This window comes from Mya arenaria, chromosome 15 (assembly GCF_026914265.1).
Source record: "Mya arenaria isolate MELC-2E11 chromosome 15, ASM2691426v1".
In the NCBI taxonomy this organism is placed as follows: domain Eukaryota; kingdom Metazoa; phylum Mollusca; class Bivalvia; order Myida; family Myidae; genus Mya; species Mya arenaria.
The window spans coordinates 35156720-35272549 of NC_069136.1; the positions used below are offsets into that span (position 1 = coordinate 35156720).

General features: G+C 34.6%; 5 protein-coding genes and 1 long non-coding RNA gene across 8 annotated transcripts; 1 reads left to right on the forward strand and 5 right to left on the reverse strand.

Annotated features, from left to right (window-relative positions):
• Positions 1 to 726: 726 nt before the first annotated feature.
• LOC128220747 (uncharacterized) lies at positions 727 to 2404 on the reverse strand. The gene is made up of 2 exons (XM_052929252.1): positions 2266 to 2404; positions 727 to 1990 (listed from the first exon to the last, which is right to left on the reverse strand). Exons 1-2 carry the CDS (start codon positions 2393 to 2395, stop codon positions 1566 to 1568), a joined length of 555 nt encoding a protein of 184 aa, XP_052785212.1. The 5' UTR covers positions 2396 to 2404; the 3' UTR covers positions 727 to 1565.
• A 3963-nt stretch (positions 2405 to 6367) lies between these two features.
• LOC128218931 (uncharacterized) lies at positions 6368 to 11037 on the reverse strand. Of its 2 annotated transcripts, none has more exons than XM_052926706.1 (4): positions 9600 to 11037; positions 9258 to 9384; positions 8167 to 8235; positions 6368 to 7610 (listed from the first exon to the last, which is right to left on the reverse strand). In XM_052926706.1, exons 1-4 carry the CDS (start codon positions 9669 to 9671, stop codon positions 7120 to 7122), a joined length of 759 nt encoding a protein of 252 aa, XP_052782666.1. In that variant the 5' UTR covers positions 9672 to 11037; the 3' UTR covers positions 6368 to 7119. The 2 variants fall into 2 exon arrangements, with proteins under 2 accessions (XP_052782666.1, XP_052782667.1); XM_052926707.1 differs by having other exon boundaries at positions 6370 to 7610; positions 9612 to 11034.
• An 827-nt stretch (positions 11038 to 11864) lies between these two features.
• On the reverse strand, positions 11865 to 15590 carry LOC128218932 (uncharacterized). The gene is made up of 2 exons (XM_052926708.1): positions 15293 to 15590; positions 11865 to 12777 (listed from the first exon to the last, which is right to left on the reverse strand). The coding sequence occupies exons 1-2, from the start codon at positions 15370 to 15372 to the stop codon at positions 12480 to 12482; spliced, it is 378 nt and encodes a 125-aa protein (XP_052782668.1). The 5' UTR covers positions 15373 to 15590; the 3' UTR covers positions 11865 to 12479.
• Positions 15591 to 15875: 285 nt separating this feature from the next.
• On the reverse strand, positions 15876 to 17463 carry LOC128218933 (uncharacterized). The gene is made up of 3 exons (XR_008258512.1): positions 17284 to 17463; positions 16998 to 17094; positions 15876 to 15947 (listed from the first exon to the last, which is right to left on the reverse strand). It is a non-coding gene; the product is annotated as an uncharacterized LOC128218933 (long non-coding RNA).
• A 34015-nt stretch (positions 17464 to 51478) lies between these two features.
• Positions 51479 to 58561, reverse strand: LOC128218737 (fucolectin-like). The gene is made up of 7 exons (XM_052926422.1): positions 58420 to 58561; positions 57756 to 57832; positions 57406 to 57477; positions 56167 to 56290; positions 55494 to 55718; positions 54697 to 54846; positions 51479 to 51594 (listed from the first exon to the last, which is right to left on the reverse strand). Exons 1-7 carry the CDS (start codon positions 58484 to 58486, stop codon positions 51515 to 51517), a joined length of 795 nt encoding a protein of 264 aa, XP_052782382.1. The 5' UTR covers positions 58487 to 58561; the 3' UTR covers positions 51479 to 51514.
• A 4053-nt stretch (positions 58562 to 62614) lies between these two features.
• On the forward strand, positions 62615 to 81899 carry LOC128218779 (uncharacterized). 2 transcript variants are annotated; one of them, XM_052926468.1, is made up of 16 exons: positions 62616 to 62813; positions 66126 to 66227; positions 67164 to 67202; positions 68499 to 68564; positions 69788 to 69874; positions 73488 to 73580; positions 73883 to 73978; positions 74285 to 74338; positions 75048 to 75153; positions 75448 to 75504; positions 76539 to 76556; positions 76770 to 76921; positions 78803 to 78965; positions 79782 to 79934; positions 80646 to 80849; positions 81203 to 81899. In XM_052926468.1, the coding sequence occupies exons 1-16, from the start codon at positions 62799 to 62801 to the stop codon at positions 81460 to 81462; spliced, it is 1665 nt and encodes a 554-aa protein (XP_052782428.1). In that variant the 5' UTR covers positions 62616 to 62798; the 3' UTR covers positions 81463 to 81899. The 2 variants fall into 2 exon arrangements, with proteins under 2 accessions (XP_052782429.1, XP_052782428.1); XM_052926469.1 differs by lacking the exon at positions 67164 to 67202 and having other exon boundaries at positions 62615 to 62813.
• Positions 81900 to 115830: the final 33931 nt, after the last annotated feature.

Genomic DNA, 115830 nt, shown 5'->3' on the forward strand with positions numbered 1-115830 from the left:
AGTCGTGTAATTTTCGATTCTTGTTAATAAAAGTATTATTTGCATCGCAGAACATCAAAACTAGTTAAATCATTATAAAGTGTTTGTGTTTTACAATTAATTGCAATACAAAACAGTATGTATGATTATTTTATTTGAAACAATCATGAAAAACCCAAACACTTCACTTCACTGGTGCTGGAATTCAAACTTTTTTCATTCTGCTGATCTCATAGTCTCAAAAAAGAAGATTCGGTAATGAGTTATAATAGTAGAGAAGGTCTTCTAAGCAAATGAATCAGTGCCCTAGAAAAATAAGACCCATCTCACGTATTAAGACAACGCCTGGTTAGATTATAAAATAATAGTGGGACATGGGTCGTATATATTGTGGTTACATCAAATTGAAAGCGTGTTCGTGTTTCTTTTATGCTGTCTATATTACTTTCTATTGCCTTAGAAATAATAACTGATTCGGTTTTAATGTGGATGAAGAGAAGACAATTGAGAACAGGTATGTGGGTATAAATGACTGACTGTAAATAATAGTATAAGTTTGTGGACTGGTCTTCACTCGAAAGCAATCCCCAGCGGATAAGTCAGCAATAAGTAGTTTGATATCAAAGACAAACATGACCTGTATGTAATGGTGTCTAACATGTGTAGTAAAATGTTTAAATTCCGTCGAACGTTTGATGAGTTGTGCCCGACTATCATAAAAACCAACAGACCGAACACCAACATGTTCTCTTGCTTTAATCTAAAATTTAGGATTAGTAATACAATGTATAGGGACAAGGTCAATAGTGAAACATTGCTAAATTAATCAGGCTTAGAGGCACAATGTAAGTGTTGTTCTGTGTAACGACACTAAACGAAATGAACACAAAGTATGTACAATCACCACGAACAGACTACACACCATCAAAAGAGCTTTATCATTAACTCGCGGGATAACCGCATTTAAATGATAAGTAGAACAAGAGTTCATTTAAACACACGTTTTAAATGGATGTTAACAAATTTTGACACACATTACCTCACACTTGTCCAAAAACTAGCAATAATTGCAAAATTAAGAAAATAAGCCTCATCATATTGTTCTGTCACCACAATACCAAAATTCACACGAAGATGGAAAAAGCCTCGTTAAAATAAAAACATCATACAATTAATATTTATGCAAAGAGCTACAGAAACAAGCTCAGTAGCAAAATGTTTAAACATAAACCCGGTTTAGTGGCACTGGGCAAACGCCAAAGACATAAAACACAAAATCACAGACAAAAACCATAGAAGAACAGCACAAAACTCCACAAACAGCACAGTGAATACATACGTATATATATATATATATATGTGTTTATCAAGAATTGTTAGGTACCGCCTTGGAACGGTCAGTAAAATGTTAATTAACTTAATAAAGTAAAAACGTAAATGGTAATCTTATCAAAGTATTCATTAACGCCTAAGACCTAGAATACAAAAGCATACAATCACAAACCGGATACATTGAACTACACAAAATTCCACAAACTCGGTACACATATACTATTTAAAATGAAACAACACAATTTCTAGCGTTTCTATGAAGTACAAACCAAGCACATTAGCTCACGGCCATTGGCGTATGGCGAACAACGGCAGCCGCATATCGCTTCGACGATGTAGAACAACTTCCCGTTTTTATTCTTCTCTCCACCGAAGAGTATATCCGGCTTTACATCCAAGCATACGTGTTCTGAAGGCACACTTGCTGTTGTCGATCCCGCCGCTAAATTACCTTCAAATTCCTTTGTCCATCCGTTGAAGCAATTTCTCTTCGCCGGAATCATCATCAAAGATGATCGCTCAGTCTTGCATACTGCACACGAAATATCTTGCTGAAATATGTTAGTGACATCTGCGTGGTCAAAAAATATTTGCCTGTTGTCAATTTGGTACTCTCCACCATACACCAAGGCACTATCGCATTTCTCTTTATCATCGTAATTATCCCATTCCAGTTTCTCTGAAAGGCAAAGGTTATTCACAGATCCACCATTGTGTGTATAGAATGATTCTCAATCAAAGCCTGAAACGGTACAACATTGTTATAAAATCCAATCCGAATGTTAAGGGAATTGTTATTATTATTATTATCATTATTATTATGTTAAAATAAAACTTATAATACAAAAAAAATTGTGTACCCCTTGTTTGATTTTAAGGATGCCACTAAGACAAATCAATGTAAGGGTTTTGTTACAAAGCTTTTCTATCGAAATTCATAACGAAACAACCAACCTATATACACATGTTCTGTGCCATTGGTATTGCATTCAGTTCCACCCCAGCGTTTGTAGATTGTTCCAGCTGAAAAAACAAAACGATTATAGTTGATATTAAACGTACATGAGAACAAAACTGATGCCATTTTTGTCAGTGTCTATCTCTCACCACAAAGTTAACACATGTACAATATGGTGAGTTCTTACAAGTTTTCACTAACCGAAACAGGGCTTTTACTCCGGCATTTACCAATGGCTATTTTGATACATGTGAAGTGTTCGTCACGTGTACTACCTTTTATATGTGTAAAAAAAATGTGGAAAAAATATTTCAAACTCTTTTGCTTTTCCCTGTAGATGCTGTAAATGACTACGGGAAACATCAATGTTTTTTTTTAAATATCTAAAAACTTAAATTATAACTTAAAATTTAAACCGATGCCATCTAGACTAAGTGATGGTGTTAAAGGATTTTTATAACGTTTAAATAAAAAAAAAATGAATTCTGAAAAAAATATCATTTTACTTATAACTTTCGAAATCCTTATATGACAACTTGCTTGCTCGATGATGTATCACCAGAAGGATGGGAAAAATCCAACGTAACATAATGGGTTTTTGACACAAAATGACAGCAAACATATGAAAAATAAAACTCGTTCAATTTCAATTTAATCAGACTATTTCTAAAGAGTGTTCTTTATATTAAAATTGACCGAACGACTTAAGTGGGAAATATATACTACTTCACTTTAATTGTTTTTGAACATGCATAATTACATCGAACACTTGAGTTTAAGAACAAATCTATTGTGAATTACGTATTGTTTTCGCATAGCTTGTTACAAAAACAATTTACTTTCGTTTTATTTCCTGAAGTGAAGGATTTCAGCAATGGCGAAGCGCAATCACGTGATCAAAACCAACGCTGACGGTTATCGTACACTGATAACAATTACATTTTGCATAATGGGGGACAACAATGCGCTGAAATCAACTTATGATTGAAAACACTCAGGTTTAGTCCCCCAGACAAACCATGGTATATACTGTATGTATATACATTTGTTAGGGCAACAAGCGGTATCCGACTAGAGATATACTATGACAGACATTTTCAGTATGTAAAGTATTAAGATTATGCATAGTGAGATTGACTACATGATAAAGGAATAAGTTGGCACATACCATATAGGAACAACACACAATGCAGCCTTCTTCTGAGCATTACTAGTAAGTGGAGTACTATATACAAAACAAAATTGTGCTAAAGAAGCAATGTTACAGAAACCAACAGTCTTATGCTAAAATAATTATATAGAAACAAAAATAAGTATATATAAACGATACAGCATTGTGCTGGATATAGCACATTATATAATACGTATGGCACTGGACGACTATTAGAAAAAATAACATGTTTAAAACGGACTGTTTTAGACACAAAACCTGCTCTTTTGCTGAACAAAGTATATGAAGAGAATAACCTGTGTACCTTTTGGAGTTATAACAGTCGGAGTAGTGGTAAACGAATATAATTTTGAATTGCAGAGGACTTCCAGCGACCCGTGCGTTTTATTGTCTCTTCTGAAAACCTTGTTGAGCAACACATGTGGCGGCCATTATTCTGAATGAATGGGTTGTATACACTAAAAAAAATCCTAACCGGCCACTTAGTAAAGTAACCTTCTTGAAATTTAAAGTGCATTAAGTATAATCAAAATTCAGTTCAGTACTCGATATCCGCCCTCTCGTGGCAATATTCATTGAGAAATTCAGCTAAATCAAAGCATGAACGGCAGAGAAAACACAGTTCATATGCGGTTACTCCTAAATCCAAAAGTGACAAGGAAAAGAAATAACAATGCAAATTCCATAGGGAATCAAAATTTTCATTGTTTTTGTATTTTTAGCAATCTTTTGACTCAGGCTTTGTTTCACATAGATGGTAATGTTTCAGTTGAACATTAATTTGAACTAATTAAGCCGTTGATGACTGTGTTTCAGTCTCACATATGATGTAATACCATTTTAAAGTGACTGAAGGTGGTATTTTCTTTATTTTTCTTCCTTTACATGCTATGTTAGATTTTGTGACTTTTATGATTGAGGGTGTTGTCATTGGAGACACTGTATCTTTTTGACAACGCGAAATATGTGAACCAAGTTTTCACAGCATGTGTACGATGTAATGGTCTTTTCGTGAGACTAATTAGTAATTAGGCTTATTTCACAGGGAAAGGAATATTAGAAGAATACTTTGGTGGCCGGTTAGGAATTTTGTTTAGTGTACTGAGATCAGTTAAGCCCTAGCGAGTTTATCAATAACTTCAAATGTTTAGGGAACTGTTTATGTGACATGTGAACCATCAATAATGTGGAACAAAGGCCCGATTTTTTTGGTGTTATTTTTTCTGTACAATTGCAAATTTTCAAGATTTGTTTAAAAAAACTGGGAAACATGACTTTAGGCAGTTTTGTGTACAACATTGTTCAAGACTCTTCCAAGGAGTCAAGTGTAAGCCTTTTGTTATTTCACTTAAGGCCATTGATCAAATTGCTTGGGCGTGTAAACTTATACCTTGAGAAGTGAATCTGCTGGACACTGTATTGACGTTGGTTTTAGATGTGGAGAAGTTTAAAATGCCTCCTTATATCTAAAATCGTGACAACTGATTTGCGGTGGTTTTCAACTCGATGTATATGCTTAGCTTTAAGAAAATAGTGAACTTCAAACATAGCAGCTTTAACTAATTCATTTCAAGACAAAAAGAAACCAGTGTTTATGATCAATCGATGCATACTTTTGAACGGAGAATAATATCAGGCTATAGACCATAGTCCATAATCATGTCATAACCGGTTAGTCACAACAGGCTAAAAATATTATAACCGGTTAAATATTTCCTAGCTGGCTAAATATGTCATAACAAGGCAAACCATTAAAATCTGAATAACTCATAACAAAAAAATAAACCAACCACGAGCAGCTGAAGCACTCACCAACATGCATCTGGAGCAGATGGGTCAGACCACAATTTTGGTAATGCCACTTCACCAGGCCCCATCCATTTAATGTAGTACATATATAGTATGTTTTGGCATGAAGACAAGAGCTGTATTTCACCTTGGTATGGACGCTGAAACTGGGCGCGAATACATTGAACTCAAATGAATTGTGCCATGCGGATAACCTCTATGGTCATGTATTGCATTATGAACATCATGAATGCTGATGCTAGCATAGAAACCGACGCATCAAAATGTAGAGGCATTTATTGTCGTTATCAAATTATTCATTTATTTAGATTCAGTAACGTTTGTTTTCAAATGAGTCGATAAATTCTAATTAAGGAAGAATCAACATACCAGTTTGGGTATACACGACTGCATGAAATATACAATAAACACCATTTGAAGCATTTCGTTATATATTTTCTTGGCCATATATGCTAGTAGTGGAGTTGTAGATCATTTTTCCTACAAAATCGAACTGCTTGTATCTCTTTAATAACACAACTTCATTCATGTTTTGTTTAAAAATTGTAGTGGAAAAGGTTTGTCCAAAAGTTAGCGATGCAGAGGCGTGCGTCCGAATCAAGTAGATCAGATCAGTAGCATTAAAAACCAGAACATTCGCAACAAGTACAACAGGTTGAATAACAACCAGGCCTTGAAGTCTTCGGCAGTCTGTGCTTTCTCATTTTAACAAGCGACTCCGTGTCCATACTGGACAATGTTCTTGGAGTTTTCATCTTTTAACGGCAACGTGGTATTGCCGTTGATTTTATCCCTTAACACTTAAAAGTCCATATTTGAGTGTTTAATACTTATAAAGTTGGTAGCGTATGTACAAAATATATCGCATGTTCATGTTTCATTGATTTGTATTTCTACACGATAAGATTGTTTTCTTTCCGCAACGCTTGAAAATCGTTGATAGTGTTCTATATAACATGAATTCTAATTTCAGACGTTTTATTCCAAATAGTTAGGAACTGTATAGGAAGGTACATATGATAAGATTTAAATCTTATGAATATTTAAGAAAAGTTCCATAATGTCGAGTCATCCGGCGGTTGGGCCTGTTGCTTTACCAGAGGCGAAATAAATTACAACTTAAAAACAAAACAAAACTGTCTTTATTTTGAATATTGTTTTTTTATTATAAATTAACTGTTCGGAATATATAGATGCATATTTCGTTTAAATCATATAATTTCATTTTCCAAAAAACATAATAAGCACACATATACGATCACTCTTGGTACATTGAAAGGCAGAAAAAACCTTGCTTTTTCCTGAATCTGTGAAACGTCCAAATAAAAATAAGGATGTATTCTACTTCCTTGAAAATGTGTCAATACCTATCTTAATTGGAACTTATTATTAGTATTATACAGTGAACCTCATTCAATAGGGATAGCAAACAGCAATAGCAAAAGTTATGCCTGTTGTTAAAGAACTATAATTTTCCTTTCTAAATCGTATTCTAACCAAAATATTCTGTACATACTGCCTCATGTTCATTAAACTAACGTGTACGATCATATGACTACAAGTGCTTTGTAAACATGAACAAAAACACACTTATGTATTCAAAGAGAGCATTTCACTAAAACACACTGCTTGAATCTATACATACTATAATACATTTTTATCCCTTTTTGTATAGAAATCATAGTACATAAATTTGTATTTGCGTCACAGTATGGTGATATAATGAAATTAGTTTTTACATAAAGTAGGCAGTTTAACTAAAGTTTAAATAGGCAAATAAGTAAATTCGTGATTACGAATGGTTGGGATGCCGCTTTGGTGTGATATGAGAAAGCACTGCTATTACAAGTTCATACTAATATGTGCGTTTCTATGCAGTACAAACCACGCACGTAAGCTCACGTCCATTGACGTATGGTGGACAACGCAGTGAGCCGCATCTCGCTTCTGCAATGTAAAACAACTTCCCGTTTGCATTCGTACCTCCGCCGTAGAGTATTTCCGGCTTTCCGTCCAAGCAGACGTACTCGGAGGGCCCGCTAGTCGATATAGACCCCGCTGCTAAATAACCTTCATATTCTTTCGTCCACCCGTCGAAGCAATTTCTTTTCGCCGGAATCATCATCAAAGATGATCGCTCAGTCTTGCATACTGCACATGGAACATCTTGCTGGAAGATGTTTCCCACATCTGCATGGTCAAAAAATGTGTCCCTGTTGTTAAGTTGGTACTCTCCACCATACACCAAGGCACTATTGGCGTTTTCGTTATCATCGTAATTTCCCCATTCTGGTTTCTCAGGGAGGCAAAGATAATTCGCAGCTCCACCATTATGTTCATAAAACGATCCTCCGGCAAAACCTTAAACAGTAATCAACATTTGTCTAATGGTTCACCATGTTGATATTAAAACGTTGTTCATTTGATCGTTGTGAGTTTGTATGCATGTATAGTTATTGCTCTGGAATATTCATAACATACTTGCGATTGGCTGTAGTTCTACCAAGGTATTGGGCCGATGTTTCAACAGTACGTGTTTAATTTGGAGATTTAAGCAGATCACAAAATCTTTCCCCTTTTTAAAGTTAAAAACTGTGCTGTGAAGGACGTAGTTTACTTTGACGAATTCTGAACAGTCGGCCTATCTTTATACAATTCAAATACAATATAATAGTCAATAATCTAAAGATATGAGAATTGATCATAAAAATGTATATGATTGGTTTAAATAATACTTATGAATAAATAGGCAACTGCCTTTCAGATGAACGATCTTGATGTTGTATAATTATATGTTGTATTATGTAGGTCCTGCTTGTTTTAAATTTGGATTTGAGTTTTCAATGCCACTAAAAGAGATATGTCAGGTTTTATGCTACTGGGTTGTACTTCTTAATAGAAATACTCAAGGACCAACCTCTATACACAAGTTCTGTGCCATTTTTGTTGCATTCATTGCGACCCCAGCGTATATATGTTGTTCCAGCTGAAAAAACAACAACAAAATAAATGCATTTTATTTTTTATGTACTAGTTACTCAAGTGACTTATGCCGGTGACATTCTGTCAGAAACTAGATGTTTTTTTTGAAAAGATTTTTGTCTTCCCCCCTTCATTCTTGTTTAATTCTGCTCCACGATATTTGTCGTGAGGGGATATTGAGTGGATTTAAGGTGTTGTGTCGATGAAGTGAACAGTTTACAATTGTTTCAGGAAAATCTTTCAAGAGGTTAAAGATATATTTAGCGGACATGGAATATATGGCTTGAACCTTTTACCTTGAACTGTGACCTTAAACTTTAGCCGGCCCTCTAAAATAAATGTTATGCATGCCGTTTTGGTGTGGTGAACCATTGATTTTAATGCAACTCCTATAGAGGGGTTTACGAGATACTGTGCCAACACTAATTAGACGAACAGACGGACGGATGGAATGACGGACATCTGTACATATATCACCCTTGCGTAGCATAGGGGTTACTTAAATAGGTAAGTGCCTGTAAATCGGGGTTGAGTTCTAAGTTAGTTTACACTGACAATTCCAAGGCAGTTATCCCGACATTTACCAATGTAGTGGATACTTTTGTTAATGAAATCATACTTGAACTATCATGGTACTGTTACCATTCGTGTCGCATAGTGGACTAAGTGGCTTTTTGTAAGTGTAATCAATTAAATTATTAACATCATATATATTAAATGATGTTCATGATATCTAAATTAGATGTTGTTTCATTGATAACGTTATAGTCGTACGATTTTCAAACAGGCTAGTGGCAGGTTTTATCTTGAAACTGTGCAATGAGACTATTCTGAAACATATCGGTCGGCAGAGCTAAAATGACGATTGATTTTTGACGTCCTATATAAACTAAGTGTTCTCAGAGAATGGAGCGGATTTTAATGGTACATATTTGTTTGTGCACATGATTTAAATAGTACGAAGTATTGAATTCGATTTGGTCTGAGGCGCTGTGTTACATTTGAACATTGTATTTAATAACTTACTTTTTCTCGTAGATGATTGAAAAGATGCAAGCGTTTCCTGGGTTTTCTGAAGCGTATGTTCCAGTTTTACAACTTTGGCAAGCAGTCGTTCTTCGAACTCGAACCTAGAGCATGCTGGTTCGGCAGCCTAAAACAGTATATATTTCATATTAAACCAATTGCTATCTTGATCATTGTAAAAGATGTATTACACAGTTTGCCACTCACGCCTAAACCAAAATAGCAACACAAAACTAATAGACATCCCCAAAATAGCGAATAAAAAACGTTACAAAGATGCATTCGGAAAGATTTGTTAGGTAAATAAATTATAATTAAACTTCAAACATTTGAAATCCTTACATAAACACGTACTTGCCCAAAATGGTAGATCACCAGAATTAAAGATAAAATTCCACGAGATGTGTAAACCATAATGTGTTTATGACAATAACTTTAGCAATCAAAATACGCAACTAAATCTTCAAATGAAGAGATAGAGTTAATATATGTCAATCGAGAGTGTCCTTCTAAAGAGGACCGGAATTCATAAGTGGAAATGTATACTACTGAATAGTAAATGTTTAAGAGCATTAAAACACTTAAACTTAAGCCATACAAAACAAATACATCTTATCATATCAAAACAAAACATATCTTACATAAAATACATTATCAACTTTTTAAAGAATGAGAGATTAAATGACAAAAGATAATACGAGTTTGACTGTCGTCATAATTTTAACAATGAGTATAACAATGGAGATTTTACTTCTAATAATGAAATAATTTTTTTTCCATTTGGTATGAACTTCATGATTATTTTTTTGACAAAGATTAGCGTGAATTATAACAACCTTCTAGACCTTTTATATTAAAGATCAATTTGCTGCCAATTTGGTGTAATAAAATGTGAACTTTAGCTTCTGAAAAGAAAAAAAACACTTCAAACAATTAAGTATGGCATTGATGTTACCAATACAAAGATAGAAAAGAGAATTTTAAAAGAAAACAAGTATACGGCAATTTCGCCTTCAGAAGGATTTGAATTCCGTTTCTCTGTCTCTGCAGCGAGTGAACGAAAGATTCCTACGCAAGATTGAATGCATTATGTAACCACAATTTAAAAATTATGCGGCATCAGTTAATATTACGTTTATAGTTTTGAACATTATAATGTTTATTGTTGGAGGTGTATTGGACATTTTGTTTGCAGGCACTAAGATAATAAGAAGCCTTTGTGAGATTTAATTCACCTTATTATTTTACCTTGATTATTAGTTTAGACAAATACTCTAAGCACATTTTCTCAAACTCTCATGACAGAATAAGGGATTTAATTATATGCTTTCCGGTTGTTTATATAGATTCATAATTGAAATCAAAATGGCATTTCACTGTTTCAACTAGTAGAATTACATTTTTGATATTTCTCACTGTTTTGAAATTTTCAACCGCTCTCAATATCAAATCAAACGCACAGGGCTGGGAGAAAAATTCAGTGACGTAAATTCCAAAATCAGGTAAAAGTCGCGTACAATTTGGTGCGCTTTTCTAAAAAAACAAACAATTTACTGTGATTTTAAATCTTTTAAGTCATAATAATAATAAAAATAAACTTGGTGAAGTATAGTATCTAACACTGAAACAGACAATTATCCTCTTTATTTTTGTCTTCATTATTAATATGCTTTTAAGAATGATTTTTTTAGAGTGTTGCAAAACCTGTTACATCCCATTAACAAAAGACGGCATATAACTTTAACATCACCCATAATCTGAATTGACGTAAAAAAACAGTCAAAATGTGGTCTGTCCGCGAAAGGTAACCCCCAAACGAGTCTTTAACTGCCTACATCAATGTAATTTAGTTGGTTATCTTTGGTTAAATCTCGAAATTCTGCATTTATAAAACTATCAATATATGCAGTTTGCAAACCCTGACACCTTCCTTTATTGAATTTGCCTTATAGAAGCCATCTTTTGTGGAACCTTTGAAACCAATTTAGGTATTATATTACGCTCATTAATGTTTTAGATATACTTCAGGGCTATATATGTTTTGTTGTAGAGAAGTTGAATGCGTTGTTCTGTTTCAATTAGCATGATGCATTGCAACAAGTACCTCCTTGTCCTGCACCATTAATACATTAAGAACATTTTTATTCTTTGACACATTTAAGGCTATCATCTTCGAAATAAATTTCGTTTGAACGAAATTCTGTAGCTTTCCAAAACATTTTTAAACGACTTAAACACCCTTTCTACATGGTCCAAATCGTTACATTTAAGCCATTATATACGTTGGTAAATAAATACATATACTCACAAATAATTGAAATCCGTTTGATTATCTTTAACAACTTTCAAAAGTAGTCCAAACACTCTGTGGTCCTGAAACTCTGTTGAGGGCTATATTTTAAAAATGTAAACACTTGTAAATATTGTAGAAAAAATGTAACTATTGAACTAAAATCGAAACAGAACAGTTCATTCTGTTAGTAATTATAATTCTAAAAAAAATCTAAAACCCATACAATTGGTTTCAAACTCTCTCTCTCTCTCTCTCTCTCTCTCGACAAAACCTGGATGCAACCCTGATGGCGTTAGTTAATGTGGACCCATGTAATAAATCAATTCATATGATTTGGTCAAGGTTTTAAATTAATAACAGGCGCGTTCTTTTCAATCTACTCATTTGCTTATCACTTCGGGTTTTGATCTTCATATTACTATGAATGTCTACGAAATTCGTCACAGGGTAAGATTTGTTTTGTCGCTGTTGTATAATAAATATATTTGTTTAACCTTTGTCAAGATGAGTCGGTTCGAAGATTGTCTGTGCGAAATTGTATCGCTTATCGGATGAGTTAGCACTGTTGCTTTGGTTTGATTCATTTATTTGCTGGTAATGGCTGTATGCGGACCATAAGTACTTTAATAAGAAAGTTTGCTTAATGAAACATGAAAACGTTAGGAACCAATCTAGTTGCCAAACAATGGCAAAAATCTTTATTTAAGGGTACAAGAAAAAGGCCTAAAATTCACTGAACGAAAACCACAAAGCGTCTCAATATACCGAAGATATATGACATACACATTCAAATGTTTTGATTAATAAATGTCGGATTTCCTCTTTATGTCAAACATTGCCAAACATTAACTCTTTAACTTTTTATGCATATATGTGCAGTTATGGAAAATGTAATTTTAATATACACAACATATGGATTTCATATATAATTACAAGATGAAATAAAAACAATATGGATAATATATGTGTATTGCTAATTGACACAATGTCGATATACTGGTATTACCGTCTGCTCCAGCATCGTCCCGTTCATGTATTTTAACGTTCTTGGTATGAAAGTCCTTTTCAAGATCCACTGCCCACCTTGAATAGTGGTCGCCCGCAGTGTGTGTGTGTGTGCAGGATTTCCCGGTGAAATAGATTGTGTGGGTGTCACCTTCAACAGCAATATCTGCAGTTGCATTCCAGCTTACGTTGCTCGACGACGCAATGCAAGGTTCACGAATGCTTTGGAAAGAGGTATTCAAGTTATGTTCAGACTACATCTATGCAGTTTACCGAGCGAACGTATCTAACGAAGTTCACAAATGCTTTGCAGATAGTTTACTTACGTATGCAAGTAATGCTTACAACAGGCATGTTATAAAGGAAGGATTTGGTGCTAAGAATGTCAATATTTCCTACGACAGTAGTAGATACATGTGTATAGTATTCATATGGAAATAAGAAGCTTTGGGTTTCATTATACTCCTTTTCTTAAGGTTTAAATATGTCCGCAGTTATATTTGTTCCTGTAGCAAAAAAGTACTCACTGTTAGAAGTGCAACATTACTTGTATGCAGACTGAAAACAACATATCAATAACCATATCTCTTAACATATTTCATTGAGCCATATATTTGTTGTTATAAATTAGAGCACGTAAACGTACTGTTGTGGGCTTATGGCCGCCTATAACCGTCCAATGATACTGACGGACGACAACAGGTCCGTCCTGGGATTGCAGGTCAAGTGAAATCTTCCAAACATTTGCTAAGTGTTTTATTGGCGTTGTGTTTCCTATTTGTATTAATCAATACCTAACGAAACATTTAACAAAACAGTGCATTTCCTTTTCCATATAATATTATTCTGTTTTTGATGTTTAGTTAAGATACGGAGCATCAACGGAATGACGAATGATTCCTTTTGGAATTGATGGTCATGCAAGAACCAAATCAAAAGTTATAAACATTATTCACTTGCTAAATTCTGTTTTTGAACGTTTTAGATTTTACATTTGCTTGTTGTATAAAAAACATTTGACATAGAGAATAACTCATTGACTTTATTAATGTATTTAAAACATCCCTGGAAAATGAGTCAGTGATACTTCCCTTCATTTTCGAATTATTGGAGCTAAAGGTATAGCTGGTATCGATCATGTGGCAACAAAGTATAAACAATATTAACTCCTAACCAACCAGAATTCTTTTGTATGGTTTCAAACTCACTGGAAGATACAAACAATATCATATCGTCAATGGATGTTGCCTGAATTGGAACGGTAGTGGTATTATTTTAATTAAATAAAAGCTGGTTGGTTCGGTTTAGTTAATTCTGAATCAGATGATTTTGATGATAGCCATTTTGAAAAAAACACAAACATGGCATTCACGTGTGAAAATTAAACAAGCGGACCGCAAAACGATATTCGATAAACGGCCCGGGTGGCAAAACTGATAATCGCCGAGTCGGTCAAATAATCGCAAAAACCCTTTACGAATTCGTTATTAAAACAGTTGTTGAGTTAAGCACAAAACAATCGTGTATATGATTGCTGAATATCTTTTACGTTGAGCTGCAATACCATTGAAATTAAAATCCTAAGGATGGTTACCTTGAAATGAAACAGTCTGTATTATTGACAAACTCACAGCAATAATAAATAGTACTAAAACAACCAAATTCATTATGAAATTCGTATGCCTTGTTTACTTGCCATTTATTAAACAATTTAAATCACAGGTCAGTAAGACCAGCATTTGTGTCATCTCATCTTAACAAACTGGAGTTCAGTTTGGTAAGGACCATTAGATAAGAAATAAATCAAATACCTATCTATATATTTGAGCCTTATGGACCCTTGGTTTTCAACGTAATCAAATAACAGTTAAAAAACAGTTCGTGTATCGATTCCCTGTAGCTTAAACTAGTGGCAAATGCGATTTAAATTTATAAACTTTCGTTTCATTGAATTTTATTCAATATCTTTATCTCATACTAAAGGAGATTGGCAATGTTTTACTATGAACAAAACTACAATCGGTTATTCTAGCGATGGATTACAACTTGTGTGAAACAAATATAATAAGCATGAATATTTTTACATTGTTGTGACATTATATGATATCAAAAATAAATGTATCACCATTATATGACTAGATCTACAGTTGTGCATAAAAACCATATATTTGACCAGAAAAGAAATGTTGAAGGATAAGGCAAGCATTTCGAAATAAAGTTAAACGATGACAACAATTCAATCCAAATGGCGGGATGAAGATACGACAAAGCGTTATTTAACGGGGCGAAAATACGCCATGTGGCGGGTCGAAAAGACGAACGGGGCAAAATACAAAGGATAAAAATTCGTATTTAGTCGCATTTTTGCATTTTCGCACCAACATTTAATGTATTTTCGTATTGTCGCTGTCAAAAAACTACAGATAAAGGCCACCATAGAAACGGGCAAAAATGTTTAAGAGATTGAGTTACTGAGAACATATATTCCACCGTTTTGCTTATAAAACACCGGAAGGCATGAACTAAACTGATTTAATCTACCCATCAAACTATACTTTCTTTGCTTTTGTTTCATTCTTTTAAGCATAGGTACATATATTTATTATATGTGACACACAATCTTAAAATGAATAAAATTAATTAGTGTTCTTTATTACAACAATAAAAATATTTGAATGAAAGTGAGCTATTAAAACTATATTTTGAATTCTGTCTGGATAAAAACCTCTCCATATACCTTTTCGTTTCCGCTGCCAAGTAACCATCATACTCTTTCGTCCATCCATCGAAGCAATTTGTTCTCGCCGGAATCATCATCAAAGATGACCTCTTTGTCTTGCATACTGCACATGGAACGTCTTGCTGATGGATATAACCAACATCTGCATCGTCGAAAAATGAGTACCTGTTGTCAAGCTGATACTCCCCACCAAACACCAAGGCACTGTCACTGTTCTCCTTATCATCGTAGTTTCCCCATTCTGGGTTCTCCGGGAGGCAAAGATTATTCACGGCTCCACCTTTGTGGGTAAAATGCGATCAGCAAAACCTTAAACAGTATTACATCCAAACACGATAAAAAATCTTTTGCTGAATAGTTCTATATTAAAAAGATGAAATAATTGATTGTTTAAGAATTTCATTACCGGTTATTAATAAACAATATAATACCAGAAAGTTATAAAATTGTTCTCATATGAAATATTTTATGATGCATATGTTTGATCGTATACGCCTTGCTTGTTTTCATTTGTGCCACTAAAAAGATTAAAAGCATTTTGCTACTGAGTTGTTTTACTGAATTTCGTAAAAAAACAACCAACCTCTATACACGAGTTCTGTGCCATTGGTATTGCATTCGGCTCGACCCCAGCGTATGTAAGTCGTTCCAGCTGAATCACAAAAGAAAACGATTGCAGTTAATGTTAAACGTACATGTGTACGATACTTATGAGATTTAAACCGGTGTCATTCTTTCAAAATAAAGTGAACACTTGTACAATATGGTGCGTTCTTTCAGGTTTCCAGTAACCGAAACAATGCGTTTACTTCAACATTTACCAATGACTATATATTGATATACGTTGATATATGTGAAGCGTTTGTTGCTTGTACTTCGTTTTGTGTTTGTTTAGCGTGAATATGTTTGCCTTTGAAATAGGAACTTAAAAACATTTCATGCTCTTGGGCTTGTCACTGCAGATTACAATAGTTTATTTATAAGGCCTAAAACAAAATACATTTGGTTCGGGTTACCCGACCCTACCTACGGAATAGGCGCCGACCCTACCGTTTTTATAGTCAGTTTGGAAAAAAAATGAAAAACTAAAGAAAAAAAAATCGTTTTTTTAATTGCTTTTCAACATGTTGTGTAAACCTTAAATGCTTATACAGAAGATAGCTTTAACGCCATTCTCCAATGATGAAAATGATATTCTTATATAAAGCCTAATACAAAAAAATTGCCTACCTACCCTACCTATTTTTGAAAAGGATGTAACCCTAACCAAACAATTTTTTTAGGCCTAACCGTTAATAACATTAATCTATGGTTTTATATTAACTTTGTTAGGGCAGGGGTTTAATGTTTCCTTCCGAACTATTGCGTCTGAAGGTAAACGGACGGTTAAAAGTTAACTGTAATATCAAATAAAAGCAGTGATTTGCTTGCCCCTTCATAGTATTGTAAATGACTGAGAGAAACATTTCATTGCGGATTCGTCTCAATAACCTTTATTACTAAAATGTGTATCTAAGTTGATGATGTTATACATGTGAAGAAAAGCTAGTTGATATATGATTTCAACATTGAATTAAGAAGGGAGGTAATCAAATTATTTTTAGCTATCTAATTAAACCTTACAAATTTATATATTATTTATGACATATAAATGTTTTGGTCACTTTAACTAAAACTAAATTTAAACAATATTTTGACTTACATTTTCTCTGTGATGACTGAATTGATGCAAGTGTTTCCTGGGTTGTGTGTAACGCATGCTCCAGTTTTACCACTTTAGAACACGCTGGTTCGGCAGCCTTGAATAATGTGTAATGCATGTTATTAAAACCATTATAAACAAAAACATAAAACGCAAACGTAATTGAAATCAATGCTAACTTATGATGACACAATAGGGATTTATTATTTTCAAATCGTGTAAATATTATGAATTTTGATTTTTTGGTATTAAAGTTCATTTAACTGATAACTATTAACATCCTTACATTAACACTTGCTTGCTCCAACAGGTGTATCACCAGGAAAAAGATATTATCACACGTGCCATGTTAACCATAGTGTGTTTATAAAACAGATCCAAAGCAACACATAAAAACTTCAAGTCGTTAAACGAAGGGAAAGTGCAGTCAATTTAATTAAAACGTTTTACAAGCGTGTTCGTTCTATATGAACCAGATGTCTGAAGTGGGAAATACACTCTTCTGCGCAGTTACTGTTTCAATATGCTTAATTATACTGAATTACCTACTTGATATTTATATACTTCGAACATCTGTATACCCAACAAATTATCATTGAAGTAATAACCATTTTTTGGGGTTATCTACATGCACGTTTTTCTTCTAATTCGAATGCGCCGACTTGATGCTATGCATCAATTTTTTTTCTTGTATCGATGTTAATTTCATTTCTAATCTAGCAGCCTAATATTTCGGCTAAGTTAAATTCATGTTTTACATTAACTTTCCCTTTGTTTTTCCTCGACGCAATACTTTACCAATGTAGTAGATATTTTTTTAAGCAATCATACTTAAAGTAACACGGTACTGTTACCATTGCGTAGAAAAGTGGCCTAGTCGGCTTCATACAAGGGTAATCAATTAAATTATTAATGTTATATAAAATTAAATGATGTTAATGATATATAAATTAAATTTAGATGTTGTTTCATTGGTACCGTTATAGTCGTACGATTTTCCAAATGCTAGTATACAGTGTGTGTATACCACGTCATAAATTGCGTCATATATGCTACGTCGAAAGGCAACTTTTTGCTTAAAATGAAGACTTTAATCAAAGATTTCTTTTCTTTAACTCCAACATTTTAAATAAAACAAAGGGCAGTCTTTGCCGCTTAAAAAACCCCGCTTTAGTATTATTACCAAAGTTTAATATGGTAATGGGTTTCATCAAACACTTCGACAAACCTGTTTTCAAAATAATGTTTTGACGGCCGTATTGTGAAAAGGTTTGTTGAAGTTTTTAAAAAAATAAATAAAAAATAAACTCTCAATCAAACTCTGGTAAATACCCGAAGGCGGAGCTCCGTATAAGCGGCGCTAAGTTTCATTCAACATGTTGAAGAAATAGTGAAGTTATCTTTTTTAAGGTCTACATTCTAAACAAAATATTGCCTTCTGATGTAGCATTTATGACGCAATTTATCACGTGGTATACACACACTGGTATAGATTCAGTTATTATCATGACATTGTGCAATGTGACTATTCTAAAGCGTTTCAAGTGACAATTTTTCAGATTAATTACGAACGTTGGAGATTTATTGTAAATAACAGTCGATCACTCTTCCTTGTTACTGTTTATTATTCATAAATGACCAACAAAGAAACATAAAGTCACAATCGTGTCAATGCACCAGTCAATTGTAACCACGCTCCCCCCCCCCCCCCGGTCCCCGAATAGCGGGGACTTTGACTTTCGGTCCAGAGCCCACCCCGGCTAAAATCCCCACCCTGCGGGGACGAACAGATGGTAAAATCCCCGCCAAATGCCCCCGCACCCCAGGGACCATAGTTAAGGCATATTCCCCGCTATATTTAAAGCGAAGACAAAACCAACGCATTCGCCCGGCACTGCGGGGCCACCTGAAGGTAAAAACACGGCATTTTCCCGGCTATCCCGGTATACCCCCGGACCAGAGGGGGCGTGGTTACAATTGACTGGTGCATAATGTTACTTTGTACAAACAAACCCAGCAGATGAAACATATATGCCGTCAGAGCTGAGATGTCAGTTGATTTTTGACATATTTACGAAGTGTTCTAAGTGGTTGGAACGCATTTAAATGATACATTTGTGTTTGTACATATTATTAAAACAGTACGAAGTATTGAAATCGATTTTATCTGAGGCGCTACGTATAAATTGTTCACAAAATTTAATTACTAACTTTTTCTTGATTGAATAGATGCGAGCGTTTCCTGGTGTTCTGAAGCGTATGTTCCAACTTTGGCAAGCAATCGTTCCCCGAAGTCGAACTTAGAGCATGCTGGTTCGGCAGCCTGAAAGGTTTTTTTTAATTATCAGACCAATTACAATCCTAATAATTGTAAGATATGGATTTAACATTTTGCCATTCACCAAAATATCAAAATATACAAAATATCAACATTAAACTAACGGACATCCCCAAAAGGCGAATGTAATACGTTACAAAGATTAATTCGAAAAAATATTGTTCTGTAAAAACATAATAATTAGAGATCGAACTTTAAAAATACTTATTTGAAAAACTACAGAAACAAGCTCAGTAGCATAAAGTTTAAACATAAACCCGGTTTAATGGCACTGGTTAAACGCCAAAGACATAAAACACAAAAACAAATCACAAAAAAGAAACATGGAAGAACAGCACAAAACTACATAAACAGCACAATGCATTATATATATATAAAAACTATGTTTATCAAGGATTGTTAAGTACCGCCTTGGAACGGTCAGTAAGATATAAATTTACTGGGGGTTTAAAGCAACTGTGCACCAGATGATCAATTTGCAAGAAAAAAAGAAAGTTGTCGAAAACTGACATAAACTTGGCATCGATGTACGTACAATGCATTGAAACTTACTAACTGAAGTACCACATAGTTAACAATTTATTTAAGTATAGCAGTTATTTCGTATTTTTCCATTAAAAAAGATTACTGGGTATGTCTACCTAGTAGAACTCATTCCTTATGCGTGATTGGCTAGTCAGTGTTATCACGTGATATTACCGAGTTAGGTGTATAGCTTCATTATGTCACCCAATAAGGAAAAGCTGTCGTAGCTCAGTGTATACGACGCTGGACTGCAATTTTGGCGACATGGGTTCGAACCCGGTCATTTTTTTACATTTTGGTACTTTTTTTACAATTATGATATCAAAGCGTAACACATTCTATTAAATAATTGTCCTGAGATTCGTTACAGAAAAAACTTTTTTGGTGCCAATCTGGTGTACAGTCTCTTTAAACCAGTTTACGTGCACAAACCTCACTCCAAGACCCTTATTCCAACAATCCTAAATAAAGAAAAAAACGTGAATGATAAATCTTATCAATGTATGCATTAACTTGAGAAAACTATAAAACAAATAATAATAAACGTATAGGTAAACTCAAAGTACTTCAATGATTAGAGATCCAAACTCTGTCTGCAGACGGAGGAATACAATTTAGAGCAGCTAATGCAAAATGTTTTCTCAAAGATCCTTACATTAACACGTGCTTGTCAAAAATGGTAGATCACAAGAATCAATGATACAATTACGAGATGTAAAACCCATAATGTGTTAATAGCACGAACTAAAATCAATCAAAATACAAAAAAAATTGAAAACAACCCTTGGCCATACCTCAAAAACCATACATAACATTGGTGGCACTGATGTCAGAAATGTCGGTGTGCAAAAACAACCCTTGGCCATACCTCAAAAACCATAACATTGGTGTCACTGACGTCAGAAATGTTGGTGTGTAAAATCTACCTTTGGCCATACCTCAAAAACCATAACATTGGTGGCACTGATGTCAGAAATGTTGGTGTGTTAAATCTACCTTTGGCCATAACTCAAAAACCATTCAAGATATTCAAATGAAACTTGGTATACATCATGAAACATGTTAACAAATACAATACATACAATATGGTAAGGAGCGTTATTAACTCCAGCTATAATGATACTGAGAAATCAAGAACATACCTGTTGGGGTTTGCACCACAGCACTCTTTGCTTACACGTACTATTTAAACCATTTTAGGTCTTTCCTGTATGGATCCCTCATGGAGAAGTCCAAAAGCACTGTCGGGGTGGGGACAAAAACCCTTCCTGGAAACAGACTGCCCTAGGTGAGAGAGATGTTAAAAACTTTTGCTTATTACAGGCTGTATTTTAATATATATATATATACATTGTTTACATTTATGAAGTCATTTTTAGCTCACCTGTCACATAGTGACAAGGTGAGCTTTTGTGATCACAATTTGTCCGGCGTCCGTCCGTCGTCCGTCCGTCCGTCCGTAAACTTTTACTTTAAACGACATCTCCTCATAAACCGCTTAGCCAATTTCATCCAAACTTCACAGGAATGTTCCTTGGGTGGTCCCCTTTGAAAATTGTTCAAAGAATTGAAATCCATGCAGAACTCTGGTTGCCATGGCAATGGAAAGGAAAAACTTTAAAAATCTTCTTCTCCCAAACCACAAGGCTTAGGCCGTTGATATATGGTAGGTAGGATCACCAAATGGTCCTCTACCAAGATTGTTCAAATTATAGCCCTTGGGTCAAAATTGGCCCCGCCCTGGGGGGGGGTCATGGGTTTTCTCTAAAAAAACTTAAAAAATCTTCTCCTCTGAACTTACTTGGCCTAGAGCTTAGATATTTGTCATGATTCATCGTCTAGTGGACCTCTACAAAGTTTGTTCAAATTATGGCCCTGGGGTCAAAATTGGCCCCGCCCCGGGGGGTCATAGGTATGCTCTATATGTTTATAGTTAAAACTTCAAAAATCTTCTCCTCTGAACTTACTTGGACTAGAGCTTAGATATTTGGCATGATTCATCGTCTAGTGGACCTCTACAAAGATTGTTCAAATTATGGCCTTGGGGTCAAAATTTGCCCCGCCCCGGGGGGTCATGAGTTTTCTCTATATGTTTGTAGTGAAAACTTCAAAAATCTTCTCCTTTGAACTTACTTGGACTAGAGCTAAGATATTTGGCATGATTCATCGTCTAGTGAACCTCTACAAAGATTGTTCAAATTATGGCCTTGGGGTCAAAATTGGCCCCGCCCCGGGGGTCATGGGTATACTTGAAATGTTTATAGTTAAAATTTCAAAAATCTTCTCCTCTTAACTTACTTGGACTAGAGCTTAGATATTTGGCATGATTCATTGTCAAGTGGACCTCTACAAAGATTGTTCAATTTATGGCCTTGGGGTCAAAATTGGCCCCGCCCCGGGGGGTTAGGGTATTCTCTATATCTTTATAGTGAAAACCTCAAAAATCTTCTCCTTTGAACTTACTTGGACTAGAGCTTAGATATTTGGCATGATTCATCGTCAAGTGGACCTCTACAAAGATTGTTCAAATTATGGCCTTGGGGTCAAAATTGGCCCCGCCCCAGGGGGTCATGGGTATACTTGATATGTTTATAGTTAAAACTTCAGAAATCTTCTCCTCTTAACTTACTTGGACTAGAGCTTAGATATTTGGCATGATTCATCGTCTAGTGGACCTCTACAAAGATTGTTCAAATTATGGCCCTGGGGTCAAAATTGGCCCCGCACCTGGGTGGTCATAGGTTTTCTCTATATGTTTATATTAAAAAAAATCAAAAATCTCCTCTGAACTTACGTTGCTTAGAGCTTAGATATTTGGCTTGATTCATCGTCTAGTGGTCCTCTACAAAGATTGTTCAAATAATGGCCTTGGGGTCAAAATTGGCCCCGCCCCGGGGGGTTAGGGTATTCTCTATATGTTTATAGTTAAAACTTCAAAAATCTTCTCCTCTGAACTTACTTGGACTAGAGCTTAGATATTTGGCATGATTCATCGTCTAGTTGACCTCTACAAAGAATGTTCAAATTATGGCCTTGGGGGTCAAAATTGGCCCCGCCCCGGGGGGTCATGGGTATGCTCTATATGTTTATAGTGAAAACTTCAAAAATCTTCTCCTCTGAACTTACGGGGCTTAGAGCTTAGATATTTGGCATGATTCATTGTCTTTTGGACCTCTACAAAGATTGTTCAAATTATGGCCTTGGGGTCAAAATTGGCCCCGCCCCGGGGGGTCATGGGTTTTCTCTATATGTTTGTAGTGAAAACTTCAAAAATCTTCTCCTCTTAACTTACTTGGACTAGAGCTTAGATATTTAGCATGATTCATCGTCTAGTGGACCTCTCCAAAGATTGTTCAAATTATGGCCTTGGGGTCAAAATTGACCCCGCCCCAGGGGGTTAGGGTATTCTCTATATGTTTATAGTGAAAACTTCAAAAATCTTCTCCTTTGAACTAACTTAGACTAGAGCTTAGATATTTGGCATGATTCATCGTCAAGTGGACCTCTACAAAGATTGTTTAAATTATGGCCTTGGTGTCAAAATTGGCCCCGCCCCCTTGGGGGGTCATGGGTTTTCTCTAAAAAAACTTAAAAAATCTTCTCCTCTGAACTTACTTGGACTAGAGCTTAGATATTTGTCATGATTCATCGTCTAGTGGACCTCTACAAAGTTTGTTCAAATTATGGCCTTGGGGTCAAAATTGGCCCCGCCCCGGGGGGTCATGGGTTTTCTCTATATGTTTGTAGTAAAAACTTCAAAAATCTTCTCCTTTGAACTTACTTGGACTAGAGCTTAGAAAATGTGGCATGATTCATCGTCTAGTGGACCTCTACAAAGATTGTTCAAATTATGGCCTTGGGGTCAAAATTGGCCCCGCCCCGGGGGGTCATGGGTATACTTGATATGTTTATAGTTAAAACTTCAGAAATCTTCTCCTCTTAACTTACTTGGACTAGAGCTTAGATATTTGGCATGATTCATCGTCTAGTGGACCTCTACAAAGATTGTTCAAATTATGGCCCTGGGGTCAAAATTGGCCCCGCCCCTGGGTGGTCATGGGTTTTCTCTATATGTTTATATTAAAAAAAATCAAAAATCTCCTCTGAACTTACGTTGCTTAGAGCTTAGATATTTGGCTTGATTCATCGTCTAGTGGACCTCTACAAAGATTGTTCAAATTATGGCCTTGGGGTCAAAATTGGCCCCGCCCCGGGGGGGTTAGGGTATTCTCTATATGTTTATAGTTAAAACTTCAAAAATCATCTCCTCTGAACTTACGTGGCTTAGAGCTTAGATATTTGGCATGATTCATCGTCTAGTGGACCTCTACAAAGTTTGTTCAAATTATGGCCCTGGGGACAAAATTGGCCACACCCCGCGGCTGATGGGTTTTCTCTATATGTGTTATAGTGAAAACTTAAAAAATCTTCTCCGAACTCTCAAAGACAAGTAACGTCTTAACTTAAACTGGATAACATATTTAGTACACATACCAATTTTCAATATGGGCCACATACAACAATTAATAACAAATATACATATATAGATACACACGTAAAATCAAGTAGTGACAAGAGCTTAGATATTTGGCATGATATATCATCTAGTTCACTTGTACCAATATTGTTCAATCTTTGGCCCTGGGGTCAAAGAATGGCCCCACCCGGGCGGTCATGGGTTTCCTTATATATGTATATGATGAAAACTTATAAAATCTTCTTCTCCGAAACCAAAAGGCGAAGGCCTTAGATATTTGGTATGAAGCATTGTTTATCGGACCACTATTAAGATTGTTCAAACTTTAGCCCTGGGGTCAAAATTGGCCACGCCCCATGTTCATAGGCTTAGGTTTTCAATATTTTTATATAGTCTTATATAATAAAACTTAAAAAATCCTCTTCTCCAAAATATAAGACCTAGAGCTTTCATATTTGGTATATAGTGTTACCTAGTGGACCTACACCAAAGGTATTCAAATTATTGTCCTGGGGTCAAATTGGCCTTGCTCAGGGGTCATTTGTTTTTACATTGTCTTGTCACTTAAACGTCTTTTCCTCTGAAAGTAAAGGTCAGAATGACTCCATACTTGATATGTAGCATCCTTACATGGTCCTCTCTCAACTTTGTTCAAATGGTTTTGTTTGGCCCCTTTTAGGGGTCACCAGAGCAAAAAATAGAAAAACCTTTAAACAACTTGATCTTATTAACTGCTTAATAGATCTTCAAGTCTGAAGCATCCTAACATGGGCCTCTGTCAGATCTTTTAAAATAATTTTGTTTGGCCCCTTTTAAGGGCCACCAGAGCTAAAATTAGTAAAAAATACTTAACATTTTCTTCGCATGAACCCCTTGATAGATCTTCAGCAAATTTGGTTTGAAGTGTCCTTGCATGGACCTCTCTTAAATTTGTTCACATAATTTTGTTTGGCCCGGTTGCCATGGCAACCTAAAGGAAAATGTCAACAATTGGTTATCAATCATCTTCTTCTCCTAAACCTCTTTGACAATTTTGATGAAACTTCATAGGAATGATCCTTAGCTGGTGCTTTTCAAAATTGTTCAAAGAAATTAATTCCATGTAGAACTCTGGTTGACATGGCAACCTAAAGGAAAAGTGTCAACAATTGGTTACAATCATCTTCTTCTCCTAAACCGCTTGGACAATTTTGATGAAACTTCATAGGAATGATCCTTAGCTGGTGCTTTTTCAAAATTGTTCAAAGAAATTAATTCCATGTAGAACTCTGGTTGCCATGGCAACCTGAAGGAAAATATAGGCTGTCGTGTCCGCGCTGTGACTTTCTCTTATATGGAAATATTTTAAAATGACTTGCCATATGTTTTCGACATACCAAGACAACGTGTCGTGTGCAAGACCCATGTCCCTACCTCTAAGGTGAAAGATACACTAAGTGTTTATTCACAATGGAATGCTGAATATGAGGACATAAAGAGTGTTGGCTGTCATTTAGTATGATTGGGGTTTTTTCTATGCTCAGAGGCAATTTAGTATAACTTGCAATATGTATTTGACACATAAAGGCAAGATCAACTTTTTATGTACTTGTTCATAGATCAATGTCACATTGGGGGGCATTTGTCACATACTTTGACAGCTCTTGTTCAATATTCTTTGAGAAACAAGCTATATTAATAACAAAGGTTAAACTCTTTTACTCAGGTGAGCGATTTAGGGCCATCATGGTCCTCTTGTTGAATTTGAGCTGTAAGGTTTAAGCTTATGTCCTTATATTTGCAAAAAGATATGAGCAAGTGATTATGATAGGAATATCTCAGGATTTGCATAATTGTAGGAATATAGGATATGTAAGAAATAAACACCTATTTTTGGGTAACACACGTTACTAAGTAGTGATAGATGTAATTTCAATATAATCAATAGAGTCAATATAGAAATTGATTGCTCTGGTTTTTAAACAATACCTATAGATTTATTATTATGCCCCCCTTCGAAGAAGAGGGGTATATTGCTTTGCACAGGCATGTAGGTATGTCGGTCGGTCGGTCGGTCCGTCGGTAGACCAAAGCTTGTCCGAGTGATAACTCAACAATTCCTAGACGTATGGTCATCAAACTTCACATGAAGGTTGGGCCTGACCAATAGATGACCCCTATTGATTTTGGGGGTCATCAGGTCAAAGGTCAATGTCACTGTGACCTTTAATGTTAAAATAATTTTAAAGCTTGTCCGAGTGATAACTCGACAATGCCTGCACCCATGGCCCTCAAACTTGACATGGAAATTGGGCCTGAGCAGTAGATGACCCCTATTGTTTTTGGGGGTCATCAGGCCGAAGGTCAAGGTCACAGTGACCTTGAATGATAAAAGGTTGTCCGAGTGATAACGTGACTTGGAGGTTGGGCCTGACCAGTAGCTGACCCCTATTGTTTTTGGGGCTCATCGGGTCAAAGGTCAAATTCACAGTGACCTTGAATGGTAAAAGGTTGTCCGAGTGATAACTCAACAATGCCTGCACCCATGGCCCGCATCATTGAATTGGAGGTTGGGCCTGACCAGTAGATGACCCCTATTGTTTTTGGGGGTCATCGGGCCAAAGGTCAAGGTCACAGTGACCTTGAATGGTAAAAAGTTGTCCGAGTGATAACTCGACAATGCCTGCACCCATGGCCCTCATAATTGAATTGGAGGTTGGGCCTGACTAGTAGAAGACCCTTATTGTTTAGGGGGATCATCGGGCCAAAGGTCAAGGTCACAGTCACCTTGAATGGTTAGAGGTTTTCCGTGTGATAACTTGACAATGCCTGCACCCATGGCCCCCAAACTTGACTTGGAGATTGGGCCTGACAAGTACATGACCCCTATTGTTATTTGGGGTCATCTGGCCAAAGGTCAAGGTCACAGTCACCTTGAATGGTTAGAGGTTTTCCGTGTGATAACTTGACAATGCCTGCACCCATGGCCCTCAAACTTGACATGGAGATTGGGCCTGTCCAGTATATGACCCCTATTGTTTTTGGGGTCATCTGGCCAAAGGTCAAGGTCACAGTGACTTTGAATGGTAAAAAGTTTTCTGTGTGATAACTTGACAATGCCTGCACCCATGGCCCTCAAACTTGACTTGGAGATTGGGCCTGACCAGTACATGACCCCTTATGTTTTGGGGGGTCATCAGGCCAAAGGTCAAGGTCACAGTGAACTTGAATGGTAAAAGGTTGTCCAAGTGATAACTTGACAATGCCTGCACCCATGGCCCTCAAACTTGACTTGGAGGTTGGGCCTGACCAGAAGATGACACCTATTGTTTTGGGGGGTCATTGGACCAAAGGCCAAGGTCACATGTACCTTGAATGGTAAAAGGTTGTCCGAGTGATAATGCCTGCACCCATGGGCGTCAAACTTGACTTGGAGAATTGGCCTGACCAGGAGATAACCCCTATGGTTTTGGGGGGGTCATCTGGCCAAAGGTCAAGGTCACAGTGACCTGGAATGGTAAAAGGTTGTCAGAGTGATAACTCGACAATGCCTGCACCCATGTCCCTCAAACTTGACTTGGAGGTTGGGCCTGGCCAGAAGATGGTCCCTATTGATTTTAGGGGTCATTGGGCCAAAGGTCAAGGTCACAGTGACCTGGAATAGTAAAAGGTTATCCGAGTGATAACTCGACAATGCCTGCACCCATGGCCCTCAAACTTGACTTGGAGGTTGGGCCTGGCCAGAAGATGGTCCCTATTGATTTTACGGTCATTGGGCTAAACGTCAAGGTCACAGTGACCTTGAATGATAAAAGGTTGCCTGAGTGGTAACTTCACAATGCCTGCACCCATGGCCCTCAAACTTGACATTTAGGTTTCTGGTGACCAGCTGATGACTCTGGATTTTGAGTTAATAGAGTCAAAGGTCATGGTCATAACTCACTCTATCCTCACACTTTAATGGTCATAATCTTAAAACTGCCTTAACGGCAACAAATCAGCTGTCATTTCGGTCCATGCATATTTCATTCAATTGTCCATATAATCCTGACAACATGGCGCTCAGGGGGGGGGGGGGGGGGGGCATAATGTTTGACAAACATCTCTTGTTTAATTTAAACCTTATTTGTTTCTTGAAAATACATTGAAACAACACATGTTATATGTATATTTATCATCATAAAGATTGAGAAGATAAAAAGTAAAACATAAGTACCTCTCTCCTTAACTCAATATTTGTGATAGCAGTTCGGATAAGTAATAGATACAGTAAGTTTTTCTCTTTTCCTCTTCTTACAGAAGTAAGAAGCCGTTTCGCTAGGACGGACACCAATTTTGTCCGAGGGGAAGCTGAGGATTATATTTAATTTACTTTCGCCCGGAGCCCTCGCAGCTGCAAGCAAACAAAACCCAAAACAAGCCAATGGTAACCATGCTAATTATATTTTGTATACGTATCTTGCATATCCCATTCAAATAATCTAAACAATGGGTTTGATTAATTTCTTCTATCATTATTACAATGAATCGTACTCATAAGCGACCTTCAATGAATTGAATAGACATATTCCTAGCTGCAGCACACCGCCCCTCAGTGAACCTTCATTTTGAAGTTTATTCAACAATTTACCAAACAAAATAGGAACTTACGGTTTTACAATATGTGATTATAGGACGTACACAAATGCATGTTGTATACTTACCAACCATCATAATTATACTACATTACCAATGACTAACTTTAAAACTCTTTCTACCTTTCTATAGTTTTAAGCTAGCAGACATAATTTCGTAATAGGTCTCACCTTCACTGATCCATTCACACGTACCTTGCACGAGCGAACCAAACCATCTCATCCCTTACTTACCTCTTTTTACCAGTCCGAGAGGCCAAAATCCACTAGTAGTGACTCATCACACACAAGAACAAGACCATTTAGCTCGATATTTCGTTGAACATCTTGCCATTTTTGCCTCTCAAGAAAGTTTGGTACATAATCTTTTACCCAACGTTGCCAGAAAACGTCTGCAAGACATTGAGCTTGACGCCACCAACCCTTACAACAGTTGTCATTCTTGCTAAAGAAACCAAGTGGTATGGACGTATTTGGGTGCAAAAGCAACAGTTTGCTCGGCGATAGTGCTTTTGGATCTCTGCTATCATCACTTACCTTTGAAAAAAATAAAAATGAAAGACATTTTGCTAAGATATTCTGGTAATCCTATTTATAAGGCAGTTTCATTGGTTCCGAATGGAAACTTTTTTGAAAATTTTAGTAAAAAAAGTTGTGTTTTATTTTATTTTTTGTAACGAAACCCCTGAATGAAATTGTAGGATATTCATTTGTCACATGCAGTTTCTGATAACATTGAAAAAGAATTTACTCCCTTACCTCATTCATAGTTTTTAACAATTTACAATTTATTTTGCCTTTACTTTAATGTTTTCCCTATTGTAACATTTCAGACAAAGCTCATGCAGCAGTGCCTTCCACAACCAAAAGGGCTGACAAGAGGACTATAGACTTATAAGATATCTTTCCTACTTAGGCACAATATTTACTACCGTAACCAAGAGGGCTTGCAAAAGGACTGGGGGCCTGTGAGTTATCTTTCTTACTTAGCCACAATATTTAATGCCATAACCAAGAGGGCTGTCAAGAGGACTGGAGTTGCCAAGAAGGCTGTCAATAGGACTGTAGACTTGTAAGATATCTTTCTTACTTAGGCACAATACTTAATACCTTAATCTAAAGGGCTTGCAAGAGGACTGGAGGCCTGTAAGTCTTTCTAACTTTATCTTACTAAGGCACAATATTGACTGCCATAACAAATAGGGCTGTCAAGAGGACAGTAGCTTTGTAAGATATCATTCTTACTTAGGCACAATATTAACTGCCGTAACCAAGAGGGCTGTCAAGAGGACTGCAGTCTTGTAAGTTATCATTCTATCTAAGCCACAATATTTACTGCCATAACCAAGAGGGCTGTCAAGAGGACTGCAGTCTTATAAGTTATCTTTCTTTCTAAGCCACAATATTTACTGCTGTAACCAAGAGGGCTGTCATGCGGACTGTAGTCTTGTAAGTTATCTTTCTTTCTAAGCCACAATATTTACTGCTGTAACCAAGATGGCAGCAGTCAAGACTACTGTAGTCTTGTAAGTTATCTTTCTTTCTAAGCCACAATATTTACTGCTGTAACCAAGAGGGCTGTCATGAGGACTGTAGTCTTGTATAAGTTATCTTTCTTTCTAAGCCACAATATTTAATGCTGTAACCAAGAGGGCTGTCATGAGGACTGTAGTCTTGTATAAGTTATCTTTCTTTCTAAGCCACAATATTTACTGCTGTAACCAAGAGGGCTGTCATGAGGACTGTAGTCTTGTATAAGTTATCTTTCTTTCTAAGTCACAATATTTAATGCTGTAACCAAGATGGCTGTCAGGTTACTGTAGTCTTGTAAGTTATCTTTCTTTCTAAGCCACAATATTTACTGCAGTAACCAAGAGGGCTGTCATGAGTACTGTAATCTTGTATAAGTTATCTTTCTTTCTAAGCCACAATATTTAATGCTGTAACCAAGATGGCTGTCAAGACTACTGTAGTCTTGTAAGTTATCTTTCTTTCTAAGCCACAATATTTACTGCTATAACCAAGAGGGCTCTCATGAGGACTGTAGTCTTGTATAAGTTATCTTTCTTTCTAAGCCACAATATTTAATGCCGTAACCAAGATGGCTGTCAGGTTCCTGTAGTCTTGTATAAGTTATTTTTCTTTCTAAGCCACAATATTTACTGCAGTAACCAAGAGAGCTGTCATGAGTACTGTAGTCTTGTATAAGTTATCTTTCTTTCTAAGCCACAATATTTACTGCTGTAACCAAGAGAGCTGTCATGAGTACTGTAGTCTTGTATAAGTTATTTTTCTTTCTAAGCCACAATATTTACTGCAGTAACCAAGAGGGCTGTCATGAGTACTGTAGTCTTGTATAAGTTATCTTTCTTTCTAAGCCACAATATTTACTGCAGTAACCAAGAGGGCTGTAATGAGTACTGTAGTCTTGTATAAGTTATTTTTCTTTCTAAGCCACAATATTTACTGCTGTAACCAAGATGGCTGTCAAGACTACTGTAGTCTTGACGTAAGTTATCTTTCTTTCTAAGCCACAACAATTACTGCTGTAACCAAGAGGGCTGTCTTGAGGACTGTAGTCTTGTATAAATTATTTTTCTTTCTAAGCCACAATATTTAATGCCGTAACCAAAAGGGCTGTCAAGGGGACTGTAGAAATGTAAGTTATCTTTCTTTCGAAGCCACAATATTTACTGCCATAACCAAGAGGGTTGTCATGAGGACTGTAGAATTGCAAGTTATCTTTTTTACTTAGCCACAATATTTTCTGCTATAACCAAGAGGACGTTCAAGAGGACATTTATTTGTCTTGAGAACCAATATGAGAATGCCAGGCATATATATGTGCACACATTGAAAATAATGCATTCTGCTGATGCACATGTTGAAGAAAAATGAATCCTCAGGGGAAAAAAGAAATAAAACTTGCAATGAGTAGCAAAGAGAATCTCTGTTACTGGCTCCGATACTGTGTACTTTGACACAATTATTGTTTGTTTCACCTTCTGTAAACCCAAAATTAAGTAATAAAAATTGATTTCTGGGTTCATTTACTATTAAAACTGGCTGGAATATGTTATGTTGTGACTGAATTATACTGTGTTGTCCTACTGCTTATTGTAGACACAATTCATTATACACAGTCTAATTCAACTCCCATATAAATGTCTTGTGAGGTTTCATTAACCATTTTGACACAAATTTTGTGGGTAAATCCAGCTGCCACAAACCATTTTATTTCACATGTTTTCTATGTTTTTTTCCTATTTGTTGTAGGTCACAACTGCTGACCCCACTCTTCCAGATGAAGAAAATAAGATGGAACACAGATTGCTGCTTGATGGATGTAATTGGATGTACCACAATATGACATGTACACTATGTTGGCTAGGCATAGAGGAATGAAAGTGCAAAAAGGTTGCAACCAATATTAAATCAACCATCTTACTCTCACCCCTCTCACCCCTAAGGCTCAATTGAAAGGTTTACCGTAAACATGTATGGCTTCAAATTAAGTCGTTTTATGATCAAGACTGACGAACTTAGTAATACAATGTGAACTTAGTAAAACATGTAGTTAGATGATATGAAGTGAATTCTTAATGATTAAGAGTGGGCGGAGTGAGCGTAGCAAACGGGTCCTTCTTTATCATTAAGAGTTCACTTCGTGTCACTAACTGACTTAGAATACAACCTCATTGGCTGATACATTGTTGATGCAATATCTGAAGCAGGGAGTGTGTATCGGATGTATGACAGTATTCGGATCTTTTAACATGCGTGAGAGTTGAAATTCTTAATGATTAAGTCTACTACTTAATGGTTGCCTGTCTGCAATCTCATTGGCTGAAAATGTAGGTTGTATTCTAAATTGTTTCTGAGCATGCTGATTGATTTTTACCTTTAATGCTGTAAGGCTATTTAAGTGTGATAAATTTGAAAAGAATCAGTCCAAGTTAATTTCTATTTTATTTTGGCAATTAAATATATATTTAAATAAATGGTTTTCCTACAAATAGAGTAATAATCATGGCTGGCACTTGAGCCAACAAGAAAAATAAACAATATTGTTGATCGAATAAATGTGCCATATTTTATGAGAAATATTACCACTGCTTTAAGAATCCGTGTCCTGATTTTTACTGAAATATTTTATATTAAATTTTGAATGAACGTATAGTTCTTTTTGTGTCGCATGAAAAGACGACATATAGGGGTTACTTTTGTCGGCGGCGGCGTCCGCGTCCCATTTTCGCTTGTCGGGGGTATATTTCCTAAACTATTAGTGGTATCAACTTGAAACTTCATATGTAGATAGATCTAATTGAGGGCAAGTGCAGTGCACAATAACAGTAACTCTTGCTTTCTTAGTTTTAAAGTTATTGCCCTTTGTTAATTTTCATGCTTAAAGTTTTGTCCGGGGCATATCTTGAAGAATATAAGAGGTATCAACTTGAAACTTCATAGCTAGATAGATCTAATTGAGGGCAAGTGCAGTGCACAATAACAGTAACTCTTGCTTTCTTAGTTTTAAAGTTATTGCCCTTTGTTAATTTTCATGCTTAAAGTTTTGTCCGGGGCATATCTTGAAGAATATAAGAGGTATCAACTTGAAACTTCATAGCTAGATAGATCTCATTGAGAGCAAGTGCAGTGCACAATAACAGTAACTCTTGCTTTCTTAGTTTTGAAGTTATTGCCCTTTGTTAATTTTCATGCTTAAAGTTTTGTCCGGGGCATATCTTGAAGAATATAAGAGGTATCAACTTGAAACTTCATAGCTAGATAGATCTCATTGAGGGCAAGTGCAGTGCACAATAACAGTTACTCTTGCTGCCATATTTTTAGAGTTATTGCCCTTTGTTAATTTTCTTGCTTAGGTTTTGTCCGTGGCACATCTCGTAAACTATAGGAGGTTTCAACCTGAAACTTATTCCGTAGGTATATCTGATTGAGGGTTCAAATGCCACCTACACTTGAAAGTTAAATGGCAACATCATTGTCTATAAATGAATAAAATGCCAATCTAACAGCTATAATGTCGACAGTAAATAATTCGTCAGGCGACACATCCGACTCGCGGAGTTCTAGTTTGTTGTTAATATGTGTAGGTACATATATTTGTGAATTAGTCTTAAAGAAATGGTTAATGATTGTTAAGGGGTAATTTCACTCGTGTTTTTTCTTCTCATAGATGGAGATTTTTTTAAGCAAATCTACAGTTGCATGTGGAATGCATTTAAATTTCATATTTTTTTTGTTTTAAATATTTTCTATATATTTTTAGTTGTTTTTGTTTTTTTGAAGGTACAAGTACAACAGAATGATGAAAATTGGTGTATTCACTCCTTGTATAATTTTTGGTTTAAATTTGTTCTATATATTTTAAGTTGTTTTTGAAGGTACATGTACAACAGAATGATGAAAATTGGTGTATTCACTCCTTGTATATTTTTTTGATATGTACAAGCTATCAGCTCAAATTGATGTTACATAAGTTAAAATACCTGGTTTTGTATGTAGTGTACACCAACATTGATGTTGAGCAGTGCAAATAGTTCATTAAACCTAATCAAATACATATAAGTCATACAATTCTAGTACCATGCATTTGATAATAAGATCATTGTTAAAGTTGAAAGAAAATTGAAAAATAAAGTTACAACAATGAAACACAAAATGCCCGGTTCAATTGTTGAGGATGTAAATACTACATAAGTTGTATGTGCTTGTACTAAGGACATCTAGTAATAGTAATTTCGATTTTAAACACAACAAAACATTACAAAATGGGTTTTACTATATACATTTCAATTAAATTGCAGCGGGACTCAGACAATTGCGTGAGGCAAAGTAGCATATGCATGTCTCTATTGTAGGTTTAAATTTGGGTTATGGCCTTCAGCTGATGGTCAGCACAAGTAAGCCCAGATGTGGAGTTTTGCCTACTACACGGCAAAGTGTCGATTATGGAGATGGGAGGAAAATGCAGTCAGGGTGATAAGCCCAGCCAGATAATGTATGGGGACACATCTCTGGACAACACAAACATGTACACTCATTTGGGTATCTTACAGTCGCCCATTGGAAAACTACCATATAATATTGATGATGTCTGACAATGTGTCGGATGAATGCTATTTTTTTAAATGCATTTTTCATGCGTTACCTTGTCATGTGTATCTTTTATCATTTTACTGGTTTATATACTTACATATTGTGTCTTATGCAAATCTTCAGTGAATGGAGTCAATAACAATATATTATATAATAAAATGTTTGTAATAAATGACAACAAGACTTTATTCATTTCGTTTTATAGTTTGGTACAACAATATATTAAATTAGTAGTAGGACTTGATATGAACTACGATGAAATGAGGTGGTCAGTCATTTGGTCAGTGTCAACTGTTGTCGGTCAGTCCATTGCAATCTTCCTTGTTCAGATCATAATTTAAAAACCGCTGGATAGAGTGTATTTAAACTTCATTCAATGAACATAAGACATGAAGTGCAGTGTACATGTACCATAACTCTATTTAAGCTAACTGCAGAGTACATATTCTGGATAGAAAATGACCAAATAAGCCATGCCAGTAGAGCATAGGCCCCCGTTGACCTCTTGGGCCTTTTGTTTAATGTATGCTTTGGGATGATAAAATTCCGGATTAATCCGGAATTCCGGATTTAAGGCCTCACGGATCGATTTTGAGATTAATGTAAATCCGTTGAGTTTTTTTTCTAGGGGGGGGGGGGGGGGGGAGGGGTACAGGAGCGAATCGAGCTCAGTTCGAACAATATGGGTACGGAAGGTGAGTTTTCCGGAAGTGTAAAGCCGGAAATTAACGAACCTATTTACGTCTTGGCAATCGAGCTATATGATTGGTTAAGATAGCATCCGGTGATTACGGAAATTACCGATGGGACTAGAAGACAGTATCCGGATGGTCGTACCCGGATATGACAGACGACGAAGACGAATAAACGGGTATTGGAAAATTGGAAAAAAAACGAACACCACCAACTTCTAAAAACATCGATTCGTCGATTTTAAGGGTATATTTGCCATTTATTTTCAAGAGAAATTCACGAAACGTTTCTTTTTAAGTTAATAGAAAGTGATCAAACTGATAATGAATTTTGCGCATGTAGCATTATTTCGGACATCCCGATTCGGATTGTGTCATAATAATCGATTTTTTTTTACAAATTTTATTTGGCTGATTGAAGTTTACGCTGTAAACCGTTTCTTTATTGTTCTCATAATGTTTGAAGCATTGTTCTCAATAAGAAGTGGCTGTTAACCATAATGGGAGGTTCAAATGAAAATTGGTTTGGTTCAAATTTAAACAAAAAAAATGAATACATATTTTGTAGTAGTAATACATATTACGTAGAGGCAGTCATTTTATTTTCTATTGAGACAGTTCAACAAAACGTCTTGAGGACCCAGTTTGAGTGAGATTTAAATTCTATAGTTATAATTTGTATTTCCAGGTATGTTGATGGTTACAAAAGTCAGGGATGAACAGACACCACAGCCAGTGCATCCAGTTGTTCCTGTCAATGACTGACAATTCAATCCAGAGGCCATGATACTTGGATTTATGGCTGAACATGCTCCCTGGCACCACAGTAGTGTGCCTTACTTAAGACACTTGCCAAAGATACAAAAGCGAATAAAAACTTCAAAGATGTACAGCATCATACAAGATGACTTACGGAGTGGCTAGCCATTTCAATGATGAACATGTGGGGGTTAATGGATCTCGGTTTTGTTTCAACTAAGACAAGTCAACAAACACAATGAGAAAACTGTTGCAGCTATTTTTCTGCTATAGAGAAAGAAATAGTGTTGAGACATTTGGCCTCCTTAAAAATCACTAGGGCTGATTCTGAATCAATTTTCATAGAATTTGAAAGACTGTTTGAGAGACTTGAACTGCCATGGGACAATAAAGTTTTTGTGCTACTGGACTCATGTACTACTGGACCCATGAGGGGAAAAAATCTGGCTTAGGGACCAGAATACGTCAAAGTCTACCATGTCCACAACGGCTACGCTGCCAAAGCATTTAAGTCCCGCTTGGATATTACTTGGAATAATATATATAATAAGTAATAACAATATATTCTCATCAAATGTGCAGAAAATGGAATAAATACTCATTATATGATACTTAAAATTGAATAATTAACACTTTTACAATAAACATTTGCAAGCATGATAATCGATATGTTGTTCACTATTATAAATCAAACATCCCATAGTGTAGACTGTTCATACACAGGCATTTGATCATAGCCAGTTGAGTTTTATGGGAAGTGGACAACTGAACCAAAATGTCAGGTACATGTCTTATGCCTGTGACTTCAGGTAAAAAAAGTAAATTTAACTTTGTTTAAAGACAAAGGTGTTAAACTTCACTGCTAAGATTCCTGATAATTGTTCTGATTGTGGATGTCTCGTGTTGAACACAATTATATCTACCAAACCGAAAGGTGTACTCCATGAACACTATTCTAAGGCAAAAAAGGGTATTAGAATCCCTGAAATACGGAAAGCTTCGGGGGGATTCGCCCCCTTATCCCCCCACCAGGGCTTTGCCCTGGACCCATCGGGGGCCTTAAGCGGCCCCCTGAACCCCATGCAGAAATTTTCAGGATTGGCAACTTGGCTCTATTATCGTCACCGTCTTAAAGATGAACATATTTGAAAGTTTTAAAAATTACCACATTTTTATTTTGTAAACATGTTTTTTAAAGTAAACAGTCTATAAAGGTTACATTTGGTAATTTGAAATATGAACACATCATTTTATGTTATTTGAAGATAAACATAGGTATTTAAACGATAAGCATACACAAGAGATGGAAGAACATGATATTACACTGAGTTTGGGATGCAGCCAATGCCGGTATTAGGTGCACACCCCAAGTACCATTTATTATTTAAAAGCGTTTTAGGAGATATAGTGTTATTCCCATTGAAGACTGGAGGTTCGTTTTGTATCAAGAACCTGTCATTAAATCTTTTCATGAATCATACATGCCATATTTTTGAAAGGCTCCCCAGGGGATTTTTTTCAGAATTCCAGGGGATTTGACTCCCATACCAGAGGATTTTCATAATCGCCATTTTCATCATCTTTAATTCTGGAGGATATACATCCCCTACCGGGGAACCGGGGTATGGTTTCCCCCGCCGGGAGATTTGGCATGTACGATGAATAAATACCTTCTCTAAATCATCATTATTTTTTAGGTAATTTGTCAGCATGCTGGGAGGAGAGTTGCGATTTCTTCGGTATATTTTTAATACAAATAATGTTCATGGAAACTGCTTTAAATTAGTAGTTTACTGGAATGACAACGTATGATCAAATGGATGAAAATGACCAAAAACTTGCAACACAGTGAAACCTTAATTACGTCCACCCGCACCGCCACAACCAAAAGACGTACGCTTCAATACAATCGTATAGCACTCTCAGTGCTGGGGTCGTGCGTCGAGCAGACGCATACGTGGTAGCGCCAACGCCTCGCTACCGCGTCGACGCGTTCATGGAAAAATTGAGAAAGTATATGACGTATTTTAACGTGGTTCACGGCTGATATGGGTCATCTGCCAAAATAAACGTTCCAGAAGAAATAGAACACATTCTAGACAACGAATATTTCTGGCCGGACGGCGTAACCTACCGGAAATGGAAGTCGAAAGAGGAACACCTAAACGAGCGCAGGCCATATCTGTGCTCCCAACACCACGACCGCTACCAATAGAAAGATCGCAAAGAAACCTACGAAATTAAGAATCTTAGTTTATCTTTATCTTATTGTATCCATGTCTTTAAACGTTTAATGTTGGAACTGCAGGGGAATAATGTCCTCTGCGTTCCCTCTAGCAAATATGTTAGATAAATATAATGTTGATTTTGCGCTTATAAGCGAACACAAGCCCTTACCTAGATCTGCTGTATTTATAAATAGTATTCACATGAGTTATTACTTTTTCGTTAATGTCGACGAACATGTTGATAACTACGGTCCCCTTAACTGTGGAAAAGCTGGTACTGCCATTATGTTTAAAAAATCATTGTCATTTAGAATTAACAAAATACCATTTAAAGAGAACCATCGTATACTCGGAATTGAATTTAAGTGTACAGATAGAATGCCATTGTATATGTTTTGTGTATATATGCCCTCGTGTAATAACATGGAGTACTTTAAGTCAGTTTTAAGCAAGTTGCAATCGCTACTCTCCCATTACACCCAGGTGGCCGGGGATTTCAATGGACAATATATATCAAACAGCGACCGTCGATGTGCAAATGCAAAATCTATCTTACTCACAGACTTTATTGTGAACAATAACTTATTATCTTTACAATACGCATTAGGCGATGTACTTTTATTCCAACTGGACAGATTATCGACCATGTTCTTGTGGAATCTTCATGTATGAAAATGATTTCTAACTTGATCGTGGCAGATAGCTCAGATATTATTACTTCGGACCACTAACCAATTATCTACATCAAAGCAGCGACATCCATTATAAAGCCAGAGCCACCGCCTCGCATTAAATTGGCTTGGAATAAGTGTACAAATGAGCATCTAATGTGCTATCAGCAAATCCTAGACAATGAATTGAATTGTATTCTCTTATGTGACAGTTCGAAATGTTGCCCTGATTTTCTTAACAGTATTATTATACACGCAGTTCGATCAGCAAGTAGTATAAACGATCATGTTATTCAAGGCTTCGAGGCATATTTCACAAATGTATTTGCAGATCCCCTTGCACAGAACGACACATATGTCAATGCAGAATTAAAGCAATTAGCGAATAAGAAAGATAATGACCTAACAAAAGAAATAACTTATACTATACAGCACAGTGAAGTTGAAAGTGCAATAAAATGTCTCAAACTAAGGAAAAGCTTCGGAGTTGATGATATCCTTAACGAACATGTAAAACATGGCGGGAAATTTTTATTAGAGCTCAGACAGTTCTATTTAACTCCATATTGTACAATGAGAGGACGTCAAATGAATGGAACACTAGTTTGCTAATTCCAATCTACAAAAGAAAGGGTAAAGAAAAGACCGATCCTAGCATTTACAGACCATGTTTCAGCAAAATCTTTGAAAAAGTGATTTTGAACAGACTCAATGATTTAATAAAAATAAACACATCGCGTTTCCATGCGAACAGCAGCAAGGATTTCGCAAACAAACTTAGTTGTGTTACGACGGTGTTCAACCTGCAGGAAACTATCTATCAACAAATAAAACATAACAGCAACGTATTCGTAGGCATGCTCGACCAAAAGGCTGCTTTTGACTCTGTATGGCACGAAGGCCTTTTTCTTAAGATGGTACGATTTGGCTTTAGTTAGAAAAGCATTACGAACACTAATGTCTTCATATCAAAACTTAAAATGTATAGTGAAAATGAACGGTTACACCTCAAAGGACATTTCTATACGGAAATCAGTCCGCCAAAGGGGCGTTCTTTCCACGTTTTTTTTTTTATTTACTATACGTGGACAAACTACTAAATGATCTAGAAAACAGTAACCATGGCTGCACCGTACAATCAACAAAGGTCGACAACCCTTCATATGCAGACGACATAGCTCTGATAGCATTGTCTCCCCTCAACCTACAGTGAATGATGGATATCGTATTTATTATATACATATTGTCAGTCATGGAGAATCGATATCAACGTGAAAAAAATCTGAAATAATTGTTTACAGCAAAAAACGTGAACCTCCTAATGTCACGATTATGTTTGGAAACTATATTATCACACAGACTTATGCACCAGTCAGACTTTGACTTTCGGTCCAGCCAACCCCGGCTAAAATCCCCGCCCTGCGGGAATGAACTGATGGTAAAATCCCCGCCAAATGCCCCCGCACCCAAGGGACCTTAGGTTAGGCCCAATCCCTGCTATATTTTGTGTGAAGACAAAACCACCGCATACACCCGGCACTGCGGGGCCACCTGAAAGGTAAAAACACGGCCCATTTCCCCGGCTATCCCCGTTATACCCCCCCCCGGGGGGCGTGGTTACAATTGACTGGTGCATTATTCGGCAACTCACTTGGGTGTTAAGCAAACCTCCGATATGAAATGTAAACCTACAATAGAAACGAGATGTCAGAAATGCTAAAACTGCATTTTACGCAATGACCGCTCAAGGGGTCCATCCATATGGTTTAAATCCACTAGTGTCTGCTGACCTGTATATCAAAATAATTATGCCAATTGTTCTACATTGTAGCGAATTGTGAAATAATATTACAGCTAGTGACATTACTACGACCAATCGACTCCAACATTTTATTGTTAAGAAAATCCAAGGATTTCACTTTACAACTAGATCCGGCCCAAATATCACGAAAATACTTAAGTCAGATCTCAAACTTAATCTGAACTCATTTTACCACATACAAACATCGTATAATTCAAAATCTTGCATGTTTTCATATTTTTTGTAAACATATTTTCTCATAGAATGTGTTATTGAAAGATTTTGACAATATTTCAAAGAAATCTTATTCTAGAGCAAAAAATATACTTAAGTAATTGTTAAAAGGCAATGAATTGAACTCAAGTACATTTTTGGCTATACAAAAGTTTTTAATTGGAATCTAGACCAAACGTTTTGATCAACATATTCAATGAAATAATGCGTTTTAAAAAAAATGTAAAAACATATTTTTGTTTCTAATAAATTTTGTATTATATGGTAAAATGAGTTGAGATTGAGTTTGAGATTTGACTTAAGTATTTTCGTGATATTTGGGCCGGATATGTGTGAGTCCATACTGGGACTTAACAAGTAATGTTCGTCGGTTAAAATCAGAAAATTGTTGTTTTTACATCTATTTTTATGTTTCGACTCTAAAAGTACTAGTAAAAGTATATTTTTAAGTGATACTTTCAGAACGTCCAAGATGAGAATGTAACTTTAGGTTTTATACCTGACATCTGTAAAATGGTATGTGCCTTTGGACTTCATAACTTAATTATTAATACACCCTGAACAAATACCATCGAGACATCAATGGAAAACTACTGTGAACTGTCTCGTACGTTCTAAAGAAACCTTGCTGTGGGCAGATAGAACTATGTCGAACGAAGATTTTAGACTTTTTAAAGTGTTACACCCAAATGTTTCCAAAGCAACATTGTATTGTATTTTTGACACGAACTATTTCAAACACATCCAAAGTTAATTGCTAAGCATTGATGCAAAATACCGACGAACTGTCTTCAACGATGCTACAACTGTGATAAAGACGTTAATAACGCAGAAATACACAGCTTATATGAATGCAGCGTACATGAACGGGATAGGTCGTGTGTTTCGTCGCTGGCGTCACAGAACTTGACGTCAACCTTGCCCAAGAACTAGCATTAATGGACGGAGAAACGTTTTTTTCTCGCACTTCTTGGCGTAGAACTCATAGTTCCTGACTACCAGCTGACTCGCAAACAGTTCTTGAGGCGATAGTTAATGTTTATATATAAGTGTATCAATGTCTAAGACATAAAGCTGTGTTTAAAACATGTAAGAGGTATAATGCCTTTTGCATTGTAAAATTGTATTCATTGCCAAAGTGAAACGCTAATCTGCTTATTTTGTACAGTATTGTCATTATTAATTACCATTTGTATATAATATGAATATCATCACGTGTGGTGGAAATAAAGATAAGCTGAGTTGAGTTGAGTTGATGCAAATTGCTTCTATTAAAGGCAACCTTCAACCAGCTTTCAAACAGAAACCATGAAACTGACTTAAACAACAGTACGGCATAATTCGTAATGTTAATACTTAATAATTAGTAATCAGTCAATAAAAAGTGTTCTTTGTTTAGCATAGCTCTTACTCTCACGATTTCGTTCAAGTTCGTCCCGAAAATCATGACATGTGAACAATGACCATCTAGACGATTTATGGCACAGCCTTTAAGGCTTACCATTACGTTTCTACAAGCGCTAAATGCCGTTTGTATACGCCGTTGCCACCTACGACTATGTCCGAAACTTTGCTAAAGAAATAAGCAAGGATAGACACTCTTTGTTTCTAAATTGTATTCGTGTGGTGCATCTTGCTGCAATCTTCAGTATCGTAGTGTATTCATAAAGGTAGCCTAAGATAACCGTACCGTAAAACGAAACATGAATCGTAAAACAACAACATCCAAATCAGACATTTTGTTCTGACAGATGATTCCTTTTCCTTTTTAGTATATGTTACATACAATGTATTAGGGATATAAAGATAAAGATAAGATAATTTTATTTTGATTTAAGCATATACACATCATATACACATATCAATAATTAATAAATACACAAATAATGAAAAATGATATTATATGATAGCTAATTCAATTGTAGTTTCTAGCTCTAATGGCCAAAGTCAAGTATTGCCAGCGTTATCACTCAATTTTTTTTTATTTGCATCGCCTTGACTAAAAATAGTACGATTGGCACATGTAAAATATTTATTACGTTTATTGCAAAGATAGTCTGTAAATATACGGGTTAGCGCATCGATGTTACATGCATCATTGATTTTTGCAGTTATACGACTATACCCCCAAAAGAGCCATTGAAATCTGTCTTCTAACGCTTGTAGGCGGATCGTGCACGAGAATTCCGAGTAACCCCACTAGCCATTACATTGTATTTAGTAAGGCTATAATAATAATCTAATGTTTATCTTTCGGAAAAATATTTCTATTTATCAATTTATAAACTGTATTTATTCATTAATGCATTTATTTCCTCATTAATGTATGCAATACACTTATTGTCGTATAAGTAAGATACAGTTACTCGTTATTTCGTGGAAAAAACTCATACTGTATTTATTACTTAGACCGCTCTCGAGACGAGGTAGATCCGTCGACAAGTCTTCAGTGGAATAAGGACAGAACGTAAATGTAAATTATGTCCACAAAATTATTTTGAGTCAGAATTTCAGTTTCTACTAGGTTGTTCCACTTAGCGTGATATACGTAGAAAACATGGAATTTAATCAAACTGGCCTAGCTTAGTTAAATTTAATCATTTATATCAGATGCTATAAATTATTTTGCGTATGTACGTATGTGTCTTGACCATATCAATATTTATTTTGTGTAATCGACTAAAGGCAAAATGCTGATAGGCCAATAAAAGACTTGTGACCTGTTTTAAACAAAATAAATGCATACTTTAACTTCGCTCCACTACACGCTATATTAACATAATTCATCTAATCAGTGCCAGGACAGCAACCACTCTAATATCCTAACAAAAATAGACGGTGGAAGGATTATATTGTATTCAAACAATGTACTGTAGCCCCTGGACATGTGTACAATTAGGTTTGAGTGAACGGAGTCATATGTGGTCAACCTTGCAAATATATACATGTGTTAGCTTTACCTTGGTCAGTTGAAGTGGGAAAGCAAACTAAAGAGAAATTCTTATAGTGGCTGCCATGAGGAAAATCTTGTCTGTTTCCAGGTATTTCTTTTAGGTTGTGCTTAGATTTATTATTGTGTTGGTTTATGCGGAACTGTTTATATTGAGTTTTCGGTTTTCTTTCACTTGCTGATTGTGAAACAAATCGTTCAGGACATTGGATCGTTCAAAAGGTACTAGCTAAACAGTTAAATAGCGAAATATTTACAAGAATGTCAGCTTTATTTACATTTTTCTGTCGAACGATTTTATATATGAGTGCTCTGTCCAGATGTATTTAAAATCAGTTTTATATAGTGTTCGTATTAATAATTAATTAAATTATAGAATAACAAGAATTGCCAACAGGCTTTTTCTGTTGCTTTAAGAAAAATATGAAGATTTTTATTTCATTACACTATTTTTTTAGTAAACCTTTTTTTAATAAAATACTGCATCAGTTCAATGGTTCATCACTTTCAGTGTCCATGGTACCGGAATTGTCCAACCGGAAGTGATGACCCTTGCAGTGGAGTTGGCAAGGTGACCAGATGGCTATGGGCGACAACTCACTGATGATGGCTGGGCTGTACCAGGTGAGCAGTGTATCATTGATAAGGTGTAACAATCGTTTAAAATATTTACATATAATTTGCACATGGTTATATACTTTTTTTGTATCTCTGTACATTTCCATCTTTTGTTTTAAGAAATGCACTTGTAGTTTTGATGTGTTGAATAGTTTTCTTTGGTTGAATAAAGGAATCTTTATTTCCGCGTTTTGTAAAATAGTATTCTGGAAAAAAAACTTACTAACATTCTAGATGTATTTAATCAATCCACAAACTCACTTGAGACTAGTTCAGATTTTTTTGCATGGTACTACATGTACTAATTCTTAGGACCTTAACACGTTTTCTAAAACGTTGACCTTATCTTAATTACCTTACAACTTGCAAGGCTCATTTATTTGATTGTAAATTATACTTGTTTGCAATTATTGAAATAAATAACTGCATCCATTCAATGTAAACGCGTCCACCGTACCTCATTTATTTGATTGTAAATTATACTTGTTTGCAACTATTGAAATAAATAACTGCATCCATTCAATGTTAACGCGTCCACCGTACCTCATTTATTTGATTGTAAATTATACTTGTTTGCAACTATTGCAATAAGTAACAGCATCTGTTCAATGTTACAGCGTCCACCGTACCTGCAGTGGCCAACCATCCAACCGGAAGAGATGTCCTTTGCAGTGGAGTTGGCGAAGAGGCGTAATGCAACTACAGTGGTAGTCAGGTTTGCGTAAGATTATGAGGACAACTTCATCAACAAAGATATGTATTATTTTGCTTACTTTTTTGTATAAGTTTTTGTTTGCACTTTTTCGATCAGCATTGTTTTTAAACAATTCATCTTAAAAGAATGTTTTCACTTAGTAAGTCACTTAATATTTCATAGCCTTAAGAGGAATTAATCAAAATATATGGATACCATTTTTAAAGGTTCTTATCACATCAATTATTTTATTAAATACATCAATGATCCTTCGAATTAATATTCTTTTTTCCAAATACCTGAAAATTAAAGAGGCATTTTCTGTTGGTTTTGGAAATCTTACAGTGAAAATGCTAAAAGGTGCCAGCATCCTTTCCCAAGATTTCTTTTACCGAACCCATGTAACAGAATATGCTTATGTCATTTTCGTGTATGTCAAAATATAATATTTTATTTTATATAAAATGTTTCACATTGGTGGGTCTTTATTTGTATAAGTCTTAACGTGGTTATTAATTAAACTGGTAGGAAAGGCTCATGAAATATGAGTGAAAAACAATATAAAACTGATTTAATTCATATTAATATATTTGTTTAATGAACATAATTTAATTCATTTCGAATGATATTTGTTTATAACTACTTTAATTCACATGTTTAACAATTGTTTATTTAATTATTATACTTGCTCATTATATATATATGCAGTTACTTATTGAAATAAGTTACTGCCTCGGTTTGCATATATACATATCAATGTTACAGCGTCCAAGGTACATGAAGTGGCCAACCATCCAACCGGAAGAGATGCTCTTTGCAGAGGCGTTGGCGAAGAGGCGTAATGCGGCTTCAGTTGCAGTCAGGTTTGCGTAAGATTATGTGGACAACTTCATCAACAAAGATATGTATTATTTTGCTCACCTTTTGTTTAAGTTTTTGTTTGCACTATTTTGCTCAGCATTGTTTGTTTTTTAACAATTCATCTTGAAAGAATGTTTTCACTAAGTATGTCACTTTATATTTCATAGCCTTATGCTGAATTAATTAAAATATATGGATTATATTTTTATAAGTTCTTATTAAATCAATTATTTTATTAAATAATCAATGATTTTTCGAATAAATGATTCTTTTTTCCCCAATACACGAAAATTGAAAGAGGCATTTTCTGTTGGTTTTAGAAATCTTACAGTGAAAATGCTAAAAGGTGCCAGCATCCTTTCCCAAGATTTCTTTAACCGAACTCGAGTAGCAGAAAATGCTTATTTCATTTTCTCGTGTTTATATATAGTAACTTAATATTGCACATTGGAGGAGCTTAGTTTGTATTAGTTTGATTGTGGTTTATTTTAGACTGGTATGTACTTCATATGGTTAACATTTGTTTATTTGATGATGAAACTTGATAAAAATTATACATTTAGCGTTTTATAATATAAGTGACTGCGTTTGTTTAATGTTTCAGCATGTGCCCCACTATCCGGTTTGGAATCGATGCCCCTTGCATTAAGCTTTGGATGACATATCACGTATGATACTTAGACAGGAGCAGGTGAGCATTGTGTATACAACTCGAGTTTGAAATAAATGATATCATGCTAATAATGATTCGGTTATACATTGTCAATTGTAGTAGTGATGAAAAATGCTAACAGTCACTGTACAGGGGATACTAGTGTTTTTGATTGTCAATTCGGTCTTGCAAAATGATCGTATTGTTTCTAGTTTGACCTTTCGAAGAACAAGGAGGGCTATACTTATCGTTTAAGCGTTGTTGTCAGAGTTCATACTTTACAGCGTTGTTCAGAACCATCACAGAATTAGGTTACATACCTCAATATTATACTAAATACAAATTGACCCCTGATAGACTTTGGACCTTGGGTTTATGTTTTGGGTACAGTGTTAATTTTTAAGGAAGTTGGGATTTTCACAAATAACTTTTGTATTCTTCATTCAGTTGACTCCATGTTATCGACTTAGAAACTTTGGGTTTTTACTAAAATATGAATTGACGTTCATTAAATAAATTTCATTCTTAACAGTTGTACTCGGCTATCTACCAATAAGATTACTTAATTCCATATTATTCTAAATACAAAATATTACCCTTGATTGACTTTATTTTTAATCATGATGATGATTTTTAACTTAACCCTCACTTGACCCATATGTGGTTCAAAATTTCAGTGTCGAGGGAATCGGAAGTGTCCCTACTTGCAACTCGACGTGATACCTCTTACAACCTGATCGATGCTCCATCAGCGGCATTTGCAATGGTACGAATGGATCAAAACATTGCTTTATTGAATTTTAGAACTTAAATAAAGGCATTTTTAATGAAAATGTCATAATTGCAATAGCACCCTAGTTCGTTCGAATGGCGTTCGTACAACAAAAATATAGACTTTAATTGATATTAAAGTTAATACTTAAAATTATAATGAAGATGGTTAAAACGATGATGTTGGTGATGATCTTGTTATGTTAAAGGATAATGATTTTGTCATCAAGATGCATAATCATGATTGATATACAATTTCAGCCCGAAGGCGGCACGTACCTGACTTCCATTAAGAACTTTTGATCATGGGTGACTACTTAGTGATGACACAATTGGTAACACCTCACTGATGACACAATGGCTTGATTGCTAATTTAAAACTGGATCAGGCCTTTTCACGGGAAACACAATGAAAAATGAAATATTCAATACATTGATGCTCTATTTTTCGGCCTTGTGTCGATCGATAAGACATTCACATTTACGTGACAACCTTATACTTATGGGACATTATAATTGTTATGTTACATTCTTATACTGAAGTGACTTTCATATGTTGATTCGACATTCTAAAGTTCATGTGACATTCTAATGTTTTGTTAATTCTTATATTGATGTGACATTTCAATGTTTATGTTACATTGGTATATTGATGTGACATTCTTATATGGATGTGACATTAAGGTGTTGATGTGACATTCTTATATCGATGTGACGTTCTTATATTGATGTGACATTCTTATATCGATGTGACGTTCTTATGTTGATGGTTCAACCATGCATTGATGTATCCTTCTAATTGTGATGTGACATTCTTTCATTGTCAGTTTAACAGTAAGTTATTGTGCATGTTCTTTAAGATACATGCTGTATACACCCTTTTATATTGGCGGGCAAATCAGTTCTAGTCTTGACTTTTAACAGAAAACATCGATTTCATTCAAATTCGAAAAAAGGATGTTTGTATACATGTTTGATATGTGTTTATATATGCATGCATGTCCGGATAGATTCCGTAGTTCCTATATTCTGAGGAATGAATTAGGGGTTATCTGTTTTAGTTAAGCCCTACGTGCATCGCTACGGTAACACGTTTCATCCACCGGGTGTTTTTCGTGGGCGGCTGTCATTTCTATGAAGGATATATGATCAAATCTGTATCACCGTTAGTAAGAATTAAGAGGCGCAATTAAGACACTTTGAAACTTTGCAATTAGTTATTGTTGACGCCTGGTAGTATACAGGTTTGATCAGGGCATGTACCGGAGGGGCCAGTAACATTTAGACAGAATGGAACAGTATGTTCGAGCTTTTCATTGTTGTTAAAGTATTTATGTAGAAAATTTGCTTTAAAAGAAAATTGTTTGTATGCGTTTGTGTGTGCCACACTGCTTCAACATGTGCCAAAATAAATATCGAAGTCTTTCCCCATGCAAACATGTGTTAAGTCTTAACGTCCCTCTGCACAGTATTGTTTTTTATCAAACTATATTGATTTTGTTTGATTTTAATAAATATTAAAATTCTATTTTTCGTTATGTTAAATTCTTTGATGACCTAATATTTCAGTTTTTGGGAATACCCAGTAAAGGTATTGAGTAATGTCCAAATGTGAATTGGTTACCCTACAGGAGAGGTGTTTGCGTGCAACCACTATCTAGCAAGGAAAGTTACCTCGTTTTAAGAAAGCCGACATGGACCTTGTAGTGGCACTCTTATTCAAAATACACATGTATAACCATCATAGATTTTGACTGATAAACCTTAAACTACTTAACTAGATAATGCATTTGTGGAAATTATTCATAACTGATAACAAGATTGTAACCGTTCATTTAGCGAATATACTATGTTTTAAATCTTTTTTTATGGAGAGTCTTCCATCAGAATTATCAAACTGGAAAAAGATTCTTATTTTAGATATACGATATCTAAAGGCGGTACTGGTTATATTATAACAGATTAACTTGTAAGTCAAATAATATGCATTTATACTTAGATTTTTCCTCTTCTCAGCCTATGTCATTCAAACGTGGCATTTCATATAGCCAGGCTAAACGCTACAGACGTATTATCTCAAATGATAATATGTCACGTACGTCTTTAAGTAGTCTGCGTTATGCTGAACAAAAACAAAAACAAATGCTAAGTCAGCCATACCATATTCTTTACATTTATATCAATTTAACAATAACTATGTTCCTTGTACCATTTCCAGATCGTTTGAATTGAAAAATGAGCTTATCGACCAAGACAGTGCTAAGAAACCCAATTAATATCGAAAAACCACCTTTGACTTTATTTTTTTAAGAAACATGTATAATTCCAATGTGGATATCGGAAACGAGAGTTGCCGAATTGAAAGTTTGATATAAGTGTTTACATCACGAGTAAGTACACAGCCAGTGCGTGTAAATAAGTGTACGGTATGTAGCTAAAATACTTTTGTTGAAGTCAATATCTATATGAAAAAACTACAGAAACACGTCTTAAGTAACACCTTCGTATTTGATCCCCTACACACATATTTAGAACACCGCTTTACCAACTTCATTTGGCTGAGCTTTGTTAGTATATGAAATAAAAATAAAGTCGGTGAAATTTGTAAATCGACGAAGAGGGTATTTTAGTTACTCAGTACAGTCTTATATCGATCCCTGTCTCGTAGCGGCATTTAAACCAGCACTGCTTCCATCTACCAATATTGTCTTACTCAAGGACAAGTTAAGATAGCTTAACAGTATGTATTTGTTGCCAAACCGGTAATCTCCCATTTACAAAAGACGGAATTTAATAAAAAGTCAGCCATAAACAGAATGGACGTCATTAAGACAATCTCGAAATTCTACCATATCTGCATTTAAACAATTATCCTTATATGCAGTTTTAAAATGCTGATTCCTTTTTCTTTGCAAAATCCGCCATAAAGTCTTCAAATTCTGCAGTTATTCTTTTTCGAATCAAGTTCTCTGAATATTTCTTTTTTCTCGTGTTTATAATATGCTTCAGGGCTATATATTTCTTTTATTGTAATGAAGTTATGCGTTGTTCTGTTTCAATCACCATGTTGCATTGCAACAAGTACCTTCTTGACCTGTACCATTCAAACAATAAGAACATTTTTATTCTTTAATACATTTTAGGTCATCATCTTTTCCAAATAAATTGTATTTGAACGCATTTCTGTAGCTTCACAGAACATTTTGAAATGACTTACACCCTTTCTATATGGTCCAAATTGTAACATTTGGAGTACCTGAACGTTAAACTCTGATAAGCGATAAGCTGGTAGGTATGAATGCATGTACTCCTACATAATTGCAATGCATTTCATTGCTGTAAACCTTATTCAAAATGGAGTCCCATAACAGCATGCGGTTCTTAAACTATGTTGAGGGCTATATTTGTAAAATGTACGCACTTGTAAATATTATATCAAAGCGGTAACAATTGAGCTAGAAACGAAAACGAACAGTTCACTTTGTTAGTTACCGTAATTTTATTTCAAACAAAATTCTAAAATCCAAACACTTCCACTTCACAGAGATGCATGTACTCAAAATGTGGGTCATTCTGCTGCACCCTGATCCAGCGACCTGCAATATATAGCAAAAATTTAAAGAGTGTCCATGTTTACTTACGTATTGAGTCTGAGAACAAAACTTTATTTTTTAATTCATTCTATAACGAATCAAGATTTGTTGTTTAAAGTCTCGATTATCATCCTTATGTCAATATTGGGAAAAAGTTATAACATAATACGCTTAAAATGTATCAAATGTTAGCCTAGAAATTGTTATGTTGCAGGGAAAAGTAAACACAAACATTTAAGGTGTTTTGAATTTCGGTTCTGAGGGAGGGGCGGATGTCAAAAGATTGTTTACAGTGTACGGTACTCGACCTCTAACGAAAATTCATGGATCCAACCCTGACGGCGTTAGTGAATGTGGACCCCCGTAATAAATCATTTCATATTTATTTGTCATGGTTTTAAATTAATAACAGGTGCGTTCTTATCAATCTTCTCATTTGCCTTTTACTTTCGGTTTTGATCTTTATATTGCAATGCAAGTTCACGAAATTCGAAACAAGGTAAGATTTATCACGTTTTTGTCGTTGTTGTCTGATATAGTAAATTACATATTTGTATGTGTGTAATCTTTGTTAAGATGAGTCGTTTTGATGAATGTATGTGTGATTTTGTTGTTGTTTATTGGATGAATTAGCACTGTTGCTCTGGTTTGCCGGTGATGTCTTTATGTGGAGGTATTTTATAAAATATTTTGCTTTATGATATATAAAACATTATGAGTAAACAAGAAGCTAAACATTGGCCATAATCTGTATTTAAAAACACAAGGCAAATGGCTTACAAACACTGAATGAGATACACACCACGTACAAACAGTACAGACAAAAAACACGTGTATCATTATAACTATCAAAGTATGATGAGGTCACTGCGTTTGAACGGGAGTTTTAACGCTAGTTTACGATTACTCTTGCTCACATAAGTCGTTCATGCAGTTTTAACCGAAAGATAATACTGGCCTCAATGAAGCTCCCATTCTATATATAAAAATATTACAACTCTCATAAATTTGTCCCTTCTTTATATATATAATCTCGATCGGTCCGTATATCACTGCCTCGCCAAAAATGTAATATGGACCGCTGACGTCATACGATTGGTTAGTGAGGCTTGCTATTTTCACAACGGCGAAAATTTGTCGCAAGTAAACATTATCAGGTTTGTTAAATAAAACATATTTAAATCGCTTTAAAAATATTGTCTTGTAATGAAAAGTGCTCGGTATAATATAAGAAATATAACACACCACTTCGGGCCATATGGCATTATAAGGACCGGTCAGTCAGCCCCCGAAGGTGAATGGACCTCTGCTAACGCCTCGGTCCATACACCTTTGGTGGCTGACTGGCCGGTCCTTATAATGTCATATGACCCTCAGTGGTGTGTAATATTTCTTAAATAGACCATTGAGAAAACCAGTTTTATAATACATGTACAATTAAAACAACATGGACACGGTGACCCTGTATATGTGTACAATGTTCGAGGCATAACAGACGTTCGACAAGAAAAAGCATAACATCACAATACACCAAATAAAGATTACAATCGCATTAAAATGTCTTGTTTAATAAATGTTCGATTTCGTCTTAACGTCAAACATCAACTCTTTTGTCACTGAAATTTACAAGGCGGTAGCATTCGTTGATTTTTTTGCTTCAATATTTATGCAGTCTGTGTTTTTTGTATTGAATCGGTGTGTGCGGTGGGTTTAAATATCGCTTTCGCTTTTAAAATGAACGAATATTTAAATGTTGTCTTTGTAATCTTACTAAAGTGGTTTGCTTTTGCGCCTATGATTGAAACTGATCATTATCAAAATTAAAAAATCCAATACATACTCGCAACAGGTCGATGACAGTGCATTACAATTATTGTCAAAATTCATTAAACGATAGTTACAGATAATTGCAGTTTGCACTACAATGTTAGAACCGCCCAGGTTGTATTCAATAAAATAATTATCCTTCGCCAAGTGGTAATTGAACCGCTCAGGCTTTATTCAATAAAATAATTATCCTTAGCCAAGTGGTAATTGAACCGCCCAGGTTTTATTCAATAACATAATTATCCTTCGCCAAGTGGTAATTGAACCGCCCAGGTTGTATTCAATAAAATAATTATCCTTCGCCAAGTGGTAATTGAACCGCTCAGGCTTTATTCAATAAAATAATTATCCTTCGCCAAGTGGTAATTGAACCGCTCAGGCTTTATTCAATAAAATAATTATCCTTCGCCAAGTGGTAATTGAACCGCTCAGGCTTTATTCAATAAAATAATTATCCTTTGCCAAGTGGTAATTGAACCGCCCAGGTTTTATTCAATAAAATAATTATCCTTCGCCAAGTGGTAATTGAACCTAGTGGTAATTGAACCGCTCAGGCTTTATTCAATAAAATAATTATCCTTAGCCAAGTGGTAATTGAACCGCCCAGGTTTTATTCAATAAAATAATTATCCTTAGCCAAGTGGTAATTGAACCGCTCAGGCTTTATTCAATAAAATAATTATCCTTCGCCAAGTGGTAATTGAACCGCTCAGGTTTTATTCAATAAAATAATTATCCTTAGCCAAGTGGTAATTGAACCGCTCAGGCTTTATTCAATAAAATAATTATCCTTAGCCAAGTGGTAATTGAACCGCCCAGGTTTTATTCAATAAAATAATTATCCTTCGCCAAGTGGTAATTGAACCGCTCAGGCTTTATTCAATAAAATAATTATCCTTCGCCAAGTGGTAATTGAACCGCCCAGGCTTTATTCAATAAAATAATTATCCTTCGCCAAGTGGTAATTGAACCGCTCAGGCTTTATTCAATAAAATAATTATCCTTCGCCAAGTGGTAATTGAACCGCTCAGGCTTTATTCAATAAAATAATTATCCTTCGCCAAGTGGTAATTGAACCGCTCAGGCTTTATTCAATAAAATAATTATCCTTCGCCAAGTGGTAATTGAACCGCCCAGGTTTTATTCAATAAAATAATTATCCTTCGCCAAGTGGTAATTGAACCGCCCAGGTTTTATTCAATAAAATAATTATCCTTAGCCAAGTGGTAAATGAAATAAATGTGTTTTTGCATTAGTATGCATGAAACGCCGGAGTACCTGAAGTATTTCTGGGACAGTCTATTGTGACAGTGTTGCCTTCGCTGGAGTGACCAAAGTACGCCCCACATTTTGTAAACAGAGGCGAGTTCCTGTCAAGTTTCGTGGCGTTGACAGAGCTGACCAGGACAATAAGATGGAAACTGCGACCTGGAGCAAAGGTAATAAGTATCTTAATAAAGTCGAGCTCAACTATTTCATTTTGAATACTTAAACAAATAGAATCTCATCCGATATCAAATTGAAAACAATGTAACAGTTGTTGACAACGGCTTTTGTTTTAACCTCATGAGGGTTTTTCTTATGTCTATTCGTGTGATATTAAAAAACAAATATATACAGGAATTAAGTATGTAAGTTCCTCTGATACAGACACACATATACTACATGGTATTGTGATGAAACGCTATCAATTCGATGATTTATAAATGGGTGTAAAATAAGAAAATTAACATTCTGTAAACTCATATAATTTGTGCGCTATTTATGTATTCTGCAAGGATCAGTTATGACTCTTGTATTCCTAGCTATAAAGTAACTAACAAACGCCCGAAATTTATTTGTAAATGATCATTTTATCAATGCCGTAAAAAACTACTTTCACTAGCTGTATAAACATGATAGAGATTTATGACTTATCTGACGACCAAAACCGTCAGCCAATATAGAACAAAATACAATACTATACCAATATATGCCATTAAGGAAACTATACTGATAGCATAGACATCATAAGAATTTTAAACTTAAATGCATGTGTATTGCTATTTGATACTATGTCGATATACTGGTATTACCGTCAGCTCCTGCATCGTCCCGTTCATGTATTTTAACTTTCGTGATATGGAAGTCCTTTCCCAGATCCACCGCCCACCAGGGATAGTTTTCGCCCGCATTGTGTGTACAGGATTTGCCTGTGTAGTAGTTTTTAGTGGTGTCACCGTCTACAGCAAGATCTGCAGTTCCATTCCAGCTTACGGAGCTCTGGTAGGCAGGGCGATGTAATGCAAGGTTCACAAAAGCTTTAAAAATAGGTATTCAAGTTATATTCAGACCACATCTATGCAGTTTACCGAACAGACGTATCTAACGCAGGTCACAAATGCTTTGCAGATAGTTTACTAACGTATGCAAGTACTGCTTACATCAGGCGTGTGATAAAGGAAGGATTTGGTGCTAATAATGCCAATATTCGCTACGACAGTTTCAGATACATTTAAATAGTTTCGTAATGAGATGCCATTTAACTTGTATGCAGACATGCAGATTGACAAACCATATCAATTACCATCCGAATACATTTGATTGAGCCATGTATTTTGTGTAATAAATTAGCGTACCTTAACGTACCGTGGTTGGCTGATTGCCGCCTTTAACCGTTCGGTGAAAGTGACGAACGAAAAGAAGTCTGTTTAGAAGTTGCAGGTTAAGTGAATTGAATTCGTGTACTTTTTTTATTCTCTTACTTACACGTGCAGTTTTGGTTGCACAGATCTGTAGAGCAGCAGTAGAGACACCGTTGATGGCTGATGGACACCTGTCGCCGCCCGATTATAGTGGCAGACCCAACCTGGTCCGACAAAGTTTCGCAGATCTGGAGGGACAATGTTAGCATACTTAAAAATGTTAAAAACTCACATTTTAATGTTCAAACAGTTTTTTATCCTTTGTTTGAATGCAAACAAAATGGGACTATACATATCTTATCATATCACCGTATCCGTGGCCTAGTGGTTAAGCGTCCGCCTACGGAGCGGGAGGTCGTGGGTTCGATCCCTGGCCGCGTCATACCAAAATACGTTAAACATTGGTACAAGTAGCTCCCTTGCCTGGCGCTCGGCATTTAAAGGGTAGTGCTTGGAAAAGTGGTGTACTCAGTACTGGTTTAACCCAGGAAAGTTGTACCCCGTGTATCGGTGCATTACACCGAGCACGTAAAAGAACCAAGGGGTCTCTTCGAAAAAGAGCTAGGGTATCGCACCCGGACTTCCTTGTATCCCACCACTGTCTCTTCATTGTGCTGTCCCTTCAGCAAAAACAAAGAACTCCGTTGGAAATAAGTGCTTGCACTTTCACGGGTTATCCTTGACCGCAAGGTCTAAAGAAATACATACATACATACATACATCTTCAGTATGTTTCACCAGTCTGCCTTATGACCTACTTTCTCGAAGTAGTTTAACCCTCGGACTTATTTACATGATTTTTACAACAATTCCTACTCCAACGTTATTTAATTGTTACATGTGAAGTAAAGGCTTGGTGATTTAGTGCAATAAAACAAAGACAGATTTACACACAGCCAAATGGCTTACCAAACCATCATTGCTTTAAATGTTATAATTTCTTCACTACAGCTTATTGAAACGTAGAACGACATGTAAACTTTTTTTAAATATCATAAAAAAATAAAAAATAGTAAATCCAATAAAGAAATGAAATTTGTTAAGAAAGGAAATATACATTTTTAATAATAGTCGCATGTTCTGTGAAATGGCGCTTCAATGTCGCAGTATATCAAAGCGGAATAACCGCCGCGAGCATGATATGCCTCGATCTGCTAGAATAGGTATACTTGGGTCAATGCGTCACATATCTGCTCATGGGCTTGGATTGACCAGAGCAATATGCTTGCACGTAAATGCTATCAGATAACAGTTATACCGTCGTGTTATCATCTATTTATATTGTTGATGTGCATATTGTTACCTCATAATCCTCACAACCAGACCAGAAAAACACATCACCGTGTGCTGCTGACAACTGTTGTACGCTGCACGCCTAGAAACACAAAGTTTAACATAGGAAAAAAAACCTTTTACCCCAAAAGACAATCTTAATGACGTTTTAGTAAATTGATATTTTGTTTCGAAATGGGCTTGAGATTTTTAAGAGACTTTGATCGTTATTTATCGTAATTGTGCAATTAAACAGAAACATAAACTTGCTATTAATAATGGGATTCATGAATTGTCTCTATAAAATGTTCATGAATAATTAACATATAGCTCATTTTGAAAAATGAAGTTTAAACAAGATATCTCTGAATCTATGAGTACCTGCTCCGGGCCACATGTCAGCGACGATCGGCAATCTTCGGGATTTTCCGTTCGTTCGCACGAGAAACATATAGGCCCTGCAATATATGTTTTGCAGTTTGTATTAGAATTGTCTAACACTATTTGTTCTGAATATAAAAAAAGCCCTGATAGGTTGATTTTGTTCTCTAAATTGGAAAATCTTGAAAGAAGTGATTAGTCATAACAGGAGTTGGTCACAGCGCTAAAGTTTTAATTAATAATACACAGCACTGAGGCTCATATGAGGACCGGTCAGTCACCCACCGAAAGTATATAAAACGACCAAATCGTTAGCCGAGGTCCATTCACCTTAGGGGTTCCTTTTGGCCAAAGCTTAATATTCTAAAGCGCGTTCAATTCGGTGTGTTTTATTAAACAATGCAAATATGAACGACCATTTTCGCCTTTGTTAAAAATTGAAAGCTACACTTAACAATTTTATGACGTCAGCGGTCCGTATTATATACGAGAATGACTTAGTATAAGCTATCATAGCTTTCTTCACAATCTTTGTTAAATATATAACGTATAAACTAAAACATTCGTTTCGTTGATGTATTATATCAATGGGTCATTGGTAACTGAATGACAGATAATTAGAACCGAAAGTTGTTTCTTTTGTAAACATAGATGTGTTACATACCTTGGCCGTATGCATTCTGCATCCCAGCTAGCGCGAACATAACATTCATTAAAACAACAACAATCATGACTATCTAAGGTTGTTTGTATTAATATTATGTTTCTAAAACCGAATAAATTATGTATAATTATGTGTTATTCAGTCTACGTAGTTTCGACTGACCTGTTACTAATTGATAGCAATAAGATAAGAAAGTTGTATATAGATGCACGCCTACTCTGTCAACGTGAAAGAGCTGTTACGATAAGACTAAATTTGCAATAATCATACATATATACTCCCTTAATCCAGGAAACAAAAACAAACAGTTGATATGTTTAGCGATAGCCGATCGTTTAGCACTCTGGGTCAGAGGGTCGCGGGTTCGATCTCTACTCGGAACTCCGTCAGTAGTTAGTACTGGTTATCATTGAGGAATGGTAAATGGTTATTATTTACATATACATAGCAGTTCAACAAAAACTTAATCATTAGTTCGTCGCTAAAACAGTTTTACAGATTTTAGGTTACATATCATATGTAACACGTGAGCTAGCTGATTATTTATAAATGTGTTGCCTATCGTTCTTTTTATGCACTACGAAATGGAATGAATACATTTACGGCAATAACTGCTTCTTTCAGCACACATAGTTAATTAAGAAAATAACTGAGGAACTTGAATATCTATTTACGATAATAACTGACTTTAGCACAAATAGCTGAAGTAGGAAATGAAAATGGCAATCCAACAAAACAAATTGGAAGGAGAGGACTTAGAAATAAAATTATTTTAAAATCATTTATTTTTTAGGTTTGAAGAATGTGCAAATACATTAACGGTAATAACTAACTATTGCAACACACATAGGGAATGAAGCCGTCCATTCATGAAGGTAAATTATCAATACGAATTTGAATAGGAATTATAACATTCTAAATTTTCATTTGCAAATGCATTAAACGATAATTACTGAATATTTCAACACACATAGGAACTGAAGGTGGCCCGTCCATAAGGTTATCCAATAATACAAATTTGGCGGGAATGGCCAGAAATAAAAGCATTTTGTTTATCATTTTTTAGTTATAAGGAACGTGCACATGTATTAAACGATAATAACTTAACTTTACAACACACATAGGAAATGGAGATGGTCCTTCGGGAAGGTTATTCATCAATACAAATTAGGCGGGATGGCCAAAAATCCAAAATACATTAACGACAATACCTGACTATTACAGCTAGCACGGGGAAGGAAAATGGCCATTCACGAAAGACATTCCTCAATGCAAAGGGGATGGAGACGGCCAAAAAACAAATAATTTCAGAAGTAAATGTATCTTTAATTTTTTAGGTACATGCACATTCTTTTGTATGATAAAACAAACGAGCACTGTTTGGTGTAACCAGGAGTTAAATGCATTGAATGAAGGAACAGTTTATATAATAAGTTGAATTTTCGTTTGCTTTCAAACATTTCTTTTTCAAAATGATTATGAATTATGTGTTTTTGTTACACAGTGTTCAAGACTACCCTATCAATAATGTCTTATTGGCGTATTGTAATTATGATTTCAAAAAAGAAATGTATTGGAAAAAGATATTAATTTACATTCACTTCCTGATTACAATAACGCAATTATTTTTTAATGGAAGCAGTTGCCTCAAATCAACAATACATCGAATCTTGGATAGGGTCGAGTAGTTTTGCGTGTTAAACCTATATTAACACTTGAGAGATTCATTTCAAAGCCTATTTGAACTAAATTCTGTTCAAATTCTGTTAAGATCTCCTTCTCGATGATTTGCTTTGCTCTTCGAAAAACTTTTATTAAGCATGTGTAAAAAGTGAGCCTTATAAGTACAGTAAACATGTCTGTTTGATATGTAGAGTCAGGACTCGCTATGTTAAACTCTGATATCTCAATGTTCTGGTTAAGTCGAACTTTTTCGAAAGTGTCGGGGTAAGTTATATCCTTTTTGGTATTCCGGTTATATCGAATGTTCGTTATATCGAATTATTTTCCGAGGTCCAAACGACTTAGACATAGCGAGTTTTGACTGTATGTGTTTATTGTCGAACCCCGTTGCACTGCGGTGAGTAATTACGGTATGTTTATAAACAATACCTATGTATTTAACTAATAGTATGTATTGTGAGTTAATGTTAAGGAAATGTTAAAGGCACTCGCTTATGTTTTTGGACCATTTTCACGGTAATACATCTGAAAACACTATTAGTTATTTGACACTTTGGAGCCTTATTTGCGGAGAAAAATATACGATTTTAGTTTAAAAAACTTGTAGTAGTGGGGAGCGAACCCACGCCGGTACAGTCAATAATATTTGAAAACTGACACCAAAACGACTCAAACATAATCTGAAATGGTTGAGAACCTGTAAGCTTTTATTCCTATTTCTACTGACCGTCTCATGTACTGTGACTCCAGTCTTGGCGAGCAGTCAAACGTGGCTATTTGCAACGAAGTGCATCGTTTTATTAAAGCAACTGATGGTTTCACTCCATATGTTGCTTAATTACTACTGCGACTTGAATTTCCACCAAGGCCTACACCGATTATTTGGGCTGGGCGACCTTACTACCTTACTTTCTATCTTCTTCTCACTTTCCCTTTTTACCTATTGTCTCAATATTTGACTACAATAACAAACAGAGCCTGGTCATTTTACTTCAATTCGAAATACTTCAGCAGTTCACTACAGTACATTTGCAACGCGATCACATACATTTTGTATAATAAATATGTAACATGATAATCTTGACTTCAATTGCACTAGTAACCTTTTGTATCCGCAACTATCTTTGTCAATGGATTAGATTCTTAAATTTTACTTATTATCTCTACAACCAGATTTATACTGACATATATAGTTTCTCATTTGTTAAACATATTTAATAATTCATTATTTCATTTTCTCTAACTATCGATATTCCAATTTACACAGTATATACGTGTTTTGCTGGAATTAATTCATTTATTTATAGTACTGTTTGCAGAAAATAGAAAAGAGGTTTCATAAAAGCCTATGGCTTTCTCCTCAATTCTATATATCATATGTGTATGTTGTAAATGTTTATTTGTTATAAAAAAAAATACTGTTTAAACCAGACATGATGTTGTTTATGTTGTTTCGGTCAAGGTAGAACCTTTGATGATTGGCATTGCGGGTTAGGATTATCTCGACGAAAATTTAAAAAAAAAAAACACCATTGGTGACGAACTTTAGTTGTTACTATTCTAGAACTGTGTCCTTAACACAAACTTTCTTTTTCTCGTCGACCACTCGTACACACACGAACACCAAACAGACTTTGTTCTTCTTACAAATCAGTTCTTACACATTATCAACTCCACCATAGTTCGACTCCTCTCAAACGTAAACGATATCGTAGAGTTAGCAGCAGTGACGTCATCGTATGCACCTAAAACTGTATCAACAATCTTTTCAGAAATTATGTTATCCATTGTGCTTTCAAATGTTCTTTAAATGATCTCATCAAATGCAACGGATGTGACGTTCTCGAGTATTTAAGTAATTGTTTCATCGAGCAATACAATAATGATGCCATCGAACACTTCTGTGCTGACTTTATCAGAGCATTTAAACCTAAGATTATATGGGCATAGATGAAAACAAAACAAAATATTGGTCAGCATTTTTTTTTGTTTACTGAGAACGAAGTATTTCTCAAGCATTCCAAATACATTTATTTCAGTAAAATAGCAGTCAGCCGTTATTAATTTGAACCAGGTAAAATGGTATATATAAACAATGTTTGTTGGAAGTTTACACAAGAAAAATGTGAACCACTAAAAGGGTAAACATGAATGCGTCGCATTAAACCTTTGTGTTTCATAAGTGCATATCAAAACCCTTAAACAAGTCCTTAGTAACGACATCAGTTTTCATAATCGTTCGGCAGACATTCAACAAAGGGTCAACATCAAATATTATACGTTTAAATACATGCATGGTAGTTTCCTTCTCTCAAAGAATTGATTATATTGTTTAAAGGCTTTTTGATGTTAAAATGTGTTTTTTTCTGTCTGATATACCCGTCTTGTATTCTCGTTCTATAGAAAATCGATCTATAGAAAATCGATCTCCCGGTGAATATCTATTGAAACGATCTTTTGTCCAACAATGAGCGGTGAAATATTACAATATTTGTAAATAGCGCGAGCATACAATTACGATATTTAAAGCTAAACAGTTTAAAATTGTCTTCCTTGTTCGATTCAAACCCGTTGAAATTTTACATTCAACTTCGAGAATGCAAGAGCTAGTGTTTAATGTGTTTTGAAACTTAACTAAAATTGCATATTCATTTTAAAGCTGTTTTAGTGCTTTTGGTGGATTTAAGACCAGCGAGATGTCTGCTCACAAGGTTTAAATTTACTATAATTCTGTAATTATATATCACTTAATATTTTAAATATTTCATCAATTATTAAAGCATATAATAATAAACTTTTTTTGTCTTAAATGAAATATATTTTCACAATAACAAAGAAGCCTTGAATAAGTCGTTGGATTAATAGCTTATCAACTATTGCTTTAATATCAAAAGATTATTAATACATATACATCACATTCTGGTTTAAATTGCATAAATAAAGAAACCGAGCAGTAATCATACAAAAGAAAAAATATCCAAACATTAAAGCTGCACTCGCACAGATATTCCATTTTTACAACTTTTTTTTTGTCTTGGAAAGAGCTTTTTTTTCGTAACTATCTGCAAACCAACGATATAAGATTACTGACCAAAAAAATCGTAGATTTTTATATTTCTATTCGAAAATTAATGTTTTATGGCTTAAACCGTTACTAACGGAACCATTACTAACGGTTTAAGAAAAATGTATAAAACATCGATTTTTGAACTTAAATATAAAAATCTGCGATACATGTTTGTGCCAGCAGACTTATATAACTGGTTTCAATGGATTTTTGCAAAAATTGGCTCGTTCCAAGACAAAAAATAAAAAAAATAAAATACAACCACATAAAGATATTTCATTTGTGTAGAAGCGGAAATGTGCCATCTTTTATAGGCTAAGAAATATTGTTCATATAATCTTTGTCAATATAGTTATTTAGAAATTAACGTCACTTACTTGTTTGTCGACATTGGTTGTGATCCGTGGTGCCCCTTTTAAGTCACGTGATTCCTCACCCTGCGGTTGGTAGTGCTTTCATCATGGTTGGTAGAAGCGGTTGATAGTATTTTTAAAAGCATTGCATATATGACTTTATTATATGCGTTTGATAGAGGTTTATAGTGAAATGACATGGAAAGTTCATGTTTTCAAACAGAATGCATACGAATTTCGTATCTTTAACCATTTCAAAATTTTACCCACTGCAACTTCAAATTTAAAAGTCAGCGCGCGAAGAGATGGTACATTATATTATTATAAATTTCCGCGACATTAAATTCGAATACAATTGGGCTCCCGTCCAAAAAAATTACGAACAACTTTCACTGTAACATATATCTAGGATTAAGATATATAAAAACATAGTCTTTCTCAATGTAAGGTGGTAATATATTTCGCCGAGGGGAACACCTCAAGTAAATATTTCACTCGTGGCTAAGCAACTTGTAATTTAAAGGGGCTGTACTCTGTATGATAAAATAACGAAAAAAAAGAAAATTGTCGAAAACTGACATAAACTTGGCATCGATGTGTACAATGCAATGAAACTTACTTACTGAAGTACCACATAGTTTACAATATATTTAAGTGTAGCAGTTATTTCGTATTTTTTCATTAAAAAAGATTACTGGGTATGTCTACCAGAAAGAATTCATTCCTTATGCGTGATTGGCTAGTCGGTGTTATCACGTGATATTACCGAGGTAGGTGTATAGCTTAATTATGTCGTCTTATTACAGTAAGCCGTCGTAGCTCAGTGGATATGACGCTGGACTGCAATTTTGGCGACACGGGTTCGAACCCGGTCTCCGACACATTTCTTTTTTTAAATTTTAGTACTTTTTTACAATTATGATATAAAAGCTTAACACATTCTATTAGATAATTGATCGATTCATTATAGAAAAAATCTTTTTTGTTGCCAATCTGGTGTACAGTCCCTTTAAAGCTTTTGGTGCTTGCTCTGGGTAATGTATAACGATCTGACACTTTTCCATTCACATTTTGCAATGGTCTTACAACTGAAATAATACAACTATAGGAAGAAAAAACAAAACGAAATGAATACATACTAAATGTATTGTAAAATAGATCATTTGCATTAAAAACGCATATTCTTAAAAGGATTGACAATAGATGAGAGAACGATAAATGCTGTCGTGAAAGAAGATACCCATTTGGTTTAAAGGGGCATTTAAATGTAAATATGCTATAATTTGATATGAGTGAACCCATCTCTGTATGGATTATATCTGCTCCTTTTAATACTTGTTTTATGAATTCAATTGAATAGTTGATTGTATACCCACATTCAGGAAGTTCAATTTTAGAATTACAAATTTGTTTCAAAAGCCGTTAAATAAAATTAAATTGTATATTTTTCTTAATTTATTTCCAATTTAGTTCTACGGTTTATGTATGTGTGCAATAAAGCTGCAGTTAGCTTTTCAAGCATGTTTTAATTCAGACTGTTAGTAGATTTAATCATATTCTTATAAAAGATCTCAGTTCTGCACCCGAATAATTAATACCACATAGGCAATTAATTTGATTGTGTCTTAAAGCAAATATTGGACAAGGATAAAATTTTAATGGCTCATGTTCAAAACCAATAAGAATACTTTACTCCCGTAGTAACAAAAACTAGTCATAAAATTTGATACATATTTCCCATCAAACTTAACACATACGACATTGTAAAATTTCCACATTTTTTTCGTAAAGGCTTTTACTAGAAGGATTGTTCTACGTACGCACACCTGGATGACCTGGCCGATAAACGTGAAACAGACGTACGCGTACAGTTTGACATATTTAATCGATTTGACAATAGACGTGTGGCTTGAAACCGACTAGAAGCTGTTATCAACAGGAGCACAGACGATATTTCGTTTAACTGATTTATATCAAACAATCTGAATAAAATGCTTCGTACACATACAAAGAAAGGTACATGAAATATACTGTATATATCATTCACATTTGGCTGAAGATTGAGCCAGCGACCGTCCGCAATCGAATTAAACACTCAACCATTCGGCTATTGGGCCGTTACAATAAATTCCAAAAAGCGAGATTTATATGAGCACGATAGAAGAAATTGGGCGAATTGCATTATTTTAGTAAAAAGCAGGATGACGTTCCTATTAATTTTTATGACAATAAACTGTCAACAACAAATCAAACCGAATTTTTGCTAGCAATCCCGTAAATTTCCATTTAACATTCTGCTTCTAAGCTCTATATTTCGCACTACTTTGTGCCGCGGAGTAAAATTGTTGGCGGTAAAGAGTTGCGCAAAGTGCCTGTGAATTTTTCGTAAGCGCGTCAACATTCAATACACTGCTTGGACAGTGAATACAAACAAGCACGACCAGTAAAGAAAAATGAACACAATTGAGAAAAACAAACGTTTTTTCCCCATCATCGCTACAACCTACCCGGTGTATCTATATTATGCTACAATGTACACATGGTGTCTTTTGTTCTGGCTCTGTAGCTCCAAATTAATCATGACATTATGATTCACCTGGCAGAATGCTTACGAAAATAGCGGCTTCAACTCGGTGAACGATTCGATAGCAAGCCAGAGAGACTTCTCCCTGACGACGGATGGAGGTCACCGGTCAGCTTTTAAGGTACGAGGATATATTACTGATCACAATGGTATAGCTTCCGATGGTTTATTCAAATGTTTCATTGAAATGAAATTTTAATGCTTTAAACAATGAAACTATCTCTTTTGATATTTTCCACTCTGCTGGAAATTATCCCGTCCCCTCGTTCAATTCGAACATCAGCACGCACAGGACACACTATCAATGATGTCACTACCGAAATGACATAACATTCGCATACAGTTTGCTCTGTTGTTGATAGAATGCAGTTAACTGTCTCTAATAACACTCAAAGGCATATAATGAAATGAACATATCCCCGGTTTGTTTTTGTTAAAAAAATTTACAGGAGGAAGAGTAATGTTCCCGGTAAACATACTTGCAAAACTTAGCCTTGTTCGAAAAATAAAGACCATTTACTAATGGAAAAAAAATATCCGCGGATTTAAAGGAATATGCAAATGGTAGAGGTAAACGAAATCCGTGGTATTCCACGTTTATACACTTTAACACTTACTTCACATAGCAAAGTTCCTAGCAAAGTAGCTACATCAAGTCATTTCAAATACCAGGTTATCTTTTTTGTTGTCCCTTTTGACACGAACAATGTCGTTTGCCATCTATGCATTGTACGTACAGCAGTTGCCGCATTGTTACACACAGCTTAAACTCCATGGAACACCTAAAACTCAGATAGTTCTGAAGATGGTGAACACAAATAATTGCCATTGCTTTTGTTACCATTAATATATGCTTCGTATTAAAGTTTTATATTGATATTTTGTAACAAGGAAATCAATTTCCATTATCATTAACATCGTACAATAACGTTGTCCGTACCATTCATAATAAAATAAAAACAGAGTTAAGACCTAGTTTCACTAAATTTTTAATGATAAGCTTTTACTTGCACTTACTTATGCTGCAAATAACATACCAATGTAAAATGTATTACAGGAAGTGCCTAACCAACATCTGGATGGTTCTAAAACCGAGGTTTGTTAAATTATATAAAATAATTGCTTTACTTGCTTACTTAAACGTAGTTCAAACGTGATTGTATAAACAGTGTTTTTTTTCATTATTGTTTATCAACCCAAACCACACACAAGCGTTTATTCAGAACAAACATGTTGTATATTTATCAATTGACAATACGCGTATCCATGCGAAACGAATTTTCGAATTTCTCTTTTTTAATTCTTGCTTTAAACAGCAACATGTTCTGTGATGCCCTTTTTATGGTACGTTTATGGTTTACATTACAGTTGATACAAAACAGAATGGTTTAAATGAGAGCTGAATATACATTTTGTCAAGGCTATAACATAAAACGTCCGGTAATGAATATTTTGCTTTACTTACAAACGACCCGTTGTATGAAATATACACTAAAGTCTATACTCCTTCAATAGTAAATAGCTATTATGTTATTGTTTACGCTTTTAGATTTCTGTTTTGTTTTGTAACAAAATACTTCAACACCGGGGTAATAAACGTCAAATGTAGTATTCATGCTTCATGGCTTCGATTACTATCTCGTAACAAAACACTGACTGATAAATTTGAGTAACACACTTGAACGTTTTTGGGGTTTTCTTTTGGACATGTTCAGGAAAGACCCAACGAAGGTCTATAATGCGTAGCGGAGCGAAGATGCACCTTCGTCAGTGCTCTTAGTTCGTATTTAATCATTTTTTTGACATATTCAGGAAGGTATAAGCGAGCGGAACGTTGATGATTACACTTGATTCGATACTCTTATTATGTATTCAAATCATTTAAGGGTACATTGAGAAAAGTGTCTGTGCATGTGTATGGTGCACAGCGGAGCGTTGATTATAACACCTAATTCATTACTATTATTTTGTATTCTAATCATTTCAGGACACGTCCAAGAAAGTGCCTATGCAGATGTATGGTGCACAGCGGAGCGTTGATTCTAACACCTGATTCATTACTATTATTTTGTATTCTAATCATTTCAGGACACGTTCAAGAAAGTGCCTATGCAGATGTATGGTGCGCAGCGGAGCGTTGATTCTAACACCTGATTCATTACTATTATTTTGTATTCTAATCATTTCAAGACACGTTCAAGAAAGTGCCTATGCAGATGTATGGTGCACAGCGGAACGTAGATACTAACACCTGATTCATTATTATTATTTTGTATTCTAATCATTTCAGGACACGTTCCAGAAAGTGCCTATGCATGTGGTTGGTACACAGCGGAACGTGGATACTAACACCTGATTCATTACTATTTTTTTGTATTTTTAATCATTTCAGGACACATTCAAGAAAGTACCTGTGCAGGTGTATGGAGCGCAGCGGAACGTTGATACACCTGATTCAGTAATTTTGTTTTACTATCATCTTGATGGACAACACTTTGGTTTTGAAAACTTGTATCACTACATGTACATACCTATCTAAAACCAGTTAGCCACTGTTATTGCAAACGTTATCAAACATATAATTTTTATATATTATATGATGCCTAAAGTTAGCTTTTATTGATGTTGTTGCATACCGGTACACACTATAATTATGATACACAATATATGGTAAAAGAAACAACTAAAAACAGAAACGGTTCACTGAAACGTCGTTTAAAGCTGCTCTCTCACAGATATACCGTTTTAACACCTTTATTATTTACTTTGTCTTGGAAACAGCAATTTTTTGCGTGAATATCTGTATACCAATGATAAAAGATTGCTGACAAAATATAAGATCGCAGATTCTTAGATTCTTATATTTCCGTTCGAAAATTAATGTTTTATGTCCTAAACCGCTTCCTACGGTTTAAGAAAAATGCATAAAACATCTATTTTTGAACATAAATATAAATATCTGCGATCTATTTTTTTGTCAGCAATCTTTTATAACTGGCTTGCGTGCATTTTCGCAAAAATTGGCTCGTTCCAAGACAAAAAAAAAGTTGTGAAAACGTTCAATCTGTGAGAGTGCAGCTTTAAGATCATACGAAGGGTTATGGCCACGAGTCTTTCTTACATCGATAATGGACCTTTCCCAAAATGTCACATAATAAAAAGATTAATACAGTCAAAGCTACTTTGTCACATAAGCAATGAAAATATGATATTTATATTGTGTAACCCTGTGAAATAAACAAAAAACTTTACAAAGCAGTAATTGAAACAACTTTGCATATCAATAAACTACATTATCACAAAAGCTATCAAAAAGATGATAGTTAGATTGTGTTCTTTAACCCTGAGAAATAACCAAGAAACTTTGCAAAGGAGTAACTGAAACTACATTGCATATCAATAAACTACATTGTCACAAAAGCTATCAAAAAAGATGATAGTTAGATTGTGTTCTTTAACCCTGAGAAATAACTATGAACTTTACAAAGCAGTAATTGAAAATACATTGCAGATCAAAAGACAACTTTGTCAAACAATGCTTTGAGATTTTTTTTATTTATATTGTGTTCTATAACCCCGAGAAATAACTGTATGTAAACTTTACAAAGGTTTTATTGAAACGTAATATTGCTTACAATGTATAAACATGTCAAGTCTTAAATAACCGTTTTTCTACCCAAGGTGGCCAGCAATCCCAAGCGCCTAATTTGGTCGACGGGAGGAGGAAGCAGCCCACAGCATAATATAGATGCGACAAACCTACAACAGGTCTGTTGACAGTGTGTGTATACCACGGGATAAATTGCGTCATCAGTGTGTGTATACCACGTGATAAATTGCGTCATCAGTGTGTGTATACCACGTGATAAATTGTGTCATAAATGCTACGTCGGAAGGAAATATTTTGTTTCGAATGAAGACGAAAAACAAAGATAACTTCACTATTTCTTCACCATTTTAGATGAAACATAGCGCTGTCTTCTTTTTATGCAAAATGTTGCCTTCTGACGTAGCATATATGACGTAAATTATCACGTGGTATACACACACAGGTTAATTTATACCAATTTATTTCAGCTCGATTGTCGAGAAATCTTATAACATATTTTAATCTCTCTCTTGATATTGTTCATTGTACAAATTACGGGATGTACCAAAATACACGTGTTTAATTTTTGATAAATGTAACCGATGGATTTACTCGGTCAAATATCGCCATGAACAGTTAGGCATAATCTTGAGTTAGAACTAGAGGTATAAAGATAGCAGTCTTGGTTTATTTCAACCTTATCATGTTTCCTGCTTGTTACATAGTTTCATTTGAAGCAAATATGCTTTAAAGGCAGGAAACCTTACTTATTTAAATTATTCGTTCATGGAGCAGATACATTTAATTAAGGATTGATTCCTATTTTGTGTGCGTTTATGCAGTATGAACGCTCGGCCGCGATTTTGCGTATGCATAAACCGCGCTAGATAATAAGAATCAATACTTCTATTAACATTTTCCCTTTTCCCTGTTTAAGAATAAGCCTTTAATTACAACAAAGGGTAACAAAACGTGAAGAGCGAATGTAAATGGTAAGTGCACTTGTCGCCCTTGGTATAATAGCTGTGGGTTCTTTTTATCCTCCGTATAATAAATAGTCCATAAATAATTGCAGAAATAAATAAATAATCAAATATTTTTTTCAATCATTTGGTCGTTTTGTATGTGGAGGTAATAATGATTTTTGTTGTAATATGTTCATTTTAATCAACGTTCGATACATTTTAAGTGATGGTTTACTTATGCTTGACCCATGTGAGTGGGCATTAACACGTGGTCATGGTGATTTAATGGATAACTTCCAGTTCAAGGTAATAATAGCGTCATAATTTCATTTTTTTGTTGTCTTTTAACTTTCGCAAAGATATTGAAGTGTTGTGATAAGCTAGTCTTCTCGAATTGTCAATATTAAGACGTTTGTTCGAACTCACGAAAATACATGACACTTGGGCAGTCTCCAATCATTTCATGTATTTAAATGTAGACGAAGATATCGCCTAATTATATCGTTAAAATGGATCATACATTTTTCCTTAAAAGAAATCGCCGAACTCAGATTCATCAGCCATGTTTGTATTGACAGTTGTTGCAGATGTACCATGATAGTAAAACTGTGTCAATTTTAATTTGTTTTTATGATTTATTCAATGCGTGTTCTTTTGTTATCAAATACAAAATAAAACATTTTCCAAATGATATTTCTAGAAAATAATGTCTTTCATTTAAATTCTTCGTAGAACATCAAAAGAAACATGTAAACAAGCCGGCATTCAACAGAATGTGTGCCCTGCTATAGTTAGCAATAAAGTAGATTGAAGTAAGATCACTACGTGATTCACCAGCGCCCAATCAGATCCTTGCTTTGTTGCCAGACTCCGCCTACAGAAGTCACGAAAGGTCGACCGGTTCATGCAAAATGAAATCAATTCTTATCGTTCAGAAAATCAAGTACGGATGTAAATATAATACAATTACCAACATAAACCACACGATGAAAATTGTTCATGTAAAATATATGCGGTTTTCAACGTAGTAATATATATTGAGCTTCATGCTTTTAGAACGCTTAGTGTTGTTAAAAGGTCACTTATATGATATGATAGCTGCATGAGTGCAATACATCAGCATTGGAAATGGTTACCAATAAAGGTCAAGTTTATAAAAGTACAAGTTAAAGCTGCACTCTCACAGATTGAACGTTTTGACAACTTTTTTTGTCTTGGAATGAGCCGATGTTTTTGAAAATGCATGGAAACCAGTTATATAAGACTGATGACAAAATTAGAATGCAGATTTAAATATATAAGTTCAAAAATTGATGTTTAATGCATTTTTCTTAAACCGTTAGGAAAGATTTAAGCCATAAAACATTAATTTTCAAACGGAAATATGAAAATCTGCTATGTGATCTTTTGTCAGCAATATTTTATCAATGGTTTGCTGATATTTAGGCAAAAATTTGCTCTTTCAAAGACAAAAAAATAAAAACGTTGTAAAAACGGTGTATCTGTGAGAGTGCAGCTCTTTAAAGTTTAACTCCAACAATCGCTCGACTTCGTTAACCAAGGTCCCCTTTTTCAGTGTTGACATTAAGATTTGGATCGCTTCATCGCATTCGCCACCTGTACTTGTTCTAACTATATCGATTGAGATTCCTTGAGCATGACACGCATCCATTACATTCTATGACTTATTGTTTTCTAATAACATCGTAAATTTTATATGACGTTTCAGATACTAGCAAATAACTCGAAGCATCAGTTTGCCTACTTGTAATTCGAAGGCTTTAAGTAAATCCTATTGTTTAAATGCTATATTTGCAGAATCAAAATGCACTTAAATATGTATGTTACCATAAAAAGTGACCGGTTCTCAGATAAGTTTGCGACTTTTTGCGATCTTTTCCATTTTGACAAAAATGCCTATAATAAACATAGCGCTTTTTGAAATTATGGACGCCATCTTGATTATGCATCACGCTTTTCAAATGAAATAATCTTAATGTTTTAACGTCAAGTATATGGGAAAGTCTCCTTAACGCTATATTCGAAATAACAACCGTTAACTAACTTAATCTAGCTATAAACTGAACGGTATACCATGTACTATGACATGTCTGCATAATGGAATCATCGAGCGCCAGAAATTTCGAATGATATAAATTCGTCTTGAGTAAATTATTTTCTGAAAGACGTCTTAGAAACAGCATATGTTAACTTTGGACATTTAGACATTTATCGATTATAAACAGAAAGTATTGTTTTTAAATACAGATTAACATGAAACAGTTCCCATTCTCAACTCGAAAAAAGAAAGAAAATCCGGACAGTGTTTTGGACAGTAAATAAACAACTTAAAAACATTTTGATAGAATCTGTGTAATGGCTTGGATTTCTGATATAATCCTGGAAAACCAACTTGAATGAACTAAACACACAATAACTATATTCCAGCTGGGGAGATTTTTTGCATAGTGTCGATTTGATAACAAATATTTTCTTATTGACAAGAATTAACTGAACATTCTAACATCAGCGTCCAGATCCACAAAAAAATGCTCGAAAGTGTATATTATCTTTTCAGTACATTTCCATTAACAAAAACACATACATATGAAATACGTGAATGATTTTACTGCTTGCCATTGTGCAATTATCCATCTCGTCCTCTGTCCCTCGGGTCCCCCACCCTCAGACCATTATTGACATATTTGTGGGTTAATTGTTTGCCGAGCAGTAACCAGTAATTAACCTCTAAATAATATCCACACAATAACACATTAAAGTGAGGTTTATGCATGTGGTTAGTATTTTATAACAACTCCTTTTCCAGCAATACAACAAAAATGGGGCAAAGAGCATGCGCGATCTTTACAGCGAGAGTAGAGCGAAACAGGAACCAGGATACGAAGACCTTGCATTTGGGGTATCACGTTGTTTTCATGATTCTGGCTTTATATTATCACAATTATATCAAAATAAATATTTTAAAATATCCAAAAATATTTTTTCTTAACAATGTTTGATAGACATTGATAGACTAATACCATTTTTTTAACCAATTCAGTTCTTTTGTTGACTAAATGTTATTCAACATAATATGAAGTCAACCTAATTATCATTATGACGAGAAACAATCAATCTTTAACCACTGAATATTAGTAATGCTTTGCCACGTAACAGTATGATATATACAAGCACATGGTTATCTTTGAAATATATTTCCAGCAAAATGACAGCAAGCAGGGAGCAAGGAGCATGCGTGAAGTTTACGGCGGGAATGAAAAGAAACAGGGACCAGGATACGAACATCTTACATTTGAGGTTACAAGCTGTTTCAATGAATCTGGCTGTCCATTTTTGTACATAATACATTATCCCCCAACCCCGCCTCTCCCCCTGAAAAAATAATAAAAAATAAATAAAAATAAATTATGTTGGCATTTCTTTAATGAACTTTAATATGGTAGTAAGTTTTGTGTAAATTAAGCTATTTGTTGGCTAAATATTCAAAAGCATAGCATAGAAGTAACTTAATTATAACTGTTATCACATGATACGTGGAACTTAGAGAAGGTATATCATTTTATGTTTGACAATAATACATAAAAAACGTCTTTTCCACCACAGTTTCCCTCAAAAGACTTAAGAAGGAATAAAAAAGAAAGGACAAGTTCGTGTGATGTAAGTTTTGTAAACCATAGGGAAACACTTAAAATAAATTGTCATTAACTTCACGTAAGTGTAACATAATGTAATACCATATCCATTCAGCTGTCAATGGAAATCTCTCTAAACTCGTATACGTTGCTTCTTTATTGCTTAGAATATCGCAACTATATTTTATAATCAACACTAGGGTCTGTGAGTATACGCATGGTAATAGTCTTTGGCCCAAAATATCCGATATTTATGTTTTCTTCGGGTTCACCAATTAACATATTAAATAAGATTTACCATATCTAATACAATTGTTTTAATTTACCAAAAAGGATTAATAAATGTCGAAAAGAATGGTTCATATGAAGGATACTGTGTTTCATTTGAAGGAAAGGTGCAGAAAACACGGTATTTCTTCATTATGAGACAACAGTAGATGACAGTAAATCTTTTAGCATTCACCAATGATTTAAAAGTTTCGCTTTTTAACCTAGCAAATACACGGTTACAATCTTGTTATCAGTAATTAGTATTTTCCATAAATGCATTATTTAGTAACATGTTGAAGGTTTATCACACAAAATTTATGTTTGTTATACATGTGAATTTATTGATTTTGAATAAGAATGTCACGGTAAGTTATGGCAGCTATGCTGTGATAAAAATGTAAAGCTCTGACCATAATTGTCGTTGTTTTACAGCTTACAGCTTTTCGTTTTGTTCATTCTTTCAGAAAGTTTGTTGCCTGAAGTGTGGGGTATTTATATCATGCGTGTGTGTTCTCATCGCGGCTATAGTCATGCTGGTTTATTTCAAGAGCAACTCCAGCGGAGACGCAGGTTAGTAATATCCAGCTGTTGATATATTTTAATAGTATAATTATCAAACTGTTGATAGATTTTACAGATAAATTGTTGATATATTTCCAGGTTATGCCTACTATGACAGTTGACATATGTTATGGAATAATCCAAATATTGATTTACTGAATGTGTGAGAGATAGCATCTTGATAAAGAAGTATTATTTATACGTCATGTTTAATCTAAATATGACAAAAATATCCCGTTGGAATAATGTTTTTATTTTTCTATTTGTCACTGCCTTTAAATATTTATTTCCATTTCTCTTTAGACAAGCTCGGTAGTGTATATACGACCAAAAGTCCCATAACTACAGCCAAACCTGTTGGTATGTAACATAATGATTATCTGTGACGTTTCTTATTTGTATTCATTCGTTGTAATCCTTGTAGTGAGAACACTTAGCATTTGATGTTTATATTCATAGGAAATTAAAGCTGCTTACCTTTTGCCATATGAAGGACTTCATTACTATGAATAGTAATAATATACGAAAAAAGTACAGGACCAAGGTCGACGGTAAAAACAAAACAAATATGAATCCGCTTTAGACTAACAAGTTAATGATTCAAACGACTCTGAACGAGAGACACATAAGTGCAAACACACACGTATGCATATCACAAACAGACAACACACGCATCGGAATACAGTGTGTGTATATCACGTGATAAATTACGTCATATATGCTACGTTGGAAGGCAATATTTTGCTTAAAAGAAGACTTAAATCAAAGATAGCTTTTCTTTGACTACATCATTTCAAATAAAACAAAGGGCTTAAAGAGACCCGTTTTCGTCCTATTACCGAAGTTTGATAAGGTCATTAGTTTCATCAAACACTTCGATAAACCTGTTCCCAAAAATATGTTTTGACAGTGCTCCTTCTGACAGCTATATTGTGAGAAGGTTTGTCAAAGTGTTTTTAGAAACTAAACTCTTAAACAAACTCTGGTAAAAAAACCGAAGGCGTGGCTCCGTAAGAGGCATAGACTGCGCTATGTTTCATCTAAAATGGTGAAGAAATAGTGCAGTTATCTTTGTTTAAAGTCTTTATTTTAAGCAAAATATTGCCTTCCGACGTAGCATTTATGACGCAATTTATCATGTGGTATACACACACTGAAATAGATTTACCAATATATATATAGGGATTACCGACTATCGACGGTCAGAGTGATTCAAGTTCATTGGAACACTAGTCTTCTTGAGGTTTTAACTAGTTTATACCATAACCCAATACTTGTTTTAAAATTTTAAAATTATCCATCAATACGAAATTAAAATTATAGGACTAATAAGAGCAAGCAATAATTTGGTCATATCTATAAATAACCTGTAATTGTATGTTTACTAATTTCAGTAACAACGCCTTCGATCGGTAAGTAACACTTAAGAATAATGTTATTATAATATTAAAAAAATACGTACTATTATGTTATACATGTATATTAAATACAACATATAGTTGATAAAAAATGAAACATGTTTTTAAAATAATGAATAACGATTTGTGGTATTGTTTGTCATCTGTCCAGTGTTAATTAAATGAATTAATGAACTGAAGTTTTGCCTGTGTTTCTTTTTTGAATAGCAACCTGTGAACCATTACCGGTTAACTTACAAGATAAGATGGAAATTCGTTGTTTGGACCTCACGTACATTGATCGTATACACACAGTCGTGGTTAAGCCCCCGCCATACATGAACGAAGGACGAAATATCACAATGGCCATAGGAGAAACAGTAAGCACAGGAAGCATGACTCTGAAATATTTAATCGTTTTCCACAGCATATTCTTGTTCAGTATCGATATTTTTTCCGTTTTGTAGTCAGTTGTGAAGAACATATTTTTCAAGTGTGTGTTTCAATATTCAGTTCAAACCCTTTAAAGCGTTTTAAAAAACATCAACTTAAACACCATTATTACAATAACATTCTTACAAAAAGCTTAATAAAATAATGTTTAAAAAATTCGTAGCTCCCCTACCAGTGTTTGATACGAATGTTACCCTTTGGCCAAACAAGCACGTTTTTGGCCTTACCAAAGACAATAAACTCCTTTGGCGCTTAAAAATCGAGTTTAGTTTGGTAACAGAAGATACACGAGGTGCCAAGAAGACGTATTCCGTCGATAGCTATACAATATGTTAAAGACTATCACAACATGGAAACCCGAGTTTGACATTACAAGAGTAAAGATATTTATGGACACAACACTCTCATTATGTTGAGACATACGTTGATTGCTATTCAATATGTTTTAGAACACCACATCATGGAAACTATTGTTTGACAAAGCAATAGTACGAGGAGTGATCGCGAAGTTCGTGTAAATGTATTGTAATTTTTGCTCTATCGTAAAGAAGTAAACGAAAAATACACCACAATAATGTTTAATGAATTACAATACTCCATGATAAATATTACACGAATCCATTTAAAAGTTTGAAAGTTATATTAATTACAACACAGTCACTATGCATCACTTGACGCACGCTGGAATAGTAAACGACGTCAATTAACGTCACACGTCATCCATGTTCAATGAACGGCGCACTTTTTCTACGTAGTCACCGCGCAAGGCTACACATTTCTGATGTCTGGCAATCCACTTGTTAAATGTCTCCCGGTACCAGTCTGTGTCAAGTTGTGAAACTTTTCGACGGGTTGCCAGTGTTAAATCAGCAACGTCCTGGAAGCGCTGTCCACGGAGGGAACTCTTTATCTCGGGAAAGGTCCTGAAATCCATGGGTGCTAAGTCAGGGCTGTAGGGAGGGTGTTCTAATACTTCAAATCCCAGTAATGTAATCTCTAGCTGTGTAGAGTTTGCCCTATGTGCAGGAGCATTATCCTGGTGCAGGATAATCCGATCAAAGTCCAAAGCCGGCTGTTTCCTCTAAAGAGCATTGACGAGATCCCTTTTCAATACCTGAAAATCAACGTGTTTCAGTTAGCAATGCTAGCGGTTGGTGTTTTAATGCAAGAAAGGATTGTAATTTAAAATTAATAATTGCCATATTTTTATATATAAATATTTTTTTTTATTTTTTTGTAGTGTATAATTATTATATATTTATTAGTTACATCCATGGGTTGCATAGATATTTACCGTTGAGTAATAGTCAGCATTCACCGTCCTTCCATCTTTCACTCTGTGCGGAAGTATCATCCTGTAGCGATCCATGAAGAAGATGAACATCTCTTTTCCGCAGCTCCTTTGCACCCGAGCTTTTTTTGGTTGCGGTGTTCTTGGTGTTTTCCACACCGACGATTGGGCCTTCGTCTCCAGATCATAGTGATGAAGCCAAGTGTCGTCTGTTGTTACTATTCTATCAAGGAATTCGTCACATTCGGCTGCGTACCGATCCAAAAATGCAGCTGAATACCTTGCACGCGTCTCCTTTTCTTCGTCCGACAGCAACTTCGGGACCCAGCGCGCACTGACTTTCGACATACCTAACTCTTTACGGACGCAACATTCTTAATATGTAAGGACATACGTCGATAGTTAAACACTATTTTTAAGACAACCACATCATGGCAACCCGAGTTTGATATAAAATGCATGGACACAACACTCACAATATGTTAGTACATACGTTAATGGCCATTAAATGTTTCAGAACAACACCTCCTGGATACCTGAGATTGACATCGCGAAGGATTTGTTTATGGTCCACGGACCAGATGCCACATGCAGCTCCAGTGGAATCTATACTCTGTATTTCTACAAAGATGACGGCGATGTTTTGTTTTACACACGCAACTTGAACGTTACTGTGATAAGTATGTGCTCGTCGTTTTTTGTCTCAATTATTACAGCTTAATTTCGTATTTTTATAGTTCACTATCCTACTGCAGTACATTTACATAAGACGCACTCTTACTCCCAAACAATATGTACCACAATTAGTATTCCGTAAAGATGAATAATTTTTGAAAATGGTTAAATAATTCTTACGAAGGATACCGTGTTTAATTTGAAAGAAATGTGCAGAAAACACTTTAGTTCTACCTTGATCACTGTAAATTCTTTAGGACTCACCAGTCATTTAATATTTGTGCGTTTTCAGCTATTAAAAACACGGTTACAATCTTGTTATCAGTAATTAATATTTTCCATAAATGCAATATTACGTAAGTAGTTTATCATTCAAAATTGATGTTTAATATACATGTGTATGTATTGATTTTATATACAAGCCTCACTTGAAATTTGATATAACGTCAATTTAATTTTGTATATACCATCTAAAGAGAACTGACATTTCGTCTGTCGTTATTGATTACATAATTAGTATATACTGGTAATCATGTTTACTTCATTCCGGTTTATTATAAGAAATACTTTATAGAAATGAATATCTAATATTATGCTACGTGTCCAAATAGAAATGCATACATATAACAGACGCGAAGAGGAGCCTCATTTACTAGTAAAAGTAAAACTAAAACATGTACAATATGTTTCATTTATTCACTCTTTTTCATTTATACATTTTTTCTATGATATTAAATACTATACTTTCACATGTTATTGATAATTGGGTATGTGTAGGGATAGGTTTTGGAGATCTTATACACAGTCTAATTTATTTGAAGGTGAGGTAAAGAGGGTGAATATATCCCTGTCCCAGCAAATAACGACGGACAACACAACCGACTTCACCATTGGTTGCTCGACAAATTCTGGCTGTGAACAGTCGTTTGTAGACTTCTTTGCAGAAATCAACAAGGAGGAGCAGTATCTCAGAGGTTCGGGAATTTAATCTCTGTCTACAGATGTGCATTAATGCTTGATAAAATTGTAGAAAAAAGTTTAAATTGGCAGTCTTCCATCGTGGTATTGTTTTTACTACAAAGCGATTTGAAGATGGCGCGACATAATGTGTTTCGTTATTTATTACATTACTATGATGTGCAAATATATTTCACAACTTCCGTTTTTAAGGAGAACCAGTTTGAACAAATTACTTCGTTCTACTTTTAATCGGATAATAATGCATGCGTATAAATTACATGCAGGCGCGTACCATCCTTTACGCTAGTACGCGGCTAAGTCCACATGATTCTGACAAAAAAATCAAAAACATCAGCCAAAGCTACAGTATGCATACTTGACTACATGATTCTAAAACTTTTCCAGTACTAAATAAAGCACCTCAAAACGTCAGAATGCACCATATTACAGCATGGTTTTCAAAATTTTCCGATGTATCCCCTAGAACAATAATGCTACCATATGCATAAAGGGCTAGATACGATTCTGAAATATCCGCCATGTCACAAATTTATCAATTGTTGTCAAAGTAATACACCATGTGTTATTATTCGTTTTTACAATCGGATGGTTGATGGGCAACCCGCACATTGTTGATTGCAACAAAGGACTATTCGAATATATACTTCTCCTTATTGTTAAATATACATGTCTTTGTGATTCAAAACATCAGAGTGTTTTTACAGGTGTTAATTTCACGTGCACAATAACGTACAACGATTACGACGGATACAGCGTCTCTTGTATCGGGGTTATCCCGGAATTCCTCCTCGCGCAGTTTGAGCGGATCACGTGCAAGCCAAGGTCAAGGCTCCTCGATGACCTGGATGAGGACGAGCTAACAAAATTAGAGCAGGAGTTTGAGCTGAAAGAATGCGACCTCCTAACGCGTGAGTAATTAGGTCATCAGTTATTTTTTTCGATTTTTAACCGAAAGAGTGCCGGAAGAATACAAAACAAAACTAAAATTTATGTCTTAATAATATTACAGATACATTATTTTACGTGAGTGTACGACTTCATGTAGTAGTTTATGCGGCTTTAGAGTTAGTCCCTACAGCATGGTGTAATATCGTGTTTATAACCGAACCATTTAGAGCTGTAATTGCCTTTCTTGCGTATATAAAGTTTGATATCAGATAACGTTTCTGGTTGCAGGCTTACTTGAGATATATAGATGTTACTTCCCTGAAATACGTATCATTTTTCGTAGTCTATTTCCATTGTGGTTTTACATTTACAGACTGTGGTTACGAGTGCACAAAAGATATTGAGGATTATTTTGCCGTGGACAGTTACCGGTGTGACATATTCCATCGGTGTGTGGGCAGACGCGTGTACACCTCCTACTGCTCTCCAGGTACATTCTTCGACCCGCGACCCGAAAATTGCGCGTGCAAGCACAGACAGGAGGTCACGTGGTGCCGGCAAGATGGCGCCATCAGCCCGGACAGCCCCGTGCCAAAAGAGACATGTGCTAACCAGATGATACCAAGAAAATAGATATCCAAGTTTAGTTTAACGAAATCTCGTTTTTGTGACTGTTTTGACATTTTCACTTTTGTCTTAAGAAGTGAGGCATTTTAATAACGATCACCTATTCGTACTGACTTTTGCAATGTGAAAAAATGTATATGCTTATGAAACTGTATTTATCATATTACCAATAACTTGATGTTATGGTGTGTTTTATCTCGGTGCCTGTTTGATGCATTTCCTCTAGTGACTTGATATTGGATCTTGATTGCTTGGCTTGTCCCTGTAGTTTCTATAATATTATGGTCTAATTCAATTTAGGATACATAATGTTTATTCATTTGCAGGAGTTTTAAACCATTCAATGTCTACTATTTTTATTATATTGATTGCCCTTTATTTTCAAAAAAAAATTGGCATCGGCTTATTAATAAGCAGTTTTATTAAAAAAATATATATTTGTTGCTACACATTCAAATACCGTATCGATGATTTATAATCTGATTACTGAAAAATCGATTACTTTTTACATTCTCTTGCTTCGAAACCCAAATCCTGTGATCGTAGGGCCAAGGATTGGTAGAAAGCTCAAGTTATTTTTAACTCCGGTTAAACCACGCGGCGATCCCCCACTACTCAACCAACTAAATGGTGTGTGCAGACGACCAAGGCAAGGCTGATGTCCTCAATGCTGTTTTTTTACAGACCAACGATGAAGATTCAAGACAATTTTTACATTAACTTTATTTAATTACTGACGATGACAAATTTGATTCGATTGTATTTATACCCTCTAAAGTAAAAGAAAGTATAGGTAGTCTCTCGGCTGGTTCAAAATCTGGTTAAGACGGCATTGATGATCCGTGTCCAACACGCATACCGGATCAGCAAGGATCAACACGGTGCCGCTACAGAAACCACACCGGACACCACGGCAATTTTTAATACTAGTAGTTTCAAATTGCCAGGATAAGTATCCGGAACCATCCAGGACCATCCCGGATCACCCAAGACTGTCTCGGATAAGCCCCGACCCAACGCAGACCTAAAATGGATCTGATACAGGATCGACCAGAGTTCTTTGCGGGACGATCCGGGAAGTTACGGGAGGTCGGTGGGACTGGGACTTTATTAAAAGTCGGATAAACAAAAACAAAAAAAATATGTTTTATTACGGAAAACCTCGTTTACAGGTCAGTCACATTTGCTTACGAAACAACGAATGCAGTTTAATGAGCCATAATCTTTTTGTTTATAATACTGTTTCCTCATCCCTCTGCTCGTGTGAAAATCAGGAGATAACGTATCATTATCTTCTTATCTGTCCTTATACTGATCAAAGGAGACCTATGCTTAACTCGGTGGAAGCTTTGACTGACGTAACGCTTCGCAATTTATTACATGGTTATGCCCATGACAACAAGATATGATAGCGAGTGATCAGTCACATCCAACTACTCATAATTATATATCCCACCCGCATCCTTTTATTTTCTTCTTTTTTTAGACATGTTGAACTCAGAATAATCAATCGTTTCTCAAAAATGCGAATAGTTGGCACTGGAGGTATGTTATTTAAACCAACTAGCCACCCCTTTTTCTTTCTCATCTACTTTAACGGAACTTCTGGTTTTTCAATGTACATTTTGATCTTGAACATAATCAAGGACATGTATTCGATTCATGCAAGTAAATAAAGACTACCTTAACATGTTTATAACACAAGTTTGATTTACTATAAAATACTGTCTTGAAAGTGTCTGTAAATAATTTTCCTTAAAATATTAATTAAAAATCATATTAAAAAATTAAATTAAAAACTATTATTTTTAAAATTTAATGCCTTTTCTACCTATATACAAGGTCACGTGATAAACACGTTCAGGGTCAAGCGCTGCTTTAAAGTGTCTGCTATGGGCTGCTTTCGGCAAAGCCCCTATACATGAAAACAGTTGCTGTATTTCAAAGTTGTTTATGACTACTAGTAAACAACATTAAGGTTTCCGATTTCTTTTGAAATCCACGCATAACCAAAGTAGTTTTTTTTAAAAAAATGAATGGATACTATATCAAAATAAATTGTAAAAGGTTCTATCAGATCAAACTCAGCACATCGGCTACTTCTTTTTGCCGTAGAATACACTGCCCTCAAGAATATCCCGTGATGATAATTAAAATCACGTGACGTCATTCGAAATTTTAACGTTGAAAACAACGTTTTTTAATGGGACTTTAATAAAATATAGCATTCATAAGTGTAATAATATAAGTATCTATCATGTGTTTCCGGTACGGATAGAAAAATCCGACCCGAGGGCACGTGCGTAAGCCGGTAACCAGGCTTGCCGAGTTAACGGCCACGCAGCGTGCCCGAGGGTCGGATTTTTTATCCGGACCGGAAACACATGATTGATATTTTTTCTTGCATACCTTAATTTATCAATTTGTGGAAAAAATGACGTAGAAAACGAACTTTTGTACAATTACACCAAAAAGCGCGTGCGACGTTGTTTACTGACGTCATAGAGCGCAGTAATTTTAAATAACTAAAAATAGCTTTTTTTACGATTATTTATTATCAATTTTAATTAAAACTAAAAGTCTTGCAAACATATATGTTTGATTGCGCTTTATTGAAACGGCATTATATATTTTTCATAAACCATACAATAAATGAAATAAGATAGACAGACAGACAGACAGTTACATATGATAGCTTGTTTCTGCTCTTCAATTGAAATCACTACTCAGGCAATTGCCTCATGATGTGTATTCTAGCAAAAGATAAGAACAAAAACTGAAATGAGCATGTGGGATGAAAAAATATATAGATCGGCATTAAAAAATGGTGTCGGTCGATTTAGATGCAACGCCTTTCTCTCGTACGCCGAATGATGATCAATTTAATAATGACAATGACGATAGTGAATATCACGACTAAAACATGCCGGTGCACCTGTTACGTTGTAAACTGACCCCCATAGAATACTGACCACCGGTCATTACTCTATGTAGGATAATGACCCCTAAATAATGACCCCCCGATTTTATCTATACACTATTGACCCCCACCTAACCTATTACTAACATACTCTATATCGTCACTGTCGTGTTTCTATTGCTTATATTTGTATTTGTTGTTGTTGTTACTGCTGCTGCTGTTGTTGTTGCTGCTGCTGTTGCTGCTGCTGCGTCTACTGCTGACACAACAGCAGTATAACTTAGAGGCCCCGCTAAGAAATAAGCGTACATCTATCGAAAATGAAATTTAAAATGGTTTTCATTTGAATTATCATTATTGTACTAAAAGAGAAGTACTACAATAATAGAAGATATACATAAGTCGTTTTAAGGTTACTGTAGAAATAGAGAGAACCGATACCACCGATAATCGGAACTAGCAATAAAGATTAACTTTGCTTTAATTTTCAACGATAATGCTTTAGTTCAATAAGGTGATGCAAGCTAGCTGTATTTTTTATTTGCTGTAACAATTATACTAATAAAAACGCATTTTAATGCTAAAAATAATTTTTAAAGTTCTCGAAAAATCGAAGGCTCAGCAGCTTTAAGCTTATCTGATAATTTTCTTACAGATGACAGTGTCATTAATAGGCACTCCCTAGACATGACCCTGTAAGCGACGTTATCCGATGGTTTACAATATATTGTAAAGATTGCTATTTAAATTACCAAATTTTATAAATTCCGCAAGGTTACTGCTTCATTGGCTTCCGACCAGGACCCGTATCCATAATCATACCCAAGTAAAACAAAAATCCTACGTAAGGCTTTATTTATAAATAATTATGGAACGCCGGCGCTGTCTTTCGTAGTCCAAAAACTTTATTATTGTGTTTGTTTCTTATTACATTATGTACCAAGTGCTTTACATGATGTACAAACATAGTTATGTTATGTCAGTTTATCTTTATATGTTGTGGTTTTGTATTTATATTATGACAGTTTGTATTATATTATGCGGATACATCTTTATATCATGTAGACATTTTATTACGTTATGTGCATACTTTATTATATTATGTGCAAATATCATTATATTATGTCCATGTAATCATATCCTTATAGCAGTTAGTTCATTTTTTAGTCAGCATAAATCTGATATTATTGTACGTTAAATGCATAATAACTTAAAGGTGTTCTTCCTTCTGAATGAGTTACAATACAATTCACGATGCAACTGTATAGTTGTATGTTATGGGTCTACTTCATGGAATGAAAGATGCCACACAGATGCCGATGTTTGTGACCACCATAGGAAAATATTTCACTCGTGGCTACGCCCTTACTGAAATACTGCCTTCGGTACTCGACCAGTATAGTTTAATACGAAAAATTATCCTCTACATCTTGTAAACTTTTTAAGTAACATCTAATCCTTAAACAAGATAATGATGAGGCTAAACCAACGTAGGGATCAAACGTGCAGAGTAACTGCCACTGAGATACTTTTCCATTTTTGTTATTCGTACATGATTAACTTGCTGAAATGCAAATATCAATGCCCAATGTTTGCTATTATTACACATCAAACTCCGTGTAGAGCAGCTGCAACGTGTATTATTTTATGTCAACACTGTTGTGTCTGTTTTCCTATGCTGGCCAGTGAGCATAGCCTCACACAGGGGCGGGTGCCAGGAATCGACTAAGAGGGGCGTAACCCAGTGCGCGTAACCCTTTAACTGGTACCCCTCCCCCAGAACCAGAATTTATTTGGTTTAAACTTGTTTTGTTTGGATCTGGAAATTAAATTTTCTGGTTTGACTAATTGTTATTAGAATTAAAAACAGAAGAAAACAACAAAAAAAGCTTTCTTGGTCAAAGAAAAAAACATAGTTCCAACAGTATCAGGGTTGAATAAAATCCTTAGGCTGGGGGTTACTAAAACGAACTCTGGTCCCGAATCTGGGCTCATTGCTTCTAGGATTAAATTGAAATAAACTTTGAACAATTATAGAATAATATTTCTTCCACTAACATACGAATGACTGTTTGTTAATTGTAAAAGAAGATATTAATTATCAATTTGATGTTGTCATCACAGGATCTAAAATCGTAATTGTATCACTATAAGAAAAGTACAAACACTTCAACAAATCCAATACCATCTTACTTAATACTATGGCCCATGATTGTATTTTAACAAGAGCGCCGCCGAAGCGGGTGCAAACGCTCGTCTGTTCCCAAGTTCAATGATAACAGTATTCCATTAATGATTCTTGTTAGTGTCACACCTTAGTTAAAAGTACCATCAACATATTGTCTTCTATACGATCTCTAAATAATCTTAAATTTCATATTTTAACCTTCTCCAATTATGCCATCTTTAATTAATAGCACTTGTTTATCGGTGTATCACTTACACCACGGTTGCGGTTTTACTGGCTTATAGGAATCACAAATTCGTCTTTATGCATGATAATGAAATCAAATATCAAACTTACGTTTTCGAAACTCCCAAATGTCCTCCATGATCTGTGGCATGGATGCTCTTAATTATGTCATCTGTCTTCCCTTTCTTTATCACTTTTAGGCGTTCTGATGAGGAAATTTTCTTGTAATATAACCCGTCATCAAAAATAAATGGCTCACACTTGCGTCAAAAGTTTCTCTTCTTGTTATTTTTCATGGAAACGGGATAATCCCCGTTCTTAACAAAGTCTATAATTTCGTCGAACACTTTTTCATCCATGCTGCGAAGCAAAAATGGCAGTCTTTGCCTTACACAGACCTTTATATATACACCCGTGTAAGTAAGAAGTGATTATAACGTGCCGACAACAGCTTTCGATGTCGCCGTTGTTTTCTTTGATGTTAAATGAGCAGTATTTCTAAAGTAAATCAAAGGAACTATTTTCAGAAATGATACAGTCTACACGAAACATAATAGACACCGCCCAGTTTCACCTTCGAGTTTGAGGAAAAGTCATGGCATCGACAGTGATTGATGAAAGAGCTACCCAAAGGCCTGGCTTTCTTTTTTAGCACATTGAACATAGCCACCGCGGTATGAACAAAGGTTATCTGACGTCACTCTGTAGAAAAATGTTGCCTTTTAAGTTGAAAACAAAACCAGAAGAATGAAACTTTATCAACAAATATTTTAGCTGATATGCAATAATCTTTGTAACGACAGAAATCGAATATACGCAACAAACAATTCGAATGAGTGACCAGTAAAAATGTGATTGGCGTCAGATCGCTGATAGCACATAATGTGAATCTTTCTAGTCTGTTTTTTTCGGGTTTCAGTGTTTATCAAATGTCATGTCTGGAGAAGCAAAGAAACAAATCTTCTCCGTAAAATAGGCTATATAAAGGCCCAAAATCGATGACGAACCAGCATATGAAATATATTTCCAAATGTTTCTATTTTCGTAAACGCTTTATTTCTAAAGGATGATCTCAAGTATATCAAGAAAACATGGCCAGACTCATTTCCGATGACTAATAAAAGATGATATTACACTGTTTGTAAACAAAACCAAATTATCCTCCAGCCTAAATATCGGTTCTCTCTATTTCTATAGTAACCTTAAAACGACTTATGTATATATTCTAGTATTGTAATACTTTCTTTAAGTACAATAATGATAATTCAAATGAAAACCATTTTAAATTTCATTTTCGATAGATGTACGCTTATTTCTTAGCGGGGCCTCTAAGTTATACTGCTGTTGTGTCAGCTGTAGACGCAGAAGCAGCAGTAACAACAACAACAACAACAACAACAACTAATATAAGCAATAGAAACACGACAGTGACTTGAATTGGTATAGAGTTTGTAAGTAATAGGTTAGGTGGGGGTCAATAGTGTATAGATAAAATCGGGGGGTCATTATTTAGGGGTCATTATCCTACATAGAGTAATGACCGGGGATCATTATTCTATGGAGGTCAGTTTACAACGTTACTCCGGCAAACCTCCGGTTGACTCTTTTAGGTCAGTAAAAAACTTTGTCAAGCATCCAATTTCACTCTAAGCTTTTAAGTTGTTCAATAATATCATTGCAGAATAACAACTTTCTTAATATTGTATTACGTACAGTACTAGTGTTGTAAATTATATGCCATCAAAGTACTGTTGATGAGTTATGAAATGTTGTGAATTTATTCCCTCTTCAGGGAATATCTGAGGTCAATGACAGTGTTTTATATCCAATCACTACACTGTTAATAAACAGTATTAATCTATCTGTAGTAGTAAAGTACTTAGTTATTTCTTAAAGCTGCACTCTCACAGATTGAACGTTTTGAAAACCTTTTTTATTTTTTGTCTTGGAACAAATCAATTTATGCAAAAATCCATGAAAACCAGACATATAAGACTGCTGACAAAAAAAAAATCGCAGATTTTTATATTTAAGTTCAAAAATCAATGTTTTATGCATTTTCCTTAAACCGTTAGTAACGCTTTTAGCCATCAAGCATCAATTTTTGGACGTAAAATATGAAAATCTGCGATCTGATCTTTTGTCAGCAGTCTTTAATCACTGTTTTGCAGATATTTACCCACAAAATTGCTCATTCCAAGATAAAAAAATTAAAAAAAAAGTTGTAAAAATGGTAAATCTGTGAGAGTGCAGCTTTAAGTTGAATTAGGACCAGTGAAGCCTTTCATAGTTTTGATTGTATCAGCGTTAGTTAGGGGCTTTTATTTTCATGTACATTATCAGATCTCAAATTAAAAAAAAAATCATATAAATAATATAGTATAATAATTCATTCTAGAAAATAATACGTTTTAGTAAAATTATTGAAGGGTTCAAAAGCAAAAAGTACACACTGCTCTTACTTTTATACTTGTTAATCTTGCTTTCTTCCATGTACATCTTGCTATATATACACCTCAACTTCCATTTTTTAAATGAACCGCCTTTCAGCAATTGCAGTTAGCATCCGATGAACGCAACTTATCTTCGGATATGTTCGGATCGCGAATCACCTCATAACAATATACATGAACATTTTGGTATTGTTTGTATTGTTTCAGCAGGTCCCATAAACAATACATAAACATTTTAGAAAGTGTTTATTTATGATATTAAATGTATTATTGCCATTAGTGTTTCAATTTTACGTTTAAAAGTGACTTCAAATGGTTGATCTTTTCCCGCGTTATTGTTACGTCATTTGATAAAATGTTTCAAGGTTACAGTCGGGTCGTTCTATTTACCGAATGGGTAAGAAAGGCTTACTGTAAGGTTTTCTTAAACGAAATGAAGTATTTTTTTAAACAATTCTTGAATGAAATGATGAACTATTGGTGTAAATATAAGTAATGAATTGCGGGATTGATGTCATTATCGGGGATATGAACGCAATTGGGCTGGTCAAAGTACGTACTTTGACCAACCCAATTGCGTTTATACCCCAATAATGACATCAACCCCGCAATTCATTCCTTAAATATATACATTGCATCCGTGAATCGTCATTTTACCAACGTTACAGATACCTTCGTAAAAGTTCTAGTGGCCTTGTTTGATTAAAGCTCTGTTAAGTTCAGTTAACTGTCAAACTTAATCCTAGATACGTGATTTTCTATTACTTGTTTAGGCGCATGCGGATATTTGAGGAGTATGGAATTTAGAAAGTTCAGACTTTATAAGGTTTACCTTGCATCACAGTTATCGTGTTTAAATGTGCGTGATATAGCTTTCATAAATTAACATTTCGGAACAATACTTGTAAGAAAGCACTTTCTTACATGCCACGAAGCAGCACATAAGCAGCTCCATTTTCACAGCAGGGTACGCATGTTCGGAGAGTTGTACGGAACAGGACGAAGACTATCGACGTAAAACGAGTAATATTTATAAAAGTTGCGTCCCTTGTTTTCAATGCATCATAAGCAAGATAAAATTGAAGACTTTTAAAGGGTGAATATCATTCTAATATTTTTCGTTTATGTCCCTTATTTGCTTTATTTCTCATAAAATGATTTAAACAATGTTATAGCTATTTGGTAACCGTAATAACAAGATTAACAATTTAAAGGAAAACGAAATACGTAGTTTACTACAGTGCCTGTCTCTCAATGGATTACCAGTTACGTGAACTGAAGCCAGTGGATCAATCTTATTATATCTTGGTGGCATAAAAGGAATTGATGTTATGGTGGATGGGTAGCAATTTTAAACCCAGTACCCGATCGTCAGCAGTTACCTGAACTTAAACCGGTGGAGCAATCTTATTATATCTTGGTGGTAAAACTGTTTTTAAGATGGATGGGTAGCAAATTTTTAAACTCAGGTACTCGATCGTCAATTACCCGTGGTAGCTAAATTGACTTTATTAGGAATATATATCGAAAGATAAAACAGGAGGTAACAGAACATGTAAAATATTGTGATGCCAATACGGTTGAATCAGAGTATCACTTATTGTACAATTGTCCCCTGTATACTGACCTGCGAATTAAGTATAATTTGAACAAATTTGTTAAGGCGATAAACAAATCTGTATCCATTTTGTCGAATACTTAAAGTCGGACTATTAAGAATCTGTTTGTACGTAATGCTTTGACAAACGTACTGATTCTCTTGCTGTCGTTCCTTCTTGATTTGTTTTATTTATTTGATATACATATATTGTATGTATGGACAAATTATACTTGTCAGAAAAAATATGTTTATTTTTACTTTCGTATGACCATCTGTGTTTACATTATGATGTTTGTGTTTTTGTCAAAGCCATATTTTTCCTGAAACTGCCAACAAACTGAAAGCAGAAACTGAAATATCCGCAAAAATCGAACTAAGGCGTTTGAGGAGTTGAGCCAATCAGAAAATGCAATAACATCCATGTACGCCTTAAATCGCGTCTAGTAATTCATTATATAAATTAAGAAATTACGGAATATTACAGAAATTTGATCAGGTCACTCGGACTTGCTTACGAAAAAACGAATGCAAGTCATTGAACCATTACCTTTTTGTTCTCCTCTCATCCTTCTGTGCGTTTTGAAGTCAGAAGACAGCCTATCATTATCTTCTTATCTGACCTTTTTAACTGATCAAAGGAGACTTATGGTTAATTCTGTTGAAGCTTTGACTGGCGTAACGCTGCGTAACTTAAATGATTATATTACGTTGATTATATTACAGACAAATGTCAAAAAGATATGATAGCTAGGGTTCAGCCACATCCAACTAGTTAAAATTATTTCCACCCGCATCCTGAATTTTCTTCTTTCTCTTAACATTTAAAACTAAGGTTAATCAATCGTTTCTCAAAGCTCAGTGGAATAGTGTACACACTGGAAGTAGACTATTTAAACCAACCAACCCACCCTAAGTCTAGTTCTTCGTCATCCACTTTCTCATTTTGTTCTCGAACATGATCAAGGACTTGTATGTGATGCATCATATACACGAACAAATTACGGGATATTACAAAAAATATCAAACACTCACTCTTGCTTACGAAAAAAAATCTTATTTTGGGTAGACTAGTGCAAATCTCGACTGGTAATTACATTGCTGTACGATTTTTCTGGCAACCTTGCAATCTTAACAAATCGGCAATCTCCGGCAAGCTTTTCGATAAAGCTCGTAAATAATAAACGAAAATGTTATTTGGTCGATGGCGATAACCTCAATTGTTTTAAGGCTTATTAGACTCATTCGATAACATAAAGAATGTTCTGAAATAAATGATTTTGAATTGTGTCTTAATAAAGCTTTAGAAAAACTTTAATCAGTTTCAAATAAAATATAAAAAAATAGTTTGATTATATTCACAATGTGTTCAATTCGATATGCTCTTTCGGTTGAAAACACATACAACACGATTTCCAATATGGGGCGCCGCCATGCTGGACTAGTATAAAAGACCCATAATACTTCCGATGTCATATATGTTAGATAGTGGCCGGGGTGTTCCGATTTGGCAACTTTTAAACTGATGCTTTATTAGTATATATTGGAATTTGCGAAAAAGGAGGTAGATTTCTGTGGCGGATCCGTGGTCAAGTGGTAACATCTTTGACTGTCAATCCAGTGTTCGCAGGTTTTCTACCGCTCCACTGAAAATACTAAGTGTCTTAGGAGTGACGCTAAATGGGGCTCCCGTGTTACAGTGCTATACACTAGTGCAAGTTAAAGAACCAGGGTAGCTCTAACCAGGGTTACATTCGGTCTGTGTACTAGGCTCCAAAAACCTAAAATGACTGTCAATGTTTTCGGAGCACTCGCCGAATAGGCAAGCCCCGAGTGCGAGTATAAAAAAACTTACAAACTACCACGAGGTGGTAAATTGTGAATGAGGTCTATGTTTTTGGATGATGTTGAATGTAAACTGATAACTGATGTTCATGTACGCGTCGTAGTGATTGAAGTCTGTAATTGAGGGATACGTTCTTGGATGAAGTGAAATAAATTTTATCAACAGTGCTCATGTATGCATTGAATTAATCTTATTATTATACTTACATGCACCAAGGCCGGGAATCGAACCCTAATTCACAAAAATAACTAAAGCCCAACATACATTAAACGTGAGACACATGACGTACAAAAATCATTATTTTACTAAATTAAATTAAATTAAATTAAGTTTATTGTGATTATCATTGGTCTTGTTCCGATGATCGATTTTAATTGAAAATTGATTGGTTCTGCCTGAAATTGGCGACAGAAAACTGTATTCTGTCACAGTCGATCATCGATTAAACCGGCCAGCAGTTGTTCTTTTTTTCCTCTAGTTATTTGCGTTCGGTTTATTTTCGCCAATTTTCGCCTGTAAGTTCAATATGGATTCGGAAGTGTTCAGTTATTATCGCTAAAACAATGTCCGAAAGAAACAACAACAGCAACACTAAATAACTTCAAACATACAAATAACACAAAATTAGTTAAGGATTACGAGTTATTGTACAAACATAAATTTACAATCAATGTATTGTCACAAACCGATTGAACTATCGATAGTCGGTTACTTGAGTGGAACCGATTATCGATAGACGAACTTGAACCGATTCAAAATACTAATTGTCATCAAGATTAGGTCCTTTTCAGTCCATAAACTCTAAAGAATATACAGACCACACTCTCGCGGAACATCGTGCCAACCATAGTGACTAAGTACAAGTAAACATAACCTTATTCACAGTCGTTGTAAAATATATAATATTTTAACCAAACAATTAATCTAGCATTCTGATATCATGATCACTCCACCTATGCTTTGCTAGCCTGTATTCGGAAAACTTATTAACTTGATTTAGTAAGGTGAAATCATGTATTCGTAGAACCTAAGAAGATAATAACCATAATTTACATATTAGAATAACTCTTCATTAGTCTAAGCTTAAGATCGTTGACAGAAGAACACAGATATTGGTAATGTTCTACATACATTTAAATATACATCGTAACCTACATCAGTGACATTCTTCGGCTGGAAACGCAAGGTGTATGTACCATACACATCGAGTAAGTTACAACGCTTCTGAGATAAGCAAATATTCGATTCCATTACCGAAGAACAAGTGTTAATATTCATTACCATCAATAGATGTTTTGATAGCAGTCACCAACAATTGATAAAGCGACGAAACACATGAATGTCTAATGTTTAGAAAAAAGGAACAAAAAATCCAAATTTAATAAAAGTGTATGATCTTGCTGATGTATGATCTGATCTCATATTCATTTATAATCGCTAGTATCGAGATTTCTAACATTACTTTTTAAGGGCAAATTACTCAAATCGAAAGTGCATACCCATTGTTACATTGTTACCTTATTTCTTTCAATTGACACTTGACAGTAAATCATAGCATTCGTAAACTATCTTGGACCACTCAATTGTTGTTATTTCAAAAACAGGCAGATCGTGCTGGATCTACTTGATCTACTTTTTTGATTTTTGTTACGTTCAACCTAAATGTGTTTTCTTTAGGAGATACTTTTTGCTAACGTTGTTAATTGTTTAGTACACCAGTTTAGCTTTCGTCCAATATATGGTGTTGGGGTTCGAAAGCACGAGAAATCAGTGTTATTTTGAATGCAAATTTGTCAATGCACTAAAAATAAGTTTATTTGTCGATGTCTGAGCTCTACGCCCAGCATATGAGGGGTAATGTACAGCTGACATTTTGTGTTCATTTGGAGACTGGTTATTGTCTTTTTTTGGTTCCAAGTTTTTATACAATATACGAAGAAAACTGACTTGACCGGCATGATGATTACAAACTTAACTCACATGCGCCTGAGACGGGAGTGAAACTCGGGTCGCCGAGGTGAGAAACGGATGCGCTAACCACTGCGCTTACCAGACAATTCGAGATGTATATCGTGAGTTTTCCGTCCGGATGGAAACATCTTGCCCGCTGGCACGTGTATAAACCAAGTACGAGGCATGTCGATTTACCGGAAAATGCATTATTGATTTTTTAATGCATGCGCATGCCTAAGCTTATGCTTTTGTGTAAAAATGTATTTTTTTTGCATTCACCAAATAGCGTTGGCTACGTCATTACGCGTACTATTTTCACCTCAATGTAGGCCTAAAACAGCTCCACTAAAATCATGATTTTAGAGGTTCATCCTTTTGTTAATCAATTACTTGTAAACATATACATATATATCTTTAGTATATATGAAGTAAAATGGATAAGGCATGATGCGTTGTTGCGCATGATTTATTTAACATATTGAGTTGCCAGACACAATTTACCAGTCGGATAAATTCAACGGAATTACTTGTCCGATGTGTAGAAAATGAATTCACTCTTTGCAGTAGAGTGATTTTGATTGTACTCATGTAGTTATATGTCCTAAATTTGCATGTAGATAATACAAACTAGCACGTTATTTCTATTTTAGTTATTAATGACTGTTTTATACGCTATTGAAAAAAAGTGCATACCATGAGATGCCGACAGCATTTTTATTGAATAAACTGTCGTTTATATCAGGATCATTTGTTTTGCTTCATATACGTTTTAATTTTTTTAATTTAAAAAAACCCCCATGTATTGCAAGACCCATTCATATAGTTTGCCGAAACAGATATTCTACAAAAAACATTGTCACCTCTGGAGAGCAGATAGAAGGACGTGATGTTTTAAACCCCAAAGCACTGCATTCTGTGTGGTCCGATAACCAATGAACTTGTTCGTGATATCAAATCCACCCGCTTAAGCTACTAGAGTTTTACGTTGTTGTTTTTAAACCATCATCTTCACCAATAAAATGATTATGTTTGACTGGGGCGTAACTCTTTCATAAGTACCTTGCGGATTTGTTGGTCATTTTCATCATGCGGGCATTATATGGTCATTTTGTCGCTCTTGTTTCTGGTATATTAAAGTTGAGCTGGCGCGACAGACACCATTTCACAATCAGAATCAAACTTTTTACGGTCTATGTATTAATGGCGACATCTTAAATTTGGTATTTTGTCCCTTTCTTAAAATACTCTAACATTTTGTTTCCAAAATTTCCTTAACAAATATGTTTGATTAGTTTGACATAATCTTTTCAAACCAGTTTGCAATAGTTTGTTTTTGTTATAACATTATAAGTCTTTTTTTATAAATATAAACATAGCACTGCATAATAAGGAGTTGTATGTTGGATATTGGTTTAGTATGAGATATTCATAACTTTGATCTATACTTAATTCGGGAAAGTTTACAAGTCTTATTTGTAAGTATTCGCCCACCATTCAACGTTGAAGAATGGCTTTCTCCGTCGATGTGTCTGCTTGATCATAAATAAAAATGAATGTCGACCTGATTGGCTCAATGACTTACTCATTTAAAAAATGATAAATCTTAACGTTGCCGTTTCAACTTCTTTAGTTTCAAGACATTATTATTTTCGCTTTAAGTTAACAAACATTCAGGCATTCAGCACGTTCAGCGCTTTGATTTATTGGTACCACTGAACGGTCCGTGTGAATGATGCCAGGAGAAGTCAAGTGCGTGTTGTTTGTAAAAATAACGTAACTTTTAAATAGATTTTTTTTTGCCATTGTTTAATACTTTGAACAGATAGTTCCGGATGTATGTACGGCAGACATGTTGCTGCAACGAAAATAACGTCAACATCATTAAAACAATGATTGTGAAAAAGAACACGAATTCAAAACTTAAGTCATATTGTGTTGATATTTGCTTTCTGTAAAATTGTTGTTACATCTTTATTGATGAAAACATCAACTTTCCAGAAACACGGAATAACAACACGTCACTCAACAAACAACACACAATATATAGAAGTTATATTACATTTAGTGTGCTTTATTGTTTTAAAATCACTTATACGGAACATCAAGCACAATTGTGTTAATGTTTTATAAAGTTAAACCAATCCAATGTGCACTTAAGTCGATAGGTGGACAGGTCTATCGGTTTGCCAATCGGTAGATTATGCTTCGTTAACGCAATAACACGATGGAATATGCCGTGATGACATGACTTACCATTAGTTGTAGGTTTCCTTGACCAATCGTGTTTTCCGCAAATGACTTCAAACTGGTTTAAAGTAAGACCAAGAATCTTTAGTGGTAGTTTCCCCTCGACCAGCAGATGACCCATATTGAGTCAAGTTCAATGTCAAGGTTATTATCCTATCATATATTAACATGTTCCCATGACTCTTTAGTAGAAGGTTGCCATTGAACAACTGATGGTCACATTAGTCTGGGTTTAAGAAGCTTAAAGTGTAATTTCACATCGTATGTTGTATGGACTTTCTAGCAACAAAACCATGAGAATGCTGATATACCTGAAATTATTAGAAACGTTTACTACTTTCATGACTCATTTAGTTATATTATATTGTATGTTATTATTCCTGTGTTATTTGTGTTTGCTGTACATACAATTCTGAAATCTACATATTTATTAGTTTGCGTGGTCTCTTCTTAAAGAGGGTGCTAAATTCTCAATACTTCGTGAACATCTAACTAATTAGTAAAATAAGAAATGTTATAACATCCAATGTTGTAAAGGTTTAATACTTTTCAATGATAGTTATAGCAATTTTTCATTATGTATTGATCTCAGTGTACATTATGATATACTTCATGGTAAGTCTATCCACTTTGTTTCATTTATTATGTGCAGTGCACTCGAGTTATACTGACACTTCCAAGGTGGAATTCCCATTATTTTACGGTGTTGCAAATTTAAACAGGGTTTGCTTCGTTTATGTGTGTGTTTTTTGTATATGTTTAGGTTATATTGGTATGTTTTATTATGTTTTATTGTTGTATTATAGTATAAATCCCCCTGTGTAGTGTTTAATGAAAGTGTGCAATGGAAAGCATTGCTTGTCTACGACAAAATATTGCATTCATACAGTTTAATACCAAGCGTGTGTCATCAATCCGATAACAATATTGAATGACATCTAATATACAATAAGTGTTACATCACCAGTCAATGATACAAATTTATTCGTTATAACGCAACAGACCTACTACAATGAACATACATACAAAATATAACAACTTTGGATGTGCCGCTGCAAAACAATTTGAGTGTACAACAAATGTTCATTTAAATGGTAGTTATAGATAATAGTTCACACTGACAGTTTTCTAGTCTTACTTTTTTAATACAAAACATGTTGAGACACTTTAAACAATAGCAACGTAAAATTATGTAATAAGGATAGAATTTAAACAAAGCAAAAGTGGTGTTTACCTTCATAAAATACAATTGACATAAGTTTGGTGTTTATTAACGATCATAATCACTCAATGCCATCTATATTTCTAGATGGTCGGAATTAAATTTGAAAAATACATATTTATAAAAAAATTCAAGTATCCTGATATTCAAAACATCTAGTCAATTATTATACTAGCTTCAGTTTTATTTAACATAATGTACATTGTGTGCGACTATGTATAACTTGACACTGCCACTACCACTTCAATACATTTTGTAAAATACAATTCCAAAACATAAATAAACGTATTTGCCACCGAATGATTTCTTTTCGGCATCATTTAACATCATATTATCGAATTGGTTTACAAATACTCAATGGCATATTTCAAAACTAAAGCATTTATTTGATTCAATGTTCATAAGATACTGTATCAATTTAGTACCTGCAGTGATCACGGATGACAATAGTAGATGTTGTTTGTGACTTTGCAAACATGAATTGTTCCAATGAATATTGACCCTTTCGATATCATCATATCTTACCAGACCTCATATTTTCACCATAATGCAGCTGTTCACGTTTCCTTGCACCAAACATGTTAAAACAACACATTTGACAGTTATCCACATTAATATTACGAACGATACAACGATATCAACAATATGTTTCCCCTTTATAAATAGTTCATGCACCACACAGCTAGATTACTATGATATAAAAGGAAGATATCAATAATAAAACGTATTGATAACACCTTATAGTGGAGGACCAATAGAACAATTTGTTAGTTCTGGAAAACCGCCCACTTTTTTTGTAAAAACAACATGTATAAAAGAAGTTTCGTTGAACTGTCTGATGTACTAGTAAAACATTTAAAGCTTATTTCTACACCGGATTTATTATGATCTACTTATTTATGAACGTCTTCCTACGCGTGTCACGAAACTTATTTATGAACGTCTTCCTACGCGTGTCACGTAACTTATTTATGAACATCTTCCTACGCGTGTCAAGAAACTTATTTATGAACGTCTTCCTACGCGTGTCAAGAAACTTATTTATGAACGTCTTCCTACGCGTGTCAAGAAACTTATTTATGAACGTCTTTCTACGCGTGTCACGAAACTTATTTATGAACGTCTTCGATCGTGTAGCACCAACCTTTTTCATGTGCGTCTTCGATCGTGTAGCACCAACCTTTTTCGTGTGCGTCTTTCTACGCGTATCAGTATTGTTATTCATTAACATTTTCATACGTTTATCGCCATCATTATGTCTGTACGTTTTCCTACGCGTATCACCATAGTTATTTAAGTGCGTCTCTTTGCGAGTAGCAACATCGTCGATCATCTACATCTCTTCGCGTATCACAATCGTTATCAATGTACGTCTTCCTCTGCGTATCACCATCGCTTGTTGTAATTGGTTAAAGCACGTACAGGCTAGAGAAGCCAAGATATCCATTTGCATGCGTTGGTTTATAAATGTTTATAGTTATATATCACCTTTCTGAACAGTAAAATTGCAAATTGATAGTTTTATATTTATAAAGAACGGTTTCCTAGCTTTCAGTCAAAACTAATCGTTTTAACAGATAACATGATATATAATAAGTTCTGTAGCTTAATATTCCCTTCTTTGATTTTTTTTTATATTTTCATTACCATATCAAACACAAAAAGTCTAAAGAAAACAGTACAATTAATACCCCCCTAGTATTCTCTCACCTTCTGATTCTGCTTTATATCTTCTGATGTATTTTCATTTATATCGTAACCATGACAACAATTTCTTTGTCTAAAAAAAGAAAACAAATGACGTTCATAATCTTCTTTGCACAATTTATCTACGTACTATGTTTAAAAAACGTTATTTAAATATTTTTTGAGTTATGCCAAACTACAATAAGTTTGATATTTTATTGTTTCCGTTGTCAAAGCAACCTCAAATGTTGTCTGGCAAAATGATTAAAACGACCTGCAATATCCAATTATTGCCCAGTAAAATAATCGAATTTGATACACCAACTTTGCACACGCCTTGATTTCAGTTCACCTCGACGAACAAAATCAGATGAAATGAACACATGGGTTACAAATATATTTTAAACCCATCATTTTAGCCGTCGAAACCTGAAGAGACTAATACTTATTATTGAAGTGTTATAAGAGAATCATAGATTTGTATTAGCAAATTCTTCTAAAAATCCTTTTCACAATCCGATTTTACAATATCTAGTATCTTTATACTACTCAGTTCCATCAATATTTTCAGTTCTTACTTCTTGCAGCAAAATATGTGTCGTAATTTCGTTCGAAACTTGTGGTTCAAGCCGATGTACAAAATTGGATTAATCACTGTGTTTAGAAGATACGTCTGTTTTGCGAACAAAGCAAACTTCATCACTTCAGGCATCAATCGCACGGATGGTTCAGTAGCAATGAAAAATATGACCCATGGCGGAATCCAACTTAAAACGAACACTATACAGATAAAGAACGCGATTTTCGTGGTCCGAATACTTGCTCGGCTCACTCTTGTATCAACAATCCGTCTCATGTTAACTGCAGCATTTGATTCATGCTGGACGTTGCTTGGATGCGATATGGTAAACGGGAAAGAGTCGCTGTTACGATTGCCTGAAGCATCAATGCTAGTGGTCATTGTGTGTCCCGTAGGGAATGCTAAATGTTGTTGGTTTGAGCACTGTGCCGAATCAATCGTTCTGGGAGAGTTTAGAACTATGACTTTAGATACATTTTCGTTGTTAGTTCGAAATCCCTGTACGCTGAGTGAAGACGGCGAAATCTTGTGAGAACGTTTGAATATCCAACAGCATGTCACACCAGCGTCTTTGTTGTCCAAAACATTCCCTTGTGGATTGCTGTGCTGGAGAACGTTATAGGCACTTTCACGAATTTTCATGGTAACCTTGATATACGAAATGATACAAACACTTGTCGCTGTACAGAATATAAAAAATACCATGAGATAATAAGCCAATAATTTTGCTCCCATACTAGGGATGCATTGGAAGTTCCTATTTTCAAACATCACAAAACTTGGACTCGAAAGTATAATAGTGCCAACGCTTATAATGATACAAGAATTTCTCGCTCTGACAGTTGTCAAAACATATGAGCGATGTTTACAGACCTTGACATACCTGTCGAGGGCAAGTCCGCATATAAGGAATGATGACGAAAGGACTATTGACTGACTGAAGAACATATGGAATTTACAGATAAAATTCGTTCCGTAAGAGTTCCAAAGGCCATTTGAATATGTTACGTATACAGGTACATTGAGTGCTGACGAACAGAAATCACACGTTGTTATGAACAAGATGAACCAGTCGGTCGTGGTGGATGGGCGATACATCGCAAAAACTAGCAGAACAAGGAAATTTCCCGTGACACCGAGGGCAATTATAATGTACAAATACACATTATATGCAAGCAAGATTTCAGCCATCTCTAACGCCAAACTTATCGGTTTCGATGAAATAGTTTCTTGAAGAACGGATGAGTTGCCAACATCGGAGATGATCGTACAATTAATATAGCTAGCTTCCATTTTGTTTAGATCCTTGTTTCTCAGCGATTTCTGAAATGTAAATAAAACATAAAAACTATCTCAATAATCAGATGTAAACATTACTTATCAAAGCATACATCGAAACAACACATATAATACATGTATCATTATACGGATTGAGGAAATAACTGCTAGCTGATATTATAATTCCTCTCCTTGATTATGGCTGACTTTACGGTATGAACAGTTGCAGTGAATGAGATATCAATACTACAGTGGAAACGTCCGTGACAAGTCTTGTGAAGTGGATGATAAAACCATTGCTCTATATTAATTTGAAAATCACGCCATATGTCTGCGTGACTACGGTGTTAACCCATTAGCCTGAATGGCGCGAACATAGCTGCTGAGGGTATTTGTATTTTTACAAATCAAGAATAATTCATCTAGACATTAAGCATAACGTTAATATATCTCTTTTTAGACTATTCACATTATTAAACTGTAATATAAATCTCGTTTCAGGTTATTAGTATTTTTAATATGCGTACTTAAATAACTAAATTACAGATCATTAAAATTTATATATTTCATATAAAACTGTAGTGGACGAGCGTCTACGATAGAATCACTTATTAGAAGAGCATCTTCAACCGGGTCGAATAGGAATATGTTTTAACTGGAAAATGGTCCAAACATTCCATATAAATATTAACGGTGTTTTAGAATATATTCTATATGACTTATTAAACTCAAACATTTGTCAATGTCTTCATGTAAACATGTAATATAAATTGATTTCAATATGTAATAAAATAGTGAGCATTGCTTTCATCTCTCAAATTTGCTGCAAGTGTTAAGAAAATTAATTGAAATCCGGTATTGGCTGAGGACGTTTTGACTATTCGTAGAAAACAAGTCAACATATTCCATTTTCTGCTTTATTAGCTATAGATTCCTATTCCTTTCTGTTCATCACCAAGATTTATTTCATTATTCGGCTTGCTTCAAATTCACATAAACGTTGCAAAATATTTTAATAAAAAAATATAATAAACTTAAGCACAATACTATTCTTCTTTTTTTGTATCCCGGCGAATTATTCCTGTAACAAATCATGTCAATTATGTAGATTAGACGATACCTGATTTTTATTTGCGGTATTCAAGTTTGTACATCAGCGGCTTACAACCTGCAATATGCATTGCGTAATGGACGGGTTGCATCAATCCAAAATGTGATTTATACTGTCACATGAATAAAGTTTGTCCGACAACAAGTTGCCATATCAATTTTGCTTCATGAAAACAGCTGATCACGTGATTTTAATTGATGTCCGTTTGTTATGCAGCCTTTTTTATTTCTTTGGAATTGCCATTCTACGACAATCCGTTTATTTTGTCATAAAATATCAACAAATACAAATAGATGCAACAAAAAAACCCGTCATGCAATGTGCTAGATAGGAGGTAAATATACTTAGCAAGGTGAAGTTTTACCTTATAAGTTGATATGTTTAACAAAATCACTCAGAAAACGTAGAGAAATATTCTTATTTTTTAAATGTGTTTGAATAATGCAGCCTAATTTAGCAATAAGCAAAGTTTATTTTTTCTGTTTTGGGACACTGTAAATTGCCAATTCATATATCTTTGAAATGAAATTATCAACACAATTGTCCAACTGTTTTTGCATGCTATCGCTTAAATGCTGCGTTCATCGCTTCAAGCCCTTATATTTAAATACAGGTCATTGATATGAAACCATAATTGTCTGCTGTTCATTGCCATTTTAAATAAATGAAGTAATGGAAATTAAAAACAGTTGCATATTATTTAGCTTAAAAAATTTGTTTCGGCTTGATTAATAATATGTATGATTTGCTGCTGGTGATATTTTGAAAAATCAGACCCGAAGGGACTAGCATTAGTCAGAATCGAGAACAATCAAAATACCTCTGCCATTTTCCATCTAAAACAACCTCGGATGTATGCGGTATTTCTGGATACATACTTTAAGTATTAATTAATTCTGGCGCTTTTAAGTGTATATGTATAACTCAATTCAAATTGATTCCCAGTTATGTGTAATATTTCACATATATTTACGATTTATCAAGATAACGTCATAAGACTGCTAAATTAAAATAACTACGCGATATTCTTGCAGCGTAGTTAAATGTAAATAATTATGACATTGTAAACCGCCCGTATACATCCGAGAATGTTTACAATTGAAAACTGCCGAGGTTTTCGATCGAATTGAGGCTTCCCAAAGAAATTCAAAGAACCGGATCGGAAAAACCTGATTAATATTTTATCTTGCATACCATGAATTATACTTTTGCGTCGAAATTCACGTAGAAAACATTTGTATTTACTACATCAAAACATAAATAAGAATTGGTGCGTTGTTGTGCTTGACTTATCTTCTATACCAAAATATCCAGAGCCGCTGAATTCGGCGCAAATTCAATCACAGATTGCACAAAAAAAGTAAATGCGTGCGGCAATCTACCTATTCTTACATGTATTAGCAATAGTATCACATTAATTGAAATTAAAAGCTAAATTCACTACTAACCTTAAATTAATTTTCCGTTTATTAAACAGTTCATTCAACAGGTTGTTCTGGGAGATGATTCCTCATTTACTATTTCAAGAACACTGAACGCCACTACCGTTATATTGACTGTGATATCATTTTTCAAAAGGAATAAGTAATGTTCTATTACTGCCTTTCATATTGGATTCCGTAGCAGCTGTAACTATCGTATAATTACATATAATTGCATCGTTATGTTATGAATCGTCTGAGAAAATTTAAATTTAAATCAAATTAATGATTTTTTTCTTGACATTTAAATGTTAATTTCAATGTCGTATTTGCGTTTGTGAAGTTGATGTTAAAGCAAAGCTTTCATCAGATATGATGATAATTAAAAATCTGTGTTTCTAAATAGATTCGTGCATGCACTAAAATTATAGTCCTGCTCTTAAAACATGGACAAAGCCTTAAAATTGAAGAGTGAAGGTTGTCATAAGGAGTGTGTGACTTAAATTCAAGTAAGTTTAAAAATAAAGTCGGTTTATTTATCTGTACATATCACGTGACTTTCACATGATAAATATACACACTCAATAGCCTCCCGAGAGAACGGACATAGCAACGAAACGGAATACCGCTGCAAACCAACGTAGATACAGAGCCCGACGGATCAACATCGGTGATGAAGTTGATCGATGAAAACGTTTAAAAAGGGTTAACTGCTTACAATAAGAAGGTGTTGCTAAAACCATGATTAACAATTAAGTGTGTGAAATGATCAAATTAATTGCAAGGTATTTGGAAAAAACATTCCGCGCTTTTTTAACTGGGAAACCATTACACCTTTTTTTAAAACGGGGAATATAAGCTGACACAGCGACATCATTGTTGCGTTTATTATTTTATCATGTAAATGTATGTATTATCGACCTGATATTAGCTCGCACTGACAATTTTAGGCTTGTTTTGGGGAAATGCTGTTTGCCAATTTTGGGTTAATTTGATGTCTAGTCCATTTCTAAAGCTGAGGTAATCATCATGTTATTTTAGACAAATTGAATATTCAGGAACAGTATCTTTATATATCATTATATATTATATTGCGCATAAGTTTGTATTTCCTGATGTTGCAGACATAAAATGAAACTGAATCCTGGCGCTGACTTTTCGGTTCGCTTGTTTAACATATCTTTGAAAAATAGACAATAAAAATTGATATTTTATATATTTTAAAACAAAAACTGAACACATATGGCTGAAATGTTATTAAAACTTGGATTAGTATTTCAAATTACTTGCGTCAGATTCTCTCTCATGTAACATACCTAAAACAAATTAGGTATTATGTGAAACCATGGCTTTAAGTTACCGTCACAATACTTCCTGCTGTACTTCCCACAAATGCGAAACAATGCTTCCTGCTTTTATTGGAGCTGTATCAAAAAAGAGCCGAATATATTTCCGAGCTAGGGACAAAGACTGAAGATGACGATGAAGTACGAATGTATGTATGTAGGGATGACTCGTTCTTGTTTATTGTATCATGAATATTAAAGCCGACTAATCCTCTCTGACATCGATTTAATTACATGGATACTGTTTCTTGACCAGACATTAGCTCCAATCAAATTCCAAAATATAGTAATTGCAGTGGGTCACAAATAAGTTTGTAATTTAAGAAAGATTAGATGGTAACAATACTGTTGACAAGGATACAATGATGAACTTTACGTGAACTGGAGTTGTCACACAAGTGACTATTAGCAAATGACGCCGCATAGAAACTGGAATGATAAAACTTCATCAATCTTTTTTAATATTTTTTTTAAAGATAAAACAACGTTTTTGATAACTAAGATTACGTGTCGTTATTCTTTAAAGTGTCTAGTCAGTAATGTAAGGGTAATTCAGTTACTAGCACTGTGTCCGACTTGTTTCTTTGGGTGAAATACTATCAATCTTGTGTCGTATTTATTTCGAATAAAATAGGTAAATGTTATCGAGGAGCAGAATCCATAATACAGTTTTGTATGAATGATACGACAACATATTAGTAATTGTTTATCTGACACGAAAATTGTGTGAAATCTAAATCTCAATTCATCAGCACGATTCAGGTATTATACATTACTTCATTTCAATAGCTCATCAAGGCGCATAGGTCATAGAGTGATTCAGGGGGTAATAAAGTATAAGGTAATTTGATTGGAATTTGACGTTGTTTTTATTCAAACCTCTCCGTTGTTTTGGAAAAAAAATTTATATGTAAGCAATTTGTTCAAAAACACGAGGAAAAGGTATTTTGTAAACGTTAGGGATTTGTTCAAAAACACAAGGAAAACGTATTTTGTATACGTTAGCGGTTCGTTTAAAAACAAGAGGAAGGAGGCTTGTGCTTATGTATTAGCAATTTGTTCAAAAACACGAGGAAATCGTATTTTGTATACGATTGAGGTTCTTAAAACAATATGAGGAAATCGTTTTTTACGTTTCAGATTTAGTTAAACGCATGAGGAAAGCTTTTTGTGTATTATTTTGAGGTAACACCTGCAAAGAGAGGTTCTCATACTATTGTTGGTGTCTTCCACAACTTACTCGATCACCGGAAGCTACACATAAAAAGTACGCGTGTGTTTTGCGACTTCTCAATTCAGTTTTTAAATTAATAGTCAATGTTTTCATTTTTTAGAATCGTACAGGTAGCTTTATATACTCATATGTACGCAAATGTTGTAATTCGCAACTTTTGTTATTTTACTCAATTATTAAGAAGTTTGTATTGTTCTTTTATTTACATACGTGGGTTAGAACCTCTGAAGGCAATCAAGTCAGACAAGATACCAGATACATATAAGCAAGCATTACTGTAAAAAAAGGACTACTTTTGTTAGAAATCCATCTCATTTTTTTTCCATTTTGTCTCGGATTTCCATAAGGTTTGCCACATGGCAATCCTTTCTTCAGAATTAGATATCAAAACCGTGTTCTATATTATTTTGCAAACCACGTCATAGGTCGGCGTTACTTTTATAACAAACCCATTCGCCTGAATCTAGCGAACTTAACAGCGAATTGTAATTGGATGGATACAATTCATATGTCATTCGTCTAGATATGAAAAATAAAGTCCGTTTTAGATTATTGATACACTTTTTAATATAGAATACAATGAAAACATCTTGTTAGAGATTTTTAGTATTTTTATATACCTATTCAAATAACTATATTGTAGATTATTTAATATGTATCATCTGTAGTGTTAGGATGACTTCGAAATGGGAAAACTTATTAAAAGAGCATCTTAGACCGTGTCCAATAGGAATATGCCTAACTAAATAATGATCCAAACATTTCTTATCAATGCTAATCTATTTTATATGCATTATTAAACTCAATTTGTTGTCACTAATGTAACTACAAATGTTCTTTTATCATGCTGCATTCCTATTTGCTGATAAGCCAAACCTGTGCTGAATACATTTACACTCTACTGGTTATGTGGGTTTTTAATAGTAATCATCTTTGATGCTTTTATAGTTTTATTAACATCTGATGCCTTGATAACTTAATTATTTCGAAAGATTAAACACAACACAAAAGACGTCATTTTTGAACATATTTGTTTATTCTTTAAGCAAATGTACATTGTAAATGCATATACAACGTCAATAGGATAAATTATAATAACGATTGTATTTAAAGTATATATCTTTTACAAAAAAACATGGAATATTTATTGTCAAAGAAGTTGTTAATATATTTGAAATCACTTATGTGAAAAACTTGTTTTGAAACAAGCTCAGTAGCCGAAAGTTTAAACATAAACTTCGTTTAATGACTCATAGTAAACACCAAAGACATAGAACACAAAAACGAAAAATCACAAACAAGAAACATGGAACAACAGCACAAAACTCCACAAACAGCACAGTGCATATATACTATATTTTAAAACAAGGTATGGTTATCAAAGATTGTTAGGTACCCCCTTAGAACGGCTAGTAAAACGTAAATTTACTGGGGAGTTAAACCAGTTTACGTGCACAAACCTCACTCTTATCCCAACACATATGAATACAGAAAAAACGTAAAAGGTAAATCTTATCAAAGTATGCATTTAAACTAACTTGATGAACATTCATTCTATGTTGTTCTCTTTCAATATCTAATGCTGAAATGAAAATACGTAAACATCACGTGATATAGGAATGTTGTTGTTTTTTTCATTTCTTTAGACGTTATCTTAAGATAAAATTGATAATAACCAAGCGCGAGTTGTAGAAGCGTTCAGCATGATAAGTGTTAATGATATAACAGTTATTACTCTGTACTGTATAAATCTATCACATAATGATATAACTAGGCTGTCTCTATACATGTTACTGTTTGCTGACGACATTGCTCTGTTCACAACTGACCCTAAAAGTCTTCAAGCTCAATTTGATGCAATACATAGATATTCATGCAAGTGGGGTCTTAAAATTAATGTTGTTAAAACTAAAATATATATTTTTGAAAAACATTGAATCGTTTTGTTTGGTCCATTAATAATAATGTTGTCGAAACAGTGGATAGCTTCTGTTATTTGGGTATAAAATTCAATTACAATGGAAGTTTTATAAGTGCAGTTAAAGCGCTGAAAGATCAAGCTTTGAAAGCATATAATCACCTTGTATCAATTTTTGGTAGAGTTAAACTCGACGTTGAGACTAAACTCTTATTGTTCGACTCTATGATTGCTCCTATTCTTATGTATGGTTGTGAGGTTTGGGGTATATATGACATGAAAGAGGTGGATAAACTCCACCTTAAATATTGTAAACACATTCTTGGAGTTCGCTCTCAAACTTCTAATGCTGCTGTACATGGAGAGCTAGGACGATTTCCTTTAACATTGTTATGTAAAATCAGAGCACTTTAATTTTGGTGCAAGATCAAATCTTCCCCAACCTCGCATATAAATAATATATATTGTGAACAAGTTAATGATGTTAGTTTTGTTTACTGCAATGCTAAGGATAACTGGTCTAAATCTGTAAAGAATGTGTTAGACACCCTTGGTTTTAGTTATGTTTAGTCTTTTTTTTTTTTTGCTTGCTTGCCCTTTTTATTATGATATACGTCAACAATTCAATATTTCCAATTCATGGAATACCTTGAATAAATTTAGGGTTTTAATGTCTTCAAAAACACAAACAATATAATACTTGTATCTAAATACATTTACAATGCTTTTCAAAGACGTTCTGCCAGCATTGTTGCAGTTGCTTCGTAGCTAGATAGTACAATAAAGTAAATTAGTATTGTGTTCTCTATACTATATACGTGTAAAATGTTGTTGTTTTTTTGTTTAGTTTATTTTGTATTTGTCACCATTTCAATTTGTGTACATCTCATCCTATTTGTATGTTCATGGCCAAAGGCTTATGTATTGCCGATATTGCCAATAAACTTGAAACTCTATAATGAACAAAGCATATTTACGCTTAAACTTGATTAAAATACTGATAGCATTACGTTTTCCAGCCAAAATGGTCGAGGTGTTGTCCAACAATCAGTGTTCTTGCGATTGATAGAGGCCGAAGCGACCGCTGCTGCGGCATCGCTGCCCTGCAAATTGATGTACAGTCAGTTGTTCAAGAGACAAGTTATGCAGACTTGTTTTTTAGAAATATACAGAGTATAATTATTTTCAGTCTCAGGACAGTATCCATTGCAAACAGATATGTTCTTTATCAAATATAAATATCAACACATTTGTCCAATTGCTTTTTGCAAGCTGTCATTTAAATGCTGCGTGCATCGCTTCCTATGCTTATTTTCAAATACACATTGACATGATTATATAATTTTTCTACAGTTGTTCGCCGTTTTTAGAATAAAATTTAATAAAAAGAAGTCAATGAAATTAAAAATAAAATGCATGCATTGCAATTTATGTTTGCAGTGTGATTTGTTTCCTCGTTGAAATGCGTTTTATTAGTAAAAGTATACCTTAATAAAAATAATAATAATATTAACAAAATGTGGCGCTTAAAAGGGTTATATGTTTTACTCAATTCAAATTAATTCCTAGTGAAGTATATTTCTGCATATATTAATCGAAATAACTATGCGATCTTCTTGCACCGTAGTTAAATATAAATAATTATGACATTATAAACCGCTCACATACATCCGAGGTTGTTTACGATTGGAAATGAGGTTTTCTGATCGAATCGAGGCTTGCCGAGTAACCGGAATAGTAACGTGCCCAAAGTCTAATTTTCAGATCCGGACCGGAAACACTTGATTGATCTTTTATCTAACATAACATGGTTTATACTCTTGCGTCAAAATAGACGAAGGAAAACTCTTTTTACGTAACAATTTTTATTTGTCACTGCATTATAAAATAAATGAGAATTGGTGCGATGTTGCGCTTGATTATTGTTGAATACCAAAAATTCCAGCGTGGCCGAATTCGGCACAAATGCCATCACAGATTGCACAAATAACTAAATGCGTGCTGTATTTCACATATTCTTATATGTATTAGCAGTGGTATCACATTAATTGAAAAAAACAACGACATGAACTAGCTAAATTCACCACTAACCTGAAAATAATTTTCCGTTTATTAAACAGTTCATTCAACATGTTGTTTTTGGAGATGATTTATTATCTGAAGACTACTGAATATAACCCTGTCACCACTACCGTTATATTTAATGTGGTATCATCTTTCCAGAGAATTTTACATTTATATCAACATGTTATTTTAGACAAATGGAATATTAAGCATAGTTATATATATATATATATATATATTATTGCTCATATGTTTGTATTTCCTGATATTGCAAACATAAAATGAAACTGAATCCTGGCGCTGACTTTTCGGTTCGCTTGTTTAACATATCTTCGAAATAATAGACAATAAAAATTTATATTTTATATATTTTAAAACAAAAAATGAACACATATGGCTGAAATGTTATTAAAACTTGGATTAGTATTTCAAATTACTTGCGTCAGATTCTCTCTCATGTAACATACCTAAAACAAATTAGGTATTATGTGAAACCATGGCTTTAAGTTACCGTCACAATACTTCCTGCTGTACTTCCCACAAATGCGAAACAATGCTTCCTGCTTTTATTAGAGCTGTATCAAAAAAGAGCCGAATATATTTCCGAGCTAGGGACAAAGACTAAAGATGACGATGAAGTACGAATGTATGTATGTCGGGATGACTCGTTATTGTATATTGTATCATGAATATTAAAGCCGACTAATCCTCTCTGACATCGATTTAATTACATGGATACTGTTTCTTGACCAGACATTAGCTCCAATCAAATTCCAAAATATAGTAATTGCAGTGGGTCACAAATAAGTTTGTAATTTAAGAAAGATTAGATGGTAGCAATACTGTTGACTAGGATACAATGATGAGCTTAACGTGAACTGGAGTTGTCACACAAGTGACTATTAGCAAATGACGCCGCATAGAAACTGGAAAGATAAAACTTCATCAATCTTTTTTAATATTTTTTTTTAAAGATAAAACAACGTTTTTTTGATAACTAAGATTACGTGTCGTTATTCTTTAAAGTGTCTAGTCAGTAATGTAAGGGCAATTCAGTTACTAGCACTGTGTCCGACTTGTTTCTTTGGGTGAAATATTATTAATCTTGTGTGTGTCGTATTTATTTCGAATAAAATAGTTAAATGTTATCGAGGAGCAGAATCCATAATACAGTTTTGTATGAATGATACGACAACATATTAGTAATTGTTTATCTGACACGAAAATTGTGTGAAATCTAAATCTCAATTCATCAGCACGATTCAGGTATTATACATTACTTCATTTCAATAGCTCATCAAGGCGCATAGGTCATAAAGTGATTCAGGGGGTAATAAAGAAATAAGGTAATTTGATTGGAATTTGACGTTGTTTTTATTCAAACCTCTCCGTTGTTTTGGAAAAAACAACACTTTTTTGTATATGTAAGCGATTTGTTCAAAGGCACCAGAAAAGGCTTCTTTTGTATATGTAAGCAATTTGTTCAAAAACACGAGGAAAAGGTATTTTGTAAACGTTAGGGATTTGTTCAAAAACACAAGAAAAACGTATTTTGTATACAATATGAGGAAATCGTTTTTTACGTTTTAGATTTAGTTAAACGCACGAGGAAAGCTTTTTGCGTATTATTTAGAGGTAACACGTGCAAAGAGAGGTTCTCATACGATTGTTGGTGTCCTCAACAACTTACTCGATCACCGGAAGCTACACATAAAAGTACGCGTGTGTTTTGCGACTTCTCAATTCAGTTTATAAATTGATAGTCAATGTTTTCATTTTTTAGAATCGTACAGGTAGCTTTATATACTCCTATGTACGCAAATGTTGTAATTCGCAACTTTTGTTATTTTACTCAATTATTAAGAAGTTTGTATTGTTCTTTTATTTACATACGTGGGTTAGAACCTCTGAAGGCAATCAAGTCAGACAAGATACCAGATACATATAAGCAAGCATTACTGTAAAAAAAGGACTACTTTTGTTAGAAATCCATCTCATTTTTTTCCATTTTGTCTCGGATTTCCATAAGGTTTGCCACATGGCAATCCTTTCTTCAGAATTAGATATCAAAACCGTGTTCTATATTATTTTGCAAACCACGTCATAGGTCGGCGTTACTTTTATAACAAACCCATTCGCCTGAATCTAGCGAACATAACAGCGAATTGTAATTGGATGGATACAATTCATATTTCATTCGTCTAGACATGAAAAATAAAGTCCGTTTTAGATTATTGATACACTTTTTAATATAGAACACAATGAAAACATCTTGTTAGAGATTTTTAGTATTTTTATATACGTACTCAAATAACTATATTGTAGATTATTTAATATGTATCATCTGACACTGTAGTGTTAGGATGACTTCGAAATGGGAAAACTTATTAAAAGAGCATCTTAGACCGTGTCCAATAGGAATATGCCTAACTAAATAAAGATCCAAACATTTCTTATCAATGCTAATCTATTTTATATGCATTATTAAACTCAATTTGTTGTCACTAATGTAACTACAAATGTTCTTTTATCATGCTGCATTCCTATTTGCTGATAAGCCAAGCCTGTGCTGAATAAATTTACACTCTACTGGTTATGTGGGTTTTTAATAGTAATCATCATTGATGTTTTTGTAGTTTTATTAACATCTGATGCCTTGATAACTAAATTATTTCGAAAGATTAAACACAACAAAAAAGACGTCATTTTTAAACACATTTTTTATTCTTTAAGCAAATGTACATTGTAAATGCATAAACAACGTCAATAGGATACATTATCATAACGATTGTACTTAAAGTCTATATCTTTTACAAAAAAACATGGAATATTTATTTTCAAAGAAGTTGTTAATATATTTGAAATCACTTATGTGAAAAACTATAGAAACAAGCTCAGTAGCCGAAAGTTTAAACATAAACTTCGTTTAATGACACAGAGTAAACACCAAAGACATAGAACACAAAAACGAAAAATCACAAACAAGAAACATGGAACAACAGCACAAAACTCCACAAACAGCACAGTGCATATACACTATATTAAAAAACAAGGTATGATTATCAAAGATTGTTAGGTACCCCCTTAGAACGGCTAGTAAAACGTAAATTTACTGGGGAGTTAAACCAGTTTACGTGCACAAACCTCACTCTTATCCCAACACACATGAATACAGAAAAAACGTAAAAGGTAAATCTTATCAAAGTATGCATTTAAACTAACTTGATGAACAGTCATTCTTTGTTGTTCTCTTTCAATATCTAATGCTGAAATGAAAATACGTAAACATCAAGTGATATAGGAATGTTTTTTTTTTCATTTCATTAGACGTTATTTTAAGATAAAATTGATAATAACCAAGCGCGAGTTGTAGAAGCGTTCAGCACGATAAGTGTTAATGATATAACAGTTATTACTCTGTACTGTATAAATCTATCACAGAATGATATAACTAAGCTGTCTATACATGTTACTGTTTGCAGACGACATTGCTCTGTTCACAACTGACCTTAAAAGTCTTCAAGCTCAACTTGATGCAATACATAGATATTCATGCAAGTGGGGTCTTAGAATTAATGTTGTTAAAACTAAAATATGTATTTTTGAAAAACGAAAAACATTGAATCGTTTTGTTTGGTCCATTAATAATAATGTTGTCGAAACAGTGGATAGCTTCTGTTATTTGGGTATAAAATTCAATTACAATGGAAGTTTTATAAATGCAGTTAAAGCGCTGAAAGATCAAGCTTTGAAAGCATATAATCACCTTGTATCAATTTTTGGTAGAGTTAAACTCGACGTTAAGACTAAACTCTTATTGTTCGACTCTATGATTGCTCCTATTCTTATGTATGGTTGTGAGGTTTTGGGTATATATGACATGAAAGGGGTGGATAAATTCCACCTTAAATATTGTAAACACATTCTTGGAGTTCTCTCTCAGACTTCTAATGCTGCTGTACTTGGAGAGCTAGGACGATTTCCTTTAACATTGTTATGTAAAATCAGAGCACTTAAATTTTGGTGCAAGATCAAATCTTCCCCAACCTCGCTTATAACTAATATATTGTGAACAAGTTAATGATGTTAGTTTTGTTTACTGCAATTCTAAGGATAACTGGTCTAAATCTGTAAAGAATGTGTTAGACACCCTCGGTTTTAGTTATGTTTGGTCTTTTTTTTGCTTGCTTGTCCTTTTTATTATGATTTACGTCAACAATTCAATATTTCCAATTCATGGAATACCTTGAATAAATTTAAGGTTTTAAAATCTTCAAAAAACACAAACAATATAAGACTTGTATCTAAATACATTTACAATGCTTTTCAACGACGTTCTGCCAGCATTGTTGCAGTTGCTTCGTAGCTAGATAGTACAATAAAGTAAATTAGTATTGTGTTCTCTATACTATATACGTGTAAAATGTTGTTGTTTTTTTGTTTAGTTTATTTTGTATTTGTCACCATTTCAATTTGTGTACATCTCATCCTATTTGTATGTTCATGGCCAAAGGCTTATGTATTGCCGATATTGCCAATAAACTTGAAACTCTATAATGAACAAAGCATATTTACGCTTAAACGTGATTAAAATACTGATAGCATTACGTTTTCCAGCCAAAATGGTCGAGGTGTTGTCCAACAATCAGTGTTCTTGCGATTGATAGAGGCCGAAGCGACCGCTGCTGCGGCATCGCTGCCCTGCAAATTGATGTACAGTCAGTTGTTCAAGAGAAAAGTTATGCAGACTTGTTTTTTAGAAATATACAGAGTATAATTATTTTCAGTCTCAGGACAGTATCCATTGCAAACAGATATGTTCTTTATCAAATAAAAATATCAACACATTTGTCCAATTGCTTTTGCAAGCTGTCATTTAAATGCTGCGTGCATCGCTTCCTATGCTTATTTTCAAATACACATTGACATGATTATATAATTTTCTACAGTTGTTCGCCGTTTTTAGAATAAAATTTAATAAAAAGAAGTCAATGAAATTAAAAATAAAATGCATGCATTGCAATTTATGTTTGCAGTGTGATTTATTTCCTCGTTGAAATGCGTTTTATTAGTGAAAGTATACCT

Excerpts from the sequence above, each read along its gene's own strand:
- LOC128218932 (XM_052926708.1), bottom strand. The coding sequence starts at position 15,372 with ATGATGATTCCGGCGAGAACAAATTGCTTCGATGGATGGACGAAAGAG. Across the intron at positions 12,778-15,292 it reads TTGGCAGCGGAAACGAAAAG|CATTCGTGAACCTTGCATTG; the intron begins GTATATGGAGAG and ends CTCTTTCCAAAG.
- LOC128218779 (XM_052926468.1), top strand. Across the intron at positions 66,228-67,163 it reads GTCACCGGTCAGCTTTTAAG|GAAGTGCCTAACCAACATCT; the intron begins GTACGAGGATAT and ends AATGTATTACAG. Across the intron at positions 67,203-68,498 it reads TGGATGGTTCTAAAACCGAG|GACACATTCAAGAAAGTACC; the intron begins GTTTGTTAAATT and ends TAATCATTTCAG.
- LOC128220747 (XM_052929252.1), bottom strand. The coding sequence starts at position 2,395 with ATGGCATCAGTTTTGTTCTCATGTACGTTTAATATCAACTATAATCGT. Across the intron at positions 1,991-2,265 it reads CACAGAACATGTGTATATAG|AGAAACTGGAATGGGATAAT; the intron begins GTTGGTTGTTTC and ends TTTGCCTTTCAG.
- LOC128218931 (XM_052926706.1), bottom strand. The coding sequence starts at position 9,671 with ATGGTTTACACATCTCGTGGAATTTTATCTTTAATTCTGGTGATCTAC. Across the intron at positions 9,385-9,599 it reads TTGGGCAAGTACGTGTTTAT|GCTGCCGAACCAGCATGCTC; the intron begins GTAAGGATTTCA and ends ATACTGTTTTAG. Across the intron at positions 7,611-8,166 it reads CACAGAACTTGTGTATAGAG|GTTTTGCCGGAGGATCGTTT; the intron begins GTTGGTCCTTGA and ends TTACTGTTTAAG.
- LOC128218737 (XM_052926422.1), bottom strand. The coding sequence starts at position 58,486 with ATGATTGTTGTTGTTTTAATGAATGTTATGTTCGCGCTAGCTGGGATG. Across the intron at positions 57,833-58,419 it reads GCAGAATGCATACGGCCAAG|GGCCTATATGTTTCTCGTGC; the intron begins GTATGTAACACA and ends CATATATTGCAG. Across the intron at positions 55,719-56,166 it reads GTGCAACCAAAACTGCACGT|CTTTTGTGAACCTTGCATTA; the intron begins GTAAGTAAGAGA and ends CTATTTTTAAAG.